Below are 144179 nucleotides of genomic sequence, written 5' to 3'. Positions count from 1 at the left end.
TTCCTCCTCTAAAACTTAGGTGTGTCTTATGGTCCAAAAAATGTGGTATATATTAATGTTATTGAGTTCTTGATTATTTCAAACTAATTCAGATGTAAAACACACAACATGCAAACTGACAACAACCGCAAGTGAGGAAACAATTGTGGTCCTGAGTTTGTAAATAAAAGAGATTGCAAATTCAAGAAACTCTTAGATTGTACAGAATGGTTCAATCTCCTGTAATATCATTAGTCAATGAAAATGTAAATAAGGTCAAAAGTCATTAAGTCAAAAAGTTTATACCTCCACATTCCTTACATACTCTGCCTGGACACTGATCTTGGAAGAAAGTTTCAAGTCTGGAGAAAAGTGAAGATCCTACTAGCTGAGTGCTTTTGTGAGCTAGTTTGAGTTACCTCTTGTGATAGCCCTGAATAAATATTAGACATGATAATATTATCATGTTTTTGTGGGGTCAATAAACTTTTCTGTGTAAAATTTTGCTCTAGATTTTTTTACACATAAACATATTCCCACAAATTACATATAAATTAAAAATAAATATTTGTGATATTATATTAGTATATCATAAACATTTCTAGTATTCTGGTAACATTCGCTTTAGTTCTAGGACCTAGGAGTTTGTATTTGTACTTTCTGAATATATAGTGGCTGTCAGGATCTGTCATCTGCAAAACAGAAAACTTTACCATATTTTAATTTCCCTTTTTCTGCACATTACTCATCATGAAATTAACATCTTTTATTCTCAAGAGCATATTAATCATTGGTTTCATAAATTATCTGTGTGTTCCACTAAATCTGTTTCTCTGGGTGTTACTATGATTGATGATGTATTTTAACTTATTCCTAACATGGTAATTTTGCTTTGTATTTGCCCCACTTTTTCATGATGAAATAATTATACTTTTTTCCAGACACTTTGTAAAAAGTATTTAGCTAACTAAAATCAATGCTTTTCCATGTATTAAAGTCTACTTTTATAACCTTTAGAATTAAAAAAATATTTGTTATATAGATTTTACATATTTTTCTTATATTTATTTGTTAAGTATTAATGTTCTTTGTTGCTATTGTTAATGGTCCTCTTATTTTCCTGGTTATTTTGTGTTTCTATGTATGTTATTTTTTAATAGATATATTAAAATATAACTTACATAATGTACAATTAACCCATTGCACAATTCAATGATTTCAGTATATTCATAGGCATGCAAAAACTACTCCAGTCAATTTTAGAACATTTTCATCATGTCAAGAAAAAACTTCATATCCCTTAACTATCACTTCCTAACCTCCAGACATCTCCACTGAGCCCTAATCCATTACTAATCTACTTTACTTTTCTATAGAATTTTTGATTCTACACTTTCAAATGAGTAGCATCATATAATATATGATCTTTTGTCTCTGTATTTTATCACTTAGCATAATCATTTTAAGATTCATTAATGTTATAAGATGTATCAATATTTCATTCCTTTTTACAACCACATAATATTCCATTTGTTCCATGAGGGATATTTAGATTGTTTCTACCTTTTTGCTACTATAAATTAAGCTACTATTTCCAGGTGAACATGCATTTTCAGTTCTCTTGGATATAATGTAGGAGTGAAATTCCTGTGTCATATGGTAACTTCATGTTTAATCATTAGAGAAACTGCCAGATTGTTTTACAAATTTAATGGGCCATTTTACATTCCCATCAGTATGTACAGGGGTGGGCAAAAGTAGGTTTACACTTGTTTCTATGGAAAATAATACATAATAAATAATACAAGAGTAAACTGCTTTGTGTTTTCACAACTGTTGACCTAATTTTTTAGATTACTTTATTGTTGTTCAATTACAGTTGTCTTCATCCCCCCCCCACCCCTTCCTACCCCAGCCAAAGCCACCTCCCTCCCATGCCTCCACCCTCTGCCTTGGTTTTGTCCATACGTCCTTTACAGTAGCTCCTGAAAACCCTTCCCCCAACTGTCCTTCCCCCCTCTCACTGGCTATTGTTAGATTGTTCTCAATTTCAATATCTCTGGTTATATTTTGTTTGCTTTTTTCTTTTGTTGACTATGTTCTAGTTAAAGGTGAGATCATGTTACAGGGTGCAGCCAAGAGGGGGGACCTCAAATGGGCATTTGAAATGGGGTCCAGAACTCAAGGTGTTCAGGAGATTTTAAGATGTCTTCACCCCTTCCCCCACAGGTGTGAGTTGGGGAAAGGGGCACACAGAACAAAAACATGCAGGGCTGTTTTGTACAGCAACAGCTTTCCAGCTAATCCATGGCATGGTCATTTAACATACCTATAGCCTTTGACTGGTTGCTTAGATATGCTAAATAGCTATGACCATGCTCTGGGCCAGGGGGATGGAAAGGGACCCCCACAAGATGTGACTGGGGGGCAGGTCCCCCAAGTTACAGTGCCTGCATGGGAGCTTGGAGAAGATTGGCTCCATGACATGGGGCCACATCTGCCCGGACCCACAATGGCAGCCAGAAAAGCTGGAAAGGACAGGAGATTAAGGGCAAGTGTGGCTGAGTGTGGAAGAAATTGGAAATGGGGCTTCAGAGGAAGATTGGCATGGGGATTTAAACCCAGACATGGCAGCCATTGGAGAGAGAACCACTTGGTCTTTAGCAGAGTGGGGACTTCCGAAGCCCTGCGAGAGAGAATCACCATGCGGCTTTAGCAGAGAACCTCCACTCAGCTTTGGCAGAGTGGCAACCCCCCTCCAGAACTGCATGGTTTTGGCTGAATGGGGACTCCCGTGGCCCTGAGAGAGAGGACCACATGGCTGGAGCAGAGATCCCGGCGATACAGCTGAGGGTGCTGATAACCGAGGGAAGTCTACCAGCCGAGATGGATTACTGAGAAGAACCGGGGGCTGCCTGAGCCACGGACTCCTATTTAATTTCCTGAGATACAGTACCCCAGACTGGGCAAAGGGGGAAGGAAGGACTGTATGTGTTTGTGAGTGTTTTAAAAGACTTTGGGATTTTGATGAAGACATTAGGTCACTACTTTAAGTCTATATAGCATTAAATAAACATTTCCTTTCCTTTTCATGAATCTCTGGCATTGAGAGACATCTTTCCTATAGGCAGCAGACATAACAGACCTGGGGTTTTCTTTTAGTATATTGCCCTTGCCCCTCCCACCCCCCCTCCCCCATTGTTCTGTAACAATCATATGGCATTTGTCCCTTACCACCTGGCTTATTTCATTTAGCATAATGCTATCCAGTTTCAACCATGCTGTCATCAAGTGTAGGAGCTCCTTTTTTCTCTCTGCTGCATATAATTTGATTGTGTAAATGTACCAAAGTTTTTTGATCCACTCATTTACTGATGGGAAGTTAGGTTCCTACCAGTACTTGGCTATTGTAAATTGTGCTGCTATGAACATTGGAGTGCATAGGTTCTTTTGGATTGATGTTTCAGGGTTCTTAGTGTATTGATGCGGACTCCACGGGTCCACGTTATTATGGATGAAATATGAGACAAATTCACACAGACTACTGAGTCCTGTAGAGGAAAAGGGTGACATGCCTTTTCTCTCCAGGGGAGCAAAAGCTTTGGCCCTTGCTCCAATAAGCTTTTATTGTCTTACTGGGCACATTACAAGAAGATCCTCACTAACTACACACAGGCTTGCTTTAAGTGGTTACCTTATACAGAAAACAAAGGAGAGGATGCTGGTAATCACATCACAGAAGGAGGATATTTGCAAATGAAAAGGCAAAAGTAGTTGGACAGTTACACTCATCCTTGGAAGGTTTAGTATGGTTTTTAGGAAGTTGCTTTGCATTAAATGTCTTCAATTCAGGGTGAGGGAGTTTTGGGAAAAAGCAAGACTCATAGTGGCCTAGGTACACTACAGCCCTGATTCCCCACTGGAAAACCTATCCGTGGGTGTGGGTCCTGTGCATCTACCAGTGGGAGCTGGGTCCACTCGACACAGAGCAGCCTCTCACAGTGTATAATCCCAGCAGTGGAATTGCTGGGTCAAAAAGCAGTTCCATTTTTAGTGTCCAGAGGAAATTCCATACTGTTTTCCATAGTGGCTACACCAGTCTGCATTCCCCCTAACAGTGCACTAGGGTTCCCTTTTCTTTGCATCCTCTCCAACACTGGTTTGTTGATTTGTTTATGATGGCCATTCTGACTGGTGTGAAGTGGTATTTCATTGTGGTTTTAATTTGCATCTCTCTGATGGCTAGTGATGCTGAGCATCTTTTCATATGTCTCTGGGCTCTCTGCATGTCCTTCTTAGTGAAGTGTCTGTTCAAGTCCCACTCTTGCATACAGGTTCTAATTTCTCCACATCAAAATTTGTTGATATCTGACTTTAATTCTAACCATCCTAGTGTATGTGAAGTTATATTTCATTGTGCTTTTAGTTTGCATTCCCTGAATATTAATGTTGCCAAGCACCTTTTCCTATGCCTATTTGTATATTTCCTTGCAAAAATTTTAAGATCTTTTGCCAATTTTTAATAGTTATTTTGTCTTTTTATTGTTGGGTTATGAGTCATTCATATATTGTAGAAGCAAGTTCCATATCAAATATGTAATTTGCAACTATCTTCTCCCATTTTGTCAGTTTTATTTTCAGCTTCTTGATGATGTTCTCTTTTTTCTAATTATTGTTCAGTACAGTGGTCTCTGTTTTCCTGCCACAACTTTCACCACCCCCACCCACTCCCACTCTCAATCCTACCCTCCTTTGGGCTTTGTTTATGAGTCCTTTATACATGTTCCTTGATTAGACCCTTTCCCTTCTTTTCCCCTTTATTCCCCTCCCCCTGCCCTTCTAGTTACTATCAGTTTGTTCTTTATTTCAATGTCACTGGTTATATTTTGCTTGTTTGTTTGTGTTGTTGATTATGTTCCACTTATAGGTGAGATCATATGGTATTCGTCTTTCATTGCCTGGCTTATTTCACTTAGCATAATGCTCTCCAGATCTATCCCTGCTATCACAAAGTGTGGGAGCCCCTTTTGTCTTTCTGCTGTGTAGTATTCCATTGTGTAAATGTAACACAGTTTTTGATCCACTCATTTACTGATGGACACCTAGGCTGCTTCCAGCACTTGGCTATTGTAAATTGTGCTGCTATGAACATAGGAGTGCATAGGTTCTTTTGGATTGGTGTTTTAGGGCTCTTAGGGTATAATCCTAGAAGTAGAATTGTAGGGCCAAAAGGCAGTTTCACCTTTAGTTTTCTGAGGGAATTCCATAGTGTTTTCCACAGTGGCTCTGTTATAGGGTGCAGCGAAGAGGGGGGACCCCAAATGGGCATTTGAAATGGGGTCCAGAACTTAAGGTGTCCAGGAGATTTTAAGATGTCTCCAACCCCCCACCCAGGGTGTGGGTAGAGGGAAGGGACAAATGGAGCAGGGCTATTGAGAGCTGTTTTGCATAGCAACAGCCTTGCAGCTACCCTCTGGCGTGGTCATTTAACATATCTATAGCCTTTGACTGGTCGCTTAGATATGTTAAATAGCTGTGGCCATGCCCTGAGCCAGGAGAATGGAAGTAACTTCCCCACCAAGACGTGACTAGGGGCAGATCCCCCAAGCTACAGCGCCTGCATGGGAGCTCGGAGAAGATTGGCTCCAGGACATGGGGCCACGCCTGCCCAGACTCATGATGGCAGCCCAGTAAACCTGGAAGGATACGAGTTCTGGCATGTGAAGCCGAGTGTGGGAGGAGTCGGAAATGAGGCTGCAGAGGAAGATTGGCCGCGGGGGGGAAAAAAAGCCAGACTTGGCGGCCATTAGGAGAGAGAACCATGCTGCCCTGAGAAGGAGAGCCATGTGCAGCCCTGAGAGGGAGAACCGTGCTGCTTTAGGAAGGAGAACCATGCGTCTTTAGCAGAGTGGAGACTCCGCATCCCAGAGAGGGGAGAGAACCATGCTGCTTTGAGAAGGAGAGCCATGCACAGCCCTGAGAAGGGAGAACCATGCTGCTTTAGGAGAGAGAACCACGCGGCCTTGACAGAGTGGAGACTCCCGCAGCCCTGAGAGGGAGAACCACGAATCCTGGACAGAGCGGGGACCCCCACAGCTTTAGAAGGGGGAACCACCACCTGGTTTTAGCAGAGATCCTGGCGACTCAGCAGAGGGTGCCGGGAACCTAGGGAGGTCTCCCAGTCGAGATGGAGGACTAACTAAGAACCAGAGGACTGACTGAGCCATGGACTTCTATTTCCTTTCCTGAGATACGGTACTCTGGACTGGGCAAAGGGGGAAGGAAGGAAAGACTGTGTGTTTGTGGGTGTTTTTAGGGACTTTAGGATTTTTGATGAAGACATTAGGTCACTACTTGAAGTCTGTATAGCATTAAATAAACATTTCCTTTCCTTTTCACGAATCTCTGGCATTGAGAGACGTCTTTCCTAGGGCGGCAGACATAATGGACCCGGGGCCTTCTTTCAATAATAGTATATGGTCCCAGGTCCCCCTTGTTTGTTCTGTAACAGCTCTAGCAGTCTACATTCCCACCAACAGTGCACTAGGATTCCCTTTTCCTCATATCCTCACTGGCACCTGTTGTTTGTTGATTTGTTTATGTTGCCTTTCTGAAAAGTAATAATTGGTACCTCATTGTAGTTTTAATTTTCATCCCTCTGATGGCTAGTGATAATGAGCATCCTTTCATATGTCTCTGGGCCCTCTGTATGTCCTCGTTGGGGAAGTGTCTGTTCAGGGCCTTGGCTCATTTTTGAAATTAGATTGTCTTTTTGGTGTTGAGTTATAAGGGTTCTTTGTATATTTTGGAGATTAAACCTTTTTCTGAGGTATGATTGGCAAATATATTTTCCCATGCAGTTGGTTCCCTTTTTATTTGGCTAAGGTTTTCTTTAGCCATATAGAAGTTTTTACTTTGTTAAGTCCCATTTGTTTATTCTCTCCTTTATGTCCCTTGCTCTAGAGGACATATCAGAGAAAATATTGCTGTATAGACTATGTGAAATTTTCCTGCCTATGTTCTCCTTTAGGACTTTTATGGTGTTGTGATTATATTTAAATCTATTATCCATCTAGAGTTTATTTTTGTATATGGTGGAAGTGGGTGGTCAAGTTTCTTTCTTTTCTTTTTTTTTTTTTTTTTTGCATGTAGCTCTCCAGATCTCCCAACACCATTTGAGGAAGAGGCTATTTTTACTCCTTTTTATGCTTCTGCCACCTTGTTGGATATTCTTAGGTACTTTATTTTTCTTGTTGCTGTAGCAAAAGGTAATTTTTCTTGATTTCTGTTTCTGATACTTTGTTGTTGGTGTACAGAAATGCCTTTAATTTCTGAATATTGACTTTGTATCTCTCTGCTTTGCCAAATTCACTTATTAGGTCAAGTAGTTTTTTTGGTGGAGTTTATAGGTTTTTTTTTTTGTCCAGTATCATGTTATCTGCAAACAATGACAGTTTTACTTCTTCCTTTCTATTGTGGATGCCTTTTATTCTTTTTCTTGTCTGATCATTGTGGCTGGGACTTCCAATAGTACATTGAATGGAAATGCTGAAAGGGGACACCATTGTCTTGTTGCTGATTTTAAGGGGAAAACTTTTAGTTTTTGCCTGTTGAGTATGATGTTGGCTGTAGGTTTCTCTTATATGGCCTTTATTATGTTGAGGTATGCTCTCTCTACTCTCACTTGCTGAGTGTTTTTATTATAAATGCATGCTGTACCATATCAAATGCTTTTTCTGCATCTTTTGGTATGATCATGTGATTTTTGTGTTTTTGTTTATGTGATATATGTTTTTTGCTTTGCGCTTACTGTACCATCCTTGCATTCTTGCTAAGAATCACACTTGATCAAAGTGTATGGTCTTTTAAATGTATTGCTGTATGCAGTTTGTCAATAATTTGTCGAGGATTTTAGCCTCTATGTTCATCACAGATGTAGGCTTGTTTTTTTCTTTCTTTTTTTGTGTCTTTATCTGGTTTTGAGACTGGGATGATGCTGCTCATGAAAAGAGTTTTGGAGTCATCCCTCTTCTTAGATTTTTTGGAATAGTCTGATTACGATAGGGATTAGCTCTTCCTTAAATGGTTTTATACAATTCTCCTGTGAAACCATCCAGTCCAGGGCTTTTGTGTGCCAGGAGTTTTTTTTTATTACTGCTTCAATTTCACCAGCTGTTATACTTCTGTCCAGGCTTTCCATTTTGTCTTGATTCAGTTTTGGGAAAGTTTATTTTTCTAGAAAGTTGTCCATTTCACCCATGTTTTCAAATTTCTTGGCTTATAGTTGTTTGTAGGAATATCTCACAATCCTTTGTATATCTGTGATAACAGTTGTAATTTCTCTTCTCTTTTTTCTGATTTTATTTATTTGGATCCTCTCTCCTTTTTCCTTGATGAGTCTGGATAAAGGCTTGTTGGTTTTCTTTATCTTCTCTAAGAACTAGCTCCTGAATTAATGATCCTTTGAACTGTTCTTTTAGTCTCTATTCTTAATTCTGCTCTGATCCTGATTATTTTCTTCCTTCTACCTACTTTGGGCTTTGTTTGAAGTTGTTCCTCCAGTTCTTATAGCTGTAGGTTTAGATAATTTATTTCAAATGTTTCTGTCTTTTTTGGTAGCCCTGTATTGCTATGAACTTCCTTCTCAGGACTGTCTTTGTCGTATCTCATAGATTTTGGACTATTGTATGTTCATTTCCATTTGTTTCCAGAAACTTTTGGTTTCTTCGTTGATCTCATTAACTCATCCCTTGTTTAATAGCATGCTATTCAGTCTACATAAATTTGAATGCTTTTGAGCTTTTCCTTGAGGTTGTTTTCTAATTTCAAGCCAATTTTATTGAATTTGTTGAGGCTTGTTTTTGTCCTATCATGTGATCTACTTTTCAAAATGTTCCATGTGCATTAGAAAAGAATGTGTATTTTGCTTCTTTGGGATGAAATGTTCCATATGTATCAGTTAAATCCATTTGATCTAGCCGATTATTCAGTTCCACAAAACCCTTGTTGATATTTTTGTTTGGAACACCTACCCTTTGCTGACAGTGGAGTGTTAAAATCTAAATACTATGTGTTGCTATCTATATCTTTCTTGAAGTCTTCCAAGATTTTCCTTATTTTTTTTTGGTGCTCCTATGTTAGGTACATATTTGTTTACAATGTTTATATCTTCATGATGGATCTTCCTCAGAGTATTATGAAGTGTCTTTCTATGTTTCTTTTTACAGCCTTTGTTTTGAAGTATACTATGTCAGATATAAGTATTGCTATCCTGGTTTTTTTATTCCTGTCCATTTGCTTGGAATATTTTTGTTCCAACACTTTGCTTTCACTTTCTGTAGGTCTTTTGTTCTAGGTGGGTCTCTTGAGGGCTGCTGTTGGGAACCGCCCTGACTGGTATCAGAAACTGAAACCCCCGCCTAGCTAAGGCTAAGGGAACGCCCTTGGAACCGTGAGCCGGCAAGGAGACAAAAGCTTATCTTCCTGGCAGGAATGCTGTTTCTGCAACTGAACCCCAAAAAGCTTGGTCGGTTAGCCAAAGACGGGTAAGATTCCCCACGGGGGGAACAACCCAAGCCAGGCACGATCACTTTGGGAGGCCCCCCAAAAGAAGGACTTGGGGGGCTGCAGCAAAAGGGGGTGATGGACCCTCACTCCTCGGCTTTGACAAAGTCTGAGTTCTCAACGTCCGGAAGAAAATCTCCTTATCTCTCGGTGGCCTTAGTTCCCGCGCTCCACCTAAGCCTGAAACAATGACGGGGAAGTACAGCTCGGTACTGGGAAGTGCGGATTTCCCGGGGTGATCAGGCCTAAGAAAGAACATGTAAATTACTGTGAAACCTTCTTTGTTTAAGAACGCTCTCAGTTGAATGAGGAGGGTCTTAGGAGGAAGCTAGTTTGTTCCTCAGCCTTACAGCTCTTTGACCCCCCAACTCAATAGACCGGCAGAGTTCTTTGTTTCCTATATTCCTTACTTCCCCTAATGAGTATTGTACGTTACCTGAGTTATTATGCAAAATGAGCCTAATAAAAGCAGGTATGGACGGTGGATCAGCGCGCTCCCCCACTAGGGGGGTGGCCATTCTGTCCCTACTTCCCCACAGAAACTGGTTTGTCTCTGTGCATGTGTGTTTTTTCTCGTGTATTGTCGAGCCATCCACAGTGTGCCGTGGTCACTGCTAGCCGGTGACCCACGCGCAACAGGCTGCCTATGAGTGGGTCATGTGTTCTTATCCATTCAGTTACCTGATGTCTTTTGATTGGAGCATTTAATCCATTTATATTTTAGGTTATTATTAATATGTAAATATTGATTTTTCTCTTTTTACCTGTGTTCCTCTCTCTCTTTTTCTTCATCTTCTTAAAGCAGTCCTTTTACCATATCTTTCAGTGCTGCTTTGTTGGAGGTGTATTCTTTTAGCCTACTTTCATCTGGGAAAGTTCTCATTTTCCTTTCCATTTTAAATGAGAACCTTGGTGGATAGAGTAGTCTTGGTTGCAGGCTTTCACTTTTCATTACTTGGAATATTTCTTGCCATTCCCTTCAGACTTGTACTGTTTCTGTTGAGAAGTCAGCTGCTAGTCTTATCAGAACCCCCCTGTATGTTACTTCCTGTTTCTCCCTTGCTACCTTCAGGATTTTCTCTTTCTCTTTGAATTTTGCTATTTTAATTATTATATGTCTTGAAGTGGGCTTCTTTGGGTTCCTCTTGATGGGGGTCCTCTGTGCTTCCTGGACTTGTGTGAATTTTCTCTCATCAAAATAGGGATCTTTCCTATCATTACATTTTCAAACAGATTTTCTATCTCTTGGTCCTCTTCTTCTCCTTTTGATTTCCCTATTATACAGATATTGTTACATTTCATGTTGTCCTACAGTTTCTTTCACCCCTCCTCATTCTTTTTTTGGGTCTTTTTTACTTTTCTTGCTCTTACTGGGAATTTTTTCTACCCTGTCTTTCAGCTCAATAATTTCAACCTCTGCTGCATCTAGCCTGCTTTTGATTTCTTCTATTGTGCTCTATGATTCAGAAATTGTATTTTTCATTTCCTTTGGCACTTGTTGATAGTTTCTATGTCCTTTTTATGTTGATGTAGTTCACAGTAAGTTCCATGTAGCTTCCTTGTAGTTTTTGGTAATTTTCACTGAGCTCATTGAGCTTCCTTGTAAGCAATATTTGAACTCAGTGTTTGATAGTTTACTTGCCTCTATTTCATTTAGCATTCCTTCTGAGAATTATTCCTTTCTATTTGATTGGGGATTATTTCTTTGTGTTCCCATTTTTTGGAGACTTTTCTTGTTTGCCTCTGCTTCTTAAATTGATCTGTTTAGACTCCTTGTCTTTGTGGTGTGAACTTCTATAGTAGGGGGCCTGTGTGATTCAGTGCTGCAGTCTCCTTGATCTCCTGAACTTGAAGCTCTTGGAAGTCCTTTATGCCATTTATTTTGGCTCTCTGGATGTAACTGGGTTTTGATTATTGTTGGGTTGTTCTTTGATGGGTCATTGTCTCTAGCTGGTTGACTGAAGGTCACCCCACCAACCACATGTTATATGTTTGTGCAGATGCTACAAGAAGAAAACCACACAGCTCAGGAAACAAATCCATGCATGCAAAGATAACTCCAACCCTCAATCCAACTGTCAACAGCAAATGAACCAGTATTAATAAGGGTATTAATTTTAAGACTATTATAATAAAGGAGCACAAATATGAGATGACCTAGTAAAAGAAAAATGATTTTGAGAGGGTACAGTACTAATAAGAGTAGGGAATTGGAGCTATGTGAAAAGAGGAAGTATACTTTAAATCATAAAAAAAAGGGAATGAAGAGGATGGAATGGAGTAAAAGAAGAAAAATGTGTAGTATTAGGTTTAAATGGAAAATAAAATAAAACAATAAAATAACATAAAATAAAATAAAATGTGAGAGAGAGAAAGAAAAAGGAACAAAAGTAAATAAATAATAAGAAAATAGGAAGCAAATTGGAGAGAAAGATCCACCACAGCATTATCAAGTTCAAATGAGCTATAATTAATATAGGTGAGATAGGAATAAGAGGGTAAAAAGAAAGAAAATTTTAAGAGGAGAGGGAAATGATTTTGAGATGATACAGGGAGAAGAAACACTAAGAGTGAGGAATAAAAACCAGGCTAAGACAGAAAAAAAATAAAATTTGAGACAAAAATATAGAGTAGGAAAATGAAACTGTAAAATTTGAGATTTGAAATATGGAATTAATGAACATCTAGAGATAAAATTGAAAAAAATACACCAAAAACTACCCTATGCACAACCAATGAGCAAAGGTTGCTAAGGTTGATAGAGCACATAGGTAGTTTAAGAATGGGAAAAAGAATGTGAGCTGACCATTGACAGGATAATTGATTTTCAGAGGCTTGTTGGAGGAGTAATAGTAAGAGTGGGGAATGCAAATAAACTATAGTAAGAGAGAAAACAAAATTTAAAGCAAAAATAATGAGAGGAAAGAAGAAGGTAAAATGGGGTAAGAGAAGGGAGGGGAAAATATGTGAATTGAAATAAAATATAGTATACAATTTAGTGACAATATACACAAACTTGAAGGATAAGAAATGACTGTTAAAAAGCTATGCAAGAAAGAAAATATCACAAGTCATGGAGAAGACTATGGTGGATTTTGTCTCAATAGCCTCTAGTATTTACCACTGTTTTTCTTTCTGGATCTGCCTCTGGTGATGTCAGATGATGATCTTGTCTAACCTTAGGCAGCCTGTTTGAGACTACCAGGGATCTACTGTCTGTGGCTGACTCCTTCAATAGTTAATCTTGTCACTTTGAACTCAGCAGTCAGGCTTAAGCACAATAGGGAAGGGCAGAATCCCTCCTGGGGTCAGGGCTATTTTTTCCTTTCAGGCTGCTGCTGCTCAGAGGGGAGTGGTCTGTCTGAGCAATATGGCTGCTGCAATATGGGGGATGACTCAGCACTGGGATCCCAGCAGCTACTCTCTCAGTTCTCTCCCCAAAGCGTCCATCCCTGGTCTTTCCTCAAGCTTCTTGAGTCTACTTTGCTCACCTCCCCGATTTTCTGGAGCCTAGGGTAAGTGACTGCAAATGAAAATTTATGCACTGGCCCTTTAAACCACTGTTTGCATCTCTAGTTCTAGATCTTTGACAAAGAGCAACCATGCCACTTTTCACAGCTGGATGTGTACTTTTCATGCTCTGGTGCTCTAGGCTGGGGATTCCAGTTTAGGTTTTAGACACCACACTTCTCAGGGGGATCCAACTGGTTGCTTAAATATCCCTCCGACACTTCAGCTTCCACCTGTGGGTGCTCAGCCAGCCCTCTCTTATTTCCGCTGTACTCCCTACCCCTCATTTTGTACTGAAGCTGATTCTTCTTTCTGTCCATGGTTATAACTCTTCTCTCTCACTATTGTTCAGTTGTTTGTTCTGGGTGATTTCTTCACAATTTAGCTGTAATTCCAGATTGGTCCTGTGAAAAGATTAGTGTAATTTATACTCACACTTTCACTATCTTGGATCTCCTATAAATATCCTTATTTAATCTGATTTCATCCTTTTTATCAAATACTACATAAATATCAATGGTTTGATATTAAGTATTCATTGTCATTATTCCATCTACCTTCTCCCAAATGTTTTCCTTGCTTGTTCCTTTATTTGTTTATATATATATTTGCCCAGAAGCTCTTTATGTCAGGAGAGCCTTCCCTGATCCAAGCCTCCTTCCTTCAATTTATATTCCATTCCAGATCTTTATTTTAGTTGAAAAAAATAATATTTATTTAAAGCTGACTTTATATTATATTATGTAATTATTTAGTGTCTGTCTCCTCTACTAAAAAAGGTAATTTTTCAAGTGCATGAACTTATCTGTGTTATCTATTGTGGTATCTCCTGGAAATAGAAGAGTGGCACATAATTGGCACTTAAAAAGTATTTATTAAATGAATGAATGAATGAATGCAGAATTTCTCCATATAATTGGTAAGATGGCTCCCTTCACATCTGTAGTAAAAAGATTCTTAATTAGCAACCATACTGTAAAAGTGATGTTCATTTCTTAACATCTTCAAGGCTCTAACTGGCTATTTTTGCATCAGGTATCAATTCCCTGAACTCATTACTTTGAGCTATGATTGACACATCCTGAAGTAGTTCCTCATATCCTGACCAAAAGGATTGAGTGGGTGATTGGAGAACCTTAACCTATAGGTATGTTATCACTTTCTACCCCATTAGTTACACATAAAAATTATGCTATCTTTACATATTTCTTCAGTGATTTCTATTTTCATACTTTATTGAGTAGATATTTATGTCAGAGATGTTTTGTCCCAAACTCAGTGAATATATACTCTTTTTATTTTCTCACTCTCAAGATCAAATCTGTCAGAATATTTTTCTCAGGTTTTAAGTTAAAGGGGAGTTTGCTGTAAATTCAATCAATCATTCAGTGATACAGTACCCTGGTATCTGAGCAGACTTAGCAGTCTGTATAGTTACTTAGACTCAACATAGTTACTTATTTTACTTAGAAATATAAGATTTCAATGTCTAATTTTATGTTTACTCTGGTTGCTCACCACCACTCCATATTAAGCCTACTTATATTATAGAAACTTTCTACAACCACCTGAATTTCTGTATGATAATCTTCTAATTAATCAACACTCATTAGCCTCTAAGAGAGCTGATTCTATATACGTAGCCTCCAACATATAGTAGCCTCCAAGAGCAGCTGATTCTATAATCAGTTAATACATGGAGAAAAAAAATTTCAATTTAAGTGAAATGTTCCACATCCATGGGACTTCATGTTTCTTCCAAGTGAGAAGCAGTCATAGCATAGTATTGAAGACATGGACCTGAGAGACATATTATCCAGGTTCATATTCCAGATTTATCATTTATTATATCAGTGATTATGGTCAAGTTACTTAACCTATCTTGAGTCTTAACTTTCTACTCTACAAAATGAAATTCTAAAATAATATTTACATTAGATGATGAACAAAATCAGTAAAGAACAACAATTTCTCTTTTTAATAGTAATTTTGAGAGCCTCTTTTCATATGAATGACTGGTCTTGGCTCATGCCTCACAATTTCCTAATCCTCTCAAATGAGCAACAGCCAGCCTCAGTAACCCCCAGCCACCTTACTCTTGCTAAGTGGTCCTAGGCCCAGCATTAGCAGCAGCCAGTCTAGATTCACAGCTTGGCTTCATCTGGGCATCTCCAAGCCCAGCACAAGTGGCAGCCATCTCAGATTGCTTAATAGCTCATGCAGGGTGGCCCCCAGGAAGAACGCAGGTGGGGGCTGACCTTGGCCTGCACCATCTGGGAAACCCCAGAGCCTGCATACCCAGTGGACAGCTACAGACCACATCAGAGCACCGCCACTTTGCCCCATACAGCTGATACTCCATGGAGGGTGGAGGTTGGTGGCAGGTAGTCACAGCCAGTCCTTGCAGCTGACTGGCCTGGGTAAATCCCTCAGAGCTCAAGGCACAACTACAAGAGCAGGATGTATTCAGCCCACACAATGGGTATAACTCAAGTACCCAACGAGGATGACAGAGAAGGCTGTGCCACAAGATGCTACAGGACACCTACTATATTAGGCCACACTGCCAAGACAAGGAGTTATAGCAGGTCTATCTGATACATAGAAACAAACACAAGGAGGATGCCAAAATGCAGAGGCAAGGAAACATGGCCCAATTAAAAGGACAGACCAAAACGGCAGAAAAAGAACTAAACAAAATGGAGATAATCTATTGGATGCAGAGTTCAAAACACTGGTTCTAAGGATGCTCAAGGAACTTTGTGAGGACCTTAACAGCATAAAAAAGATCCCATCAGAAATGAAGCATGCACTAATTGAAATAACAATTTACAGGGAAACAATTGTAGAGTGAGTAAAGCTGAGAATCATATCAATGACTTGGAATGCAAGGAAAAAAAACCCAAACAATCAGAACAACAAGAAGGAGAGAGAATCCAAACAAACCGAGGATAATGTAAGCAGCCTCTGAGACAATGTCAAATGATCCAACACTGTCATAGTAGGGGTACTAGAAGGAGAAGAGGAAGAGCAAGGCATTGGAAATTTGTTTAAAAAAATGAAAGAAAACTTCCCTGATATTTTAAAGGAAATAGGCATGCAAGTCCAGGAAGCACAGTCTCAAACAAGATGGATGTAAAGAGGCCTACTCCAAGACATATCATCATTAAAATGCCAAAGTTTAAACATAGAGAGAGAGTTTTAATAGCAGTAAAAGAAAAGCAGTTAATTACCTACAGGGGAGTTCTCATAAGAGTGTTAGCTGATTTCTCAAAATAAACTTTGCAGGATAGAAGGAATTGGCAAGAAATATTTAGTTTCATGTAAAGCTAGGACCTACAGCCAAAATTTCTTTACCTAGCATAGATATCATTTAGAATGGAAGGGCAGATAAAATGCTTCCTAGACAAGAAAGAAGTGAAGGAGTTTATTATCATCAAAACATTATATATAAAATGTTAAAGGGACTTATTTAAGAAAAAGATCAAAACTATGAACAATAAAATGGCAATAAATATGTATCTATCAACAATTGAATTTAAAAAAAAACAAACTAATAAAATAAGAAGAACAGAGACTCAGTCATGGATAGTAAGAGTGTTTTTATGGGTGCCAGATGGGATGGGTATGTGGGAGACTGGGTAAGGAGGTAAGGGAATTAAGAAGTGCAAATAGGTAGTTACAGAATAGCCATAGGGGTATAAAGTACAATATAGGAAATGGAGTAGCCAAAGAACTTACATGACCCAAGGACAATGAACAATGGTGTGGGGCTTGCCTGAGGGAGTGGGAGGTGCTGGGTGGAGGAGGGCAAAGGGGGAAATTGGAACAACTATAATAGCATAATTAATAAAATATAATTTAAAAACACATCCTTTGCCTTATATACCCTTCTAATATAATACACAGTAGTAGAATAGAGACAGATTAACTATCATAAATCTTCGATTCTGATGCAAGAAAAATAGGAAACAGATCAATATCAGTGATTGAATGCAGAATAGGAATGAGGAAAGATAAATTGATTTTTAGGCTTCTAATCTTTCTATCTTGTCTGTTACTCCTTTAAGATTCCAGATTCCAACTTCTGGGAAACTTGTTGTTGTTTGTTACCTTCCTCTGCCCCATCTAAATTACCATTTCTAAGTAGGCCTTCCTTTGATACTGCCAGTTATCCTTTTTTGGCTTTTATTCCTCATGCTCATCAGTCAGAAGCTTGTAAGACAAGGTTCTTGATTTCTTTAGCATTGTAAACACAATTCCCTCAAAAAGCTCTGTATTCTCACCTATCTACTTTCCACAAATTCCATGTACTATTAATCGTACCCACTACTATTTTCCAAGAAATAACCCTCAAATTTGCTTTATATCTCATATAAAATCATAATTGTCAAAAACTGTAAGTCACTCAAATGTTCTTCAATAGTTTAATGGCTAAAAAACTTTGCAGAGGCACAGAATAGAATACTGTTAAGCAATAAAAAAAGAAATATTGATATACTCAACACAGGTAAATTTTAAGTGCACTTTGTTAAGTAAAAGAAGCCAGTCTCAAAGATTATATAATGTCTGATTTCATTTGCATGATATTTTTGAATAATGCAGTGTTAAAAAACAGATCAGTGGTTGCCAGAGGTTAGAGGTTAGAAAAATTGTTACTTCATAGGATTTTCAAAGAGGGATATTTTGTGTGATGGAAAAATTTTTCATAATTGCAGTGGTAGTTACACAGATTCATAAATGCTCTAAGCCTCATAGAAGTGTAACTCTCCTCACCAAAAAAGAAAAAGAAATAAAGTGTCAATGTTCATGTATGTTATCTTAAAAGCAATTGGATTTTTTAAGTAATTTTCAATTGTCAACTCTGGTGCAGTATATTGAAGTCTATCTGGTGAACTAGAAATTTAAAAAAAAAGATTTTATTTACTTATTTTTTAGAGAGAGGGGAAGGGAAGGAGAAAGAGAGTGAGAGAAACATCAATGTGTGGTTGCCTCTCACACCTCCCCCACCAGGCGCCTGGCCCACAACCCAGGCATGTGCCCTGACTAGAAATCGAACCTTCAACCTTTTGGTTTGCAGGCCTGTGCTCAATCCACTGAACTACACCAGCCAGGGTGAAATAGAATTCTTGACAAAAGATCAGTAGTATATGTTACCCAGCTAGGAACCATTGCGAAATGCAAATATATGAATCACAACATCCTCAGGCATCACTAGAGACAGTTTAATAAAGAGAACCTCTTTGGGAGTCTTTAAAGGCTGAAAAAATATACATTCTCTGAACAGGCCTTAAATTTTTGTTAGATAATGATGAGTGTTATCTAGATAACATAATTTAAATCACATCATTGATTTATACTTTGCCAGAAGACATTTCATCTGGGGAAAAATATGCTTAAGTCTTCAGAGGGATTCTAATGTGGATTTAAGTCTTTGGGAAAAAGTATTGGTCAAGTTGGCCTTTGTCTTTCTCACACCACATTAATATATTGCTCTTACATAACAGATACTGACCTTTTTGACAGTGTACAATTGAGCTTATTTAGAAGCATCTTATTAAAAAGGATCAGAATTTAATACAGTAGGACTTTACTTCCAAGTTACATACTGCCTGATTGCTAATTAGTCCCAAATGTTAGTCAGATTTTTTTTAAATTTAAAAGTGTATGCTAGCTTAAAAATATAGTCAACATTTTTAAAGAACTTATTTTAGAATATATAATTTTAAATGTTTTGAATACTTATTACTCCAACATAATAAAAATTCCTATGACCCAAGGACATGAAGTAAGAGAGGGGAATGCTGGAGGGAGAGGGGTGCAGGTTGAAGAGGGGGATAAAGAGGAGAAAAAAATGGGACAACTGTAATAGCATAATCAATAAAATATACTTAAAAAGGGAGAAAAAGAACATTAACTTACTACTGTTGTAAAATTAACATGTTTATTATAAAACTATTCCAACACTATAGAAAAACTTTTTAAAGTTGGATCTTTTTTATTTTTATTTTTTCATTGTTGTTCCATTACACTTGCCCAATGGTTCCCATTGCTGTCCAATGCCCCACCCCCTTTCTGATCCCACAGTCAATCCCCACTCTGTTGTCCATGTCTATGGGTCATTTATACTTGTTCCTTAACTAGATCCTTCCCCTTCTTTCCTCCCTTATCACCCTCCCCCATCTCCTCCAGCCCCTATCAGTTCTTTGTTTCCATGCTTCTGATACTATTTAGCTCCTTTGTTTTGTTCATTAGGTTCCTGTTAGAGGTGAGATCATATGATATTTGACTTTGCCCACCTGGCTTATTTCATTTTGCAAAATATTCCCCAGTTCCATCCATGCTGCTGAAAAATGTAGGAGTTCCTCCTTTCTTTCTGTTGCACAGTATTACATTGTGTAAATGTACCGCAGTTTTCAAACACTATAGAAAAATTTAGAAATATTAATAACTTCATCCAAGCTAACAAAATACCAGACATCTATACCAGATTATCTATCATCTACCTATCTATCATCTATCTATCTGTATATCATCTATCTAATATTCATAAATTATATTAAAAGAATTACTCAGAATAGACTAATGGAGGACTAAAACTCACCTTAAACTAGGACTTGATTTGAGTGAGCTGACTATACACTAACTGTCTTAATACCAAATATAAAATGATAAAACTTCTAGGAAGATGACAGAACTCAGCAAATAATTTTTAGGCTTGACACTGAAAGGAAAATCATAAGGAAAATAACCTGATAAATTAGAACTCATCAACATTTTAAAATTTTCTCTGAGAAAGACCCCATCAAGATGAAAAGACAAGTTTCATACTGGAGGAAATATTTTCAAAACTCATATTGTACAAAGATGTATCTAGAATATATAAATAACTCTCAAATCTCAACAGTAAAACAAAACAGTGCAATTAGAAAATGGACAAGATATACACGGACACTTTTTTGAAAAGGATGTATAAAGCCCTGGCTGGCCTAGCTCAGTGGATTGAGCGCAGGCTGTGAACCAAAGTGTCGCAGGTTCGATTCCCAGCCAGGGTACATGCCTGGTTTGCAGGCCATAACCCCCAGCAACCATACATTGATGTCTCTCTCTCTCTCTCTCTCTCTCTCTATCTATCTCCCTCCCTTCCCTCTCTAAAAATAAATAAATATTTTTAAAAAAATTAAAAAAAGATGCATAAATGTAAACAATAAAAAAATTAACTTCCTCAGCAACAAATGAATTGCAATAAAAACCCCATGAGCTATTACTTTAAACCTATCAAAATGGTAAAAATAATAACTCCAAATGCTGATGAGGATTTGGAGACAATGAATCACTCACACATTGCTGCTGAGAATGTAAAATGGTATACCCACTTTAAAAACATCCTGGTACTTTCTTTTAAAACTAAAAATGAACTTAGGGTACAACTAGCATTTGTACTCCTATGCATTTGTTGCAGAGAAATGACTAAGTTTCACGCAGGGACTTGTACACAAATGTTCATTGCAGCTTTATTCACTACCCAAAAAGTCTTTGAGTAGTGAATGGTTAGACAAACTATGGTACATCCATACATATCATGTAATACAACTTGGTAATAAAATTAATTAGTCATTACACAGTAGGGAATGAACTACTCATATGCCAATGTGGAGAAATTCAAGGAAATTATGCCAAGATAAAAAAAAAAGAAGCTAAGCTGAAAATGACACAAAGTCCATGGCTTTATTTTTGTAACACTTGTGAAATAACATAATTATAGATAAGAAATTATCATGGTTGCCCAGTGTTAGGGATGGGGTGGGAGGGGATACATGTGGCCATGAACTGGTAATACAAGTGACACTGTGATGATGTATAGTTGGATATCTTGATTGTGGTGGTTGTACACATGTGATAACAATATACACATGAACACACAAGTACCAATAAACTGGTAAAATCTGAATCACCATGGTATATTACATTATTATAATTTTATCTGTTTTGATATTGTACAGGTATATATTACATCAAATATTAACATAGGGAAGCTGAGTGAAGGTTATGCATTATTTTCCTATATATATATCTTTGTGATGTTCCATGAATCTATAGTTATTTTAAAAATAATTAAAAGGAAAAAGAACAGATATTCCTATAGAAAGCTTCAGGCTTTAGAACCTTGGTTTTTACCTTACATGGTGTACCTAAACCTATCAAGGACTTCACAACTGTTTCAGTGCCAATGAGGATATATCTACAGCCCTGAACTAATAATAGACAAAAGGATATGGAATGCTCCTGACACTAACAATTCTCATTCAACTCTCATTTAACAGATATTGTGGAGACTAGCATGGCACTTCAGGTCTGTGAGTACTGGGCTTGCCTACTGGGAAAGCAGTAGCTAAGAACATGCTGCAGCATGAGTTCTTAAAGTCCCATTACCCAGGATCTATACTCCCTCCCTTCCAGTTACTTCTTCACTTGGCCCTTCAACACAAGGTACCGTTGCATCTCAAATATATAAAAGGGAGCATAGAGTTGAATTTATCAGTTGCTTTGAAGAAGACTGAGGGAATGCACAAAGGACTCCCCAGTACTTTTATGTGCAATTTCCTGTGGACTATAACTGCTTTTAAATAAATATCCAGAAAAACCCACATTAGCCAGTAGAAAGTATCTTAAATGTTAATGTTAAATTTTTTTATCAAACAGAATTGGATTTTAATCTAGGCAGGGCATGGGTGGGATGGGGTTGGGGCTACAACTCAGATCTCAATCAATTTATTTCTATGTATAAATCTTTCTAAAGCTCAGTTCCATAATTTCTAAATAAAAATTGTTATATCTACTTCAGAGTATTGATTTAAGGTTTAGTGAAGTTATACATGTAAAACATATACAACATCCCTATGATGTTGTGTTAAATTTAAGTTCCTATCAATTGTACTATGTATTTACTAGACTTTAAGGCCTCTTGCATAAGGCAGGAGTCATAATATCTTTTCACTGAAGACCATACAGTAAATACTTTAGGCTTTGTAGGCCATGAGGTCTCTGCAGCAGCTACCTGATTTGATTATTGTGAAGCAAAACAACTATAGACAAGATATAAGTGAGTTAGCATGACTGTTGTTTCAATAAACTTTATGTATGGGCATTTGTCTTTCTGGTCTTACAAAAAGATGTTAACCTAAAAATAAAAAGCCAAAATGAGAGTCAACAAGCACTTATTTGAGATTAAAAAGAATAGCTATAGTAGAAGCACTGATTCAGGTAGAAACCCAGATAGTGTTTTTATTAGGAGACAAAGGGAAGGGTTATGTATGATAAAGGGAAGGGGAACAATTACATCAATAGAAGGAAGACATTTCTATTGGTGCAGATAATCTAACAGTGCTGCTAACAGGATGGCAACTTGGACTCAATTTTAATGTAGCTTCATTTATATTATCCTTTATGAAAAGGTTGTGTGAATCAGAAAAGTTGGAGGGTATGAGGAAAGATTTTTAAAAATATTTTATTTATTTTTTTAGAGAGCAGGAAAGGGAGAGAGATAAAGAGAGAGAGAGAAACATCAATGTGTGGTTGCCCCTCACACGCCCCCTACTGGGGACCTGGCCTGCAACCCAGGCATGTGCCCTAACTGGGAATCGAACAGGCCACCCTTTGCTTTGCAGTCCAGTGCTCAATCCACTGAGCCACACCAGCAGGAGGTGTGATTTGAATATAAATAAAACCAAGAAACTTAAAACAATATATGAATCCAACCATTTTCCTCTCCCAGACTCTGAATATGTGTGATGACTGCTTTGTTCTATCCTCTGTATTTCCAGGACACCAGGAGAAAGTCCAGAAGCATCAGAGGTTGTAGGCTGGTGGAAAAGGCAGTGATATGCCCTGCATGGTCACATAAGAGGGGCCATGGGCCTTTATTTCCTTTGGAAGGAGTAAAGAGTCCTCAAAACTTATGCTAAGTCAGTTTAGCAAGAATCCCCACCACTGACATTTGATCACATTCTTCATACCCAACTCTTGGTATCAGAACTCCCTGGCCTACCTTCAGCAATACTCTTGTGAATTTGGTTTAGTCAGAATCTCCCCTGGTGTTTCCTTTTAATAATTTTCTATCTACTGATCCCCACCCTTCTCCTTAGTGTAAATCCCCTGTTCATACTCTATTTGGAGTTTAGTCCAGTTCTATACTGAAACCTATTACTTCCAATTGCAGTAGTTCCTGAATAAAATCTGTTTTTACCACTTTATCTACTGACTGGCTTTGGTTTTTCTTTGATAAACTCTTCTACTTTGAAGGAGTTCTTTAACTCTATTTCAGAAAACTTCTTTGAACATTGCAGTTCTGTTCGACAGAAAAGTGCATTTTTCCCATCCCCAACTTCAGGATTTTGAAAGAGTCCAAACTGAGTCACATTTAATTCATTTATTTATTTATTTTTCAATAATTATTTGTTCCAAATTTCCCATGTTTCAGACATGGTTATAGGAACTAAAGATACAGCAATAAAAAAATTCAGTAAAACATCTATCCTCATCCTTTAAGTATTCATTTACTAAAGTATAGAAATATAAACAGACATAATAGATTCTGTTAGTATTACAGGGTGCAGCCAAGAGGGAGGCCCCAAATATGGATTTGGAATGGGGTCCAGAACTCAAGGTGTCCAGGAAATATTAGGATGTCCTCACCCCTTCCCCCGCAGGTGTGAGTTGGGGGGAAAGGACACATGGAGCAGGGCCATTGAGAGCTGTTTTGTATAGCAACAGTTTTGCAGCTAACCTCTGGCATAGTCATTTAACCTATCTATAATCTTTAACTGGTTTCATAGATATGCTAAACAGCTGTGGCCATGTTTGAGCCAGGGAGAAAGGAGGGACTTCCACCCAAGATGTAAATGGGGGCAGATCCCCCCTGATCACAGCACCTGCCTGAAAGCTTGGAGATGATTGGCTCCATGCCATGGGACCACACCTGCCCAGACTCATGATGGCAGCCCAGTAAAGCTGAAAGGTTATGAGAGTGCTGGCAAGTGTAGCCGATTGTGGGAGGAGTCAGAAATGGGGCTGCAGAGGAAGATTGATGCAGGGATTTAAACGCAGACTTGGCAGCCACGTGAGGGAAGAGAACATACAGCTGTGGCAATAGAAAGGGGAGAGCCACATTGGCAGAGTGGGGACACCTGCAGCCATGTAGGATAGATCCACGTGGTTCATCAGACCCTCTGCAGACTCCTGCAGCTTGGGTGAAAAGGGAACCATGTGGCTTTGCCAGAGTGGGGAATCACCATGCGGCTTTAGCAAAGAACCACCACTCGGCTTTGCCAGAGTGGCAACGTCCCTGCTCCCCACAGCTTTGCCACGAAGAACCATGAGGTTTTGGGCAGAGTGGGGACCCCTGCAGCTTTGGTAGAAGAGGACCATGTGGCTTTGGGGTGCTGCCTTTGGCCATGTAGCCTGGGAAGCAGGAGAGACTTTGCCTGGAATAAGTGTGAAAGAACTCTTGCCAGTAGGCCATGAGAAGGTGCCACATGGCTTTGGATTAATAGGAGATCCTGCCTGAATGACAACACAGCTGACTATGCCCGCAGCCTGAATCATGGACGTCTCCTTCTTTTCCGGAGATACAGTACCCTGAATTAGAGCAGGGGGAGAAGGAAGCACTGTTCGTATCTGTGGGTATCCAAAAGGACTTTGATATCTTAATGAAGATATTAGGTCACTACTTTAAGTCTGTATATCTTTAAATAAACATTTCCTTTCCTTTTCACAAATCTCTGGCATTGAGAGACATCTTTCCTTAGGCGGCGGACAATCAAACCTAGTGGGGGTCCTTTTGGTAATAGTATATCAGTGTACCCTTCTTCATCCTCAGTTCCTGTTTTGTAACAGTTTATGGCGTCCCTGGGTGGGCACAATAATATCACCCCCACCATCTGTTTTGTAACATTAGGTCTTATAAATAAAAACTAAGGAATTATTTATTTATAAAGGATACAAAGTATTATATAAGTATTATAAAATCATCAGATTATATTGTCTGGGGAGGTATCATTTGAATAAAAAAAGGAGAGAGTCACTAGGTTATCTATAAAACAGTGATTGCCCAGACCTTGGGGCAAAATAATTCTTATCATGATTGAGAAAGAGCAAGTCTTGTCTGACTAGAAGGAATATGTCAAATAGTATTACAGTGTGGTAGGAAATATATTTATTTTGAGGACTGAATAAGTCATGGAAATATCCTTGGATTTTCTTTTTTCTATGTGTGGTAAAATACCCTTGGAAAGCATTGAGCATGGGAGTGATCTACTCTGATATATAGTTCTAACAGATCACGTTGGCTAATGTTTGGGAAAAATATGAAGAGAGACTAATTAGGTAGTTATTTCAGGAAACCGGGTGAGAGATAATGATCTCTTGGAAGTGTTAAGAAGTTACAAGAAAGTAAAGTGGTACTTTTTATGTGACTTTTAAAAATAATTTGTGATAGGTATTTGTTTCAGAGATAGTTTGAATTCTCATATATGAAATTGTTCAAACTTTAAGTGTTAGAATATTTTCCCTATTTGACAATTTTCTTGGAAATTTTCATAGAAAATATAATAATGTTATGTTAGCTCTTGATCTTCCCTTTACTACTGTATGAGATTTCCTCTCTCTCTCTGTATGTGTATATGTCACATTATATTTAATATTACATTATATTTCTGTGTGTCAAATAGCTGGAGTTACTACATCTCCACCAAATGCAGGCTCCCATTTGCAAATTACCTCGAGAAATTAGTCTTATTAAAATAATAATTACACCTGCATTTGGCTAATTTAAAATGTAATTGCCCAATTTCAGCCATAATTAGCCATTTGGTTCTATTTTTCAGGCACAATTTCATTGTCATGAGAAACAAACAAAAAAAACTATCATAGTTGCTCCTTTTACAATTTTCCTAGTAATGATCCTAAACATACTTTCTTCATTTGAGTACTTTGACAGAGTACTTTGTATATCCTAGGGAATTTCTTGAACTGGTACAGGGAAATAATTTCACTATGTGGGGAGAGTTTAAAATGTTTTCTAAATAGCTATAGTCCAATTAAGGACACGTCATTTAGGTTGTTACATTATGAGTACAAAAATTAATAAAACTTTCAATTCTGAAAATATCAGAATTATCTACAAAACTAGATAAAACTGTCCAGTAATATATTTCTTAAATTTTAAAAGCCTTAATTGATTAGTGATTAGAAACATGAATTCATAAATGGAAAGAAATATTTGGGTCACTTTAATGAGAGCTCCTCTGACACACTGAAAATTTAACTGTATAATATTAGATTTAAATAAATTATTATTTAGTTTAAATAATAATTAATTTTAACAAAGAAGTAAGGTGTTATAGAGTGAATCTTTATTTTTTCTATTAAAAATCAAACTAGTTGAGTCAGAATTTTTAGGTTAAATTACTAGATTCTGCCTTTTTTCAACTTTAATCCTAATCTCGTTTAATTGGTTTACCACTAATATCATTTTAATTTGTGAAATATTAAAGTAAACATAATATGTGGATTATGTTTCTTTGGTTTTGGTGGAAATGAAGAACTTGAGCTTGAAAAGGCCTGTGTAGGCTTTCTTCAAGCAATTATGCTTAAATGCAGCATAATAAACAAAAAAGGACATAATTATGCTTGTTAAATGCTATCCCCATTTAACTATCAAAGAAAGAGTAGAAAAAGAAAAAGAAGTATTGTCAGCCATGGAGATACTTTCAGACAATTACAATAATCTGCATTACAATCTCTCCTATGGAAAAGAGGACCATTGCTCACAGGCAACAGCAGTTAAATGAGAACCACTCACATTTGATGCCTTAAATGTGAACATCTGTTTCTATCATTAAAGCTCTCAGAGTTCTGTCAATTGGTTGTCTTCATCTATTTTCAGTCTGTAAATATATACTTAGGATCTAGAAAAGTAACTCCCATGATTTAAATAATTTAGGTGTCTAATGACACTGTCTGTATTATATTTGAATGTAAGTGGTCACTTCTTGCACACACACATGCACATAACTAATATACAAAATCTGTTACTCATGTAACATTCCCTCAATTCCCACATTCATTGTTATTTCACATATATACACACATATATATTATATGTACACATATACAACACATAAAAACCTTTACTGACATACATATGTATATATACATTTATATAGTAAAAGAAAAGTATGTATTTGAGTAACCATGGATTGAAAATTATTATAATTTAACTCATTAAAAATATATTAAATTCTAAAATAAATAGCCAAGGATCCTTGAATATATACCTTTTTTCTTTCTCTTAGTAGCTGATAGGTAGATGATAGATATTATATACATACATACATGTACATGGGGGAGAAGTCACAATTCTTTGTGTTTGAATTTTAAATACAAAAATAATGTAAACTCAGATGTTTTAAAGGTGTATAGACAATGTTCATAAGTTTCCCTTGTGTCATTATTATATATTTTACACTGTTGTTGGTATAGCATACTTTCCAAAGTAGCAGGACAATGCATAGGAGTGTTTATTGAGTTAGTCTAGGAATAAAAGAGGGAAAGAAGTATATTAGAAAGAGTGTTATAATACAAGAAAGGAGAAAAGAGGCTTAAAGTGATATTGGAATAAGGATTCCCAATATTTAGAATTTGAGAATTTTCCCTTTAGAGTTTTTACTAATTTAACTCAGCTTTCAAAAACTATAGTTGCTCAGTTTTTTCAGTATTCAAAGTTATTGGGATATGAAGGCTATAGTCTACCTGGAGGGTTATACAACAGTAATACGACTGAAATGAACCACCTACAAAGGAGTAACATGCCGTCTGTGAAAAATAACCCAAGAAGTTTTTACTATATTAATCACCTTTGTTTGACAGAACAAACACCTTCATTTCGTTATAAACAATGCCTGAATCTAACAAAATGCAACAATATGTAGAACTGATACCACCTTCAATGAAACTCAAGTACATGAGGAGCTGTTCCGCCTGAGGATTTGTTAAAGAGACACTGTTATCTAACTTCAAAATGGATATAACTTCAAAATCTTGAAGTTATATCCATTTTATTCTGTATTCTTTGCTATTCTGAGATCTGGACAAAATAGTTTATATAAGATCACAATAAGTGAAATTTTTTATTGTTTTTGCTACTACAGTTGCCCCAATTTTTCTCCCTTTGCCCCCCTCCCCCCACCCCATCCCATTTTCATAGTCAATCGCACACCATTGTTGTTAAGTACAATATTACCAAGGTGTCTGTCTTTCAGAATTCTTGTTACTAATCTTCTCAATCTGGATGACAAACAATTTGAGATCTAAAACAGAGGAATAAAGATTGAGGCAAAAATATGGCCTTTATTACTAATAAGACATAAACTGGCTGACAAGGTGACTCTTAAGTCTCCTTGTCAAAATCTTAACACAGGTCCTTGATATCACACTCCCAGGGATTTTATCAAAGATTGAGGCAGGTTTCCCCCATAGAAGAGACTTCTAGGTAAATATAACTCTGGATTAGGGGAAAAAGAGAACTTTTGGGTTTTGGGGGGAAGACCACATTTCTAGAAACAATGGCAGATGAGTCAAGCATGGCAAATTATTCCTCCACATACAAAAGTCAGTGACGGCAGAATGAACACATAGCAGTTTCTCATGGAAGAGTAAATATGCATTGAGAGAAAGGCCAGGAGAGTGCTTAAGATTCAGAGGATAAATGATGTCACCTTTGACATTCTACATAGTATAGTTAGAGGGGAAAAATAGATAAGATAAAAATGTATAACTCCTAATAAATTGAGTAGAGAGCACCATGCAATAAGAATTAGTAAATTAGGATCACTTCTCTGAAGCTGGGTGCAGACAGCGACTTGATGGTTGGGAGTATCATCATCCAAGTCAGAGGCTTTCTCCTACACCCCCCTCCTGCTTCATCTGGGCTCAAGGCATCCCCAGGGAAAGCTTCAGCCCCAAAGGTGGATCCAACAAAGTCCAGAAAGAGAGGAGAAGACAAATAAGTGGAAGATGTGAGACAATTGTTGTACCCACCTCTGCAAGGAGGGTATTAGAATAAAAGACAAAAGGCTGATCCTGCAACTCAGCTACTTGAGTCTATGATTAAACTCAATTGTTTCCTTCCCCCTTGACAATTTTTCCTCTTAAAGATCAAGGAATTTGTGAATAATTATGCAGAAAAAAGTTAACCAAGGAGCATTGCCACCTGAACTGGGACTGGGTCACCCTTGAAAAGGAATATTAACTGATCAACAGGGATGCCAAATTTCTAGATATCATTCTTCAATATAGAGGTTACTTGGGAGAGACTTCATTTATAAGTCACTAAAGCTGCAAGAACCCCAACTCTCCATAAAAGCACTGCATAGAAGATGTATGTTTTGACTTTTTGTCAGAAACAATAGTAGACATACAACACAATGTGGAGCCTGCTGGAGGGAAGAACCCACCCGCAAAGAAGCCACCACTAGGGAAAGCCCAAATATAGCAAGAGAGCACACACAAATGGAGGAAAGTACAACCCTAGAGCATTGAGACAAGGAGGGTCAAAGAAACAGCACCACTGGGTCCCAGAGAACTCCTACCACAGAAGTCTAACCTATGAAGACAGACAGGCAAAGCAGAGCACCCTGAGACACAGAAAGAAACAAAAAGAGTCACCTAAAATGGGGAGACAAAGAAAGAACCCCCAATCAAAAGGAATGGAAGAATCCCCAGCAAAAGAGCTAAATGAAATTGAGACAAGCAATCTATCAGACGTAGAATTCAAAAAAATGGTTATAAGGATGCTCAAGGAACTCAGTGACAAATACAAGGAAATGAGTGGGAACTACAGTAGCATGAAAAAGGAAAAGAAACTATAAACAAAACCAGGAAGAAATGAAGAATACAATATCTGAAATAAAGAATACACTAGAAGGAACTATGGTGGCTTGTAATGAAGTGGAGGGTTGCATCAGTGATCTGGAAGACAAGGTAGAAAGAAATACCCAGGTAGAGTAACAACATGAAAAAAGACTCAAAAAGTGTGAGGATAGCTTAAGGGAACTTCAGGACAACATGAAAGGTACAACATTTGAATCATAGGAGTACTAGAAAGAAGAGGAAAGGAGCAAGGGATAGAAAGCCTGTTTGAAAAAAATAATGACAGAAATCTTCCCTAACTTGAAGAGGAGAAAAGCCATGCAAGTTAAGGAAGCACAGAGGGTCCCAATCAAGATGAACCTAAGGAGGCCTACTCCAAGACACATCATAATTAAAATGATAAATTTTAAAGACAAAGAAAGATCATAAGAGAAGCAAGAGGGAAATATAATAACATACAAGGGAGCTCCAATAAAGCTAGCAGTTCATTTCTCAACAGAAACAGTACAAGCCAGAAGGGGATGGCAAGAAATATTACAAGTAATGTAAAGCAAAGGCCTATAACCAAAGCTACTCTACTCAACATGGCTGTAATTTGAAATGGAAGGTGAAATAAGTAGTTTCCCAGGCAATAGAAGGTTAAAAGAATTACACCATCACCAAACCAGCATTGCAAGATATGCTAAAGGGACTGCTTTAAGAAGATGAAAGTGTGGAGTGAGAAAGAGAGAAACACAGATACAAAAGAAATGATGGCAATGAATATGTACCTATCAATAATAACTTTAAATGCAAATGGATTAAATGCTCCAATAAAAAGACATAGAGTAGCTCAATGGATAAGAAAACATGACCTGCATATATGCTGTTTACAAGAGGACCACCACAGAACAAAAGGCCTACACAGACTGAAAATGAAGGGCTGAAAAAATATTCTGAGCAAATGGACAGGAAAAAAAAAAGCTGTGGTGGCAATAGTTATATTAGACAAAATAGATTTCAAAACAAAGGCCATAAAAAGACAAAGAAGGCCATTTCATAATTCTAAACGGAAGAATCTAACAGGAAGCTATAAACTTTGTAAACATATATGCACCAAACATAGGAGCACCCAAATATATAAGAAAAATCTTGGAGGATTTCAAGAAAGATAGAAACAGCAACACTTGCATAGTAGGGGATTTTAACTCCCCACTGTCAACAGTGGACAGATCTTCCAAACAAAGAATGAACCAGGACATTGGAGTACTGAGTGACACTCTAGGTCAAATGGGCTTAACTGATATATACGGAACCTTCCACACCAAAGAAGCAAAATATACATTATTTTCAAATGCACATGGAACATTTCAAAGATAGACTACATGATAGGTCACAAAATGAGCCTCAAAAAATTCAAGAAAATTGAAATTATATCAAGCACTTTCTCAGATCACAATGACATCAAACTAGAAACCAACCTCAAAGAAAAAACTCTAAAACATTAAAATACATGGAGACTGAATAACATGTTATTAAACAATGAATCGGTAAACAATGAGATCAAGGAAGAAATCAAAAAGTTTCTGGAAACAGCCTCGGCTGGCCTAGCTCAGTGGATTGAGCGCGGGCTGCGAACCAAAGTGTCACAGGTTCGATTCCCAGCCAGGGTACATGTCTGGGTTGCAGGCCATGACCCCCAGCAACTGCACATTGATGTTTCTCTCTCTCTCTCTCTTTCTCCCTCCCTTTCCTCTCTAAAAATAAATAAATAAAATATTTTTTAAAAAAGTTTCTGGAAACAAATGAAAATGAACACACAGCAACCCAAACCTAATGGAACACAATGAAAGCAGTCCTGAGATGGAAGTTCATACAATGCAATACTATCTAAAGAGATATAAACATTTCAAATAAATGACCTAACCCTATATCTACAAGAACTAGAGGAACAACACGCAAAGCCTAGAGAGAATAGAAGGAAGGAAATAATCCAGATCAGGGCAGAATTAAATGACATAGAGAATAAGATAACCATTAAAAGATCAATAAATTCAGGAGACGGTTCTTTGAAGAGATAAACGAAATTGACAAGTCTTTAAACAGACTCATCAAAAAAAAAAAAATAGAGAACCCAAATAATAAATTCAGAATGAAAAAGGAGAAATTACAACCAATACCACAGAAATACAAAGGATCATAAGAAAATACTATGAACAACTATATGCCAAGAAATTTAAAAACCCAGGAAAAATGGAAAAATTTCTAGAAACAAAATCCTCCAAAACAGAGTCAAGAAGAAGCAGGAAGTCTGAATAGACCAACATCATCTAGTGAAATTGACACAGTAATAAGAAAAATGCCAACACACAAAAGCCCAAGCCTGGATAGATTTGCAGGAGAACTTTATTAATCGCTTAGAGAAGAGCTAACCCTGATTTTTCTCAAACTATTCCAAAAAATTAAAGAAGAGGGAAAACCACCAAACTCTTTTTATGAGGCCAGTATTATCCTAATTCCAAAAGCACATAAAGAAACAACAAAGAAACTACAGGCCAATATTGCTGATGAACACAGATGCTAAAATCCTCTAAAAAATATTGGCAAATTGGGTCCATCAATACATTAAAATGATCATACACCACAAACAAGAGGGATTCATTCAAGGGATGCAAGGATGATATAATATATGCAAATCAATAAATATAATACACTTCATAATCAATACAAAATACAAAAATAACATGATCATATCAATAAGTGTTGAAAAACACTTGATAAATTACAGCACCCATTTAGAACAAAAACACTCAGCAAAGTGGGAATTGAAGGAATATACCTCAACATAATAAAAGCCACGTATGAGAAACCTACAGCCAACGTCATACTCAATGGGCAAAAACTAAAAGCTTTCCACTAAGATCAGGCACAAGACAAGGCTGTCTGCTTTCACCACTTCTATTGAACACAGCATTGGAAGTTCTAGCCACAGCAATCAGGCAAGAAAAGGAAATAAAAGGCATCTAAATTAGAGAAGAGGAAACAAAACTGTCATTGTTCACAGATGACGTGATAGTGTACATGGAAAATCCTATAGACTCAACCAAAACACTGCTTGACCTAATAAATGAATTTGGCAAAACAGCAGGATACACAGCCAATATTCATTCAGAAGTCAAAGGCATTTTTGCATATCAACAATGAAATATCAGAAACAGAAACCAGGAAAAAAATCTCACTTGAAATAGCAACAAGAAAAATAATGTACCTAGGAATAAACCTAACCAAGGATGTAAAAGACCAGTACTCAGAAAACTACACACCATTGAAGAAGAAATTAGGGAAGACACAAATAAATGGAAGCATATACAATGTTCATGGATTGGAAGAATTAACACCATCAAAATATTCATATTACCTAAAGCAATTTATAGATTGAACACAATTATTATTAAAATACCAAAGATATATTTCACAGGTATAGAACAAACATTTCAAAAATTTATATGGAATCATAAACTACCCCAAATAGCCTCAGCAATTTTGAGAAAGAAGAACAAAGTAGGAGAGATCACAATACCTGATATCAAACTATATTACAAGGCCACAGTAATCAGAACAGTCTGGTACTCACATAAGAACAGACACATAGATCTATGGAACAGAATAGAAAGCCCAGAAATATACCTAAGTCTATGATCAATTAATATTCAACAAAGGAGTCAAAAACATAAAATGGAGTGAAAATAGGCTCTTCAACAAATGGTGTTGGGAGATCTGGACAGCTGATGAAAAAAAATGAAACTTGACCACCAACTTACACTATATACAAAAATAAACTCAAGATGTTTAAAAGACTTAAATATAAGTCATGACACCATAAAATCCCTAGAGGAGAACATAGGCAGGAAAATCTCAGATATTCCATGCAGCAATATTTTCACCAATGTGTCCCCCACAGCAAGGGATGTAAAGAAAAGAATAAGCAAATGGGGCTTCATCAAAATAAAAAAAAAAGTTCTGCATGGCTAAAGAAAACATCAACAAAGTGAAAAGGGAACCAACTGTATGGGAAAATGTATTTGGGAATGATACATCAGACAAGGGTTTGATTTCCAAACCCTTGTGAGTTCTATATAAAGAACTCACACACACACATGGCTCCACTCCAGGAACACTAACAACCCAATTAAAAAAGGGGCAAAGGACATGAACAGACACTTCTCCAAGGAGGACATACAGAGGTTCTAGAGATATATGAAAGGATGCTCAGTATCACTAGCCATTAGTGACATGCAAAACTAAAACCACAATGAGATACCAATTCACAGCAGTCAGAATGGCTATCATAACCAAATCAATAAACAACAAGTGCTGGAGAAGTTGTGGAGAACAGAGAATCCTAGTACAGTGTTTGTGGGAAGGCAGACTGGTCCCATCACTGTGGAAAACAATATGGAATATCCTCAAAAACCTAAACATGGAACTGCCTTTTGACCCAGCAATCCTACCACTTATACTATACCCTAAGTATACTGTATCACTATTTCAAAAGAACCTATGTACCCCAATATTCATAATAGCATTACTTACAATAGCCAAGTGCTAGAAACAGTCTGAGTGCCCACCAGTAAATGATTGGATAACAGAACTGTGATACATTTATACAATGGAATACTACACAACAGAAAGAAAGAAGGAGCTCCTATCCTTCATGGCAGCATGGATGGACCTGGAGAGCATTATGCTAAGTGAAATAGCCAGGTGACAAAAGTCAAATGCCATAAGATCTCACTTATAAGTGAAATATAATCAAGAAAACAAACAAATGAGCAAAATAGTATCAGAAATTTGGAAATTTCAGTGGGAAATGGAAGGGGGGAATGGGGGGAAAGGTACAGGGAAGAAGAAACATAATTGGTAGGCATTAAATACATGGGGAGAGGTCAAAATTGTATAGGAAACAGAGAACTTAAAGAACTTATATGTACAACCCATGGACATGAACCAAGACAGGGGATGCTGGAATGTTTGAGGGTGCAGGGTGGAGGGAAAAATTGGGAAAACTGTAATAACATAATCAATAGAATATACTTTTAAAAATAAAAAAAGAGGCCCTGGCTGGTGTAGCTCATTAGATTGAGTGAGGGCCTTTGAACCAAAGGGTCACTGGTTCGATTCCCAGTCAGGGCACATACCTGGGTTATAGGCCAGGGCCCCAGTGAGGGGTGTGTGAGAGGGAACCACACATTGATGTTTCTCTCCATCTCTTTCTCTCTCCCTTCCCTTCTCTCTAAAAGTAAACAAAATCCCTTAAAAAAAAAAAAAGAACAAACTGAGAGTGACTGGGCTGGGGGGAGGGGATAATAGGGAAAAGGAGTGGAGAGGACAGCAAAGGAATAGGAATAGAGGACTCGTGCATGGACAATGGGGGATTGACTGTTTGAATGGGGGCACAGGCTAAGGGAGAACAATGGGGGAAAAAGGAGCGACAACTATTACTAAACAACAATAAATTAATGAATTAATTTAAAAAAATTGGTCCAAAGCCCTGGCTGGCATAGCTCAGTGGATTGAGCGCGGGCTGGGAACCAAAGTGTCCCAGGTTCGATTCCCAGCCAGAGTACATGCCTGGGTTGCAGGCTATAACCTCCAGTAACCGCACATTGAAGTTTCTCTGTCTCTCTCTCTCTCTATCTCCCTCCCTTCCCTCTCTAAAAATAAATATAAATAAAATCTTTAAAAAAAAAAAAGAAAAAAAATTGGTCCATTATACTGTGACTATTTATCCTTAACTGCCATAAAATTTGATGCAGAATAGAATGTAAAAAAAAAATTAGTAAATTAGCGAGCCAATAGAGGTGATAAATGGAAGTAATTATACCTACTTGATCAATAAAAGTCAAGAGAAGACAAAAATAAACATAAAACATGTAAGGGAAATATGGAACAAATTATAACAGATTTTAAACCAAACATACTTTGAAAACATTGAATATAGGTAGATATACCCTCCAGCAATCATCACAAATATAATAACAATGATATATCCATATATAGACTAAATATTCTGGTTAAGAAATTGTCAACTTAAAATATTATAACACATTATATATTATTTTTATATAATTATATATATTTTTTGTGATGTGGCAAATAAGTTATTATAGAACAAAAACTGTCAGAATGCTTATAATATGCATACATGTATATACTTAAGAGATATAAAGTAGAATAATGAAAAACATTTTTCATAAAAATAGCGACTGGCATATAATGCAAAAAATAATTAGAGATAAATAGGGAGGTAAAAAGAGATATTTCATAATAAAAATCAATACACATTAAAATTATAAAATTCTGAATTTGTACCTAATAAAATAATTTCTAAATGTATAAATAATGAATTAATGAATTAAATTGTTAAAGAATTAGCTTATTAGAAATAAGCACTATTTATGGTGAAGTCTTCCTTAAATGGACTTCTTAAAACAAACAAAGTTATTTTATTCCTGAAAGGATAGGTTAATATCTTTGCTGATGTAATGTTTTTTGTTAGGACTGCCGCTGCGGTCAGAGGTGCTGTCTCACTAGTTCTCATTTCTTTATTTTACAGACAGTTTTTTGAGCAGCTTCAGCATGAGATAGATGGTTCTGATAATGGAGTGAAAGAACAAGTGACAAACCAGAAGAGGCCCTGTCTTCCTTTGGCGACAACAAACAATACACAAGTAAACAACTGAATATAGTTCACATGCAGGACTGTCCAATTCTTGGTGTCTCTGGGCCACACTGGAAGAAGAAGAGCTCTCTTGGGCCACACATTAAATATACTGTGACACATAATCAGAAAAAAATCTCATAATGTTTTCATTCAATTTACGATTTTGTGTTGGACCACATTCATAGCCATTCTGAGATGCATGTGGCTTACATGCTGCAGGTTGGACATACCTGCAAGTAGTAAGAACAAAACACAGAACAGTGTACGATTGGTCTCCAGGTGTATGAAAGAAAGTTCAAGAAGGTTACACAGGTGAAGTGATCTTGGAGCTGACACCTGAAGGAAGAGAGGACATGAGAAAATGAGATATAAACTGCTCTATGCTTTTAGTTTCTCTCTGTTTATAATTTTAAAGTTTAAAATTTTAATCACATTTTCATCAGCAAAGACTTTTCTTTGCTGATTTTGTCATTTTTACCTTAAAAATGCAAAGTATTCTTCAATCTTAATAAAAATACAAAGCAGATTTTTTCTTGTCTTATTGTTTCTTAGACTAAAACAATTTTATAGAAGGGTATTTCCTCTGAATTCCGATAAGATTCTTCCTTTTACTCCTGAACTGCATCATATGTTTGGTGCTTTTAAATGGAAAATGGAAAATATGCTATTTACTGTAGTTTTAATTGACTAGTCTGTAGTTAATATATATGGCTATGAAGGACACAGAGGGAGGTACATAACAACTTGGGAGGTTCACTGCTTTGCTAATCACACCTGAGTTAGCTGGGGAAATGCTCCTCTTTCTTTCAGCCTTTAGGAGTTAGTTGTAGCAATTTTCAAGGTTTACTTAGCTTTATATTTGTGCTAAAAGAATAATTATTGTGTATGCCAGGGCAAATTGGCTTTTTGTTGAGGTGGTACTGTTCAAGTTATTCATGTTACCCTCAGTTCAACACCCCAGAGTTTCCCATGATTATCAGCCCCTGCTGCTTCCAATTTGTCTGTGTTTGTTTCTATAAATCCAAATCCACAGGGAACTCTATCAATTTGCTTTCCACATGGTCTTGTAGGTCTTGTACTGCATTATGTAAGGTAATGGGTTACCACTTACACTCAATTCCTGAATTTAGAATCTATTTTTTGATGTCTGAAACCCTTCATTAACAGTAGTACATATGTCTCCCCATTTATTGCATATTTTTTTTTACTAATTTCTTGAGAACCTTGGGGAAAAAAACAGAGTAAAATAAATGAGTTCCAATTCTCTTAATGAAAGTAAGTGAATGCCCTATTTATACCCAAACTTTATGTCATTGGCTGTTAGAAAAGCAAAGAGATCCTCCACCAATGTCTCCAAGTTAATTGTTCTGTAGAAATGATCCTATAGTGAGCATCTTACTCATGAAAATGTCTTGAGATTTATAAGGAGAGATACTGTACACCCAATAGTTATCATATATTTCTTGTAATATAATAATATATCAAAAATTCTGGCATCCTTTATCCATATTGCCTGTAATATGACTGTTAACAGAGTAAGCAAAATAATGAAAATAAACAATTCATTATTGGACAATTACTGCTTTTGAAATGTTCTTACTCCTTTCCCATAACTCTTGCATTCTCACAGCTCACATGTAAAATATATAGGCAAGAAAGAAATTACTTTTTGAGTTAGAATCATGGTTAACTTTTGCCATGTACTTTAAGCACCTTTCAGAAATTATGCAAAATGAGTATCAATTATCTTGTGAATTTGAAATTTAGCAAATCAATTTCTTATACATCAGAAGAAAGCAAATGTATAGCACTTCATCATTGCCAGTGAAATATTTAATATTTTCATTTACATACCATTTATTGTGAGTGTGAACTCTTTTTTATTTAATTTACCCTACTATATATTTGTGCAACAAATTTCTACTCTCCATAGAGAATTTTAATGTCTGCAGCAGGATACACATGAGTAAACATGGATTTTTTCAAGTTGAGATATTAATAGTTTAGTTATCTTTCTGATTCAGCATCCAACACAAGAATATGACCCTCAAAATACTGCTCTGGAATTAATTACATCTGTAAGCCAAATCCAAGTGCTAATATGTGGTTGAAAATATTATAGTTAGTGTATGATCTCTCAGCCTCTTTTACATTTGGTTTTGAATGATGCTTTCCCTTGAACCAGAAACTTAGTGAGTCAGAAAATTACAGCATTACAAAGAAAATAAATGAAAGAACTTTAAGGTTACTAGTCACTTCCCATTGTTTTCTGAATAAACTCTCCTCTCCATAACTGGGGCCCATACTACCTATACAGGCTCATCCTGAATCTGTCCCAGAAGAACACCTGATTCCTCCCAGCTTCTAAGTAATACTGTTCTTTTCCTTAATTTTATCCTCCAAATATATCATTTATACCTTCTAGATGCTTTTTCCTAATTGTCCAATTGTTGAACTCCTGTTTTCCTTTAAAGATCTAGCTTAAATATTATCTTCCCTGTGGTTTTCCCTTGCCTTCTTCAATTTCATTGCAAATGTTCTTCACTATCTATGGTCTTGCTCCACTTTCTGCATACCTGAATACTCAATTCATGTACATGTCACAGCAGATGGATTGTGAACTCCTTAAGAACAGAATGTATACACACACACACACACACACACACATATTATCCTTACTTGAGCACATACTTATTGATTTTAGAGAGAGAGAAGGGGAGAGGGGGAAGGAGAGAGAGAGAGAAAAAAAGAGACATGGATATGAGAGAGAAACAGCGATCATTTGCCTCACACATGTCCCAGCTAGGGACCGAACCCACAACCCAGACATGTATCTTGACCCAGAACTGAACCTGCAACCTTATGATTTATGGAACACTCCAACCAACTGAGCCACACCAGCCAGGGCAAGAATGGAATGTATCATTAACCCATCTCTTGATCCTCAGTAACTAATTCCATACCTGATTCCAAGACTTTCAAAGAAAATAACATACATTATGGAATAGTATCATGTCCTGCTATGGTGATTTGGTAATAATGAATAACAGCATTAACACACTCAAGTGATAAAAAAAAATTACTTGTAATTTCATAGCCATTATTAGTTCACTGAAAATTGGGTAACTCATAATTTTTCCATCTCATCAACAATGGCTCTTCTGTTCAAATTCATGAAAATGAAAATAAATTCTAAAGAAGCAGGATTATAGTTCTGAAATTTTAACCAGGACACATTTGTGCACTTGCTAATTTTATAAATATTTATGGAGCACTGACTATACCCTACATTTTGTGTAAGACACTCATGATACTAGAACAAGCAAATAGACCAAGTGTTTATCCTCAAGCAATAAAAAAGAAGGGGGGCATCCAACAAAAATTGCAATTAAGTATTATGCCTATGAAAATACAGAGTGTATATAATGAAATAATGTGTAGTCTGGAAACAGAATACAGTACATTTGTATATCTCCTTGCTTTGATTTCTTGGAGAGTGTCTCACTGTATTGTAAAGGTTAGTGCACATGTCAGTGTATACAAAGAACCCAGGGTCATCAAGAGCTGAAATGAGCTATCTAATTTATCTTCATTGAGTGGTGAAATGTCTGGCCATATAGGTACTCTAAATTTGTTAGATAATAAACTGACTTTTTTCACATACATAGTCATGCTTTAGATTTTATTAAAATGACATTTTAGCCTAAAAACAATAAAGACAGGAATGTCCACACTCCCCTTTTTAACCATAAAACCAAGAGTGTTAATTACATTTCTGAGTTCATCTGATTATCATTGGTTTACCGATAGCTACTCTTGGTTCATTTATAATCTCTTTTATATCCATTTCCACATGATTTGTCACAGACTCCTAAACATAGGGAGTGCTATGTGTTTAGCATATATTCTTTCATTTTAAGCTATTTTTTGTCAAATATCAAGTGCTATTATTGTGGCCAGTGTCTTTTTAAAATATACAATTACTGTAGATATTGTTTTGCTTCTTTTTTTGTTCATGCTGCCCTATGTTTTAAATATAAATTTGTGTTGCTTAGTATGCATCTAAGTCATTACCACAACTGCTGCATGCACATTATCTATTACTTCACATGGACTCAAAGGTTGTCTCCAAATCCAGTCACCTGAAATAACACTATTGGGAAACACTTAACACATATTGCCTTGTAAAGCCATCTGAGAATTTCCATGGAATATATATCCAAGAGTAACATTTGAAAATAATTTTTTGCCTATATCCAGTTAGCTTAAGTACTTTAGATTTGCCTCTCAAATAGGGTCTCAGTCTGCATTCCTATCATCGGTTCACAAGATTTCCTGTTTGCCCATGTCCCTGACAAGATATTTGTATAATAAAAAATTTGTCTGGCCTTTGTTCTGCACTCCTGGGAGCAAACATCTAAATTCTTTGATTTTCTCTGGTGATAACACTGTTATTCATAGGGAGCCTCAGAGATCACACTTGACTGATGCCAACAAGATGACTGAGTGTGAGGACTGGCCATGCCAGAAAGACCATACACTTGATTAGAAGGTTCAGATTTTTAGCTGTGTGATATCAGCCCAAACTCCAAAAGAGAAAGGGGGACTGGAGATTACATTCAGACACATAGCCAATGATTCAATCACATATGTCTTTGTAATGAAACCTCAATAAAAACTGTGGACTCTAGAGTTTGGGTGAGCTTCACTGGTTGGCAGTAATCTGCATATTGGCACATAGCAATGTGCTAAAAAACAATATGTCTTTGAAGACAATGGAAGCTTCATGTTTGGAAAACTCCCAGGCCTAATGCTGCTCCTCTCTCCCTTTGGCTAGTTCTAATTTATATATTTTTTCCATAATAAAACTGTATTTGTAAGTATAGAAGTTTTCCAGATTCTGTAACCTGTTCTAATAAACTACTGAATCTGAAGGAGTCTGTGAGACTTTGGGATTTGTAGCCAGTTGTTCAGAAGTGAGGATGGACCTAGGGACTCCTGAGCTTGTGGATAATGTCCAAACTGAGGACACTCCTGTAAGGATTGTTCTTCATTAAACTGTAGAGTTTTGCCTAATATGAGTAAAATAGCATTATTAGATCTTTACAATTTTGCTGGTTAAGTTGGTTTAAAGTGATATTCCTTTATTATTTTAACTTGCATTTTTTTGCTGTAAGTGTATATATTTCTTCAAATGCTTAGAAACAAAAGAGTTTTCTCCTTTTTGGGCTGTTTCCAACTTTTAACCATTTTTGTTGGGTTTTCCTGTTTTGTTTGTTTGAATTTTTTTAGTGTTTTGTTATTATTTTATATTCTAAATGTTTTTCTTCTATTCCTAATTAACTGTGTCAACATTGCCCTTGTTTGAACAGCAATAGTTAATTTTGATGCAATAAAAATATTTAAAGGAGATTTTCTTTAAACAGATTTTTCCCCTATTATCCCATCTCTCTGGTCACTGTCAGTTTGTTCTTTATTTCAATGTCTCTGATTGTATTTTGCTTGCTTGTTTGTCTTGTTGATTAGGTTCCACTTATAGGTGAGATCATATGGTATTTATTTTTTACTGCCTGGTTTATTTCACTTAGCATAATGCTTTCTAGTTCGTCAAGGAACATGTATAAAGGACACATGAACCAAGCAAAAGGGGGTAGATTTGAGGGTGGGAGGTGGGGATGGGTGGGGTGGGGGTCTGGTGGGGTGAAAATGGAGACAACTATGTTTGAACAACAATAAAAAAAGAAAATGAGAAACAATAAAAAGATTTTTCCCACCACAAAGTAATAAAAACATTATATTACAAGTGTATTCAATTTATATATATAGATTTTATATTTTGATTTTTAATTCATCTTTGTATCTGGTATAGTTAGAATTCAGTTTATATTTACATGAGTTAATTTACTGAAAACTGCCTTTTAAGTAGTACTTCATCACTTAAATTTGTGATATTACATACTTCTATATCATTTTCCAACATATATTAAACTTTTTCTGAGATTTCCTCCTTTTCCTTGGGTGTAGGTATCTATTATTGCATTAATTATCTGGGGTTTAACTACTATGGCTTTGTAATATGTTTTAATATATCCTAAACTTATCCCACATCTCTTTCTTTCTTTTTTCCAAAATTTATTTACTCACGGGCCTCTAATCCTCCACATGAATGTGTATCTATACACATACATACAAGGGGGGACCCCCCAAAAACTGGAATTTACTTATTAAAAATGTGTATGTGTTGATGCATTTTTAAAGTTTAGTCACCTTCGAAGTTCTCTCCAACTGATGCAAAAAACCTATTGAGACATTTTTTTCCACTGCTCAGTTTTTAAACTCATTGATTTTAATGACTTCAGTGCTTCTGTCATTTTTTGTTTTACCTTTTCCACATCATCAAAACATTCCCCTTTGAGACTTTTATTATCCCGGGAAATAAAATCACTCTCTCAGGACAAGATCTGGTGAATAGGGAAGATGGAGAATGGAGCTCTTGCCATTTTTTGGTCAAAAACTGCTGAACACAGTACAGTGTGGGCAGGTGTGCCCATAAATCACCCCCCAAGAAAGGTGCAAATGTGTTGAATTTTCAAAAAAAAAATCACTGAAGCTAAATGCAGCTTCTCACAACAATGCCAGCTGGTACACTGACACAGATGGGTTCCTAGGACACTCAGCTAATGGGGGTACTACAGGTGGCCACCATCCAGAAGATAATTCCAATTTTGGAGGTGTCCTCCTCATATAATGAGTGACAAAAAAGCTAATTGTAATTCTAAAAAAATGAATAAACTGTTTAGAGTAAAATCAGCATTTTATAGTATTATACCACATTATATAGGATAATATACTCTTATACTATTAAGTGATGCCATATATAGTGTTGATATACAATTATCTTAGCATATGTTTAGATTCTTTAACTCTTTTAAACAGTTTCAGGTTTGTTTACATGTACTGTACCTTGTACATTCCTTAAGTTAATTCCAAGATAGTTTACATTTTTAGTTATCACATATGGAATCACATATCTACATAATCTTCTGGTTAATCACATGTTATTTAAAATGTACTACTGATTTTAAGAAATGAATACTACATCTGCAAATGTATAGAATTCTCTTTTTTAAGTTTATTGTTCATAATAGTTGATATACAATATTATATTAGTTTCAGGTATACAACAAAGTGATTAGACATTTATAAACCTCGCAAAGTGATCACTACAATAATTTGTGCCATTACCCATCTGGTACTCTCTTACTAGTCACTAATTTTACCAATATATTCTACTGCTTTTATTCTAGTTGGGTAAAAATAAATGTTTATTTCTTGCCTCTTATCTTTATATATTTATGTTCATTTTCTTACTGCTTTATCTGAGACCTCTAGTAAAATGTTAAGGGCAATAGCACCTTCATTTCTGTTGTAAAAAAACCTATGTTTATAGTTTCATCATTCCCAGGAGAAATTTAACAAATGCTCATCAATTTATTCCTATTTCCTAGGCATGCATGAAGATTATAGATTATATTTTCCAACCTACACTACTGTTGTGGCCAAAATAAAATTATTACAAGCTGTATTTGTTATTTCCTGAACTAACTATAAAATGTTTCCTTGAATCTTTCACTGTTTCTTTCTCAGTAAATGTCTATATATAGAGAATCTGGAAGAAAACCTCCGAGAAATCCCTTGGGATCCTGGAGTCAAAAAGTGGAAGGAAACAGTGTCTCTGGTAGGACCTCAGCACGTAGGGTAATAGCTAAGGAAACTGATTTAACTCACAGTAGTATGTGATGTGAACGAGAAACACAGTTTTGTTATGCTAAACCCCTGAGATTTGGGAGTACTTGATTACCAAATAGACTAAAATATCCTGATTTATAACCCTTTATATTTATGTTACATATCTTGAAGATTTAATGCAAATGAAATTTGATAAATCATCTTGTAATCTTCATTAGCTAAAATTATTATCACAAATAGTATATGAAATTTGCCATGTTTTTTGGATCTAATGAGATAGGCATAATATTGGTTCTTCTTAGATTTATTTAAATTGTGAATTGGATTTATAGGTTTTCTGATGGTGACCAACCATTTTCACATTCAGGGGATAGTTCTATCAATAATGAATTTACATACACACAGACAGGGGTATTTTACCCTTGCCCTTCTATAGTTTAGCTGTGCAGACGCAATCAGGATAACTCTTTAAAAATGTGAAACATACCAGCAAACTCCATACCTACAGTTCTTTCAATGTTTTGCCATTATTGTTTAGCTAAGTCTTTCCAAAGTCCTGCAAGGGCACTTGTACTCTTTTATTTCCGACCTCACAGACTCTTGCTCTAGTCACACTGTCCATCTAGTTTCTTTTTTTTCAACACAAGTTCTTTCACCTGGTTTATATGTCATTCTGTGCATCTCTGGATTGCTTTTGTTTGTTTAGGACATGAATCAGATATCATCTCTTTTATGTCAGTTTCCTAGAATTACAGCCCGAGACAGGCTTGTCTGAGTTACTTACTGAGGATTGCTTTCAGAGGGGAGTGAAGGAAACCATAATGCATGGGAAATGCTAAACAAAGATATGGAAAAAGCTTAATAACAGTCAACTTCAGTTTGGTTCCAGAGTATTTTGGTTTCCTGGAAACAGACTTTGAGATGGAAGGTTGCAGAACTTTTATTGCTTATACTTGAACACACTTCTAAAAAAGTGAAAGATTCAGATTTGGGCAAAGAGGGAAAAGGAGATCCACACTGTGATTATAACTAACCCCTCAGCCAGTCCTAAGAGGAGCTCTGAAGCTAGGCTGGTACTTGTCCCAAATTGAGACAGAACACTCTAGTACCTCGTTCAAACTAGGAAGTCCTGTACCACAAATTATTTCACAGATTAATCCCATCTTGGGAGGAGGGGATCTGATTTTTCAAACCCATCTTAGTTATTCATTTATCTAAGCAAAATCTTTCCCTGAGAAAGTGTTGCCTTAGACTAGTCAGTTCACATTTTTCCGGGAGAAATTTCCTGGAAAAGAAGAAAGCTGTGAGCTGTTATTAGACAACACTGACAGCTGCTGGGGAATGTGTGCCTCAGTTAATGAAAGGAATATTGTGAACTGATCTGGATGGTCACATCTTCTGGAAAAACACACAAGACCAGGGGATAAATTAAAGGGTTAAATCACACTAATTTCCTAAAGCTACAACTGACACTATCATTTACTTTCACCCCTGCCTATTCACTAAAGTGAGGATTAATGTGTGACACTAATAAACAGCATCAACTTCATCATCTAATTAATTCATAATTAAATGGAAAAATTAGTTACCTTGATATGTTTTCTGTGATATATTTTTCTCTATCAAATTTTAATTCCAACAAATACTTATTTTATGATGGTTTATTATCTGTTTCCTTTTATTAGATTTTAAGTTTCATGTTGACCAGAATTTGACCAATTTTTATGCAGTGCTTTATATCAGAGCCTAGAATATTTCTCCACACATAAGAAATAAATGTTGTATAAATTAAGATATTTACACTTTGGTAATAAATGAAATGTAACTTTTATTTTCTTTTTAAGATAAATTTTGTTTTATAACAGTTTTAGGTTCACAGCAAACCTGAGAGGAAGGTACAGAGATTCCTCATGTAACCCTACACACACACATGCACAGCTTCTCCAGCTATCAGTATTCCCCCAGGCTGGTTCATTTGTAATAACTGATGATCCTGCATTAATACATTGTTATTATTCAGTCTATACTTTACATTATGGTTTACCCTTGGTGTTATCGTACCTTCTGTGGGTTAGGACAAATATGTAACGACATGTACCTACCATTATAGTATTATACAGAGCAGTTTAACTATCCTAAAAATCCTGTGTGCTTCACCTATTCATTCTCATCTCTTACTCTAACCTCTGGCAACCACTGATCTTTTCAATGTCTCCGTAATTTTGTCTTTTCCAGAATGTAATGCAGTTGGGACCACATAGAATGTAACCTTTTTAGACTGGCTTCTTCAACTTGGTAATGTGCATGCATTTAAGTTTCCTCGTGTCTTTCTTTCTTTTCATGGCTTTATAGAACTTTTTAGCACTGAGTAGCATTCCATTGTCTAGATATACCAGTTAATTTATTAATTTACCTAAAGAATATTCTTGGTATTTCTAAGTTTTGGTTATTTAGAATAAAGCTGCTGTAAACAGCTGTGTGCAGACATAAGTTTTCAACTCATTTGGGTATATCCCAAGGAGTGCAATGGTTGGATGATATGGTAATAGTATGTTTACTTTTGTAAGACATTGCCAAACTATCTTTCAAAGTGTCTACAGCATGTTTTTGTTCTACCAGCAATGTGAATGTACAGGGCTATACCTTTTCAGAACAAGTTAAAAGTACCTCACTTGCAGAATCATCAAGGTCTGAAACTTTAGAGGGATATTTTTATTACTAAAATATTTTTAGAATTTAAAATCCAATATAATTTTTCAATTTAAATTTTAAAAATATTTGTAAATTTATATAGTTGTATAGAAATACAATAATTATATTCAAATTTTAAAATTTGTATTATGTATCCTACTCATTATAACATTCCTCTATCAGTAGTATGCTTTTTAATAGTGTAATCTTTCTTATTCTTTTTTCTTTTTTTGTTTTGAAATATTAGTAACTCTTCTGCAAGAGTTACTAATATTTCTAAAAAATATCTCTTGGTTGAAATTTTCTCTTTTGCTTTTTTCTTACATCATTACTTTTTATTTTTTCTTTTCATTTCTTTTAATCTGCTTAAATTTACTTTCCTGTTATAGATGTAAATCTTCATCTTTGCAATTAATCCTTCACATTTCTTTTTTTTATTGTTGTTCAAGTCTAGTTGTCTCTATTTTCACTCCACCATGCCCACCTGTCCCACCACATTTCTTAATGAGTGTATGTCATTTTCTCACTAAATATTGTTAGTAGCTTAATTTTTATATTCCAAATATATCAAAATAAAGAATATGAAAAATTATTAAATAAATGTAAGGTATTTCATTATAAACTTAGAACATAGTATTATGATATTAATTCTTTTGAATTTATTCAGGCATCTTTTGTTGGCTAGAATGTCACAGAATTCTGCAATTATTGCATATTTGCTTCTAAAGGATATGTTTTATTTCTCTGCTTAGATAAATTATTTTGAGAGTGTGGTGGGTACTTCTTGTCTTATAGATACAGTTATATTCAGGAGAAAATTTACCAAGTTTTGGACCCTACTTTTTGCCGTAATAACAGAGAAATTTATCATTTATAAGCAGAGATAATAATAATCAGTATGGGGAGTAAATTAGTCCATGGTAAACATCTGCAGATATTATTAGTTCTTATTATGAAATATATTACTATGATCCAATGTAAACCAGTTCTTAGAACATTCAAAAGTATTCAAATCATCTACTTTCTTGATAACACAAGCTGAAAAAAGTGAATTTATTATTTTTTGTTCACAGAACTAGATAATTGAACTATTCACAATCTTTGGGTCTTTACTGTTGATGCATGTATTGTATCCTTTTGTTTTCTTGTATTTATGTATGTTTTTATAAATATTTTGTTTTTGATATACTCACGTATCATTTAATCTTTCTCTTCTTGGTAGGTATTTAGGATTTTCATTCTAATTTTTAAAAACCTTATATATCACTTGTCATTATACCAAATTTTTGCACATATTTATGATTAGTACCTCAGGGTATATTTCCTTGAGTAGAATTGCAAAGTAAAATTACATGAACATTTTCAGAGCTTCTGATAAATATTTCTAAGTTGAAGTAAAGTAAGTTTTAGCAATTAATATGCCTCTCTGCAGTGATTGAAAGTGTTCATTTCTCCTCACCTTCCACCTGGTGAATTAGAGTTTTAATTTTTTTTTCAAAATCAGTGAATAAATCAACTGGTTTTCATTCTTGCTAAAGATCTATTTTTGATTGCTAGTGAATTTCAATATTTATGCCAGTGCCCATTTCCCATTTGCATGTATTTTACTAAATTACTTATTATAGGCTTTGTTAATAATTCCATTTGTGATTGGTCATTTTAAGAGTGCTTTATGAAATCTCCATCATCTGTCAGAAATGCTTCATTTATTTACATGCTGTTTCTTTTTCATTTTAAAATTTATCTATGATAATTTTGATTACATATTTTAAAAAATGAATGTAGTGAGATTTATCAATATCATCTTAATATTATCTGTTTTTTATCTAATGTGTATTTAGAAATGTTTGTTGTGATGTGATTTAAGTATATGCCACTCCATTTTTGAAAGACTTAAAAAATGTCTTTAAATTGTCTTATAATTTCCATACATTTCTTATTATATTTCTACTTACTTTATATTTTTGTTTTAATAAAGTAATCTTGCTTTAATGGAAAACATCTTCCAGAATATTAAGTGATTTTACTAGATTATATAAAAATTGACACAAAAATTACTAGATTATATAAAAATTGACTTTCTTAAAAGAATACTTCTTTAAAATACATACATTTAAAATTACCCACCCTGTCTGGTATGGCTCATTGGGTTGAGTGCCGGCCTGTGAACCAAAGGGTTGCCAGTCTGATTCCCAGACTGGGTACATCTCTGGGTTGCCGGCCAGGTCCCGTGTATGGGGTGTGTGGATAGAGAACTTATTTGAAGAAATATTGACTGAAAGCTTCCCTAAACTGGTGAAGGAAAAAGTCACACAAATTCAGGAAGCACAGAGAGTCTCAATCAAGATGAACCAAAAGAGAATCACAGCAAGAAACAACTTAATTAAAATGGCAAAGTTTATCCCTGGTTGGTATAGCTCAGGGGATTGAGTGCAGGCCTTAGAACCAAAAGGTCACTGGTTTAATTCCCAGTGAGAGCACATGTCTGGGTTGCAGGCCAGGTCCCAGTGAGGGGCACATGAGAGGCAACCACACATTAATGTTTCTCTCTCTCTTTTTCTCCCTCCATTCCCCTCTCTCTAAAAATAAATGGGTAAGACCTTAAAAATAAATAAATAAAATTGCCTAACAATTTTTAAAAAGGGTCTCAATTTATTTTATTGGATGTTCTAGAAAAACAATCTCATATATATGATATATAATATGATATATATTACATTTCTTATGTAATTAATATTAATTTTAATTAATATTGAGTTACTATATTTAAATTTTATCTTTATGTAGAATACGAGTTTTAAAACCTGTGAATACATTAAAATTCCTCTTGGATGTTTAAAAATGATGGAAATATATAGACCTTAACCTTAGGGATTCTCATCCATTAGTTCTATCTGATATGACACCCAAGATGCTCCACTAGCAAAGCCAATAGGTTAGACCTTCTAGAACACTATTATACAATAGAGCTTTCCTTGACCCTAAATTAAGATTGATTTTATTTTACCATTAAAATGATACTATGGAATGCTTTATTTAGTGTTTGATTATTTAAATGATATTGATAACTTTTGAAAATTAAGTCTCAACAAAATGCAAATATTCTGGTTAAATATTTGATTTGCAGTAGTTTATGTAAACTCTTTCTTATTTCAATGAAAATGTTTATTAATAAAAAAGAAGACATAAATACAAAAAAACTTAAATAATTATAAGAATCTAGATGAAATCATTAATTTCTATAAAAATGTAACAAAAGAGATAATTTTTTTTCTGATGAGCTTTCAATGATTTAATAGAAACTACTCAAAATACAGAAGGTAGAAGATAAATAAATCAGTGGTTAATTGATACCTAGTTTCTTTCATATCACACATCCCTAAATAAATAGATGAAAATACAAAAATGGTATACCCCTAAAATATTAAAAATTATGTTTTTTAACCTCACTGAACCTGGACAGAACTAACTGATTTTTATACCTTTTAATGTAATCCATCTGACACAACTAATTTCCTTTGATTTCAGTAACAAATAAATGTAACAGGCATTTCTTTCAACTAATATTTATTCTTAACATTTCATTTATGATATTATTTCATTCTATCAATAAAGAGAATAAAGAGGCTTTAGCACAGACATTTTCCCCAGAAATGAAGGGGTTTAATTATTTTCATTAAAATTCCATCACTAGACCACTCTTCAGTTTCTTATACATTTACACATTAAAGCATTTTAAACACTTAAAATTACATTTCTATTATATTTAAATGTAATGATGTTTCAAACAATGACTACTAAATATTCTAACTGACTTGACAGATTTGAAATGTTGCTGAAACCCCCTCACAACAGAGAGATCATAAGAGCAAAGATAATGTTTTTTGCTGTTCCCATTTTGTTTCTATGAGCTTGTTTTCTGTGTTTCTGCTCTGTGCCACTATTATTTTGGAGAGCATGGCCTCTGCCTTCCAAATTTCAGGAAGGGAGCTTGTATTCCATTGTGCTTATGATAATATATTATTTTCCCATATTTTTATAGGTTTTTTCTCCTTTGGTTATCAAAGCAATCTGTTAACTGGTATATTATGAGTCAATGACAAAAAATAAAAATACAGAGAGATTTGATATTATCAGGTCAAATAAAATGGTGAATTTAAAGGGGTATTAAAAGTCATTTTGGTCAACTCCCTAAATTAACAATTGAAGATCTAATGGTTCAAAATGCAGAAATGATGTGTTCAGATTAACCCAATCAAATGTGGGAGGTAGAGACCAGCACTCAGGTCTTCTAACATTCAAACAATTGCTCTTTCCTCTTTAAACTCTGCCTCTAGAGTGTGTGTGTGTGTGTGTGAGAGAGAGAGAGAGAGAGAGAGGAAAGAAAGAGAGGAAGGAAGGAAGGAAGGAAGGAAGGAAGGAAGGAAGGAAGGAAGGAAGGGAGGGAGGGAGGGAGGGAGGGAGGGAGGGAGGGAGGGAGGGAGGGGGGGAAAAATCAGAAACCACACATTTTTCTGAAAAATCAGAAAATGGTTTGGGAACCATTACCTGAGACAGAATACATAATGTAATGTATACCATTCAGACAAAACAATCTACTCCTTCATGCTCATTTAAATATATTCCTGTTACTGAACTCCTCTAGACTCAGCCTGCATTGGCTCTTGACTTGACTTTTCATTGAGAAAAAAAAAAAGATATTCACCTTTTATGCAATATAGTTTTAGTATATTATTCTTATTGATCACTTACCATCAATTGTCTAGTCTTTTAAATCAAGTACAATATTTGGATGATGTAGAGATGTGGAAATTGCATACAGGGAGTAGAAAGAATAATGGACTTATAAACCAACAGATGTGGGTTCCCACAGGGACTGAACAGTTACTAGTAATGTGATTTCAAAGAATTCTCCACTTCTCAAAAGTAGATATTTTTCAAGAATCTTAAAATAATGAAATGGGATAGTTTGTAAAAGTGATTGACATAAAATATGCAGTCAATGACTGTTAATATTCTTTGTTTTCAGTACATTTGTCTTCAATGTAATATTGTTACCTTGCTCAGTGATAAATGAAATCCCATGTAGTTTTGTTTAATAAGAGGGTTAAAAAGTCTATCATTTTCATTATTCTATTGATAGGATTAGGAGCCGATATTTTTTGAATCTTTACTATATATGAACTAAATTAATAATCATCTTTAAAAAATCTATGATGTAGAGCCCTGGCTGGCGTAGCTCAGTGGATTGAGCGCAGGCTGGGAACCAAAGTGTCCCAGATTCAGTTCCCAGCCAGGGTACATTCCTGGGTTGCAGGCCAGAACCCCCAGCAACCGCACATTGATGTTTCTCTCTCTCTCTCTCTCTCTCTCTCTCTCTCTCTCTCTCTCCCCCCACCCCTCCCTCCCTCCCTTCCCTCTCTAAAAATAAATAAATAAAATCTTTAAAAAAATGTTCCCTTAAAAAAATTTATGATGTAAATACTTTACGACTCACAGATTGGGGGATGGCAATTCCAGTCTTAAATTTATATGGATTAAACTGAAGAAATATCTAGAAACATATAGCTTACTTAAGCTAAATCAGGAATAGTTCACTGTGCATTAAAAAGTTTTCATTAGGATTTCAAGCACAATGCCCACATATAAAAACACCCTCTAAAATACAAATATAGGGCCTTGCAGCTTAATCAGAGATTCTTATCAAATATTTAATAAAACAAAACAAACTTCTGCTTTACACAGTTTATTCCAGGAAAAATAAAAGATGAGATAATGCTTAATTAACAAAACAAACACAGCAAAATGTATTCATTCATATCTTAGGAATTCTGTATATTAACATAATAATTAAAATACATTCTTACTGTGAAAAGCTATGAAAGTGGATGAAATAAAATATGAGATTATAATTTTCATTATATCATATGTTTATTTTACATCTTGTTTCCCTTTTCTTTAAGTGGTTGTAGCTGTACAATGACCAGGATAAAGATAAAGACAGTAATGCTTATCGAGTGCTTTTGTGACTCAAATACAGGATTGGGTTATTTTATTCTATATTTTATTTAACATAATATCCTAGTGTGAGTTTTATCCTTTTACATTATCATTTTATCCTTTACATTACCAGACTTCTAAACGTGTGAATTATCATCAATATGGTCAAACATTAATAAAATCTATACAAATTTGATGCACATCATAATTTTAATTATGTGGTAAAATGATCTCAAAGACATATAAAAGGGGTGTCATGCACTGGTGAATTATTTAGAAAAAGAGTGATTACCTACCAGATAGCAGCAAATTTCTATACACGTAAACCCACAGGCTAAATAAAACAACAAAAATCAAGCACTTAATGCATCCATATCAATTTTCTACCCTGTTTATTTAACAATCATTGTGATTTTCTAATAAGCTCCACTGATATCATGAAAGCAGAGCTAAATTTTTGTTCACAAAAGTGAATCACTCTTTTTAATCTGACGAAGTTTGATATACTTAAGTAATGTAAAGATTTTACAAAGGTAAATTTGTTTCATATCTACTACCTCAAATATCAGTCATTTGGTACACAAAAGCTGATTGTCAAACATTGCTGTAAGCACCAGAACTATTATTTTCAAATCCCATTAAAAACATAATTGTTTCAATTTTGCTAAATTGCTGCAAATACTATAGAGACTTTAAACTGCATTTTATGTAGAGGTTTTGTTGAAGCAGCTTATTAGCACAGAGTAAAATCAGCTCTCTTTGTGTGTAATCTTTAGAGGAAAAATCACAAAGCATAAAATGCAAAAGGAATCGATGTTCATCCCATTATACACCATCTATTCTCAGATTCAACCAATGTCCTGAGTTTTTAGAATGAATTTTGCTTCTGAATGAGTAAATAAAATTGAATTTTATTATTTTCTTTTTTCTGTATGTTAGACATCATAATAAGTAAACATACTGATTAAAATGTAACTTCAAAATATCCTTTGGTTCAGAGTTCACACTGCTGGGGCTTTGCAATATGAAACCATTTAATACTTACCCTGCTAATTCTTCTAAATACTGTATTCAATTAAAATCTCTACTCACTATAATCTGTAAAGAGAATATTTTCATTGCATCTTTCATAGGATGAAACTCAGATGTAAATGGGAATGGGAAATGCTGAAGTTTACAACTGAGAGAAGTTATAGATAATCATTTAATTTGAGTGTCTATGATTACAGATGAACAGAGTATGCTTAAAGTTTTGACCTTTGCAGAAAAGATTAGTAATACAATTTAAGAAAGGAAGTCTAAAAATAATTTTACCATTTTGCTATATTGAAAAATAATCTATAACATTACCAAATTATGTTTTATCAGTGACAAATATACAACAAACATTTTTATTCACAAACATCATTCTTTTCTTTTAAATTATTCTGTTATATATTTAAAGGAATAATATTATTAAGTAAAAACTTTAAAATTATTAAAATGTATTGTGAATAGTTTGCCAAGTAGATTACACTATAAATATACACAAAAATATATAAAATTACAACAGGATCCCTAAGTCCCTATATTTTTATATTAAGTTTTTATAATAGATTAACATCTTTAATATTTTATGTTGCATGTTTTGAGAAGTTCAAGATTTTCCCAGTTGTTTGATTTTACATTTATTTTTTATACACTGGTAATGCATTTATTATTACCAAATTAGAACCTGTGATCCATTTCTTTCACACTTTTTTATCAAGAATATATATACTGAATTTATATGTCTGTCTACACCTATAGATGCATATCATCAAGAACAACAACATTTGCATAACTTCCAGGGTTCTATATAGTCCAAATCCTTTGTTCATACATTCTAAGATGGCTAAAAAAATGATATATTTATCACTGTGTCTAAAGCACCTGAATGAAATTAGATACATAAGTGGTGCTCAATAAAACAAAGACTACTTTAACTCATATATCTGAAACCTTTCTTTATTCTAATAGAACTTAAGTAAAAATAGTTTGAAAGTTATTTGAAGGCTGTCAGATTTACCTGACTTGAGTCATGAGTATGGGATATGAAGGGATTTGAATTTCTTGTACCGTTACACATAAACAACCCAAGCAAAATTAGTCTATGCAGGAAGAGGCACAAATAAGAATTAAGAGGGAGATGGATGCTAAGAAAGAGTGAAAAATATATGCAAAAGATAAAAGACAGGTGTTTTGGAGGGCTTTCTAATAAAGGCTCAAAAAAAAGAGTTTCATTTTTTATTGAGTCATCTGACCTGTTGCAAACTGTTGTGATACCTAATACATTTATCCCTCTATTTCACATAAAAGAATCTATGTGAAAGAGCACATTCTTAAATATAAAGTTATATCCAAGATAATAGACTGAAAAACAATGAGCTAGGGATTCCAAGATGTCTTCAAATTAGGTGAAAGCTATGCTCACTTGCTCCCAGTGCCAAATTGTATTTACAGCTAAATTATAAAACAATCAACCTGAATAACCAACTAAAAGCTAGCTGAACTGAAATTTTGTCACCAAAGATTCACAGAAGCAGCCACATTGGAACTGGTAAGAAGTACAGAGATGCAGCAAGTTCTGGTTACCATACCCACGTGTGGTAGCTGAGAAGACAGAGGGATATCTTGGTTGCAAAACTCCCCACCCCAAGAAGTATCTCAACCCCATTCAGGAATCCCTAATACAGAGCAACAGAGATGGGAGTAGGAGCCCACATAATATCTGGCAGTGAGAATCAGTAGGGATTCAGTCCATCAGGGAGAAATGGGAATTTGTTAGAGACCTAGATACCATCTTGCCAGAGTTGAGAACTGCTATTTATAAAGTATCAGCCTGGGCCCCTGGCCAGTATGGCTCAGCTGGTTTGAGCATCATCTTGCAACCCAAGGATTGCTAGTTCAACTCCTGGTCAGGGTACTTACCTGGGTGGCAGGTGCGATACCCAGTCTGTGCATGTATAGGAGGCAAACTCTTGATATTTCTCACATCAGTGTCTCTTTCTCTTTCTCTCTCTCTCAACAATGAAAAAAAAATCCTCAAATGAGGATAAAAAATAATAAAGTAATAAAATAAAGCATCAGCCTAGGGATATACTGCTCCCCAGTCCTCCACCTTCTGGTGACATTACTCTGCTGTGCTCAGGCCTTGCATCCAGCAGGACTTTTTGTGGTCTCTTTTTCTAAATAAGTTCTTGGCAGAGACAGAGATTTAACTATAACTTAAAAGTTACTATTCTTTCCCATCTTGAATGCACAGCCAGCACCCCCTACCTATTGAATCAGGCCTGTCCTGCCACTTTGTGGTCCCGCTCTGCTGAGTTCAATTATGCAGAGAAATCACAGTGCTGCACAGAGCTGAGACTTTCAAAGTGTCTCCCATGGAGGCTTTTGCCCAGGAGTGAGACAGGCAGGTGTTGGGTTTTGTGGCTACATCACAGGGTAGCCAGGCCCATCTCCCTTGTGAGCTTAGCCCATGCTATCCCAGGAAGGAGAAGAAGTATCCAATCCCCTCCTACAAGCTTGCCAGCAATATCCACAATGGAAAACTGTTTGAATCAGCTCTCCCAAGTCCTGGTGACCCATTCCCACTGAGCTCAGTTCTGGGGGACAAAGGGTGTGTTGCTCAGAGCTGGGGAATTTAGAGTGTGTCTTCCTTGAAGGCTATTGTCTGAGACGAGAACAAAGTGCTTGGCCTCCAATGTGAAACTCTTTGATCTGTCCTCCTGAACTCTGGAGGTGCTGGCTTACGTCCTGAGCTTGCTATGACAGAGATGACCATTGACTTTATCTAACCTGAATTTGCAGCATGCTCCTTCTGAAGGAGATAGACTTGGAGAGTCTGGTAGAGACAGAGTGGTTTGGCTCTGGACTAGGGGCTACTTTACCTTCATTGAGTACCTGATTGAGCAGCCCCCAAGTAGGAAACTGACTAGCCCCATCCTCCTGACCCCAGTCACCCTACCATACTAGACTTGTGACTTGTGGAAGGGTCTGTGCATTTTGGCTCGCCTGGATCCACTCTATGGTCTTTCTTCAGAAGGCTCTGGGGGAAGACCAGGCAATCTATGGGGGAGGTGGAGTAGCTCTCAGGTAGAAGCAGACCTCGGGGAGCTTCAAACACTTATGGACATGCCCCCATCTCTAAGCTGGACAAAGCCAACCCTTGTATACAGATTGGCCCCTCCCGTGCACTTCCAGGCCCAGTAGACACAGCCACAAAGAGTGAATAATGTGGTATCTCCAAACAGATAGCTCAGGCCAGTTATACACATTGGCTTGTACCTGAACCCCACCCAAATGGAATCAGACCCAGCACAACTTGTGGTGGACTTCAGGGAACACCAGATTTTGACTCAACTAGCAACAAAAGTGGCACATCCAAAGAAGGATTCCAAAAGGCACCAGAACCTGCTGGGAACAGCTCTACCTCAGGGGAAAGCCCCTAAAAAGTCATTTATACAGGGCAATCAAAGTTTACATGTACAGTCAGCCAGCCTAAAATGTTAACTCAACCCATGAAAGGGCCAACAGTGTTCAAGACACAACTTCAACAGGAGGGTGCACCTAACACATAAGAAACATTGTGTAGCACTGAACTGAGATGATCTGGAAGATTGTGCCACTGAGCTCCACAAGACACCTACACAGCAGATCTACCTAATACACAGAGAAAAAATGGGGAAACAAAAAAGTCCCAAATGAAATAATAAGAGAAATCACCAGAAAAAGAATGAAATGAAATAGAAGCAACAAAGATACAAATGCAGAGTTTAAAATGATGGTTATAAAGATGTTCAAGGACCTTAGGAGAGAAAAATGAATGGTCTCAGTAAGAATTTAAACAAAGAGATAGTAAGTATTAAAAAAACATAGAAACCATACATAAGAACCAGTCAGAAATGAAAATACAACATCTAAATGAAGAATATACTAGAAGCAATCAGCAGCAGGTTAGATGAAGCAGAGACTCAAACAGCAAATTAAAGGCCAAGATAACACAAACACCCAAACAGAGCATCAGAAAAAGAGGGGATTTTTAAAAATTGGGAAAGTCTAAGGGACCTCTGGAACAACATTAATCATAACAACATCTGCATCATATGGGAATACCAAAAAGAGAAGCGAGTGAGCAAGGGATAGAGAACTTGTTTGAAGAAATATTGACCGAAAGCTTCCCTAAAGTGGTGAAGGAAAAAATCATACAAATTCAGGAAGCACAGAGAGTCTCAATTAAGATGAGTCAAAAAAGAACCACTCCAAGAAACATCATAATTAAAATGACAAAGGTTAGCCCTGCCTGGTGTAGCTCAGTGGACTGAGTGTAGACCTTAGAACCAAAGGGTTACTGGTTTGATTCCCAGTGAGGGTACATGCCTGGGTTGTGGGCCAGGTCCCAGTATGTGGTACATGATAGGCAATCACACATTGATGTTTCTTTCTCTCTCTTTCTCCCACCTTTCCCCTCTCTCTAAAAATAAATAAATAAAATCTTTTAAAAAATGACAAAGATTAAAAACAGTGAGAGAATCTGAAAAGCAGCAGGAGAAAAGCAATTAGTTACCTACAAAGGAGATCCCATGAGGCTGTCAGCTGATTTCTCAACAGAAACATTTTAGACCAGAAGAGATTGGCATGAAATATTCAAAGTGATGAAAAGCAAGGACTTACAATGAAACCTACTCTATCTAGTAAGATTAGCATTCAAAATTGAAGGCAAAATAGATTCCCAGATTTAAAAAAAAATAAAGAAGTTCATTACCACTAATTCGATATTGCAAGAAAAGGGGCAGGGGGGCATGGTGGAGGAAAGTGGGGACAACTGTAGTTGAACAACAATAATAAAAAAAAGTCCTGCTTTAAGAAGGAGACAGAAAAAAGGATACTGAGAGAGAAAGGAGCATAGGTATAAAAAATAAAATGGCAATTAATAAGTACCTATTAATAATAACCATAAGTGTAAATAGATTAAATTATCCAAGCAAAAGACATAGGGTAGCTGAATTGACCTGCACATATCCTGCCTACAATAGACCCATCTCCGAACAAAAGACCTACATAGACTGAAAGTGAAAAAAAAAAACAGGGAAAAATATTTCATACAAATGGAAACAACAACAATAAAAAGCTGTGGTAGCAATACTTATATTAGACAAAATAGATTTCAAAACAAAGCCATAACAAGAGACGAGGAAAATCACTACATAATACTAAAGGATGGATCCAGCAAGAGGATATATGCTTGAAAATATATATGACCCAACATAAGAACAACTAAATATATAAAGAAAATCTTGACAGACATTAGTGGAAAGATCAATAGTAATAAAGTCATAGTAGGGGATTTTAACACCCCATTGACATCAATGAATAGATTTTTCCAGGTAAAAAATCAACAAGGCAACAGTGACTTTAAACAACACACTGGATAGGATGGTTTTATTGATAATTGCAGACATTTCACTCCAAAGCAGCAAAATATACATTCTTCTCAAGTGCACATGGAATATTCTCAAAGATTGACCACATATTAGGACACAAAATAAGTTTTAATAAATTCAAGAAGATTAAAGTCGCCCTGGCTGGCATAGCTCAGTGGATTGAGCGCGGGCTGGGAACCAAAGTGTCACAGGTTCGATTCCCAGCCAGGTTACATGCCTGGGTTGCAGGCCATAACCCCCAGCAACCGCACATTGATGTCTCTCTCTCTCTCTCTCTCTCTCTCTCTCTCTCTCTCTCTCTCTCCCTCCCTTCCCTCTCTAAAAATAAATAAATAAAACCTTTAAATAAAAAAAGTAAAAGAATGTTTCTTTTAAAAAAAAGATTAAAATCATATCAATCATCTTCTCTGACCACAATGATATGAAATTAGAAATCAACTACATTTTAAAAATCTTTAAAAATTCAGACACATGGAGGCTAAATAATAAATTAAAAAAATAAATGGGTTAATAATGAGATCCAGGAAGAAATCATAAGCTACTTGGAAAAAAATGAAAATAAACACACAACAACCCAAAGTCTATGGGACACTGTGCAAGTGGTTCCAATAGGTAAGTTCAAAGCATTAGAGGCCTACCTCAAGCAGGGAGAAAATCTCAAAAGAAAATCTAACCCTACTCCTAAAAGAACTAGGGAAAGAAAAACAAACAATCAAACTTACTCTTTAGATCAAAGTACAAGGAGGAAATAATAAATATTAGAGCATAAATTAATAGCACAGGGTCTAAAAAAATACAAAAGATTTATGAAAATAAGAACTGATTTTTTGAAAAGATAAACAAAATTGACAAGGCTTTAACCAGATTCATCAAGAAAAAAAAAGAGAGAGGACCCAAATAAATTAAATCAGAAAGAAGAGAACTAACTGACACACCAGAAATACAAAGGGTTGTAAGAAAACACCACGAAAACTATATGCCAACAAATTGGACAACCTGGGAGAAATGAACAAGTTCTTACAATCTTCCAGAAAGAATCAGAAAACCTGAATGATAAATCACAGCAAATTAAATCAAAGCAGTAATCAAAAAACTCCCAGAAAACAAAAGTTGTGAACCAAATGGTTTCACAGGCAAATTTTATCAAACATTCAAGGAACAACATTATCCCTTTTAAACTATTCCAAAAAATTCAAGAGAAGACTTCTAAGCTTACATGAAGCCAGCATTATCCTAATTCAAAAATCAGATAAAGACAATACAATGAAAAAAAATTATAGATTAACCAATATACCCAATGAAGTCAGATGCTAAAATTCCCCAAAAATATTAGCAAACTGGACCCAGCAGTACATTAAAAAGATCAGACACCATGATCAAATGGGATTTATTCCAGGAATGAAAAATTCACAAATTAATACATGTGATAGTTCACATAAATAAAATGAAGGAAAAAATTATGTGATTATATCAATAGATGTAGAAAAACATATAAAATAAAGCACTCTTTTATGATAAAACCTCAGCAAAGTTGGAATAATGGGGTTATACCTCAAAATAATAAAGATCATCTATGGCAAACTCACAGCCAACATCATACTCAAAGGGGAGAAACCAAAAGCATGACTCTTAAAATCAGGGACAAGACAGGGCTATCTGCTCTCACCACTCATTCAACACAATACAGGAAGTTCTAGCCACAGTAATCAGACAGGAAGAAGAAATAAAAAGCATTCAACTTGGTAAAAAGAAAATAAAACTATCATTTCCACAGCTGACATGATATTGCATATAGAAAACCCTAAAGGCTCCACCAAAAATCTACTAGATCTAACAAATAAATTTAGCAGATATAAAATTAATATTTAGAAATTGGTGGAATTTCATACACCAATAATAAATTCTCAGAAATAGATATTAAGTTAACAGTCTAATTTACTATAGCAATAAGAAAAATAAAGTACCCAGGAATAAATTTAACCAAGGAGGTAAAAGACCTGTAGTTGAAAAATAGTAGGATACTGAAGAAAGTAACTGAGTAATATACAAATAAGTGGAATTATATACCATATCCTTGAACAAAAAAAATTAACATTTTCATAACATCAATACTGTATTAAGCAATCTTCTGATGTAATTCAATTCCTGTCAAAATACCAGCAACATCTCACAGATATAGAAAAAATCTTTCAAAAACATATATGAACCCCCAACTAGCCTGAGTAATATTAAGAAAGAGAAAGGTTGGAGGAATTATACTACCTGATATTAAACTATACTACAAAGCAAAAGTAGTCAAAACAGCATGGCATTAGCCAGAGAAAAGGCAGATCGATGGAACAGAATAGAGAGCCTAGAAATAAATGTATGTCTTTATGGTAAATTGATATTTGGCAAAAGAGGCAAGAACATGTAATGGGGTTAAGACAGTTTCTTCAGTAAATGGTGTTGAGAAAAGTGGACAGATACATGCAAGAAATAAAGTAAGACCACCAGCATACAAACACACAAGAGTAAACTGTAAATGGTTTAAACACTTAAATGTAAGTCATACAATCATAAAAATCCTAGAAGAAAACAGGCCCTAAAATTTTAGACATATTTCATAGCAACATTTTGCCAATGTATCTATCTCCTCAGGCAAGGGAAACAAAGTTAAAAATAAACATATCAGACTACATCAAACAGAAAAGCTTTTACATGGCAAAAGAAACCATCAATAAAATGAACAGGAAATCCACTCAATGGGAGAACATATTTGCTAATGATACATCTGATAAATGGTTAATTTCCAAAATATATAAAGAACTTACACAACTCAACACCAAGAAAACAAACAACCCAATTAAATGATGGGCAAAGAACCTGAATAAACACTTCTCCAACAAGTACATACAGATGGCCAATAGACATATAGATGGCTCAATGTCACTTATCATCAGAGAGATGCAAATTAAAACCTCAATGGGATATCACGTCATACCAGTCAGGATGACATTTATTAACAAATCAATAATCAAGTGCTGGTGAGGATGTGGAGAAAGGGAATGCTATTTCACTGTTGGTGGTAATGCAGATTGGTGCAGCCACTGCGAAAAACAGTATAGAGTTTCCTCAAAAATTAAAAATGGAAATGCCTTTTGACCCAGGAATCCAACTTCTGGGGATATATTCTAAGAATCTTGAAATAACAATTCAAAATAATATGTACACTCCTATGTTCATAGCAGCATTACTTCCAATAGCCAAGATATGAAAACTGCCCAAGTGTCCATCAGTAAATAAGCGGATAAAAAAGCTTGGTACATTTACACAATGGAATATTAGTTGGCCATAAATAGAAGGAAATCTTACCTTTTACAACAGTAAGAATGGACCTGGAGATTATAATGCTAAGTGAAATAAGTCAGCCAGATAAAAACAAATGCCATGTGATCTCAGTTACATGTGCAATCTAATGAACAAAATAAACCAATGAACAAAATAGAACCAAACACATGGACACATGGAGCAGACTTACAGCTGTCAGAGAAGAGGGAGCATGGGAGTTGTATGGCCGGAAGTAAGGAGGTAAAGGGGTTTTATATATATACATACATACATACATATAGACACACACACATGTATACATATATATATATACTTATATAAAATCACATAAACAAAAACAAGAGTGTGTTGATAAGCCAGAGGGAAAAGGGGTGGGGGTTGATGACGGTGGACAAAAGGGGGTAAAATGGGAATGGAAAGAAACTTTGGGGCAATGGGTGCACAATGCAGTGTGCAGATTATGTTTTGTTAAGTTGTACACTTGAAACCTATAAGGTTTTCTGACCAATATTACAATAATAAATTCCATATAATAATAATAAACATAAGAAAATTTTAAAAATTAATGAGCTAAAGTCTCATTTCAAAAAGTTAGATAATAAATTTTTGCTTCCACTTAGAACTCAGGAAATGATAAAAAAAAAAGTCATTCCCAGCCTAACTACAAAATCAACTGTATATTCATTCTCCAGTTACTTTGAGCTCATCAGAGAGCTATGATCACAGAGTAACTTCTAAGGATAAGACCTGTGTCAGAGAGACAGGTAAGAAAAATAACCATTTCTGTCTTTGGCAGAGAAGCAGAAAGAGGAGACATATTCCAGAGACATGGTGCCCAGGCTATTCAGGCTGCTAGAACTAGATACCATTGACTGGGTAACTTGTAAACAACATACATTTATTTCTCATGGCTCTGGAGGCTGGAAGTTTGAGATCAGGGAACAAGTGTTGTTGAGGGAGGATCCTCTTCCTGCTTCATATCTGGCCCCCTCTTATTGTGTCCTCATGTGGTATAAGGGCTAGGGAGCTCTCTGGAACCTCTTTTACAAGGCTATAATCCTGTTCATGAGGTCTCTACCCTCATTGCTTAAGTACTTCCTGAAGCCTCACCTACCAATACCATCATCTTTGGTTAGGATTTCAACATATGAATTTTAAGGTGACACAAACATTAGACCCTTGAACATGAGCAGAAAGAAAACTGCTGAAATTATAACAAATTAAAGGGAACAACAGTATATTATATATTACATATAATAATACATATATAATTTAAATATATTTATTTTATATATAAATTGCTAAACACCATTTTAGGATACCTATATCTATTTAACCATGTACCCACTCATATCCATTTAAGTTTCACAAAACATTTGGCAAGTGAGGCAAGTGCAATGCCAATGAAATATTTTGAGCAGACAATTTACATGATCTTATTTAAGACTGAACATCATGTAGTCTAATGTGTTGATGATATAATCTATGGACTGGGTGGGAGCTGGTTAGGGTGGAATCAAAGTGATGAGTTGAAAAGTCAGTACAATAATACAGTAGACAAATGATGGTCTTTAAACCAATGTGGTAGAATAGGAAATAATACATACTCATATTGTTCAAGGGCTAGAGTTTTGATGTTTTGAAAACAGCATTAAGAAGTTTAGCTGATAGATTAGCAGCATCACTTTTTAGGCTGTATCTCCTTTCTGGCCTCCTGGTAGCAGTTGTAGAGAGTGAAGTGTACAGGATTAGAATTAAATGGCCCTGCATCATATCCAGGTTTCTCCATTCATCTGTGGAAACTTAAATTTTTTAATATCCCTGGTGTTCAGTTATTTCATATGGAAAACTTGAAACATCATTCTTCTATCACAGGGTTGTTTGTGAATCAACAAGACCATGTACAAACAACTGCTTTAAGTCCCTTTTCATAAATAACAAATGTGAACAGATTGCTGAGGCAGAGTTGTTTTTTATTGAGGGAAGTAAAATGGATCTGAGAGGCCATAAAGAAGTTTGTCTTATACACATTCTACCTGTTTCTCCATGAGCTTTTAAACTTTTCAAGTGTGTCTGAGCTTTAATCTACTCCTCGTCATGACAACCAGACCAGGTGAGTTTCTTACTTTGAAAGGACCAAATACATTTTGTCAGTCAACATCCTTTGTTTGCATACTGGGCTTAACCAATGTTTATTAACTCAGTCAGAATCCTTCATTTACATAAAGATTGCCAATTCAGGACAGTACTTGCAGCCTGAGCGTTTATAAAAATTGATCTTTGTTTCTCCTAAAATCATACTGTATGTTGTTCCTTGAAATTATGCCCTAAAACACAAATCCTCATTTGTCAAATACACCCTTTATATTCTTTATTACAGCCTAAATATTTTTTGTTAACACAAACAATAGATAATATTTTTATTATATGGTTAGCTCACCGGGCAGGGTGAGGCAGTGCATGGGAATTTTACATACACAGGCAGTATATCGGTACTTTACATACAATTAAATCCTCAAATTTTAAGGAAATCTCAGTAATTATTCCTTATTTTATTTACAGAAAAGCCAAGGTTTTGTGAGTTTAATTAACTTGTCTGAGACCCTATAAATTATATATGATGTACCTAAATATGTAAAACTCTGCACATAGTAAAATTCAATATTCTATTCTATTTTATTTAAAGTACTAGGCAAAATCACAGTAATATCAGTATAGAACAGCAAGATATATGTTCCTACAAAACAAATAGATAATACCAAGTGTTTCAGAACTAGTCATAGGCTTCAGAAGCCACTTCATTTCTCAAACCTATGGCCAGTGGCCAGTTATTTATGAAGATGCAGCTATAAGGGGAATTCTGTTGATCCCAAAGTGCATTTTCTGACCACATTTAATGTATCCACATGGAATGCAGACACCTTTCAAGCACACAAGTAGAGAGGAACAAGGTTATTGCCAAAATCTTAGAAAGTTAAAGAGAATTTTATAGAGCTGGGACTTCTGACAGAGATTAGTCCCAGTGACATTTTGGGATGTCATGGACAATGTCCATTCTAGGAGAAGATATTTGAATTCACTCAGAGATGACGAAGTTCATAGCATTCATTATCTTTATTCAGAATTTTTTAAAAATAATAGTGAAGAGTAAAACCTGATAAAGATGGTAATTAAAAGATGAAGATGTGAAATCCAGTTATGAGATTAAGAAACATGGGTTTTCAATGTTAAAACATAGGCATGGAGTTTTGGTACATGAGATAAGAAACCAGCACCTTAAATGTCTTATAGATATTTTTCCTCTAAGTGAGTATTTCTTTAAAATGTCATATGGAAGAAGCAATATTCTGAATTAAATTTAAGCTGTTGTCAACAAAAGAGGAATACTCCAAACTGAAGGCTTCAGATCTTGAGTAAACAAACCACTCAATAATTTTTTGTTTGTTTGTTTGTTCTTTCTCTATCAGCATGTAAAATGGAAAGCTTGACCAGAACATTAAAGCATTGATAATAATAAATTTAGAAATAAGTATACATAATTGTATATGTAAATACCTGCATATATATGAACATGTAGATATATATGTAATTATTTGTAAGCCATGAGTAATCAAAATATGCTTTTATGTCATTTGTGGAATTCAAAATTTATAACATATTTTATATGCAAATATATGGTGATTCACTGAACAACTGTACTCATTTAAAAAAAAGAAATATTTTATTCTAAGGAAAATCATATCTTTCTTATGACAAAATAATGTTTTGCTTGAGACAAACCATATTGGTGAATATTATTTTAAACTATGTAGGTTTTCTGATAAGGAAAAAAAAATGGGAAAACATTGATAAAGGATAGAAAAACTAAATATTTATAAATTCCACAGAAATACTCAAAATAATAATAAAATCTTTAAACCTCCAAAAATCCTAGTGGAAATTAAATGAAGAAGTAAATTGAACAGACATTATGATTTCATTATCTGGAATTGAAAATGTAATTAGTCTTCCATGAGTTCTATACCTTTTATTTGTAAACAAGGTAAAATTGGAAATTCAGACCACTTTGTGGACATGGTATGACATGGACAATTTTAACAAGTATACAAAAATAGAAATACAAACTTATTTGTCTTTATATCTTATCTTACATTATGCAAGTAGATGCTATTACAAAGTCATTTGTATATTTATCTAACACCTAACTAGCAAATTTTGTGACAAAATGCACTGTTGGAAGATCCCACATTGTATGATGACAACCTCCCACACTTCTGTCTGCTGGGAGTCAAGTGTAGTCCTGGGCAGGTGTTGGGTTTAGAGGCTCTCCCTAGTCCCTGTCAATGGGGCTTACTGAGGAAAAACAGAGGTGCCTTCTTTCTGTCAACAGGCGCTCTGGGCAGGCAAAAGCCTCAAGGCTAGCCATAAGGAACAATAAGAAAGCCTGGAAGAAATGCTGCAAATCACATTATATAATTTATATATATATATATATATATATATATATAAATTATATTTATATATATATAAATTTTGGATATGTCTTTAATATAAGTATCATACCATTACTAGTGGTTGGAGATTATGAGTCAGATGTTATCCCTACTCAACATATTTTAAGCTGTTTGATGCAGATATTCTTGTTGACATGTGATATTTGTTACAGAATTGTTCTCTACTCCTTAAACAAAACAAATATTTCTATAAATTCTGGAAGATATTATAATCTGTATATATTACCTTTCTTTCCAGATTTCTGGTGCAATAAGCAAAAGTATCTGTAAAATATACAATTTTATTAGCAACAATCTGGACACCACACACATGTTGGACATTTTAAGGCATTTTTACATGAAGAATAAATAAGAAATGAATAAAGGGAACACTAAGCTCTTTGATGCAAGTGAAAAGTAATTTCCCTGAGAAGTAAAAAGAGACTTCTTACAGCAAATAAATTAGAAACTATAATAGAAATGAAGGTGGGCACTGGAGATAATGAAAAATTCCTCTCTGGAGAGGCCACATTGCTGTAAGCAACAGGACATGGGATACCATCAAAGACTTTTCTTGTCTGATTCTTGATGAATATGCTTATGGTGCCCCCATCATACTCACCTCCTGGTATTCACACTCTGTATGTTCTTCTTCTCTTAAATGTGGGTGGAACCTGTTACTTGCAAAGATGGCAAGATACATGTAATTATGTGGACCTAATTACATGACTACATTGCATAAGATGACAGTATATGTCTGGTTAGACTCTTTCTTTCTCTCCCTTGCAGATACTAAAAAGGCAAGCACCACTTAGGAAATTATACATGGCAAGGAACTGTAGATGGCCTCTAGGAGCTCAGCGGAAAATCCATCTGATAGCCAGCAAAAAACTGAAGCTCTCCATAACACCATCATTAGGAACCAGATGCTGCCATTACTCACACAAAAAAGGAAGCAGTCCCTTCCCCAATCAAGTCTCCAGATGAGAACACTGCCTTGACCAACAACTTGATTACAGTCTTATGTGATACTAAGCATAGGAACCAACTAAACTGTAAGATAAAAAATGTATGTTTTTAAAACTGCCAACTTAGTTGTAGTAGGTAGTATTGGTACACAGCAGTAGATAACTAGGCACAGAAAAAAAGCAAATGACTTTAGATAATTGCTAATTTATAATCTCAGCAATTAATAGGACACAACATTAGTGACAACAGTTTAGACAGTATAACAAATAAGCAATTTGAGGACTTGACAGACTTTATAGAAAAGAAGGATATAATTAAAACATTGGAAATAACAAATGAATGTAAAATGTATATGAATAGAAAGACTCCAGGAAAATATACACTAAGAGTTGACAATGGTTCTCTCTGAGGTAAGAGTGTAAGTGATTTTTCCACTAACTTTTATATTTTTCTCAAATTCAAGATACATATTGCTATTTCTCTCTGCAGAATCCCTAACTTCCTGATTGATTTTATTTTTAATTTTCACACAGTTAAAATTCCCTCTCTGCGGTATTCAATTCCATGGCCTTTGACAAATGCATATAGTCATGTATTATACAGAATAGTTCTACCTCCCTCAGAATATACTTGTGTTGCCCTTTTGTGGTCAGCTCATTCCTATAACTTCAAAACCTGGTAACTATTTATCTGTTTCCATCCTCTTTATTTTCATTTTATATGAATACCATTAAATACCATTGGACCCTGATGAGGTGTCTCAGTTGACTGGAGTGTCATCTCTTACACCAAAAGTCTGTGGGTTCAACTCCTGATCAGGACACATCTAGGTCGCAGGTTCGATCTTCCTCTGGGGCATATACAGGAGGCAACTAATCAATGTTTCTCTCACATTGATGGTTCTGTCTTCCTTCCTCTTTCTCTAAAATCAATAAACATATCCTTGAATGAGGATATGTACATATACATATATATGCATGTATGTGTGCATGCCATTGGGATTTGGGCTTTGGCTATTTTAAATTAGTAAAATGCTTTTTCGGTGGCGGAAGATGGCGGCTTTACTCTAGGCAGCGTTTTTCTCGGCTTCTGTGAAGAGGGGGGAAACTCGCGGATCAGTGGAGAGGCAGAGCAAGTGGGCTGGGTTGCCGAATCACTTTTGAAAGCAGGACATCAGAAATTATTGCACTCACTGGAAAACCAGATGGTAAGGAGTCTGATACAGGACAAAAGGGGCCCAGGGATCAGCGCGGGGTCTGGGCGTGCGCAGACCCCAGGCCAGCCCCGTGCTCCGGGCTCTGCCCCAGGGCTTCCGGGAGAGGGAAGCCTCTGCCCCCTCCCTCCCCCGAATACGGGGGTGAGCAACTCCAGGGGAGAACGGGTTGCTAGAAGGAACAGATTGGCCAGTTGGACTGAGAAAAAATCGCCCAGGGAATATGAACAGCTGCTCAGAGACCGAGGAGAAGAGCCTCTAGCCGACAGGACCAGGGGCATTTCTAGCCCGGTGGAAGTGCAGATTGGTGGAGAGCACCAAACGGCCGCACTCGGCTTGCGCCCCATAGGGAGGCCGGAATCCCGTGCTGTGATCCCGGAATCTCGCGCTGCAATCCTGGGAGGGACGTGGTGCTGGGTGCGTTCCTGCAGTGGTGGCTCAGAGATTTCCAGCCAGCCCGACTGGGGGAGCAGGGGAAAGGCGCCAACACCCGGTCAGTCGGAGTGTGGTACGGCGGGGAACAGGGAGCTGGAAACGTCTGGGCTCGCGCACTGTCTTCGGGAAGACTGACTCTCACGCGCCAGTGTGTTCGGAGCACCCAGGGTACCTGACAGACTTGCTGAGATCTGGCTGGGAGAGAGAGAAGCATTTCAAAGGCCCCTCAGCCGGCTGAAGCCAGCAAGATCAGAAAAACTGGTCTGGCCAGTTAGAAACCAACAAGAGGTTTTTGTTTGTTTGTTTGTTTGGGGGGTTTTTTTGTTCTGTTTGTTTGGTTTTGTTTGGTTTCTCTGGCTGTTGTTGGATGATTGATTTTATCTTGTGTTTTACATGACTTTTTTTTTCAATTCTAATTATTTTTATCTCACAATCCCTTATGTTTCTCTTCCATTCAACCTAATATTATTCTTTCCACTCCAAATTCATTTCTCTGGCACTACATCTTCTGCTTTTCTCTCCTTTTTTTTTCAATCTTGCAAGTTACTGTAAATTTGTATTATCTTTTTCTCACTTTTCTGACATTTTTTATTTTAATAATATTTGGGTATTCTTTTCCTTTTTGTATAATCTTTGCTTGGCTGGTTATACTGTCATTTGATAGGTTCCCCCTGGTATCTCAGTCACAAGGTGTTGATAAGTTATTATCCTTCATCTGTGTTCCACTAATACCTCTCTCAAGGTTCTATACTCTTTATTCTTGTTATCTAGACCTCATCGATTCTGCCACAAGACTGTCACTTTACTATTACTGCTAGTAAGACCTAGTCTATACAATTGTAAATACTTCTCAATACCCCTACCTGACCTCAGCCCACTTTGCAATTTTCTGAACTATACTATTGTGGGGGTTGTCTCTATTCTTTTACTCACTACTCCTATATACTCATCTTTAGTCCAACCCTACCTTAGAAGCTGACCTCCCACAGCCTCACAGCTTTCTAGATCCAACTGACAATCCTCTCGTCCCCAATAAGAGTCTTACCTTCTTTCCATCCTTTCTAAAACATGGACAGTGGGGTGGAGGATCACGGTTAACACTATAAGGAGCCAAAGGATAACCCATCTCTTCTCTACTGGCTGCTAAAGTAAATATCATAGTATACTGTCTTGCTGTTTTAAACCATTTTGCCTTACTCCTCCAACTGATCCCAAAAAAGAGTAGGGGGAAGCTGTGAACACCAGGATACACGAAGGAGATTGCACCACTGAAACACACAAATATTCTACCACAGAAGTTCACACCATAATTACAGGGAATCAGAACAGTTCAAATTAACAAACAAGAAGAAAAAAGAAGAAACCGATGAACAATGAGAAAACAAAGAAACAACCCCCAACTGAAGGGAAATGGGGAAGCCTCAGGAAAAATGCTAAATGAAATAGAGGCAACTCAACTATCAGATAGTGAGTTCAAAACAATGATTACCAGGAAGTTCAATGAACTCACAATGAGCTTTCAGAAATTAGAGGGAAACTACATCAATCTCACTGCAAACTATATAAACATGAAAAAGGAAATAGAAACTCTCAACGAAGGTCAAGAGGAAATGAAGAATACAATTTCTGAACTGAAGAACAGAGTAGAAGGAATGAAAAGCAGGATTGATGAAGCAGAAGATCGGATTAGCGAGCTGAAGGACAAAGTAGAAAACAGCATCCAGAAAGAGCAAGAAAAGGCTCAGAAAGAATGAAGAGGGATAAAGAGAAATGCAAGACAATATGAAATGTAATAATATCCGTATAATAGGGATACCAGAAGGAGAAGAAGAAGAGCAAGGGATCGCAAACCTAGTTGAACAAGTAATGAAGGAGAACTTCCCTAATTTGATGAGAGAAAAAGTCACACAAATCCAGGAAACACAGAGAGTCCCAATCAAGAGGAACCCAAACAGACCTACCCCAAGGAACATCATAATTAAAATGACAAAATTTCAAGACAAAGAGAGAATCTTAAAGGCAGCAAGGGAGAAAAAGGAAGTGACATACAAGGGAGCCCCAATAAGGCTAACAGCTGACTTCTCAGTGGAAACACTTCAAGCCAGAAGAGAATGGCAAGAAATACTCCAGGTAATGAGAACCAGAGGGCTGCAACCAAGGCTACTATATCCAGCAAGGCTCTCGATCAAGATTGAAGGCCAAATAAGAAGCTTCCCAGACAAAAGAAGTCTAAAAGAATATGCCTCAACCAAACCAGCTCTGCAAGAGATTCTAAAAGGACTGCTTTAAGGAGGAGAGAAGAAAGAGAGAGAGAGAGAGAGAGAGAGGAACACACATACATAAAAGACAATGAATAAGTACCTATCAATAATAACCTTAAACATAAATGGATTAAATGCTCCAATCAAAAGACATAAAATAGCTGATTGGATAAGAAAAAATGACCCACATATCTGCTGTCTACAAGAGACCCACCTCAGGATAAAAGACCTACACAGGCTGAAAGTGAAGGGCTGGAAGCAAATCTTCCAAGCAAATCGACAGGAAAAAAAAGCCAGGGTAGCAATACTCATATCAGACAAAATAGACTTCCAAAAAAGGTCCATAAAGAGAGACCCAGAAGGTCACTTCATAATACTCAAGGGAAGAATCCATCAAGAAGACACAAATATTATAAATATATATGCACCCAACATAGGAGCACCCAAATACATAAAGAAAATCTTAGAGGACTTCAAGAAAGATATGGACAGCAACACAATTATAGTGGGAGATTTTAACACCCGACTATCAAAAATGGACAGATCTTCTAAACAAAATATCAACAAAGATATTGTGGCATTGAACAATACCCTTAATGAAATGGACTTTACTGATATATACAAAACCCTCCATCCAAAAGAAGCTAAATATACATTATTTTCAAATGTACACGGAACATTCTCAAAGATAGACCACATAATAGGACACAAAACAAGCCTCAAGAATTTCAAGAAAATTGAAATCATACCAAGCATTTTGTCAGACCACAAGGAACTGAAGCTAGAAACCAACCTGAAAGAAAAAAAACCAAAAACACTCAAAATCATGGAGATTTAAAGCATGCTATTAAACAATGAATGGGTCAAGAATGATATTAGGGAAGAAATCAAAAGGTTTCTGGAAACAAATGAAAATGAACTCACAACAGCCCAAAACTTACGGGACACAGCCAAGGCAGTCCTGAGAGGGAAGTTCATAGCGATACAGGCCCACCTAAAAAGGTTAGAAACATTCCAAACAAACAACCTAACCTTATGTCTACAAGAACTCGAGGAACATCATCAAAGACAGCCCAGAGCAAGCAGAAGGAAGGAAATAACCAAGATCAGAGCAGAATTAAATGACATAGACACTAAAAGCACAATTCTAAGGATCAATGAATCCAAGAGCTGGTTCTTTGAAAAGATAAACAAAATCGACAAGCCTTTAAGCAGACTCATCAAGAAAAACAGTGAGAAGACCCAAATAAACACAGTCAGAAATGAAAGAGGAGAGATTACAACAGATACCACAGAAATACAAAGGATTGTAAGAAATTACTACAAAGAACTGTATGCCAAGAAATTTGAAAACCTAGATGAAATGGATAACTTTCTAGAAAAATATAATCTTCCAAAACTCAATGATAAAGAAGCAGAAAGTCTGAACAGACCAATAACAACAAAAGAAATTGAAGCAGTAATCAAAAAACTCCCAACACAAAAAAGCCCTGGACCAGATGGTTTCACAGGAGAATTCTACAAAACATTTAAGGAAGAGCTAACCCCTATCCTTCACAGACTATTCCAAAAAATCCAAAAGGATGGGAGTCTCCCAAACTCTTTTTATGAGGCCAACATCATCCTAATTCCAAAACCAAATAAAGACACAACAAAGAAAGAAAACTTCAGGCCAATATGACTGATGAACATTGACGCTAAAATCCTCAACAAAATACTGGCAAACCGCATCCAACAATACATTAAAAAGATTATAGACCATGACCAAGTGGGATTCATTCCAGGGATGCAAGGATGGTTCAATATTCGCAAGTCAGTAAATGTAATACATCACATAAACAAAAGCAAAGACAAAAAACCACATGATCATATCAATTGATGCAGAAAAAGCATTTGATAAGGTACAGCACCCATTCATGATAAAAAACACTCGGCAAAGTGGGAATAAAGGGATCATTCCTCAACATAATAAAGGCCATATATGAGAGACCTTCAGCCAACATCATTCTCAATGGGCAAAAATTAAAACCTTTTCCATTAAGATCAGGAACAAGACAAGGCTGTCCGCTTTCACCACTTCTATTCAATATAGTACTGGAAGTTTTAGCCACAGCAATCAGACAAGAAAAAAGAAATAAAAGGCATTCAAATCGGAAAGGAGGAAACAAAACTGTCACTGTTTGCAGATGACATGATAGTATACATAGAAAATCCTATAGACTCTACCAAAAACCTGCTTGACCTAATAAATGAATCTGGCAAAACAGCGGGATACAAAGTCAATATCCAGAAATCAAAGGCATTTCTGTACACCAACAATGAAACAGCAGAATCAGAGATCAAGGAAAAAAATCCTATTTGAAATAGCAAAAAGAAAAATAAAATATCTAGGAATAAACCTAACCAAAGAGGTAAAAGACTGGTATTCAGAAAAGTACAAAACACTGAAGAAAGAAATCAAGGAAGACACAGACAAATGGAAACATATACCGTGTTCATGGATTGGAAGAATTAATATCATCAAAATGTCCATACTACCCAAAGCAATTTAAACATTCAATGCAATTCCTATTAAAGTACCAATGGCATATTTCACAGACATAGAACAAACACTTCAAAAATTTATGTGGAATTATAAATGACCCTGAATAGCTGCTGCAATTTTGAGAAAGAAGAGTAAAGTAGGAGGGATCACAATACCTGGCAATAAACTATACTACAAGGCTACTCTCATCAAAACAGCCTGGTACTGGCATAAAAACAGGCACATAGACCAATGGAACAGAACAGAGAGCCCAGAAATAAGCCCAAGTCTCTATGGTCAATTAATATTTGACAAAGGAGGCAGCAACATAAAATGGAATAAAAATAGCCTCTTCAACAAATCGTGTTGGGAGAACTGCACAGCTACGTGCAAAAAAATGAAACTTGAGCACCAACTTACACCATATACAAAAATAAATTCAAGGTGGACAAAAGACTTAAATATAAAACATGACACCATTAAAGTCCTAGAGGAGAACGTAGGTAGGAAAATCTCAGATATTTCACAAAGAAACTTTTTTACTGACGTGTCCCCTAGAGCAAGGAACATAAAGGAAAGAATAAACAAATGGGACCTTATCAAAATGAAAAGTTTCTGCACAGCTTAAGAAAACAGTATCAAAATTAAAAGAGAACCAACTGTATCAGAAAACATATTTGCCAATGACACCTCAGACAAGGGTTTAATCTCCAAAATATATAGAGAACTCACAGGATTGCACTCTAAGAAGACAAGCAATCCAATTAAAAAGTGGGCAAAGGACTTGAACAGACACTTCTCCAAGGAGGACATACAGAAAATCCAAAGACACATGAAACGATGTTCAATATCGCTAGCTATCAGAGAGATGTAAATTAAAACCACAATGAGATACCACTTCACACCAGATAGAATGGCCATCATAAACAAAGCAACAAACAACAAGTGTTGGAGAGGTTGTGGAGAAAAGGGGACCCTAGCGCACTGCTGGTGGGAGTGCAGACTGGTACAACCACTATGGAAAGCAGTATGGAACTTCCTCAGAAAACTAAAAATGGATCTGCCTTTTGAGCCTGCAATTCCACTGCTGGGACTCTATCCTAAGAATACTAAAACACCAATTCAAAAGAACATATGCATCCCAATGTTCATAGTAGCACAATTTACAATAGCTAGATGCTGGAAGCAACCAAGGTGCCCATCAGTAAATGAATGGATCAAAAAACTATGGTACATTTACACAATGGAATTCTATGCAGCAGAAAGAAAGAAGGAGCTCCTACCCTTTGCAACAGCATGGATGGTGCTGGAAAACATTGTGCTAAGCGAAACAAGCCAGGCAGTGAAAGACAAATACCATATGATCTCACCTTTAACAGGAACCTAAATAAGAAAACAAAGAAACAAGCAAAATATAACCAAAGACACTGAAATAGAGGACAGGCTGATTGTGACCGGAGGGGAGAGAAGAGGGAATTTAAGGGGACAGTGGGAAGGGTTCACAGGAACAAACTTAAAGGACACATGCTCATAGACTAAGGGGAGGGTGGTAATGGGAGGGAAGTGGGGAGGGTGGGAGGGGGGACTTGATTGGGAGTAAAAAGGAGAAAACTGCATTTGAACAATATTTAAAAAAATAATAATAAAAAATTAGTAAAATGCCTTTATTGTTCATTTATGTCCTTTCATGGGTAGACTGTTTTGTTTTCATTGTTGAGAAGTATTCTATTACACAGATGTGCCATTGTTTTTCTTGAACTGTAAGACATATTAATATATACTAATTTTCTATTGCCTCAGAAATAAATTATCACTAATTTAATGGCTTGTAATAAAACAAAATTATTAACTTAATTAGGTCTCAGGTCCAAAATGGGACTCACTGGGCTAAACTGAATGTGTCAGCAGTATTGCATCCTTCTCTGGAGCCTTTCCTTGTCCCTTTGAGCTTCTACAAGTCTCCTGTATTCTTTAGTTCCTGGCCCTCTTCTTCCACTTGCAGTCAGCGATGTCAGACTGAGTCCTTCTCAATGACCATCCCTCTGGTTTTGACTTCTAAATGCTCTTCCACTTTGAAAGGCCTTTGTGATTATCTTTAGCCCACCTAGGTAAAATTTCTCTATTTTAAATTCAGCAAATTAGTAACTGATTCCATTTGAACCTTAGCATGCCTTTGCCTTGTAACTAGCATATTTATAGGTTCCAGAGATTAGGATGTAGATATCTTTGGGGATCATTCTGCTCACTATAGGGGTGTTTCCAGTTTATGCTGATCATAAAAAATCATGTGAACGTAAATTTCAGAATTCAATTGGGTAAATACCTATGTGTGTGATTGATGGATCATATAATTACTGTGTCGTTTTAAAGGAAAATACGACATTTCTTATAATACTAACTTTAAAAGAAACTACCAAATTTTCTCCCAAAATGGTTGTTTCATTTCAAATTCTCATCAGCAATGCATGAGAGGTGTTCTACATCCTCATAAGTATTTGGTATTTCCAGTTTTTTAAAAAATTTTTAAACATTCTAATAAGTGTTTAGTGGATCTCACTGTAGTTTTTGTTTACATTTCCTAGTCACTAATGACATTGACCAACTTTCTATGTGTTTATTTGACATACATATAACTTACATATATATGTACAGATCTTCAAATATTGTGAATATTTTTATTGTGCTGTTGTTTTTCAAATGACTGAGTTTGGGTTTTTAAAAATATATTTTAATTCCAAGTAACACATAACATAAATGGTTTACAGACATTTTCCTCATTCTATAGGTTGTCTTTTAACTTGTATAATAGTGTCTTCCACAAAGCAAATATTTTAAAATTTTGATAGAGTCCAATTAATATTTTCTTTTATGGATTATGCTTTGATTTCTAAAACTATTTAATGAACCTATTGTAACAAATTTCTCCTATATTTTCTTCAAGAATATTAAGTTTCACATGTTATATTTAGATCTATAATCCATCCTGAGGGTGTTGCATATGGTATAAGGGATGAAACAAATTTATTTTTTGAAAAATCTATCCTTTACTGAATTACTTTTATACATTTATCAAAACCAGATAGATATATGTTTATAGAGGTCTATTTATAATCTCTTCATTCTGTTTGATTGATCTATATGTCTATCCTTTTGACAATTCTATACTCTCTTGTGTGAGATGACAGCTGAATAAAATTGAATATTTCAGTTTATGAACTTAGGTATTCTCTTAATTAATTTAGACCTTTTTAAATTTTTTTAAACTTAGTGTTTTGTGATTTTTTGAATCCATATTGCACTGATAATATCCAAATATTTTATTTGGGATGTTATTTTAAAAGATATTTTCAAATTTTAATTTCAAATTAGCTATCATTATTATATAAGATTATGGTTGTAACATACATATGTATTCTACAATCTTGCTAAATTCATTTATTAGTTGTGGAATTCCTTTTATAGATTACGCAGCATTTTCTACTTAGATGATCAAACTTATTTTTTGGAAGGTGATTTTTTGAATTGATATTATTTGCTCCTTAATTATATTTTACCATTAATACTATCTGGGCCCACAGGACTTTATGTTCTTGATGTTATTGTTGTCATCATTTAAAGAAAGAATTTAGCTATAAATGTAAATTCTATAATTGATTTAGGACTGTTCAGATTTCCATAATATCTTTAATGAGATTTTAAAGAATATTCCCAGATGCAATTTATTGATTCTATTAGCAAATATGTATTATATTCTATTCTGTTGTTAACTTATATCCTATGAGACCAGGACAAAGGGAGTGTCCTTTTCCTCCAAATTTTCTCAAATATTTTAAGAAGAAAGATCTCTTGAAAATGAAATACTTAGATTTTAATAAAATCTTATCAAAATGAGTAATCTATTTGCCAATATCAATGGTTGAATGTTTTATTGGACAGCACATATGTTAGAATTAAAATTGAACTTAGTATCATTTGAGTAAGGATCATAGATTAGATTGGAATTAATAAAGATCTTGGAAAAAAATTATCTTAATGGAAAGAGAATAAAGAAAAAGTGTCTAAAATGATACAGCATAGATATGGGATTTTTGAATCAGAGGAAAAGAATTGAGCACAAACTCTTTCCAAGGTAGTGTGATTAAATTGGCAGTTAATTCCTCAAACAAATATAAATGCTTACTCAAAACACTGAGGTAATCAATATTACCTCCGTTTCACATGAAAGGCAACTTCCTGAGGTACTGAGTAACTTGCCCTGTCATCAAAAGACAAAACAACAAAGAAATTGGAGTTTTAGCTTATTTCAGTAATTTTAAACTCATGCTCTTTAACTGTTATATTAACAAACTGTTTTTAAATGGATAAAAATAATTTATTTCTTTTTTTAAAGATTTTTGTTTATGCGCTTTTAGAGAGAGGGGAAGGGAGGGAGAAAGAGAGGGAGAGAGACATCAGTGTGTGAGGGATACATCGTATGCCCCTAACTGGGAACATGGCCTATAACCCAGGCATGTGCCCTGACTAGGAATTGAACCAGGTTTGCAAGTTGGCACTTAATCCACTAAGCCACACAAGCCAGGGAAAAATAATTTACTTCTTAATCTTATTTTCTCATTACTAAAAGAGGAAGCATATTCACCCAATGCTACTTTATAGAAACTGAGACCAAAGCATACCTCAAGGTTGTGTGCACATGGGCTCAAGTTAGCACTGTAGCTTTGATGCAATGGAACCTTCCTACTACACGTTTGCATTCATCTTTATTTGTCTCATGACTGTGCTTTGATGCCAAAGTCATTTTAGTTCCTTCATGTCAACTAAAGAACCAAAAGATTTCAAATTGACCAAATTTTATTTCTACTATATTTCAATATTCTAAGCCAAAGTAAGAAGATATTTTGAAAATATTTTAACAGATTTTCCATGTTGTGAAGCTTTGTTTCACAATCTCCACCTTGATTGCCCAGATGGCAAACCTTATAAAGAATATTCAGCAATTGAGCATGGAAACTGAGAATAGCATACTGACAAACAATAGCAAAAAATTATAAAAATTGAAAAATTACTTTTCTGACTCAATCTGAATCTTTTCTGAGATGGTCCATGGAAATCACTCAGTACCTTGATCTCTGGTGTGTAGGAATGGCTAAGAAAGTAAGTAAATTCTTCAGGGGATAAGTTTCACAAAGAAGTGGAAACTGGTTCAGACACCCACATATACGCATTCCAGTTACACCAAGCACCTTAATAGCATTTTTGTAATGTTCTCTCACTTCTCATTTCCCATACCAAAAACAAACTTTCATTTCAATTTTTTTAAGTTTGAGGTACATGTCTGTGACTTGGATAAATGGCTGCAGAATCCTGAAATGGAGGTGTGCAGATCGTAATTGTATGATTTTTGACTTGTTTTTTTTACGTGACCTTATTAACTGTGTTTCTAGAGTGGTAAGAAATATAGTGGTACAATGAAAAGATTAAGGACTTAGTTTCTAATTACAACTTTTATTAGCTTTATTACTATTTGTGTTACACAACTTTTTGGAATGTGTTTTCTCACAACCAATTCTTGCATCATTTATTTATTGTCACAGTAATACCAGGTTAAAGAAATCACAAATTCTCAGTTTCATACCTTAATAAACAATTACTTTTGCTCATAACCTGTGGATTGTGTTGGCAGTCCTGCAATTTGATCTGACACAGCTTATCCAGTACCTGTGGTCAACTATGTGTCAGTCACTGGTGGACTTTAATATTGTTGGCTGGGTCCTATCAGAAGTTCAGGGCCTAGCCAGGACCACTGAGCTTACTTACTTGTCTCTGCTCTACAGTATCTTGTCTTTTAGAAGTCTAAACCAGGCAGGTTTTCAGAAGGATTTGAGCATAGTAGAGTGTACAAGAACACTTCAGTCCTAGGCTCAGAACAAACACAATTGCACTTCTACTTCATTCTACTATCCAAACTAAGTTACAAATTTAGCACAAGTTCAAGGCATGGAGAAATAGATTATACATTTCTTGAGGTGGATCAACAAAGTCACATTACCAAGCTCATGAAAACAGAGATAGACTGAAATCTGGGATGGTTTTTATAATTAAGCTCCGATCCCAAGAATGATTACAGGAACAATAATGAAGATATACTACATGTTAAATATGTAAGTGGGAATTACAGAAAGACTGTTTTAAACTGCCACAAGTAAAATAGTTTTGAGGGAGAATAAAAAAATATTATGGCTGGGGCATGAAAACTTAAGAAAAACTTATTTCACCTCTAGACCCTTTCACAGTCTAGTTGCTGAAAATAAAAATAAGAAAAAAAAACAGAAGAAAACAACCAACATTTGGGAGATCTACCTCTCTATTAATGTCCATAAGGGATTGCCAGAATTCAATTACAACAAAGATGAAGGAAATATTATGAGAAGAGAGATACACAAACATCTTCAACAAGTAAAGAAATAAATCCCACTCAATATAAAAGGAAAAAATATTAATCTAAAAAGAGAATGCAATTCTAAATCCAAACCCAGTGATTCTTTTGAAATCTGATAAATATGTTATAATATGTGTAGAGACAAACACACAAGAAGTGATAAAATCTCCTGGAAAAAAGGTATAATTAACCATCTGAATTATATTATTTTTATGTTATAGATATGGAAAGTTTGGTTTAGAGATGTTAAACTGCCCATTTTTTATACTTTGGAAATGTAATTATGAAAGTTTCCTTTCTTGAATGCTTAAGTTAAATAGTATGGGTAAACACTAGCATTAAATTAAGGATTCTCCTCCTGGAACATAAAATGTATGTTACTTATTTGTTTTCAAGTATACAAAGCATAAGGAACAAACTACGTACAGCTTCATTACTTATGTGACAACTCTTGTCTCTTTAGCCAGTGATCTAGAGGGGCTAGTAGCTAACTCATTGCAGGATATATCCATAATTGTTTTCTCTGCATCTAAAGGAGATAAATGATGATTTTAGGACTGACTCTTAGTCACATTATAAAGTGATCACCAAGAGTCAGAATAACAAGGTCTCCAAATATAAAGGTTTTAGACATTAAGGAATACTTACAAGTGAGAAATTGAACTGTGTGTGGTTAAAATATTTTGCTAGAGAACTCAATCCATTGTCACATGAACTGAAGAAAAATAGCAAGTTAAGTTTGTAGAGCAAACTTTAATTATTTGCTTTAAAGGGGAAAAGCTTAGACAAAGAGAAAATACTGGAGCAGGCAATATAAGTGAGTCAAATGGCAGCTTTCTTTATAATAAACTAATAGTTCAGATAGCCTGTAACCTAGACTCATCTGTGAGATTAAAAATATTGGACAATGAATAAAGATGAGGACACTTAATTCCTGAAGATTAAAGTGTGTTCACTTATAATGGATGCAATGGAGACTGGAGGGAGACAACTTATCCTGTCATATAATTATGGGATTTTGTAAGTTATAATAAAGGTCTGGATATGTACTATAACCAGAGATAATGTTTATGATCATTATGTTTATTGATGACACACATGATACAAAAAGGTGTACAGACTAAGAACAAACACCACTGCGGACAGATCAACATATGAGCAAGAAAGTGATCAGCAGAAATTAAAATGAAAAATAATAGCAATATAATTAGATGTTTCATAATAAAAATTTTACTGTTTCCCAGCCTTATTTCTGTTGTATGATCAGTTCTAAGAAAAAATTGCCTCGAGATGGGTACAAAAATATTCACGTTTGTGTAATGTGTATAGATAAACAGAGGTGTTTAACAAGTTTTTCTGACTCTAGTCTTACTCCTTCCAATTCATTTTTTTATAAATTGGCCACTCTCCAACATGTGAGATGATCTTTCCATGCATAACATTAACCTTGTTACACCCTTGCTTAAAATCATCATTTTCTCCCCTACTGTCCTCAGAGTAATATCCAAACTATATAGCTTGTCAGAGAAATAATTTTGTTTTTGCCTCTGCTTGCATTTCTTGACTTAATTATTATTATAACCTTACAGGATAGAGCAAATAGAGTTACTTGCACTACATCATTTTCTTAGCCTCCATGAACACTGCTTTTTTTGTGCTCATGTTTTCAATCTCCTCTGACTTCCTATTTCAATCTTTACCTTTGAGACTTTGGTCACCCCTTATAAGCCTTTTAAAACCCCACTAAACTAAGCTTAGTTTAGTGAGCCACATCTGTCCTCCCAAAGAACCTTATGTTTACCTTTACTATCACTGTAGCCCCAGTAGATCCTAGATCCTCAGGTAGCTCAGTCCTAGTTCAAAATCTCATTCATGGAAACAAACTCCAGAAACTTCATTAAAATCCCTGCTTAAAAATTACCTAATCACAGAGGCTTTACTTAGCTAGCTTATATAAAATAGCACCCCTTCCCTTCATCACTATCTCCTTACTTTGCTGTATGTCAACCTTAACATTTATATCAATCAAAAATAATAGTTATTGCCCTGGCTGGCATAGCTCAGTGGATTGAATGTGGGCTGCGAACCAAAGCATCACAGGTTCCATTCCTGGTCAGGGCACATGCCTGGGTTGCAGGCCACGGCCCCCAGCAGCCGCATATTGATGTTTCTCTTTCTCCCTCCCTTCCCTCTCTAAAAACAAATAAATAAAAAATCTTTAAAAAAATAAAAAAATAATAGTTATTTATTCATTTTTAAAATTACTTTTTTACACTGTGTAGACTGCTGTATCCTTGAAGTGGAAAGTGACTACCATAAAGTATGTACTAAATCAATAGTTGGTGAAAAGTAAATAAAAATGTAATTTGAATCCTTAATTGTCTCTAAAAAAGCAGAAATATTCTTTGCAACCTTGTTCCTCTAGACCACATCTAACATAGGGCAGATGCTCTCTGCCTCTCATTCTTGTCATTTCTTATGTATGAACTTTTACTACTCAGCAGACATGGCCTTAGCCTTTGTACTCTCTCATTTCTTTCTTTAAACAAGATTATTTCTATCTATTCACCTTTATCGTATAACTTACATCTAGAGAAGGGACAGAAAAAGAAAAACCCTGAAAATTGATCAACAATAAAAAAATAAGTAAAAGACAAGGATTAAAAAAAAAAAGTAAAACCATGCAGGTAGCACTGTGGTTAAAAGGGGTGAAGAACAAACTCCAGAAAGCAGGGAGTGGGTAGAGAGAAACAGTGGAGATAGCAGTGTCTGTGAATATGACTGTAATATAGCTTGATGCAACTGTTCTTTTACCAATAAAGGAAATAATAAATATAACATCAGTAACTTTAAAACAGAAAACAAATATTCAAAAGCATCAATAAAACTATTATAACAGTTTATTATTATTAACTGTTATTTCTCATTTTATTTTTTATTATTATTAACTATTATTTTTCATTTTAATTTCTTTATTATTATTAACTGTTATTTTCCATTTTAATTTCTGCTGATGAGATTTGTTTCTTTTATTACAATATTCACTGCTCTACCAAATAGTTTTGTTGATGCTTTTGAATATTTATTTTCTGTCTTAAAATGACTGATGTTGCATCTATTATTTCCTGAAACACCAATTCAAAAGAACCTATACACTTCAATGTGTGGGGGCTCCACCAGCAGGGCCCCCCCGGGCCACCACAGATGACAATTAGTCTACCAAGGCATGATCTGCTTGGGGAGGAAAGGTGGCCAATCTCTCAAAGGAGAAGGGCCAAGAGCTTTTTCCTCAATGGGCTTTTATTGGGTTCATTTGCACAAGAATACAGGTAAAGCTCATTCATCATTGTCAGGCAGTAAGGATTAAACAATAGATAATAAAGAACTCTGAGGGCCTATTTTGTGTTAGGGTCAGGTAGCTAAAGAACTGTAGAACTTTGAGGAACAAACTCACTTCTTGCTTGGACCCTTATTTAACTGAGAGCATTCTGAACAAAGCAGGTTTCACAGGATTTTACATATTCTTTCTTAGGCCTGATTGCCTGGAGAACCCACCCTTTCCAGCCCAGGGCTGCACCACCCTCTGTCATTGTTTCAGGCTTAAGTCAGGTAGGGAAAGTAAGGCAGGCGAAAGATTAGGAGACTTCTTTCAGACAGAATGAGGACTCAGGCTTTGTCAAAGCTGAGTGGTGAGGGTCCATCACTCCCTTTTGCTGTAGCCCCCCAAGTCCTTCCTTGAGGGCCTCCCACATGATTGTGCCTATCTTAGATCATTCCCTCCTTGGGGAATCTTACCCGTCATTGGCCAACCGACCCAAGCATTGGGGGCCAGTTATGGATGAAGTAAAAGGAGCAGAAGCAGTGTTCCTTCCAGGGAGATAAGCTTTGTCTCCTTAGTGCCTTTTGGTCTGAAGGTCACCCACTCAGCCTTAGCTTTGGTTGGGGTTACAGCTTCTGAAACCAGGCAGGGCAGTTCCCAACACCAATGGTCATAGCAGCACAATTCATAATAGCCAAATATTGGAAGCAACCTAAGTGCCCATCAGTAAATTAATGTATCAAAAAATTATGCTCCATTTACATGATGGAATACCCCACAGCAGAAAGAAAGGAGTTTCTACCCTTTGTGACAACATGAATGGATCTGGAGAGCATTATGCTAAGTGAGATAAGCCAGGCAGTGAGGGACAAATACCATATGATCTCACTTATAAGTGGAACCTAATCAATAAAACAAATAAGCAAGCAAAATACAACCAGAGACATTGACATTAAAAACAAACTGACAATAACCAGAGGGAGGTGGGAGAGGGTAATAGGGGGGAGAATGGGGAGGGTTTTCAGGAACATCTACAAAAGGAAACATGAAGAAAACCAAAGGGGGATAAGATTGAGGGTGTGAGGTAGAGATGGCTGGGGTCGGGGGAGTGGTGGGGAGAAAATGGAGACAACTGTACTGGAACCACAATTACAAAAAAAAGAAAAATAACAGTTTAACAAGTATTTGTATGATGCTAAAATAAGTTCAATATCAAAATTACATTGTTATTTTTTGCCTGTAAGTTCTCTTTTGAGAGATCATCTGACAGTCTTATGGTCACTCCTTTGTAAAGTAACTTTCTCCTTTTCTCTTCCTGCTTTTAAGATTCTCTCCTTATCTTTAATCTTGGGTAATGTAATTATCATGTGCCTTGGTGTGTTCCTCCTTGGGTCCAACTTCTTTGGGACTCTCTGAGCTTCCTGGACATCCTGGAAGTCTATTTCCTTTGCCAGATTGGGGAAGTTCTTTATTATTTGTTTGCTATGAAAGGCAAGGACCTACATCCAAGATCTCTCTATCCAGCAAAGCTTTCATTTAGAATGGAAGGGCAGATAAAGTGTTTCTCAAATAAAGTCAAGTTAAAGGAGTTCATAATCACCAAGCCCATATTATATGAAATGTTAAAGAGACTTATCTAAGAAAAAGAAGATAAAAAACATGTACAGTAAAATGACAGCAAACACAATTATTAACAACCACACCTAAAACAAAAACAAAAACAAATTAAGCAAACAACTAGAACAGGAACAGAAACACAAAAATGGAGATCACATGGAGGGTTATCAACAGGGGAGTGGGAGGGGGATAGAGGGGGAAAAGATACAGAGAATAAGTAGCATAGATGGTAGGTAGAAAATAGACAGGGGAGGGTAAGAATAGTATGGGAAGTGTAGAAGCCAAAGACCTTATATATATATGACACATGGGCATGAACTAAAAGGGGGGAATGTGGGTGGGAGAGGGTGTGCAGGGTGGAGGGGAGTGAAAGGGGGAAAATGGGACAACAGTAATAGCATAATCAATAAAATATGTTTTTTAAAAATTACATTGTTATTTTTTAATGCTATCAAATTTAACTTCCTGGAGTAACACAAACTAGCCATAATGTATTATCATTTTTTATACATCTCATGTTCCATTGTTAATAATTGGTTTGGTATTTTCACCTATTTTCACGAATGAGACTGACTTACAATTTTGTTTCCTAGTTTTTCCTGTAAATGAAGTACATATTCATGTCACAGGAGAACTACGACTTTCGATAAAAAAATAATAAATAAATAGAAATTAATCATACACCATATAGAAAATTCAATTTCAGGTAGGTAAATACTTCATGCTAATAGGCATAATTAAACTACTTTCAGGCTGCACAATGTGCAGCAATATTTTTACAATCTTGGAGGAGGGAAGAACTTCTTAAACAAGACAAAAAACAACCCATAAAAACTGATAAATGCTACCAAATTAAAAATAAGAATTTCTGTTCCTTAAAAATAATAATAGAGAATGGAAAGTGAAGACACAAACTTGAAAAAAAAGTTTGCAAAATATTTAACATATTATTAACCTGAATATACTAAGAAGTCTTCCAAATCAATATGGAAAAGTAACCAACTTATTACAAAAATGCACAAAAGAAATAAATGAAAATTTCAAATATGAACCACAAATGTGTACACAGAGAGAGACACAAAATGATATGCAATCTCATGATAATTAGGGAAATTCAATTTAAATCCAGAGTGAGATTTTATTTCTGCCAATCACCCTGTTAAAATTTTTTAAATCACTATAAAGTGTTGATTAGGACATAGAACAGAAAGAATTTCCATTTCCTGCCAGTCTACAAAAGAGTTTGAAAAGACTTTGGTATATTATTACCCAGCAATTTTATTATTACATATGAATATTAAACAAATTGTTACATATGGAACAGATGTGATAGAATATTTATATAGTCATTGTTTGTGGTAGCAAAAAACAAAACAAAGCAAAAATGAAAGACATCCTCATATCCATTAACAATAAAATGAATTGTCCAACAGAAATTCAATGGGAATAAATGTACTAGAGTTATACAAATACATTAATATCTGGAAAAGTTAACATCAAGGAAGAGTAAATTACAGAAGAATATATATTATAGTAATTTCATATGTGTATTCATAAAAAGTCTCTAAGGAAAATCAGGGCACTAATTAACTTAAAATCAGAATAATGGTATTTGTAGCAGAGATAAAAGAGGATATATAACTGCAGAAGGTGACATTGGGTCTTCTTATGTTGTAAGATTTCACTTATAGATGTAGAATAATACATATTGCCATCAAAAATACACATACAATTGTGTGTTATTCATTGTCTTACTATGTACAATGAAATATATTGCTTAAAAAAAACTTGTGGTCTGAAACCATTATGAGAAATTAGCTCCATATAGAAAGATATTTTTTAATCTCTTTTCTTCATTACTGTATCCCAAGCACCTAAATAGTTCTTAGCATAACATTTTTGGTTGATTACATGAATAAATAAATGACAGGTAAGCAGAGTGAATGGAAAGTATCTATGTTAGTTAAGATCCTCCACTTTTTTCATATAATTCAATCACATGTGAATTAAGCAATTCTTAGTATTTAATTGAAATTTAAAAGGTAAGTGGAAAGTTAAAAGTTACTTCTTTAAAAAGGCATTGATAACAGGCCAGTCAATTTGTCCCAGAATACACCCCAAAAGACTGAGAAGCTTGAGCCATAATAAGACAACTTGGGAAAGACATGGGGTAGGAAAAATGGACTGTGTAAAACTATCATGAACTGTGGTGATTAGACTTCTAGATCCTCTCCCTCAATATATACTCAATCATGTGCACACCCACTCTCCAACCTCTGCAAGAAATAAATGTTTGGGGCTATTTTCCTACAGAGAAAAGAAATCAGTGAAGTTTTATAATTAGGGGCACCAGTCACAGCAGAAACTAGAACTGGGTATTCTATTTAAAACAAACAAATCAAATGTATATCTGCATATTCAAATGTGGAACACTGAGTATCTTTCTGCCTTCTGCCTCAGAAAAGCAAGGAGCTAGGTTTTCAATATCCAAATTGGGGTTCTACAGTTATCCTAGGAGAAAACTAAGGAGCTCAGAAATAATAACTTCCTGGCAACAAGCCATACACATGAACAAAAATTTCTAGTCAGCTTTCTAAGCAGCAGTTCACCAAAGATATAGAGGTAAACTCAATGGAGTTTGGAGGGAAGGCAAACTTTATTTTTTTTTAATTTCAACTTTGTGAGCTTTATTTTTTTATTTTATTTTAATCGTTGTTGCAGTACAATTTCCTATCTTTTACTCCCATTTCAGCCCACCCACCTTGCCTTCCCTTCCTCCCTCCCATTTCTACCCACCCCTAGTTTTTTATCCATGTGTCCTTCATACTTGTTCATGTAAACCCTTCCCCCTTTCCCCTGAAATTCCCCCGAAATTCCCTCCCCTCCCCCTTCTGAATACTGTCAGCCTGTTCTCTATTTCAGTGTCTTTGGTTATATTTTGCTTGTTTCTTTACTTTGTTGTTTAGGTTCCCATTAAAGGGGAGATCATATGGTATTTGTCTTTCACTGTCTGGCTTATTTCACTTAGCATAATGCTTTGCAGTTCCATCCATGCTGCTGCAAAGGGTAGGAGCTCCTTCTTTTTTTCTGCTGCATAGAATTCCATTGTGTAAATGGAGCATAATTTTTTGATCCATTCATTTACTGATGGGCATCTAGGTTGCTTCCAACACTTGACTATTATAAATTGTGCTGCTATGAACATTGGGGTGCATAGGTTCTTTTGGATTGGTGTTTCAGGGTTCTTAGGATATAAGCCTAGCAGTGGAATTGCTGGGTCAAAAGAAAGATCCATTTTTAGTTTTCTGAGAAAATTCCATACTGTTTTCCATAGTGGCTATACCAGTGTGCAATCCCACCAACAGTGCACTAGGGTCCCCTTTTCTCCACAAGCTCTCCAACACTTGTTGTTGCTTTGTTTATGATGGCCATTCTGACTGGTGTGAAATGGTATCTCATTGTGGTTGTAATTTGCCTCTCTCTAATAGCTAGTGATATTGAGCATCTTTTCATGTTTCTCTCGATCCTCTGTATGTCCTCCTTGGAGAAGTGTCTGTTCAAGCCCTTTGCCCATGTTTTAATTGGGTTGCTTGTCTTCTTAGAGTAGAGTCATGTAAGTTCTTTATATATTTTGGAGATTAAACCCTTGTCTGAGGTATCATTGGCAAATATGTTTTCCCATACAGTTAGTTCTCTTTTTATTTTAATACTGTTTTCTTTAGCTGTGCAGAAGCTTTTTATTTTGATGAGATCCTATTTGGTTATTCTTTCCTTTATGTCCCTTGCTCTGGGGTATGTATCAGTAAAAATGTTTCTGCATGAAATATCTGAGATTTTCCTGCCTATGTTCTAATGACTTTAAAGCAAATAAATAATCATATGAGCCAGAGAGAGAGAAGGGATTCAGGAAAACAGAGACAGAGAGAGATAATAGCAATTTCAAAAGAATTTATACTAGTGGGGCAGACCTACAATAGGAGGATTTTGAAAGAGAAAATCCCAGGAAGGTGTGTATCCATATTTGACATAATAGGAAGTCAGTGCATTATATCTAACATTAATTACTTGAGAAATGTTAGTATGAGCACAATATATATGTGTGCAAGAAAATGACACATAAATATAGCTAAAATTGTTTGAAGTGTTTGTTTCAAGGCCATTGGATTGTGACATTGATAAGAGCACACTCTGGCCATCATTCTGAGTCTTTTAATATGATACAGTATTTTTGAACATGTGTGTGTATTATTCCAAAAATATATGTACCTAAAGGTCTGTATAAATATTAAGCTCTGGATAGAAATGTGAGTTAAATTTTTTGAGTAGTTGGGGACAACAAGATATCTTCTGTTATTGCCATTGTTTTTGTGTGTTCATATTATGTAGATACAATAAAATAGACATGATATGATAGTCCCTGCTATAAAAGGTTTGCAGTCTTTTATGTGTGCACAGGTTTAGGAGTCAGGTTGGGAAGTAGAAAAGCAGACAAAATCTTAGCATATGTAAATAAATGTTATAATAGATATATTTATATTTATAGCAATAACTGCATATATAAATGTTACAGGACATCTAGATTTCTAACTTGGACAACTAGGGGGATTACACTGATACTCACTGGGACGAGAAACACGGACTGAGAAATATAAAAAGGATCAAGAGACATATGATGGTATGTGTAGGACATAGGCACATTACCAGACTGAATGAATCAAATCTAGTATTTGTTTTCTTTTCACATTTTTATTGTTGTTTAAGTACAATTGTCTCCAGTTTCTTCCCACCACTCCCCACCAGCCACCCCCATTTCCGATCCTTGATCCTACCCCCTTTGGTTTTGTCCTTGTGTCCTTTATACATGCTCCTCAAAACCCTTCCCCCTTGACTGCCATTATCCCCTCCCATCTCCCCTCTGTCAAATCTAATATTTGAATTTTGAGTGAAATTATAAAAGAAGAATATTATAAATAAAACAGAATGCATACATGTATTCCAATGATGAATTCTCTTTGAGACTATTAATTAATTATTTTTTATTGGTTCCCTGGAGATTTCCTAGGACCTCCCCATACCTAATCCTGTTTCTCAAGCCTCCCATTTGATTGTGTATGTCAACTAATGATTTCACAGTAAATTATCATTTTTTCCTAACTTAGCTAGCATTGATTCTTATTATTTTAAACAAAAGGCCTATAATAATAATATTAATAATAAAATAACAATGCTATATATTAGCTCAAGAATGCAAATGACATTCTTTTATTTAACAACACAAAAAGGGCATTTTCAAAAGCATTTTTAATTTCTGAAATTCATTCATTTCCAGATTAGTAGAACAGCAAATAAAGCAGAAGTAGGACCCTCACATTTCAGGGAGGAAATTTTGTATGATTCATTAAGTTCAATAAATACCTATTGAGTGTCTGTTGTGTTATTTGACCCTAGACTGAGTGAACCCCATATACTCTTATATTAAGGGAGTAGAAGGTCTGAATTTGAAACACTATACTTTTGACAAATTCAAACAGAAGTCAATAAAATTTTGCATAAAATCTTATTTTAAGGAGGAAAATTGTTCAACATGTGACAATATGTAGCATGTAAATGATGAACAACAGAATGAATAATGATCTCAAAGAAGAGGAATTACAGTACCTGAACAGAGACACAATACCAGACTAACACATTTTAGTGAAATTAAAGAACATTGAAGTAAAGGGCTTATTTAACATCTGCTGTCACCTATGAATCCCAGCCATATTCTTTTTGGGGCTTTTTTTTTTATTAATGCTTTAGTGAAAATATATTATTAGCTGACTCTAGAGATTTAAAAAAATCACTTCTAGTAGTGGCAAGGAGAAGAGCTTGAAACTAGTGGAAGAAACTGTCATCTGGGGGTCATCAGGAGGTGCTTAGAATGGCTGATAGAGTGTACCCTGTAATGATTCATCCATTCCTTCTTCAGAGTTTCTTAGTTTTATTTCTTATTTCCAAGAATTTGGGAAGGTTGTCACCTAACTTTCTTTGGGAATTGTCTATGACTAATGAAGTCTTCCATGTCATTGCCATTTCTGGAACAGCCTCCATACAATGACTGGTCCACATGGAAGAAGATCCAGCCCACTCTCCACAATGCAGATAAAATATAAAGGCATCCTGGCTTTGAAAGATCAGAGTTTAACTTCTTCTTCTATCCAGTCCTTCTTTCTTTCCTTTCTTTACACAGAAGTTTATCTCAGGAGCACTCCTTAATAAACACCCTGCATACCATCTCAATCTGCTTCTGAGAGAACCCAACCTGACATAGGTGGGATGCTTCTCCAAATTGAAGCAATTTTCCAAGGTGGTCATAAATGATGATCAGTACAACACATTTCAGAGATACTCTTACCCACTTATCATCTTTGTTACCGTCAGAATACAACTACCTAGCTTAAGTGTTAACTAAGCTGATATTCATATCCATGTCATTTTAACCACTGCCTCTCTGAGCAAACTGGCCAAAGGACAGCAAGAACTACTTATGTTCAGTTTATGATGCATTAGAAGTGATTCAATTCTGAACTTCTGGTAAAATCATAAGCCCTCCAAATGAACTGGATACAGTAAGGCTTATAATTTTGGAAAGCTTTTTCTCCCAAACTGATCTTCTCAGCTGTTTTTTCAACAAGTTTATCAAAGGAATTAAACTGCTTGAATGTTTTAAATCTTCTAGCAGGTACTGACAGATACTGGTGAGTTAGAGAAACCATTCTCAGGGTAACACCATCTACTGCCACTTTCCTCATTGCTAATACATAGAAAGACCAAGAAATCTGACTTATGAGACAGGATCTTGACGGTTTACAGTACACATTGCACGTAATTACAGAATGCCAACAGAGTAACAAATATCTGTGTTTCTCAGCTAATACTACTTCAAGAAGGCTGAGAAAAAATCTGTTATTTTTTTTTATTATTGTTCAAATATAGTTGTCTCCATTTCCCCCCACAAATCCTCCCCACCCCAGTTATCCCCACCACCCATCCTTGATACTACCTCCCTTTGGCTTTGTCCATATGTCTTTTATACATATTCCTTGACAACCCTTCCCTATTTTCCCCCATTATCCTCTCCCACCTCCCCTCTGACACTGTCACTTTGTTCTTAATTTCAATGTCTATGGGTACATTTTGCTTGCTTGTTTGGTTTGTTGATTAGATTCCACTTATAGGTGAGATCATATGGTATTTGTCCTTTACCACCTGGTTTGTTTCACTTAACATAATGCTCTCCAGTTCCATCCATACTGTTGCAAAAGGTAGGCGCTCCTTCTTTCTTTTTGCTGTGTAGTATTCTATTGTGTAAATATATCACAGATTTTGATCTACTCAATTACTGATGGGCACTTAGGTTGCTTCCACCACTTGGCTATTGTAAATTATATTGCTATGAACATTGGGGTACATAGGTTCTTTTGAATTAGTGTTTCAGGATCCTTAGGGTAGACTCCAGCAAAACACTGCTTGACCTAATAAGTGAATTTGGCAAACAGCAGGATACCAAGTCAGTATTCAGAAATCAAAGGTATTTTGGTATACCAACAATGAAATATCAAGAACAGAAATCAGGAAAAAAATCCCATTTGATATAGCAACAACAAAAATAAAGTAACTAGGAGTAAACCTAACCAAGGAGATAAAAGACCTGTACTCAGAATACTACATAATACTGAAGAAATAAATTAGGGAAGACACAAACAATTGGAAGCATGTATCATGTTCATGGGTTGGAAGAATTAACATCATCAAAATGTCCATACCACCCAAAGCAATTTATAGAATCAACACGATCCCTATTTAAATACCAATGTATTTTATATTAAAAAAATTTCCAAGTCCTTTTTAATCTTGGTTGAAAGGATATGAGTCAATGAGGTCATAGAAAACAAGAATTTACCCATTATTCTCATAAATATTTTGATAACTTAAAAAGAAGGCATAATATTTTTAGGACCACAGCATGGAAAATATGCCTGATAAATTGGGCTCACATAGAATGATCATAGCATCATTTGCAATAATTATTGTAAAATATCTACCTAAGTAGAACAGATAAGTTGTGAACAATTCTTACAATTAAATTCTATACATAAATGGTAGTAAATAAACTGCCGCTATACAAAATGATGTTTTTTTCTTTAATGATTAACCCTTAATCAGGTATTCAAGATTTACATAACTTTTATTGTCCTTTTGCTACTATTTCTTGGATCTAGCTCAGTACTCTATATTTTGCTAAAAAAATTGCACAATGGTCTCAGTATTAACATACTCCCATTTTAAAATAATATTCTAAGTTTTTTAAACTGTTCAATAATTATGGTTAAAATGATCATTTCTAATATTTTATGTGGGTTCACTAAAAATTATTACTTAGGCTTCCTTTACCTTTATTTCCTGACTCATTTTTTTCAAAATCAGCTATTGATTTTATTTATTTTTGAAACTACCTTGCTCTTTTATTCTTATAGTTTTCAACTTTAATCTTTATAATTTGTTTTTCTTAATTTATATATTTACCCATTTTTTCCAATTCCTTAAATTGACTTTCTAGTTCATGTTTTCATTTTTCTTTTCTAATACTTAAAGAATTCAAGTGTATAATGTTATAAATATTGAATATAGCTTTAACTGTGTCCCATCAATATTCTTATGAAATGTTTTTCTTTTTATTGTATTATATACATTTTGTTCTTTCCATTTTGTGTTTTTTTCTTTGATCAACTAAGAAATCATTTAATTTCCATGTTAGTTTTTGTAACCTTTCTATCATTTACTTTATTTTTATTCAACAAATCAGAGACTATGGCTAATAAAAGAAATATAACTTAAAGCTTATTAAGATTCCTTTCTAGACAAATATAGGGCTCAAAATAAAAACATTTGCATGAGTAAGAAAAAAGTGTGAATTTCCCTTTGTAGGAATTAAATGGTCCCTTATAGCTATGTAATTTTATGTAAATCTTAGTTGATTGTTTTACTCAGATTACCTGAACATTTTTGTTTACTTGATCTGACAAATTTAAATGCAAGTAAGAATCTTGTGTATTCTCACAAAAAGATAATAAGAGATAATTTTAAATTTTGGTTATAAGATTTTGGTTATAAATCATTACTAAAATTTTCTTTGCAATCTACTCTACTATGGAAAAATGCTTACCAAACACAAAGTCCCAACCACATTACCATGAGATCAGATAAATGAGTGGTCTTCTCTGAAACTTTATATTTCAAAAATGTCCTAAGTGATATTTTGGCTGATCAAATATTTTGAATCTGCTCACTATGATCTTGTAGTTCTTTTTTCCAGATGAGATGTTTAATGTTATTCTGTTTTATTTCTGGAAACCGGTTTGTAAACTTTTGAGAAATCTAACTCTGATATTTCAAAGCATATAGTTCTTTATTAATCTTGAATTTCTCAGTAAAGCCCAGTACACAGGCTTTCTTATTTTTTTAATAAAGTATAAGATTTAATGGTAACAGTTCAAGCAAGCAAACAAAACAGATAATTATATATAATGATCATCTTTATATCACAACACATCCTTCTTTATATTCCATATGTGGGTTGTTTTATGTATGATTCTCATTAATTGTAGAGAGATCATCAGATACAATTGAGGCCTCTATTTCTCCAGCTGTGGGAATTCCAGAGATCCAAATCAATATAAGAATATCTGAGTTTATGTTCTTGCTTTGTCATCCTTCTATTGGCTATCGACATTCTTGTTAGTTATCCCATCTGAACTTTTGTTTCCTAATTTTAAAATGAACATAATGATTCCCCATTGGGTTGTTGTGAAAAGAAATAGCTTAAACAAAGCCTGTAGCACAAAGATACATGTGTCAATAAATGTTATTTCTATTCACCCTTAGATAAGCATTTTTACTAATTATTTAAACCTATCTACCTCAAATGTTAACTTCTTTATGAAACTATTCATCTTACTGAATATTTTCAGTACAGTTTTGATTTCCCATAGCAATTGGCACACAAGTTTTACTAAAGGCTGTTGCATTTAGGTTGTGTTAGACTATGGTCTCCCAGAAGGCTGAGTGGATATGTATGGAGTCTGACTATCCAAGAGAAATTTATAATGTGAATATAGTTAATGTGTAAATATATCAAATAAGAGAGTTAGAAATTATTGAATCAGGATCCCCTCTATTATTTGAGAAATGTCCCAAAACCCAAAACTCGTGATTATATGCAAAATAAAGCATTAATTGTTTTTATTTGGCAAATTGATTGTAGCCACTTGTGACTCACATGGCTATAAGGAAAAATAAAAGTATGAATGGGTGTTACCAAGGTTTACAAGGGTTTACAACATTTGGTTGTTGGGGATGCACAAATAGCAAAATATTTGCTTTTGACATCATGTAGCAAGAAAAGATTTGTTTAATCGCAATGTTTATTCCTTTGAGTATGGATGAATCACACCAGAAAGCAACCTGTACATTTACAGATTTGCTCTCTGTTGCCTCATATGTTCTGCCATTTCTGTTTGAGTGCTAAATGGGGCAGGAGGTTTTACAAACCAAATGTGCCATTTTTTCTTTCTGATTGCATACTTATCACAGCATCTTCAAGAATTACATTTGGTGAAACACATATTTTAAAGATTTTGGATTATTTTCATGATTTTGGATTATTTTCCTGTCTCTTTGGCTAAATTTCTATTATCTACCAGATCAGCAAGTAAGTTTCCCTGGTCTATAATTGAAGTTGGTCTGTAAATGGTCAGGCTATTGGAGCCCTGACAAGTGCAAAAATTTCCCTATGCTTATTCTTAAGAAATTTCCACTTAATAGCAATAACTTGCTAAAATCATTTGTTAGAATGGCATTACAACTTTTCTCAAACAGTACCTTTGTTCTTACAAAGCCAAATGTTTGACTATTTTAAACAAAAACAAGAAAATATGTTACATATTAGCATGACTTATTGTCCCGGTATTGTTCATATGGATCATTTGCTATGTGAAGAATAAGGAATTTTCTTGGATGTCTTCCTTCCAAAATATTTCATACTGTGCAAATAACCAAAAGCTTCTAAAGTGAGCTCTCCAGGAATAATCACAATTGGCACTACTGCTCTTCCTTTCAGTTACAAATATTTCTAATTTTAAAAAAGATTTAATGTTTTTTAATTAGTTTTAGGAACACAAAAATTATTTAAGTAGAGTTCTTTCTGTTACATAATAAGTTATATTATTTTTTCAGTAATATTGCTTAATGTCCCAAGATGTTTTGGCACCTTCTAATACAGTGTGGGAAATAAACTCTCCTTTGGTCTTAAAGGAAATGAAATAAATAATCTTTTGACAATTTTAAATCTTATTTTCAAAAATCAAATAAAAATTGAGAGTATCACTTATCTGGCTTCAGAAAAAAAACAAAGTATTATCCTGTGGAACACATCATTCTTTATCAATGTTACAATCACACAGATAATCCATGGATATCTAGTATTCAGACAGAAAAAATAGACATTAATTTGAAACCCTTATTAATGGAGCATATTTGGTAATAAACATTTATAAGATCAATAAATAAATGAGAAAAATAGACATTTATTGGCCACACTCAAGGCAGCCAGAAAGAATAGTAAAGTGGTTAAGACCAAGCTTTAGAGTTAAGAAAAATAGACTCCACTCTTAGTAATGTTACCAGCCATTTGATGGATGTATTTTCCTCATCTGAAAATTAGGACTAGTGACAACCATCTTAGGGAGCTTGGAAGACAATAGGGCACATAGAATAGAGAAATTGTTTGCCCTCTTCACATGAAATCAGGGAAACTCACTTTTTTGGCACATGACTGTGTTCACCAACCAGCAATCTTCAAAGGAGTTTTGATGTCTAGAGTTTTTTGTTGGAATTTCATAGCTTAGGCATTATTGTTTAAATCACTGGCCACATGATTGAACTCATTCTCTTGCTCCTACCCCTGGAGGCTGGCTAGCTCAAAATTTCAACCCTATAATCATGTGGTTGGTTTTTCTGGTGACCATCCTCTATCCTGAAGCTATTTCAGGGACCATCAGGAGTCATCTCATAAGCATAAAGTCAGTCATTATCCCAGGGGCTCATAAATAACAAAGACAGTTGTTGTTGTTTTTTTCACTTGGGAAATTCTAAGAAGTTTTAGAATTTTTCTCCCAGGAAACAAGGACAAATGCCAACTAAATTCTGTATTATACAACAGGTACCAATTGTCCATATGCTTCCTAACTTCCAAAATTTTGTTATGATCTCTCTTTTTCTTTATCCTTGTGAATATATGTCTTTAAAAAATTTTACTATATTGTCAGGTGGTTTCTGAGGGGAAGTAAAAGTAGATGCATGTGTTTGCTTTACAATATTAAATATTCTTTAAGACATTTGTTGTTTCAAGAATTCTGATAAATTTTGAACAAAAGAGAAAGATGAACAACAGAGAAAGTAGAGGCTGGTCCTGCTTTCAAAAATATGAAAACAGAAAGGACTCTTTCTACTCTTAATTGCAATATAAATGTTCATATAGATCTTGAATCCAAAGAAAAAGGAAAGACAAAATTTGAGATGAAGACCTACTGAAATACATGTAGCTCTTCACTAATTCCCAGTGATACCAAACCTCGAAGTCTGAGAAGCTCCAGTTTGCTTTAGGGAGACTCACTTAATGAAATAAAGATATGAGATAGGACATCCTGGGGAGGAGGATTCAGTGTAGCAGTAACCCCATGCTTGGAAGCAGTTTTAGCAGATACTAAGAAAAATTGAAAGTACAAATGTAAGAAAGTTAGTTTAGATTTTGCAAGGGATGATCAGTCTGTGGAGAAATACATAGTCAAGAAATTTACTTGTGCCTTGCCTGATGTGGCTTTCTTGGTTGGAGCATCAGCCTATAGACTAAAATGTTGCAGGTTTGATGCCTGGTCAGGGGACATACCCAGGTTGTGAGTCCAGTTCCTGGTAGGAGCACATATGAGAAAGGAACCAGTTGCTCTTTCTTTCTCACATATCTCTCTCTCTCTTTCTCTCTCCCCCCTCCCTCTCCCCCCTCCTTCCTTCCATCCTCTCTTTCTGAAAGCAATGTGAAATGTCTTGGGGTGAAGATAAAAAGAGAAATTTATTTGAGTTATTCAATGAAAATGTAAAGTGCCTATTTACCAAGGCAGTGAGCGGATAGACTCATAATGAAGCATCATGAAAAACTCTATGAGAGAATAGGCATGAAAATTGAGAAGTTTTAAATATTTGGAATGAAAAACCAAAAAAGAAAATTTGTTTCATAAAATATTTCAGAATTGAATTTTACCAAAGTAATTTTAAGAATTTATCTCAATGAAAGTGGGCAATAGAGGCTATTCTCCAATGGAAGAAGGTAACTGCTGAAGGATATCAAGAGATAGGATTAGTTCTATTTATTTGTAAATGTTACTAATTCAAGTTGGCTTGTTGATGAAAACTTTCACCCAGTGAACTTTTTGAGCGTTTTGAAATAACTTTTAGTATATGGTTTTATTTTAATTACCTAAGCAACACAAGATCACATTAAATAAATTTTTTCCAAGTGAAAAAAAATAGCACTATTAACCTACAGATAATCCCTATTACTGTGTTGTTGCAGATACACATACACAAACACATGCACATTGCACATAGCCATACCCATGTGTACATGTACATACCCATATATAACACACAGTAATGTATACATAAATGATCACATGCCCCTACATTTACATGTTAACATATATATATATCTGCATATGTATACATACACTGTATGAGAACATCACTACATGACTAGTAGGTCAAAAGATTGAAGGCCAATAATAGAAGAAGTAGCAATTTAAAAATTTCTACCAATATCTGTCTTCCATATTAACAATGAATTTTACCTTTCTATCAGAAAGTCCCTTTGTTCTGAAAGATGCATTTCAGTGAGTTCTTTTATTATGCAAATGTAAGGCAAGGGCTTTTTGTTCCTGGTGAAGACCAAGGGCAATCAAGCAACCAGTCTGTATTCTTCAAAATTAAACACTCTTCTGTTTATTAATTTAAATTAAGTATATCTTTCAGCAGACTTGTATTTTGGAAGATATGTTTTCATTAGATACTTTTATTTCATAAACTTTCATTTAGATAGTGCCTTGTCTATTAATAAGTGAATAAGTTATTAATATTACTATTTTTGGTTTTAGGAATTGCATTCTTTATTCTTTGAGTAGCTAGTTGTAGAACATGAAGGTCTTAAAAGAATGAATAAGAGATTATCAATATGTAGAATTGACCTATTGTTTCATGTATTTATTAAACAAATCACTTTGAAGATCCATCATACCATCAAATCACTTTGAAGATCCATTGTGTTAAACACAATGAGGTGGGTATACATAGTCTCTTCTCTCAAAGAGCTTATTTTAGAGTGGGGAATATTAAATAGCCAATTATATTCAATTATCTAAATAGAATTTCAATAAATTATATTAAACTATAGCTTATCCCTGGCAGTGTAGTTCAGTGGATTGAGCATGTGCTGCAAAACAAAGGGTTGCCAGTTTGATTCCCAGTCAGGGTACTTGCCTGGGTTGCAGCCTGGGTTCCTGGTGGGGACCACGTGAAAGGCAATCACACATTGTTGTTTCTCTCCCTCTCTTTCTCCCTCTCTCCCCCTCTCTTTAAAAATAAATACATAAACCTTTAAAAAATAAAGCATAATAAGAAGGATTATAAGAGAAGAAAAATGATTCAACTGGAAATTTAAAGAAGTCTGAAAATTTACTGGTTATGATATGATTTAAGGATCATCCTGATGATAGAAACATCAATTGCATTTTCAGCTGAAGAGAATAGCACATGAAATACTTACTGTGTGCAGTAGAACAGATAATTTAAGATGTTGAAGACTACTTTATTTTGGCTAAATCAGAGAGTAAGATGTTGAGTGTTTTAAATTAAAGCTAGTGATGTGACTAGAGTCTAGGTCAGGGATTTGTGTGTAACCAGTGTTAATTTTCTTCAGATTTGTTTTCCTAAAAGCAGTGGGAATCCAGTGAGGATTTCAAGATGAAAAGGACATGAGGAATTTTGGGTTGTTTTTCAGAACTTTTTGGCTTCAAGGAAGAGAATGGATTTGGAAGAAAATGAAGACCTGGAGTCAATGGTGACTTTAACATTTTAATACTATAGAGACTTAAAAGAAGCAATTTAATCAGATGGCAGTTTGGGAGGAAGGGATTTAACCTGAAGCTAAATGTGTAATATCAGGTACCCTTTTATTCGGCAATATGTTTATTAAGTCAGGATAGAGTCATTTTGGAGGTTGTTTCCTTTCGGTGCTATTTCTACTCTGATAGGACTTGATCACAGAAAATGGGGAAGAAGGAAGATCAAGTATAAATCCTAAGAGCCTGGTTTATACACTGTTACTTTACTGACGCAAGAAAACCTGAATGAGGGTGGATGTTGAGAGAAAGATATTTTAGACATGTTGATTTTGATATGCCTTAAGACACCGAAGCAAAGAAGTTTGATTAAGGTTAATATATTGGTCTACAGTTCAGAGTAAAGAACTGGCTGAAAATATACATTTGAAAGTTTCAGCAAAATGGTGGTAACTACAGCCATGAAAGTAGATGAACTTGCCAGCAATAAAGAATGTAGGGTGTAAAAGTGTTCATACCTAAGTACTGAGGAATATGGACATCTAGACTTCAGATAAAGAAGAATGAACTGGACTGAAAAGGTATGGAGAGGGAGGTTGGAGAACCCCAGGAAAATGTGAAGTCATATAATAAATAAGAGGAAAACATTTAATGGAGGGATCAGTAAAAATGCAAATGCCAGATAAAATAACGCAAGTAAAGTGTCTGTTAGCTCAATTGACATGGTCATTGGCAACTTAATAAAAGGGAACTTGAGAAATTGATGTATGTAGAGTAGTAAATAGCCTATTAAAAGATGGAGAGAGCCAACATAGACATCTCTCCTGAGAAGATTTATACAAGGGCCAATAGTGCTTTTTATTTGGTATAATTTTTTGTTTCTTTTCCTGTCTTCTAAAACATCTGTAATTCTCTTTCTTGGGCTATTTTTTCTGTGCTTTTTACTTTTAATTACAATTTTTAACTATTCTATCTTGTGTAATTAATAATGTCTATTCAATATGTGTAGTTTCTTAGAAAAACTGAAAAGGACTTGACAGCTTTAAAGCTAATTACTCACTACCAATTCATGTAATTATTGCCTGGAAGTTTTTGTTGGTAATATCATTGGGCATCTGGAAAAGGGAACTAATTTAGTTTCTTCTCACAAATTAAATGCATTATATTTTTGCTTTAGACTTATCTACATCAACCTTTACTTAATATTCTTTATTATATCTCACACTTCTTATTCTAGATCTTTTGTTCATGTCTACTCTTTAGAGGACAGTTTCTTGATCTCAACACTACTGACATTTGGGACGATGATTCTTTCCTTTGGAGGGTTGTCCTATACATTATAGGATGTTTAGAATCATCCCTGACTTCTGTTCACTAGATATTCACAGTACTTTTCCCTCAGTTATGACAACCAAAAATGTTTTTAGATATTACCAAAAGTTCTTTGTGGGGCAAAACTGCCACTGCTTGAGAACTGTTGCCGTTAAGTAAACCCTTTGGAATTTTATTTTGTTTATCTGAAGGAGGAGTGTGATAAATTATTTTAGATTGTGCATGTTTGAAAATATATTTATTTCCTTCCTCATTTACAAAAGATTATTTTCTGGAGATAAGGTGGTAGTCATTTCATTCTTAACACATTAATGATATTATTCTATTATCTCAGGCTTCTGTGCTTGCTGTTGTGAAGTCAGCTTTCTGTCTCATTGCTGTTTCATCTGGTGGTTAGCCTCATCTCTCTGACTGCATTTAAGATTTTCTGTTTTCCTGTGGTGTTCTTCTCCCCGACTATGCTACATGGCTGGATTTCTTTTTATTTATCTTGTTTGGGCTTTGTTGGATTTTAGGGATCTCAGGATCTATATCTTTCAAATTTTCTTGAAAATCTTTAGTCATTAACTATTCAAAAATGTTTTCATCTCTATTCTTTTCATTATTTATTATTTAAGACAACAATGAATTTTATGCTAAATCTCCTGCAGGGGCCTACATGAATCTAAATCTCTCTTGAATATTCTGAAAGTCTTCATCATTTTAGCTTTCAAATTAGGATCAAATTCTAGTTCACCGATTTTTTAAAATTTTGTCAAATGTTTTATTTATGAAATGTTTATTTTTATTTGCTAGATCTGTTCATATTATTAAATATTTTTCATCTTTGAAACACATTACTATGTGTTTTAAAAAATAAAACAGAGTTATATTATGTTCTGTGTCATACAACACTAATACTTGAAAATTTTGTTGGTTTGTTTTATCTTTTGGTTGTTACACTGTTTCTATCTCCATTTAGTAAATTTTCCTGCTTTTGTCTTTTCCCCAGTGTATCTTATTTCCTATTCACACTTACGGTTTTGGTTTTTCTATTTACATTATTGGTTTAGCTCTTTAGGGTCTCAACATAATTTTGAGAATCTTCTATTAGATTTACCTACTTGTGGAAGAGCTTTTTCACTTATCATCTGAACTCCATGCAGTTACTGAGAAAGAAATTCAAACTACCCAGGAATCAAAAGAATCACTTAAGAAGTGGTCTTTATCATTAAAATGTCCTTACTTTTGTGTTATGTCTATTAAAGTTGAAAGGCATTTTTTCAAATTACTTCTATATTGTGTTAATATTTTGGGGGAAAAAAGCCAATTATTGTACCAAATCATCCATGCCCTAAAACATAGAATCAACTCCAAAGTTATGAAGAATAAAGAGAGATAACTATGTACAAGTAAATCATAGTGATAAGGAGAAGACAATTGATTAAATATAATGACATAAACAATTAAAAAGTAAAGTTTTTGCTTCTGCTCAAGATGACTGCATAGGTAAATGTGGTACTCGCATCCTCCCACAGTCACATCAAAATTACAGCCAAACTATAGAACAACCACCATTGAGAATTGTCTAAAATATGGCTGAACAAAGTCCTATAACTAAGGATATAAAGAAGCCACAAGACTGGAGGGACAGAGACACAGAGCAGCTGGTCACACACCCACATGCGGTGGATGAAAATTAGGAGGGGTATCTTAGCTAAAGAGATCCTCCATGAGGAGAGAAGGGTCCCAACCCCACAATAGGACCCCCAGCCCAGGATTCTAGTGCCAGAGAGCAAAGTCCCCATTAATTCTTGCTGTGAAAATCAGCAGAGATTGTGATTAAGATGGAGGTCTGCTGGAGTCCCAAGAGTTTTTCCTAAAGGGCCCATGCACAAACTTACTTGGATTCATTTGCTCTGGGCTCCAGCCCTGAGGCAGCAACTCAACAGGCAACACAGAGATATGGGAAGGATCTAAATTATTTGTCATCAGGACAAGAGTTAGAGGGGCAGCCTCATGTCCCTCACAGGGCCAACGGGTAGGTGCCATATCTGAATCTCTATCACCATGGCTAAAACTGTTCACCCTGTCCTGGGAATTCCCTGAGCCCCCACCCCTACCCAAATTCTGGGCACACCCAAGCCATCTCCAGCAGCTCTATACAAATGGCTTGTTTTACATGCTTCAGACTTTCCTAAAATGTCTCGAGAAGTATCTGGCCTTGGTGTGCCCCATGTCTCTTGCTGAAAGGTCTCAGGCTCATCACTATCAACAGCCAGCCTTAGTTCACAGCTTGGCCTCTCCTAGGTACCTTGAATCCTAGAAAAAGTAGCAGTATCTGAAGATCATTCCATAACTTATGCTGGGAGGACCAGAGATGGACACAGGTGGTAGCTAAATTTAGTCTGTTTCTCCAGCAAGACCCCAGAACCAGACACCTTGTGGACAGCTTCAAACCACAGTGAAGCACTTCCATGAGCAAAATACTTGGGGGGAAGACTAATCAGGCACCAAATCCCTGCCCAGTAAAATGAGTTCTATTCCTTGGGGTCAGCCCTGTACAGCAGATCCTCCAAGGTGATAATGGCCAGTCTTTACTGCCTATTGGCCTGGGGATAAATCTCTTCCATTGATGTGGCAAAAGTAATCAAGGCTCAACTACAACAGGAGGATGCACACAGCCCACATGAGATAGGGCAGACCAGTAGTGTGATGTAGACTCCAACCAGCAGTGTCCACACTATTGTGGATGCAACAAACAAATTCACATGGACTGCAGAAGTCCTCTGGAGGGCTTGGACAGCATGGCTGCTCTGTGAGTGAAAGAGCACCCTGACCCTTGCTGGGCAGGCTTTTATTGCTTTTCTTAGGGTATTACGTGAAGGAAGGTCTTCATTCATTATGCACAGGTTTGCTTACCTTTTACAGATAACAAAGAAAAGGATGTTGCAAATGCAAAGGAAAAAGTGGCTGAACTGGTTACAATCCATCTTTGGGAGGTTTAGCACAGACTTTAGGAAGTTACGTTAAAGGTATGCATTAAACATTTGCTGCCTTACATCAGGGTGAGGGAGTTTAAGTAAAAGCAAGCTTCAAAGAAGCCTAGATGTGATGCAGGCCTGGCCCTCCATGGGGAAGCCAATCTGGGGGCCTGGCTCCTCTGTACCACCTGCTGGTTTTCTGAACCAGGGCTAAGTTACATTCACTATTGCCATGTAGACTGGTTCCCTATAGTAGTGCCTTGCTGAGGTGAATAGGGAGGCTGTAGTACCGGGCCCTAGAACATGGACTAAATAATGTCACTCTACCAATACCAGGAGAGGTAACAGCTCTACATAATACATGGAAAAAAAAAGAGAGACAGTCAAAGTGATGAGAAAAAAGGAACATATCCCAAAAGAAAGTACAGAACAAAACTCCAGAAAGAGAACTAAACAAAATGGAAACAAGCAATCTACCAGATGTAGAGTTCAAAACAATGGTTATAAGGATGCTCAGTGAATTAGGGAAAGAGTTGATGAACTTAGTCATAACTTCAGCAAAGAGAAAGGAAACATAAAAATAGAGATAGAAAATATGAAAAAATAAAAAAACTAAAACTATGCTAATTAAAATGAAGAATTCATTACAGGAAATTAACAGTAGAGAAGCAGAGGATAAAATCAGCTTTCTGCTTTCTTATTTTGGAAAATAAAAAAGCAGAAAAACACAATAAGAACATCAAAAAGAAAAAGTAATCCAAAAACTTAGGATAGTTTAAGAAGCATCTGGGACAACTTCAAGCATACCAACATTCCCATCAGGGGCTTGCCAGAAGGAGAAGTGCGAAAGCAGGAAATTGAAAGTCTATTTGAAAAAATCATGACAAAACTTTCATAACCAGGTAAAGGAAACAAACATGCAAGTCCAGGAAGTGCATGAGACTCTCTAGTCCCAAACAAGATGAACCCAATGAGGCCCACACCAAAACACATAATAATTAAAATGCCAAATGTTAAATACAAAGAATCTTAAAAGCAGCAAGAGAAAAGCAGTTGGTTACCTACAAGGAAGCACCTGTAAGTCTGTCAACTGATTTCTCAACAGAAACTTTGTAGGCCAGAAGGGATTCACACAAAATATTCAAAGTGATGAAAAGCAAGGACCTACAACCAATATTACTGTCCCCAACAAAGCTATCATTTAGAATCAAAGGGCATGTGTAGAGCTTTTGAGACAACAAAAACCTGAAAAAGTTTATCACCACCAAACTAGTATTAAAATAAATGTTACAGGGTCTTCTTTAATAAGAAGAAAAAACATAGAAAATATGAAAATTAATGCCCTGGCTGGTATAGCTCAGTGGATTGAGCCTGAGCTGTGAACCAAAGGGTTGCTAGTCCAATTCTCAGTCAGGGCACATTCCTGGGTTGCAGGCCAGGTCCTCAGTGGGGGCCATGTGAGAGGCAAGCACACATTGATGTTTCTCTTCCTTTCTGTCTCTCTCCCTTCCCCTTCCTCTAAAAATGAATAAATAAAATGTTAAAAAAAGAAAATATGAAAACTAAAATGGCAATAAATACATATCTATCAATAATTTCTTTAAATACAAATGGATTAAATGCTCCAATTAAAATACATCTGGTGGCTGAATAGGTAACAAAACAAGACCCTTACATACACATTCTATAAGAGACTCACTTCATGTTGAAAGATACACACAAAGTATAGGGATAGAAAAGAAACTTCAAAAAACAAAAGTTAAAAAAAATCTGTGTAGCAGCATTATATCAGACAGGAGAGACTTTAAAACAAAGGCTGTAAAAAGAGACTCAAAAGGACCCAGCAATTCCACCTCTGGATATTTATCCAAAAAAACCCAAAACACTAAATCAAAAAGGTATATGAATTTATATGTTCATTGCAGTATTTGTAACAGCCAAAATATGGAAAAACCTTAGTGTCTATCACTGGAAGAACTGATAACCTCAATATAATAAAGGCCATGTATATGAAAAACCCACAGCCAAAATATACTCAATCGGAAAATATTAAAATTGTTTTCCTTAAGAACAAGAACAAGATAGGGACATCTGCTTTCACCATTCTTATTCAACTGGAAGTTCTAGCCACAGTAATCACACCAGAAGAAGAGATAAAAGGCATCCAAATTGGAAAGGAAGAAGTGAGCTCTGATTATTTGTAGATGACATGATACTGTATATAGAAAACCCTACAGACTCCACCAAGAAACTACTAGAACTGATAAATGAATTTGGTAAAGTAACAGCATGCAAAATTAGCATTCATAAATCAGTAGCATATTTATATACCAATAATGACCTACCAGAAAAAGAAATTAAGACAACAATCCCATTACTATTGCAACAAAAAATAAGGTACCTAGGAATAAATTTAACCAAGGAAGTAAAATACATATACTCAGAGAATTATAGGATACTGAAGAAAGAAATTTAGGAAAATACAAGTAAGTGGGAGCATATACTACACACCCTACCCAGAGTAATACAAGTGTTTGTATAGATTCAATGTAATTCCCATTAAAACACCAATGGTATATTTCACAAATTTAAAACAAATATTCCATAAATTTATATGTAACTACAAAAGACCCCAAATAAACTCAACAATCTTGAGGAAGAACAAAGTTGGAAAGATCACAATACCTGATATCAAGCAATACTATAAGATCATAGTAATCAAAACAGCATGGTACTTGCATAAAAACAAGCAAGCAGATCGATGAGATAGAATAGAAAACCCAGAAATAAGCCCACATCTTTATGGTCAATTAATATTTGACAAAGAAGGCAAGCACATACAATGGGGTAAAGAAAGTCTCTTCAATACATGTATTGAAAAAAATGGACAGATATATGCAATACAATGAAACTACGCCACCATCATAAACCATACACAAGGATAAACTCAAAATGGATAAAATACTTAAATGTAAGACTTGAAACCATAAAAATCCTAGAAGAAAACATAAACAGTAAAATATCAGAAATTTCTTGTAGCAGTATTTTTGACAATATATTTCCTCAGGCAAGGGAAACAAAGGAAAAAATAAACAAATGAGATTACATCAAACTAAAAAGGTTTTCCATAGCAAAGGAAACCACAAACAAGATGAAAAGGAAATCCACTGGAAGGGAGAACATATTCTCCAAAGATCCATCTGATAAGCATTTAATATCCAAAATACATAAAAAACTTACTCAACTCATCACCAAGAAAACAAACAATCCAATTAGAAAATGGGCAAAGGACCTGGATAGACACTACTCCAAAAAATACATACAGATGGCCAATAAATATGAAAAGATGCTCAATGCCATAATCATCAGAGAAATGTAAATTAAATCCACAATGAGATATGATCTTATGCCTGTCAGGATGGCTATCATCAATAAATCAACAAGAAAATAATGTTGTTGAGGATGTGGAGAACAAGGAACCCTCATGTAGTTTTCTACACTGGTGCAGCCATTGTAGAAAACAGTAAGGAGTTTCCTCAAAAATTTAAAATGGTACTACCTTACAACCCAGCATTTCTCCTTCTGAGAGTATATCCAAAAAAATGCAAAACACTAATTTGAAATAATATATGCACCCCTATGTTCATTGCAGCATTATTTACAATAGCCAAGATCTGCAAACAACCCAAGTACCCATCAGCAGATGAGTAGATAAAAAAAAGCTGTGGAACATTTATAGAATAGAATACTACTCAGCCATAAAAATAAAAGAATAAAATCTTACTTTTTGAAACAACATGGATGGACTTGGAGAATATTATGCTAAGAGAAAATAAGCAAATCAGAGAAAGACAAATACCATATGATGTTACTTACATGTGGAATCTAATGGACAAAATAGAAACAGAATTATAGATATATAGAACAGACTGACAGCTATAAGATTGAAAGGGACATTGAGGTTGGGTGTAAAAAACGATGAGTATTAAGCAAAATATATGTATATATACGTACTTATCTCTATACCTATATATATTTATATATCTATATTTATGTAAATAGATATAAAACACATAGACATAAAAACACAGTATGATGATAGGCAGAGACAAAATAATGTGAGAGGAGGTGGATGAGGGCCACAAGTGGGTAAATGGGGATGGAAAGAGACTTTACTTTGGGACATGGGCACATGATGCAGCGTGCAGTTTTGTTGAGTTGTACACTTGAAACCTGTATGGTTTTGTTACCCAATGTCACCCCAATAAAATAAATAAATAATAAAAAGAACATGATACTCAAAAATAGGTGAATGGATGAAGTGGTGCATTAATGCAATGGAAAATGACTGAGCCATAAAAGAGAATCAAATCTTGCCATCTGCAACATGAATGAACCTACAGGGTATTGTGTTGAATGAAGTATGTCAGACAGAAAAATAAGTGCCATGTGATTCTACTTATATGTGGAATGTAAAGAACAAAGTAAACAAACAAGCAGAACAGAGACAGACTCATAGATACAGAGAAAAATCTGATGGTTGCCAGATGGCAGGAGAGTTTGAGGACAGGTGAATAAGGTAAAGGGATTAAAAAGTACAAATTGATAATTATAGAATAGTCATAAAAATGTAGAGTATAGTGTAGAGAATGTAATACACTTCTGTGTAGAGTGCACAACCATGTTTTTTACCCAAACATTCAGGAAAAACATCTTTCATTCATATTTTAATTCAATTTTCATAATATTTTAAAAATCTTTCATTTATATTTTAATTCAATTTTTATTTATTTATATTTAGAAACTGTTTATCATGTTCCAGGGTATTATTTTGCATACGGATACCATTATTGCTTTATAGAGTTACATTTTTAACACATAAGCATAAATAAAAGAATTTAAAACATTTACATAGATATGGAATTAGTACTACCCATGTATAATGTGCATCCTTATTTTTTCCTCAAAAATTTGGGCAAAAAAGTGTATATTATACATGGCAAAATACAGTAGTTGATAATGTTATAATAACTATGTGTGGTGCAGATGGGTACTGGATTTACTGAAGAGATGCCTTTTTAAGTTATATAAATACTAACCACTGGGTTGTATTCCTGAGACTAATATACGTATTGTACATAAACTGTACTTAAAAATAAACAGTATTTTTATAAAAGTAAAGTCTTTTAAAAATAAGTCGAGAATATAATGACTAAAGTGACAGTGAGTTGAAAATATAGCAATAATTAGACCTCTTTATCCTACATTATGAAGGTTAACAATATTAAAAGAGAAAGTATGTACTCACACACAGAGAATTGACATATATTGGAGAGGATGTCAGATGTCTTAGGGAAGTTCATGTTTGATACAGCAAGAAAAGGCACAATTAGTAGAATGAATATTTTAAGAGAAAAGGAGAGTATAAAAATATTTGTTAAAGTCCAAAATGGCAGTGTGGAAGAGTTTGTGAGAATGACAAAAATGCATTTTTTTTTCAATTTCTTCATGTTTAAAGGAGAAATTGCATCTTTACACCATACTTATGACTTTTTGTTCCTTTTATGGAGAAGTAATGCCTTCAGTCATATTGAAAAATCATGAGGCTTAGTTATTCAGACTTCCTTTTACAGATACTTGTGCTCTTTGTGGTTGTGTGCATGTTTGTGTGTGTGTGTGTGAGAGAGAGAGAGACAGACAGACAAACAGAACCAACACTTGGCATTTGTTTGCACTTGACAATTTTGCAGCTCAGAGTTTTGTGCTATGGCATTATAATAGAATTTGGTCACACAATTTGACCAATTAGGAATAGGAAATCTTTGATTTTCATTAAAACAGCTTTTCAGAGCTTGATGCCTAACCTGAGAAAAACAATATCCAAGTTTGAGTAGCACTCTGGAAGTTTAAGAGGTAATCAAGATTTTTCTCCCCCTCCTTTCTAACCACCAAAGTAAATTCTTATATGCATTCACTAAAACTATTGGGTTGTATCTCTAAACTGATGCTTTCATCTGCTGAATTAACACATTAATCAAATATCTTCTTTCCAAATAGCTTAGGCTTGTGACATTTCAGCTTCCTTTAAGGTCCTTTCACTCTGTGAATAAGTTTTCCTCTTAGATTAGGTTTCTATGTTGGAATTTATTTATCATGTAGCTAGTGTAGAAGGAGAAAAGTAGACTCATCTACTTTGATGAAGATACCTATAGTATCTTGGAAACCAAGTCATTGGAAAACCAAGTCCTAGCCAAAAGGAAAGAAGCTTGTCTAGATTACTGGGGGGTTTTTGTATGTTTGTTTTTTGTTTTTGTTTTTAGGCTAAGGCTTCTCCTAGCTTACATGTCACCCATTCCAATTAATCTATATGACAATCTACAAAGAAGGCAGGAAGGAATGTAGTGGTAATAATGTTCAGCAGCTTGATGTCCCTAATACACATTTCATTTTTTTCAATTGCAGTTTACGTTCAAAATTATTTTGCATTACTTTTAGGTGTACAGTATAGTGGTTAAATAATCATGTATTTTACAAAGTGTCCCCCCCGATATTTCCAGTACCCATTTGAAACCACACATAGTTATTATAACATTACTGACTATATGCCTTAAATTATACTTTACATCCCCGTGACTATTTTGTGACTACCAATTTCAATTTCTTAGTCCCTTCATTTTTCAACCAGCCCCCTATCTCCCTCCCCCTTTGGCAACCATCAGTCTATTCTCTATATTTATGTGTCTCTTTCAATTTTGTTTGTTTTCTTATTTATTTTGTTCTTTGGATTCCATGTATAAATGATATCATATGGTATTTATCATTCACTGACTAACATATTTCACTTAGCATAATGACCTGTAGGTGCATTCATGCTATCACAAATGGTAAGATTTCATTCTTTTCTGTGACTAATATTCAATTGTATACATGTACCATAGTTTTTTTTAAATCTACTCAGCTACTAATGAGCACTTGGGTTCCTTCCATATCTTGGCAATTGTAAATAATCCTGCAGTGAACATAGGGGTGCATATATTCTTTTGAATTAGTGTTTTTGTTTTATTTGGATATATTACCAAAAGTGGAATCATTGGGTCATAAGGCAGTTTCATTTTTAGCTTTTTAAGGGGCCTTCACACTGTTTTCCATAGTGGTTGCACCAATCTATATTCCCATCAAGAGTGTACCAGGGTTCCCTTTTCTCTCCAAAACACATTTTTTTATACATCATCTGACCAATTCTGCCTTCCATAAGCAAGATAAGTTACCTTTCTGGATAAAAGTTTTTCAATTGTAAAGTGAAGATAAATGAAGACGACAGCATCATAATGAGTTGTGGTTAGGTTAGAACTGTGGAAACACTAAACATGGTGCCTGGCACATGGTGAGTGCTCAACAAATGCTGATTGCTTATATATCAGAATTATCTGCTATTATGGTAAAGAATATAAATGAACAAAAAAGAATACAGAGTCTAAAATATAAAAGTTGGAAAAAAGAAGTTCATTGGGGTGTATTGAATAGAAATCTTAGTATCTAATTATGATTAATGATTGTTGTGCAAACTTGAGAAATTTAACCAGATTTGAAATAAGACTACCAACACCTTAGTAATGTTCATGTCTGTTGGGGAGAGAAAAAGAACAATTTGGAAAATGTAGCTACTTAAAATTTGAATATATAAAAAATGAGGACTTATCCATCAACAAAAGGAAAATGTAGTAGCGATAATAGTACATATTTGGTACTTCTCGAATGTTTATGTTAAAATATAAAATATCAATTTAAATCTTATATATACCTTAACAAATTTTCAAACACTCATTTTTATACATATATTAATTCTATCAATCTATGTTGATCAAAAAAAGGAAGTAGAAATTTGTGAAAGATGAATAACTATTTATAAATCATTAAAGGGTAAAAACATGAAAAAAGATACAAATTAGATAAAATGAATAGACCAAATCAACTGTGGAAAAATAAAAGTTGCATTTTATTTGCCTGTATGAATATGATTTATAAATTTAGAATCTTAGATGGATGTCATAAAATGAGTACAATATGTTTTGTGTTTTTTTTAGAGCCTTATGAAGTTGCATCTTTTTAAAAAAATTTATTTGTTTATTTTTAGAGAGGGAAGGGAGGAAGAAAGAGAGAGACAGCGAGACATCAATATGCAGCTGGGGGCCATGGCCTGCAACCCAGGCATGTGCCCTGACTGGGAATCGAACCTGGGACGCTTTGGTTCACTTTGGTTCACAGCCCATGCTCAATCCACTGAGCTACACCAGCCAGGGCTAAAAGTTGCATCTTTTCTATTAACAGGCAACATTAGAGGATAGGAAAACTATTTCTTTTTTTGTTTTTTTTGCTGGCTGTTGCCATTTTTTTTTTAATTGTTAAAATGGAGAAAAATGTTTTGTATTCTTGATATAACCAAACCCATAACCAACATTAGATTACAAAAAACTAACATGGAATAAACAGTAAGTAATGCATACCTGCATTACATTTTCAGAACTCCCAAATGGTCAACTATTTCCACAAAGAACATGCTTGGCTGTTCCACATCTATCAGACTAATATAGACTGGTCTGATGTCTCATTACTTCTATGACTTTCTCAATTCCATCTCGACTTATAGATTCAACAACAACAAAAATATTGTAAGTATTTTTGCCTATTATAGTTTATTCACAAAAATAATTAAAATGTTCCTCTACTTCTGTCTGCTTGCTTTGATTGTCCTCTACTACATTGACTCTGACATGTAATGGGTTCGGCCATCTGGATATTAACAAACATGACACAAGCAATAGTTTAAAAGAGTTTACACATTTAGGATTTAAAAGAATAAGGCTATCATGTGAATGAACTTAAGTTAGCCTGATGGAAAGGCCATGCAGTAGAGAGATAAGTGCCCTGTTGACAAGCTGTCCTACACCAGACATGTACTCAAGGCTATCCTAAATCACCAAGCTTCCTGGGGACCCACTACTTGATCCTATATATCTCATAGATTAGTCAAGACAACCTAGAAAGAAAAATCACTCAGCTGACCTGTAGAACTCTGAACTAAATAAAGCAACTTGTGTTTATATTTTGGTATGTGTTGTTATACAGTGAATGCTGGCAGATATTATCTGACATTCTGGATTTTATTTGTTTGCTTTTATCTGATAATCTATTTTTCCAGGGTAGTATAAGTACTGAGTGCTGTAAATATATGGAATAATTAGCATATAGGTTGATGCATAGTAGGGTTTTTAATAACTGATACTTATTATCATTGTTATTATATTGTTGCTAAAAGAAAAGGTTAATATTATATTTGTGTCTGTTTCTCTATTTTCAGAGACATTTGAGGATTTTATTCCTGTTGAAACCTACATACAACAGTAACTCAAATAATGTATAAAACTATACCAGAGCTGAGGAAAGTGAGACTTAAGCTAAGGATATTGTATGGAACCAAGAAGTTATACCCCAACAAACGAAAGTTTACTGATTAACTTATAATTTAGATATGCAGATACATCAGAAAATAGAAGCAAGTTATGTACTGTTAAATACTGTTATGTGATTGACATGGCAAAATACCTGAAAGGACCCAAGAACATATGACTCTACTGAGCTGAGTAAGATAGCTCATGACTCTCAACCTCATCTCTTAGGCCATATAATCCAAGTGTGAAATGATTTAAAGACATTTGAAATATTTATTTGGAAGTAACAAAATCTTTGCTGCTGATATTTATGTTATACTGTCTGTTCCAGTTACTATTTTTCACAATAAATTAACTTAAAAAAAGCTCAAACTTAAATGTTTAATATAGAATGCTTGATTTTTCCCTACCTAAAAATAGATCTTTTCCTTCTTCCTCCATTTTGGTTAAAATATTTTATATATATATTTTTCTGCACCTGGGAATGCCTAAAATATTGAATTAAGACAAGCAAAAAGAACTGGAAATATTTCCACAGAAGAATTAACTCCAAGAGAAGATTATTGAGATTTATAACTTTTGCATAAAAGAAATTCTCAAGAATTAAAGGAGAGTGGTGATTCTCAATACAGCCTGGTGTCTCTAACTGAGCTTGGCTTCAGGAATTCATGCCTGATTTCAGGGATTGGAGCATGCTGCAATAAAACAACTGGAGAAAAATCAAAACGGCTGTTTATCATTCAACTCTATGGGACATCAAAGTCTTGTGTCATTCTCAGGGTTAAACTCATCTGCTTTATATGTATCAAGAGGTCTGGCTTACAACAGAAACCATGAGATAGTCAGAAGCAAAATTGGATTGCCTTGGAGCAAACTTCATGGGAAATAAACAGCATGGGTGCCTCTTGTGGGCATTAGTGTTGTAACATTTCATGGGTACTAATGACATAACTGCAGCATTATGCATTGGTGAAAATAGAACTGGAAATAAGAAAAATGGCAAATATCACATATATGGCAACTCCATGAGGCATAACTTCTAAATTTCCAACACTATATCAGAAGAATCTAAAGAGAGGTAGGCTGGGAGAGAGTGGAAATTATATTAGTTTTCCACAGTCAAAATTACTCTGCTTTTACTGTCATGTTTGTGTAACATAGCACATTAACTACAAATGCCAACTATTCAAAGTTCCAAATGGTTTCCCTAATAATATTTCCTCCATTTTTCAGTCATGTTGTCTTAATTAACAAAGATCAAGTTGATCAAATGGCTACAAGGGATTACATTTATATATGTCATCTCCCCTAGGAAGCTGGTTAAGTTTTGATGTATCATATAAAAATACTTGGTACTGAAAACAATATGCACATCTGGCTGTGTTATTACTCTATATAAATCAAAGTGAATTTAGAGTACTGATAAAAGTTTTGATAATCTCCTGTCTATATCATAATGTGAGACTCACTTGGAGCCATTCATTCTAATTGCCTGATATGTGGATTAAAATAGAAGTGACTGTTTCTACACATTTAATTAAAATTTTCTATCTTTAAGAAAAAGTATAGTGTTTCTATGTCTTTATATTTATGCTTCTTTGAAATTGAGTCAAAATTTCTCCAATACCCATTCACCCATAATTAAGTTATAAGCATGAAGCTACTGGAAGAAAAAATAATACAACCTGAAGAGAGTATGGGACCTGAAATTTATACTCCAAAGTCTAAATATACTGGAAAGAGAAGAAAAATTAGATTTCTTACATATTCTACTAAATGATGTTGTGAAGATGTGGAGTGATAGGGAATAGAGGACTGTAGTGAAATATGCATTTTTCTCACATACAAACTGAAATTTTAGAATGTATATGTGCATCATATAAATTGATAAGAGAGGTAAGCACAGAAGAGACTACTAATTGACTTCTTGTTGAAATGTTTTTATTTCTATATCTACTTGGAACTGAGCTTCTTCAGAATAAACTTGATGAAAGAGAGGGTTTGGTCAAGAATGAATCCAAGATAACCTAACCAATCTTTAGTGCCAACTGAAAAAGAAAAGACCAAAAGTTAACACTATTTTCTTGAGATAATTAAATGAATATAAGTAAGTTGAGAACAATTTAACTTATTAGGATAAGGTGATAATTCATGAGACACTGTGGGGTGGATAATTTAAAACCATTCTCGGGCCCTGGCTAGTGTGGCTCAGTGGACTGAGTGCCAGCTGCAAGCCAAAGGGTTGCTGGTTCAATTCTCAATTAGGACACATGCCTGGTTTGCAGGCTAGGTTTTCCAATTGGGGACATGTGAGAGGTAACCACACATTGATGTTTCACTCTTTCTATTCCTCTCTCTCTAATAATAAATAAATGAAATCTTTCTATTTTTGGTAGAAAACATGGAATGATACTGTTAGGAAAATCCAAGGTAAGAACAAATTAGCCAGCTAATACCATCTAGTATTGAGTAAAGTATAGATCATGAACTATATCAATTACAGAGTTAAGTAAAAGGTGCTACAAGACTAACTACATATTGTGAAGAAAGAATATGTTGCAAACAAAAGAACAAGATAAACTCCAGAAAAAGACTTTCATGAAATGTAGATAAGTGACTTACTTGATAAAAATTTCAAAATAATAGTCATAAAGATGTTCACCCAGAACAGGTAAACAATGGATGAATAAAATGAGTATTTCAACAAATAGATGGAAAATATAAGAAAGTAATATAAATAATAGAGTTGATTAATACAATAACTAAATTGAAAATTCAATAGAGGGATTCAATAGCAGAAAATATTACTGATGGAAAAAAAATCAGTGAAGGAGACATAACACTGAAAGTTATCCAGTTAGAGGAGAAAATAGAAGAAGGAGGAGGGTGGAAGGTGGAAGAGGAGGAGGAGAAGAAGGAAAAAGAAAGATAATAAGAATGTCTGGGACACCATCACATTACAGAAACCTCAGAAGAAGAAGAAAGAAAGAGGCAAAAAGTTTATTTAAAGAAATAATTGCTGAAAACTTTACAAGGTTAAAGAAAGAAACAGATATCCAAATTCAGGAAGCCCAGAAAGTCCCAAATAAGATGAATTCAAAGAGACCCACACAAAGGTACATTATAATTAAATTGACGAAATTAAAAAATAAGAGAATCATAAAAGCAGTGAGAAAAAGAAACTCCTTTTTAAAAAAGATTTTATTTATTTTTAGAGAGGGGGAAGGGAGAGAGAAAGAGATGGAGAGAAACATCAATGTATGATTTCCTCTTATGATTTCCCCCCAGCTGGGGACCAGGCCTGCAATCCAGACATGCTCTGGTTGGGAATCAAATCTGCAACTCTTTGGTTAAGCAGGCCAGCACTCAGCTCACTGAGTCACACCAACCAGGGGAAAAAATAATTTTTTACTACAATGATACCCTCATAAGACTATCAGCAGATTTTTCAGCAGAAACTTTGCAGGCAAGATGAAAATAGCACAATATATTTAAAATGCTAAAAGAAAAACTGCCCACCTCGAATATTCTGACCAGCAAGGATGTTCCTCAGAATTGAAGGAGAGATAAAGAGTGCCTCAGAGAGCCAAAAGCTAACCAAGTTCATCACCATGAGACCACCTTATAAGAAGTATTTTAGGTGTTTGTCCAAGATGAAACAAACAAACAAAAAATACTGATTAGTAACAGGAAAACATAGAAAGTTATAATTTTCACTGGTAAATGTAAATATATAGTTACATTCAGAATATCTCAACATTCTAATGATGGTGAGTAAATTAGTTATAAGTCTAGTATGAAGGTTAAAAGATAAAAATATTAAAAATATAATTTTAACTACAATAATTTGTGAATGGATAAACAAAGTAAAATATGTAAATTATGACACTGAAAACAAAATGTTAGGGAAGGAATAAAAATTTAGAGTTTTATTATGCATTTAAAGTTAAGGTTTTAACATCATCAAATAGACTCTTTTTTATAACACATAGATGTTTTGTGTAAGTTTCATTATAATCACAAAGCCAAAATCTATAGTAGATACACTAAAATACAAGAATCAAAGCACACCACAACAGAAAATTATTGTATCACCAAAGGAGCAAGAGAAGAGAACAAAGGAATTAAAAAGACAAATTATTAACAGAATAACAAGGAAATGTCCATACCTATTAATAGATATTGTAAAAGTAAATGGATTATTCTCTTCAAACAAAAGACATAGAGTGACTAAATAGATGAATATATAAAAACCAACTCTATGTTGCCTATGTAGACTCATTTCAGCCTATGTAGACCATGTATATGTTTAAAAACATATACAGACTGAAAGTAAAAGGTTGGAAAAAGATTCTACACAAATATAAAACAAAAGAAAGCAGGGGTAGACATAATTATATTACACAAAGGAGCTTTAAAATAAGGCAGCAGTAAGAGAAAAATATTATAATTTAATAATAAAAGGTCAATTCAACAAAAGGATATAATATTTATAAATATTAATGCACATAACATAGGAGAACATAAATATATAAATGAAATAGTAACAAAGCTAAAGGGAGGACTAACGAGTAATATAATAATTATAGAGGATTTCAATATCCCACTTTTATCAGTAGCTAGAATATCGAAACACAAAATCAATACAAAAATTAGACTTAAAGTATATATTACATTGGTTGGATAACATAAATTTATACAGCATCCCATCCAACAGCAGGAGAAGGAATATTCTTCTCATGAGCATATGAGACACTTTCCAAAATTGATGTCTTATGTCACAAAATGATTCTCAAATTTTAAAATATTGAATTAGGAGAAAGCAAAATTTCTGAAACAGTGATATAAAACTACAAATCAATTATAAGAAAAAAACTAAAATGTTTACAAAAATATGGAAAATAAACAACATGCTCCTTAACAACTAAAAAAAAGGAGAGAATATTTTTAAGTAATTTTACAAGGACAGAATTACCCTGATCCTAAAACCAGGCAAGAACACTATAAAAAATAAAATTATAGTCCATTATTTCTGAAGAATTTACATATAAAAATCCCCAATAAAATATTAACAAACCAAATTAAACAATACATTAAGAATATCATTTACTGATGATGGGCACTTAGGCTGTTTCCAGCACTTGGCTACTGTAAATTGTGCTTCTATGAACATTGGGGTGCATAGGTTCTTTTCAACTGGTGTTTCAGGATTTTTAAAGTGTAATCATAGAAGTGGAATTGCTGAGTTAAAAGGCAGTTCCATTTTTGTTTTTCTGAGGAAATTACATACTGTTTTCCATAGTGGCTTCACCAGTCTGCATTTCCACCAACAGTGTACCAGGGTTCCCTTACCCCACAACCTCACTAGTACTTGTTTATTGATTTGTTTATGATGGCCATTGTGACCATTCTGACCTATGTGAAGTGGTATCTCATTGTGGTTTTAATTTGCATCTCTCTGATGCCTAGTGTTGTTGAGTATCCTTTCATATACTTCTAGGTCCTCTGTATGTTCTCCTTGGAGAAGTATCTGTTCAGGTCCTTTGGCCATTTTCAAATTGGATTGATTGTCTTCCTGGAGTGGAGTTGTGTGAGTTTTTTATATATTTTGGAGATCAATTCATAGTCTGAGGTATCATTGACAAATATGATTTCCCATATGGTTGGTTTTCTTTTTCATTTTGCTGATGCTTTCTTTAGCCTTGCAGAAGCTTTTTATTTGATGAAATCCCATCTGTTTATTTTTTTCCTTTATGTCCCTTGCTCTAGGGGACATATCAGTGAAAATATTGCTGCATTTACAATAGCCAAGTGCTGGAAGCAACCTAAGTTCCCATCAGTAAATGAGTGAATAAAAAAAAAAAACTATGGTACATTTTCACAATGGAATACTACACAGCAGAAAGAAAGAAAGAGATCCTACCATTCATGATAGCATGGATGGAACTGGAGAGCATTATGCTAAGTGAAATAAGCCAAGTGGTGAAAGACACATACTACATGATTTCACCTTTATGTGGAACCTAATCAGCAAAACAAACAAGCAAGCAAAATATAACCAGAGACATTGAAATAAAGAACAAACTGACAGTAACCAGAAGAAAAGGAAGAAGGAGTTAATGGGGGAGCTCAGGGGAAGGATTGTCAAGGAGCAAGTATAAAGGACCCATGGACAAAGCCAAAGGTGGGTAGAATTGAGGGTGGAATGTACGGGTGGGTGGGGTGCGGAAAGGTGGTGGGGAGAAAGTGGAGAAAACTGTCCTTGAGCAACAATTAAAACAAGGAAAAAATCATATGTTATGATCAGTAGGATTTAGTCCCAGAATACAAGAATGTTTTAAGACCAGGATGCAAACACTCACTGCTTTTATTCAACATGATACTGGAAGTTCTAGGTAAAGCAATTGGGCAGTAAAAAATAATAAAAGGCATCCAAAAAGGAAAAGAAGTAACTTTGTATTTGCAGATGACATCATATTATAAATAGAAAACTCTAAAGACTCCATCCAAAAAATGTGAGAGCTAATAAATGAATTTGGTAAAATTATGAGATACAAAATCAACATACAAAAATAGTTACATTTCTATACACTAATTACAAACTATGAGAAATAAGAATTAGAAAAACAATTCTATTTACAATTTCAAACAGTTCTATTTACAGTTGCATCGGAAAAGAAAAAATACTTAGAGATAAATTTAACCAAGGTGATGAAATATCTGTACTATAGAAAACTATAAAATATTGTACAGATAAACACAGATAAAACACAGATAAATAGAAAGATATTCTATGCTCATGGATTGGAAGAATTAATATTGTTAAAATGTCCATATTACCTAAAGCAGATACAATGCAATTCCTATCAAAATTTCAATGATATTTTTCACAAAAATAAACTATCTCAAATTTTTACAGAGCATTAATAATTAAAGGCTTTGGCCCTGGCTGGTGTGGCTCAGTGGATTGAGCACTGGCCTGTGAAGAGAAGGGTTACTGGTTTACTTCCCAATACCTTGGAAGTGAAAGGCACATACCTGGGTTGTGGGCCAGGTCCCCAGTAGGGGACACACTAAAGGCAACCACACATTGATGTTTTTCTCCCTCTCTCTCTCCCTCTCTCTGGAAATGAATAAATAAAATCTTTTAAAAAAATAATTAAAGATTGTGAATAAACAAAGCAATCTTGAGAAAGAAGAACAAAACTTCCCTGGCTGGTGTGGCACAGTAGATTGAGTGCTTCCCTGAGAAACAAAGTGTCATTGGTTTGATTCCCAGTCAGAGCATATGCCTGGGTTGCAGGATACATCCCCAGTAGGAGGCATGCAAGAGGCAACCATACATTGATGTTTCTCTCCCTCCCTTTCCCTCTCTCTAAAAAAATAAATGAATACAATCTTAAAACAAAGAACAAAACTGGATGAACTGCACTTTCTTGTTTCAAATTATATTTCAAAGCTATAATAATCAAAACAGTATGATATTAGCATACAGACAGATCAAAGGAATATAATAGATAGTCCAGAAATAAACTCATGCATATATGATCAATTAATTTATAACAAAAAAGCCAAGAATATACAATAGAGATAGGATAGTCTCTTCAAAATATGGTATTGGAAAAACTGGATAGCAGCTCCCAAAGAATGAAACCCTTATCTTAAACTATACACAGGAATCAACTCAAAATGGATTAAAGCCTTGAGCATTAAGCCTAAGACCATCAACCTTCTTTGAACAAAGAGAAAACCTACTTGATATTGGCCCTGACAATATTTTTTTTAAGATATGACACCAAAATCTAAGACACTAAAAGAAAAAAATAAACAAGTGGGACTGTATTAAATTAAAAACCTTCTGCACAACAAAGAAAACAATTAACAAGATGAAAATCTAACATATAGAATGAGAGAAAATATATCCAAGTCATATACTTGATAAGATGTTAATATCCAAAATATGTAACAAATGCATACAACTCAATAACAAAAAAAAATCAATTACAATATACACAGAGGAAATGAGTAGGCTTTTTGTCCAAAGACAACATTCAAATGGTCATTGGGTGCTTACCATCATTAGTCATCAGAGAAATACAAATCAAAACCACAATGAGATATCACTCCACACCTGTTAGAATGGCTATCATCAAAATGAGAAGAATTAATAAGAATATGGTAGAAAGGACATCTTTGTGCACTGTTGGTGGGAATGTAATTCAATGCAGCCACTTCAGAAGATATTGTATTGATGTTCCTTAACAAAAATTAAAAAATATAACTACCATATAATCTAGCAATTTCAATTTGGGTATATATCCAAAGGAAATAAAAACAGGATCTCAAAGAAATATCTGCACCCCATGTTTGTTGCAGCACTATTGACTACAGTCAAGACATAGAAATAGTATAGGATACCCTGTACTATTGTACCATGTGGCATGTATAGTGAAATAGTATTGTACCCTGTACTATGATGTGGCATGTATAATAAAATGTATGTATAACTGTACATACATTTATACATACATTTATAAAATTTATACATACATTTCAAATTCTTTGAAAATTATATTTTGTTAATGTATATTCTCAATAATGGGAGTCCTCAGACCTTAAAAACCAAATCGTGACCTATAATCTTTATCTATATTAAAGTTATAAGTATACTATCTCATCTTAAGCAAAATATGAAGAAGCCTAAACAAAAATATAAACAAAAGTACATGAATATTTGCTTATTATATTTTATTATAAACAACAAGCAACTTGAGAAAACAAAAATAAACTTTGCATGACTATTATTTTGCTTTCTTATTTCTAGGCAAAAAGGCAAATTGAAAACAGATGGGGATAACTCCCATTCCAATTTTCGAGCTAAATGATACATTAAAAAAAAACTTATTCTTGAAAATTATTGTAGGGTAAAATAAAAAACATTCTAAACATTTTTTTCTAAATATGAAACTTTTAGTGATAAAAAAGAGTAATTTAACCTGTGAAAAAGACATATGCTGAAAGGTTGAGGGCAAACACAAAGAAAATGCAACAACAACCATATATGACGTGAAAACATTGGAAACAATAGACTTTAGAATTTGGGGGATGATATTTGGTATCTTTCCCCTATCCATGGAAAAGCATCTCATTATATGAATGCACCATGAAAACAATCTCTTACAATGGAGGCTACAAGTAGAAGGAAAGCTCAGGTTGCACTTGATTCCAGCATATACACTGTGAAAATGGATGTAAAAACCACATACAGAAGGTGAAACAATGAGTATTGCAATTATCTCCATAAACTGTTCGACTGTGGGGAAGAAGAAAACAATTGAGTAAAATGTAATTATGCTCTACATAAGCTTCAAGAGAACATGAAACTCTGACTTTAGGAAAAGATGGGGGCATAAAATAAGGTGCCTCAGTCCTCCACATTGAGTCTTAATGAAATTACTAAGTTGAAAAAAATAACAGGGTGAAAAACATATTATAACTGAAACTAGAAAATTATGACACCCACAGGATTTGTGCAGTTGTTTGGATGAAATTGTTGCGGAAAGTAACTCAACACACGGGAGAGATTGCGGAGCCCGATCCTTTATTACGTGCGCAGGCTCAGAGGGGAATCCCAAATTCTGAGCAATGAGCTCAAGCTGGAGTTTTCTTTATATGCTTGTTACACAGGCAGAAGGAGGAGGAGAAAGGAGTGTAGCTGCTAACACGGGGGTGATAACTGCTTATCTGGGAACGGCTCAGCTCCTACCTAAGGATAGCTACTGCTCAGCTATGTCCTGTCACAAAATAAGGCAAGTCTTGAAGATGCAGATAAGCCCTAAGAGGAATGAAGTTCCTTTCACTTGGATCCACGAGACATGCTGCAAGTTTTCAACAGAGGGTAGTGGACTACGCAAACTGTAAGAGGAACAGAGTGACTATGGTGGCAATGATGATGATGACAATTATGATAATTTAGAAAACAGAAAAAAAAAGAGAAATAAACTGCTTCCCACTCTTGAGTATTGAATTTAAAATAAAGTTAAAAATATTATAAGACAGGAAAAAGAATATGAAATGACCAAAGGAAAGAAGAATGATTTTGCAAGGGTAGAGGGAGTAGAAATAACAAAAGTAAGGAATAGAAACAAGGGGAAAAAAGGAAAAATAAAATTTAAACTGAAAGTAAGAATGGGAAGGAAGAAGGCAAAATAAAATAAGACAAGGCAGGAGTAAAATGTGATATTTAATATAAAAATAAATTGGATAAATAACAAAATTGAAGAACAATTAACTATAACAGCAATATTAATGATAAATGAGCAAAGGTTAATAAAGGTGGAAAGAAAACACAATTATGAAAAGCAGAAAAAGAATATGAGAAGACAAAAAGAAAGAAAAATGATTTTGAGAGGAAAGAGGTAGGAGAAACAGTAAGAGTAAGGAACGTGAATGAGGCAAATGGGAAAAATAAATTTTAAAACAAAAAAAAAACATAAGAAAGGGAGGAAGAAGGCTACAAGCAATCCACAGTCTAATACAAGGAGGATGAATATCATGTTATTAAATAATGAATGGGTTAATAATGGTGTCAAGGAAGAAATCAAAAGGATTTTGGAAACAAGTGAAAATGAACACACAACAGCCCAAAACCTATGTGACACAATGAAAGCTGTTCTGAGAGGGAAGTTCATAGCAATACAGGCCTGCCTAAAAAAGAAACATTTCAAATAAACAACATAGCCCTACATCTACAAGAAATGGAGGAAAAATAACAAACAAAACCCAGAGCAAGTAGAAGGAAGGAAATAATCAAGATTGGGGCAGAATTAAATGACACAGAGATAAAAAATAATAATTCAATGAACAAAGGAGCTGGTTCTTTAAAAAGATAAACAAAATTGAAAAACCTTTAACCAGACTTGTCAGGAAAAAAAGAGAGAAGATCAAAATAAAATCAGAAATGAAAGTGGAGAAACAATAACTGATCTGCAAAAATGCAAAGGATTGTAAGAAATTACTGTAAACAACTACGTGCCAAGAAATTGGACAACCTGGGTGAAATGGATAAATTTCTAGAAACATACAATCTCCCAAAACTGAATCAAGAAAAACTGAAGCAGAAAATCTGAATCAACTGATAATAACCAGCAAAACTGAAGCAGTAGTCACAAAGTTCTTGATATACAAAAGCCTTGGACCAGATGACTTCACAGGTAAATTTTCCTAAACATTGAAAGAACTATCACCTATAGTTCTCCAACTATTCCAAAAAAATCAAGGAGAGGAAAGGCTCCCAAATTCTTTTTATGAGGCCAGTATTATCCTAATTTCAAAACCAGGTAAAGACACACCAAAAAAAGAAAATTATAGGCCAATATCTCTGATGAACATAGGTGCTAAAATCCTCAACAAAATATTGGAAAACCAGATCCGGCAATACATCAAAAAGATCATACACCATGACCAAGTGGGACTGATCCCAGGGATGCAAGGATGGTTCAACATTCACAAATCAGTAAATGTAATGCATCACATAAACAATATGAAGTACAAAAAACACATCATCCTATCAATAGATGCTGAAAAAGCCTGTGATAAAATCAGGCACCCATTCATAGTAAACACACTCAGCAAAGTGGGAGTAGAGGGAGCATACCTCAATGTAATAGAGGCCGTGTACAAAAACCTACTGCCGACATTATCGTCAATGGGCAAAAACAAAAAGGGTTTCCCTTAAGATCAAGAACAAGACAAGGGTGTCTGCTTTCACCACTCTTACTCAACATAGTACTGGATATTGTAGCCAAAATGATCATATAAGAAGAAATATAAGACAATGAATTTGGAAAGGAGGTAGTAAAACTGTCATTATTTGCAGAAGACATAATAGTGTATATAGAAAAATTGTTAGACTCCACCAAAAAACTACTCTACATAATAAATGAATTTAGCAAAATAGCAAGATACAAAGTCAATATTCAGAAATCAATAGCATTTTTTTATGCTAACAATGAACTTATTAGAAAGAGGAAGTAAAAAAAATCCCATTTATTGGATTGAGTGCGGACTGTGAACCAAAGTGTCCCAGGTTTGATTCCCAGTCAGGCTACATGCCTGTGTTGCAGGCCACGGCCCCCAGCAACCGCACATTGATGTTTCTCTCTCTCTATCTCCCTTCCTTCCCTCTTTAAAAATAAATAAATAAAATCTTTTAAAAAATCCCATTTACCATAACAACAAATTAAATAAAATACCTAGGAACAAATTTAACCAAGTTAGTGAAAGGCTTGTACTTGGAAAACTATAGAACACTGAAGAATTGAGGGATATATTTCATGCACATGAAAGAGAACAAGCACTTTGGATCAGAGCACTAGAAGATCTAAGCTCAAATTTAGTTCCATTTTAACCATGCTTATCACACACAGGGTAGCAATACCGAGCAATAAATACATTTATCCTTTCCACACCCCAGTGTCACCATTGTAGAAATACATATAATAGTAATATCTTTCTCATAGAATTCTTGTGGATATTAAATTTAATACATACTAAAGTGATTAAAAAATCTTGGCTGTAAATTTATGCTTAATTAATAATTAATATATCATTATATAATACATATTATATTATAAATGTAATATTTGAAATGCAAATATTTCATCAGATAATTCATTACTAAGGTTATCAATTTAAAGAGTAAATGAGTTGTAAATGGAAACAGTTAATGAATTCAGACCAATAACTGGATTAACTTAGTTTAATTTTTTAAACATGAAACAGTGAATTTGAATTATGTGACACTAAATAATGTCACAATAAAACCTGCCATCCCTTTAAAGAACATCATTTTTCTTCTTGACCATATCACAGAAAGTAAATAGGGTAATATCCCACCTCCAGGGCCCTCTATACACTTACACATATTTCGGTTGTTGATACTGTTACCAAATGTTAGCAAAATGAGAAATGACAGAAGATATGGAACAAATAGAAAAGAATTATATCTGGTGACATACATATACACACATAGTGCAGGTAATACACAAATGTCCATTTTTCATGTTGGAACAATTTCTGGGCTCTTAAAACTGCAAAGATTAAAGAGGGATTGAGCTTCTCCTATAAGACTGTTCACCTGGAAAATGTGTCTGCAAAACATTGTGTACTATACATTACATAAGATTTTAGTTTAATATTTTTACAAACTCTTGCAAAATGTGTTCTTAACTGTATGTGTCAAGTATTTCCCTTTTATAGGTCATCCTGGGAGTTTAAGGTGAAATTTAAAAAGAATGGCTTATGCAGTATAACTCAATGTTAGTTTTATTCATTCTTAATTTGTTTAATATTAATATTTTAGTAATTTTTAAAATAAAAATTTCAAAGAAAAATGCCTAGTTAAATTTAGAAGTAATGATTTTGATTTATTATTTAGTATATAAAAAATAATACTCTGCCTGGCTGGCGTAGCTCAGTGTATTGAGCACGGGCTGTGAACCAAAGTGTCGCAGGCTCAATTCCCAGTCAGGGTACATGCCTGGGTTGCAGGCCATGACCCCCAGCAACCGCACATTGATATTTCTCTCTCTTTCTCTTTCTCCCTTCCTTCCCTCTCTAAAAAATAAATAAATAAATAAATAAATAAAATCTTTAAAAAAATAATATTCTGTATAGGCCTATAAATGAAGGGTTAATGTAGGGGATAGAAAAGATTAAACTAAAGAATGATTCAGAAAGACATTCATTCTTCATTAGGAATGAATTAATTTCTTGAGAAATGAATGATTTTCTTCAACTGTTAAATGTATAAATTTCATTTCAAACATACATACCCCATTGATCCATTTATTTATCTATTTTTTATTATTGTTCAATTACAGTTGTTTTGATCCCCACCCAATGGCTCTCCCAAGTCTCACCCACACACCCGCACCCCCTACCTGCTCCCTCAGTCAGTCCCCACCCTGCTGTCCATTACTGTGGGTCCTTTATATATGTTCCTTAATTAGATCCTTCCCCTTCATTCCCTCATTATCCCTCTGCCCCCACCCCTCTGGTCACTGTCCGTCTGTTCCTTATTTCCATGTCTCTGCTTCTATTTTGCTCATTTATTTTGTTCATTAGGCTCCACTTATAGGTGAGATCATATGGTACTTCTCTTTTACCTCCTGGCTTATTTCATTTAGCATAATACTCTCCAGTTCTATACATGCTGTCATGAAGGGTAGGAGTTCCTTTCTTCTTTCTGCTGCTTTGTATTCCATTGCGTAAATGTACCATAGTTTTTTGACCCACTCATTTACTGATGGGCACTTAGGCTGCTTCCAGCACTTAGCTATTGTAAATTGTGCTTCTATGAACATTGGGGTGCATAGGTTCTTTTAATTGGTGTTTCAGGATCCTTAGGGTATATATAATCCCAGAACTGGGGTCAGTGGATCAACAGGCAGTTCCATCTTTAATTTTTTGAGGGAATTCCATACTGTTTTCCACAGTGGCTGTACCAGTCTGCATCCCTACCAACAGTGTACCAGGATCCCTTTTCCCCACATCCTCATCAGTACTTGTTGTTTGTTGATTTGTTTATGATGGCCATTCTGAACACTGACTAGTGTGAAAGTGTATCTCATTGTGGTTTTAATTTGCATCTCTCTGATGCCTAGTGATGTTGAGCATCCTTTCATATATTTCTGGGCCCTTTGTATGTCCTCTTTGGAGAAGTATCTGTTCAGGTCCTTTGTCCATTTTTTAATTGGATTGTTTGTTTTCCTGATGTTGAGTTGTATGAATTCTTTATATATTGTGGAGATCAAACCCTTATCTGAGGTATCATTAGCAAACATATTTTCCCATATGGTTGGTTCCCTTTTCATATTGCTGATGTTTCCTTTAGCCTTACAGAAGCTTTATATTTTGATGTAGTCCCATTTGTTTATTCTTTCCCTTATATCCCTTGCCCTAGGAGGTATATTGGTGAAGATATTGCTGTGGGAATATCTTTACATTTTACTGCCTATGTTCTCTTCTAGGACTTTTATGGTGTCCTGAGATATATTTAAGGTTTTTATCCATCTTGAGTTTATTTTGGTGTGTTGTGAAGACTGATATGTCAATGTTGAAATATAAATTGCAGAAACTAATCAAGTTTAGACATTCTGAGCTGTTGGCTCTGGTTACTGCTGTGATGATTTTGCAGGAACACATCTCAGTCTGATTATGAGAGATCAGAAAGAAGAGGGGTCATTTGGAGCAACCAATTCCTACATAAATAGATGTGATTTTGTTATGAATTATGCAAAACAAGGTGATAATTTTGAAAGGATAATTCTTTACAGACTATTCACTATCTTAAATAGAATGTCACATTCTCTGTATTTGAAAAGACTGATTATAGAATTGTAAATTAGGTAGGTTTTAACATAGTATCTTTATCTTTTTGCAGACGTTGTAGGTTGCACAATACAGCATGCATTCTTAAATTACATGTTTATTTCCGAGAAAGGCAAGTACCTTTCTCACTCTTGCTTTTATATTTTCCACTGGATTGTTTCTTTGATTTTGTCTACTTGAGTGTCTAAAAACAGTAAACATGTTAATGTTTAGTAATTATTTGTTCAGTATCTTTTCATAGGTCTTCTAATTCAAAAAAGATGGAGACAGTAATAATAATAAAATTAACAAAAATAGCATGTGTATTTATACTGCACTATATTATTGGAAACATATATTTAAAGCTGTTCTAACATTTAGCCATAGTTTATTTTTAGGATAATACTAGAGAGAAGTTATTTTCCCTTTCATGATTGAGGAAATTATGACTCGGCTGTTTAATGGGCGTTGGACAGGATCACAGTAAGGATAAGGACCTCAAGCTTTCTGATACTTGGTTAATAAAAATCTATAATAGTTGTACAGCTAGCTTAAGCAACAAAACAATTTGGTGGAAATAGACAAAATGATTCTTCATTGTCTTTCAATAATATTTAGTTTCAAGTTCTAGAGAAGGAAATAAGCATTTGTAAGCCACTTATCTGTCAAATGCTGGAATTTATCCTTTATAAGAAACATTTTAAGAATATTACCATTCTAAAATCTGTAGAATCAACAAAGTTACTTAATTTACCCAAATACACACAGCAATCAATGGTAAAGCAAACACTACACTTTCATCTATCTGATTAACTAAACCCTTTTCATTATGTCATAGATTGTAATATCCCTTGTTCCAAGTAGCATGTAGTTTTCTGGTATCTACTGCATGCCAGGAATAATTGCTATCTAGAAATGCTGGTCTGACTTCTCTCTCCTTATCCCATCAGGCAACATCTTTTGAAAATAAGTAACATAGAAAATAGATTAAACCTAAGGAATATTTCTCTGGAATTTAGGAATTTAGATGGAGAATGGCCTAGAAGGCCTGACCCTTTTATCTTCTTTAGGTCCACTTATTTAATAATAAATATCTTGGTTAGTTTTGAACAAATGTTAAGTAAAATATTGAACATGGTTGAAAATTTCTCTGGTCTTCATACAAATCAAACATAATCACCATATATATATATATATAAAATAAATGAACAATTAGTCATAACCTTGGAACTATTTTAGGTTTTTTACTTTTTTCCCTTTATTTAATTTTATTTTATTTTTAATTGTTCTTCAATTATAGTTGTTACCATTTTTCCATTATTATTTTCACCTGTCCTACCCACCACTCACTTCCTACATTGAATCCCCCCCCCATTATCTTTGTCCATGGGTCCTTTATACATGTTCCTTTACTTGACACTTCCCCTTCTTTCCCCTTTTATCCCCCTGCCGCAGCCCCTCTGGTCACTATCAGTTTGTTCTTCATTTCCATGTCTCTAGTTCTATTTTATTCATTTGTTTGTTTTGTTCATTAGGCTCCACTTAAGGTGAGATCACATGGCACTTGTCTTTTACCTCCTGGCTTCACTTAGCATAATACTCTCCAGTTCTATACATGCTGTCATGAAGGGTAGGAGTTCCTTCCTTCTTTCTGCTGCCTTGTATTCCATTGTGTAAATGTACCATAGTTTTTTGATCCACTTATTTACTGATGGGCACTTAGACTGTTTCCAGCACTTGGCTATTGTAAATTGTGCCACAATGAACATTGGGTTGCATACATTCTTTTGAACTGGTGTTTCAGGATTTTTAGGATATAATCCCAGCTGTGGAATTTGCCAGGACAAAAGACAATTCCATTTTTAGTTTTTTTGAGGAAATTCCATACTGTTTTCCACAGTGGCTACATCAGTCTGCATTCACACCAACATGTGCTAGGGTTCCCTTTTCTCCACAACCTCACCAGCACTTCTTGTTTGTTGACTTGTTTATGATGGCCATTCTGCCCTATGTGAAGTGGTATCTCATTGTGATTTCAATTTGAATCTCTCTGATCCCTAGTGATGTTGAACATCTTTTCATATGTCTCTGTGCCCTCTGTATGTCCTCCTTGGAGAAATGTCTGTTGATGTCCTTTGCCCATTTTTTAATTGGATTGTTTGTCTTCCTGGTGTAGGGTCATGTGAATTCTTCATATATCCTGGAGATCAAACCCTTGTCTGATGTATCAATGGCAAATATATTTTCTTATATGGTCAGTTCCCTTTTTATATTGCTGATGTTTTCTTTAGCTGTGCAGAAGCTTTTTATTTTGATGTAGTCACATTTGTTTATTCTTTCCTTTATACCTGTTGCTCTGGGGAAAATATTGGTGAAAGTACTGCTGCTTGGAATATCTGAATTTTCCTGCATATCTTCTCCTCTAGGATTTTTATGGTGTCACAACTTATGTTTAAGTCTTTTATCCATCTTGAGTTTACTTTTGTGCATGGTGTAAGTTGGTGTTTGAGCTTCATTTTTTTCCATATAGTTGTCCATGTGTTCCAATACCATTTGTTGAAGAGGCTATTTCTACTCTATTTTATGCTCCTGCCCCCTTTGTCAAATATTAATTGACCAGAGGGACACAGGTTTATTTCTGAGCTCTCTACTCTGTTCCACTGATCTGTGTTTCTGTTCTTATGCCACTACCAGACTGATTACAATGTCCTTGTAGTATGGCTTGATATTAGGTAGTGTGATCCTTCCTACTTTGTTTTCCTTTCTCAAGATCAGTGAGGTTATTCAGGGTCATTTTTGGTTCCATATAATATTTGGAATATTTGCTCTAAATCTGTGAAATATGTCATTGGTATGTTAATAGGGATTGCATTGAATCTATAAATTGCTTTGGGTAATATGGATATTTTAATGATATTGATTCTTTTAGTACAAGAACATGTTATATGCTTCCATTTGTTTGTATCTTCCTTAATTTCATCAGTGTTCTATAGTTTTCTGAATATAAGTTTTGCCTCCTTGGTTAGGTTTATTCCTAGGTACTTTATTTTTCTTATTGCTCTAGTAAATGGGATTTTTTCCTAGTTTCTGTTTCTGATATTTCATTGTTGCTATAGAAAAATACCTTCAATTTCTGAATACTGACTTTGTTTCCTGCTATTTTGCCAAATTCACTTATTAGATCAAGTAGTTTTTTGGTGGATCGTATAGAGTTTTCTATATACTCTATCATATCACCTCCAATAATGACATATTTACTTCCTCCTTTTCACCTTGGGTGGCTTTTATTTTATTTTTTTTCTGATGTCTTGACTAGAACCTCCAATGCTATGTTCAGTTAAAGTGGTAAAAACAGACATTATCTTGTTCCTGATCTTAGGGAGAAAGTTTTAGTTTTTGCCTGTTAAGTATGATGTTGGCTGTAGGTCTTGCATATATGGTGTTTATTATGTTTAGGTATGTTCCCTCTATTCCCACTTTCATGAAAATTTTATCATAAACGAGTGTGATACTTTAACAAATGCTTTTTTAGCATTTATTGGTATGATCATATGATTTTTGTTTTTCATTTTGGTTATGTGTTTTATTACATTTATTGATTTCCAAATATTATACTATCCTTGTATCCCTTGTATGAATCCCACTCGCTAATGGTGTTTGATCTTTTTAAGGTTTTTCTGGATCAACTTTGCCAAAATTTTGTTGAGTCTTTTAGTGCCTATGATCATCAGTGATATTGACCTGTAATTTTATTTTGTTTGTTTGTAGTGTCTCTACCTGATTTTGGAATTTGGATAATACTGGCCTCATAAAAAGAGTTTGGCAGTATTCCCTCCTCTTGGATTTTTTGGAATAGTTTGAGAAAGTTGGGGGTAGCTCTTCCCTAAATGTTTGGTAAAATTCTCCTGTGAAGCCATTCGTTACAGGGCTTTTGTGCGCTGTTTTTCTGATTACTGCTTCGATTTCACTAATTGTCATTGGTCTATTCAAGTTTTATGCTTCTCCTTGGTTCAGGTTTAAAAGATGATATGTTTCTAGAAATTTGTTCATTTCACCCAGGTTTTCAAATTTCCTGGCATACAGTTGTTCATAGTAATTTTTTATATTCCTTTGTATTTCTGTGTTATCAGTTGTAATTTCTCCTCTTTTGATCCTGATTTTATTTATTTGGGTTGTCTCCTTTTTCCCCCCCCCCCATTCATGGGTCTGATTAAAGGCTTATTGATTTTGTTTATCTTTTCAAAGTACTAGCTCCTGGATTTCTTGATCCTATAAATTGTTCTTTTACTGTCTATGTCATTTAATTCTGCCCTGATCTTGATTATTTACTTTCTTTTACTGCCCTGGGCTTTGTTTGTTTTGGTTCCTCTAGTTCTTGTAGATGTAAAGTTAGGTTGTTTATTAGAAATTGTTTTATCTTTTTTTAGGTAGTGTTGCATTTCTATGACCTTCCCTTTCAGGGCTGCTTTTGCTGTGTCCCATAGGTTTTGGACTGTTGTACATTGATTTTCATTTTTTTTCAGAAACTTTTTAAATTTCTTCTTTGATCTCATTGTTTACTCAGTCATTGTTTAATAACATGCTTAAATCTCCATGAATTTTAATGTTTTTGAGTTTTTTCCTTAAGGTTGGTTCTAGCTTGAAGCCATTGTGATCCATTGTGATGCTTGATATGATTTCAAATTTCCTGAATTTTTTGAAGTTTCTTTTGTGACCTACAATGTGGTCTATCTTTGAAAATGTTTCATGTGCATTGAAAAGAATGTATATTTTGCTTCTCTGGGGTAATAGGATCTGTATATATCAATTAACTTGATTTTTTCTGGAGTGTTGTTCAATGCCACAATGTGCTTGTTGATTCTTTACTTGGAAGATCTACCCATTGTTGACAACAGAGTGTTAAAATCCCCTAGTATAAGTGTGTTGCTGTCCCTATCTTTCTTAATGTCCTCCAAGATTTTCCTTATATATCTTGGTGCTCCTATGTTGGGAGCATATATGATTTCAAGGTTATATCTTCTTGATGGATTGTTCCCTTATGCATTATAAAGTGTCCTCCTTTGTCTCTTTTTATGGACTTTGTTTTGAAATCTATTTTGTCTGATATAAGCATTGCTACCCAGGCTTTTTTTCCTGTCCATTTGATTAATTTTTTCTACCCCTTCCCTTTCAGTCTGTGTAGACTTTTTTTTTCTGAGGTGGGTTTCTTGTAGACAGCATATGTGTGGGTCATGTTTTCTTATTCATTCAGCTACCTTATGTTTTTTAATTAGAGCACTTAATCCATTTACATTTAAGGTTATTATTGATAGGTAGTTATTCATTGTAACTTTTTTCCTTTGTTCTTATGTTCCCCCTCTCTCTTTTTGTTCATCTTCTTAAAGCAGTCCCTTTAGCATCTCTTGCAATGTAGGTTAGGTAGAGATGTTTTCTTTTAGCATATATATATATATATATATATATATATATATATAGTCTTGGAAGCTTTTTATTTTGCCTTCCATTTTAAATGAGAATATTGCTGAGTCAGGTAGTCTTGGTCGCAGGCCTTTGCTTTTCATTACTTGGTATATTTATTGCTATACCATTCTGGCTTGTAGTGTTTCTGCTCATTAACCAACTGATAACCTCATAGAGGCTCTCTTATATGTCACTAGCTCTTTCTCCCTTGATGCCTTTAATATTCTTTAACATTTGTCACTTTTATGAAGTTTCTTGGAGTAGGCCTCTTTGAATTCATCTCAATTGGGACCCTCTGTGCTTCCTGGACTTGTGTGATGTTTTGTCATCAAGTTAAGGAAGTTTACTCTCATTACTTATTCAAACAGGTTTTCTGTGCCTTTCTCCTCTTCTCCCTCTGATATTCCTATGATATGGGTATCATTATGTTTAATGGTGTCCTGAAGCTCCCTTAAACCCTCTTCATTCTTTTTTTACTCTTTTTTCATTTTGTTGCTCTTTCTGGGAATTTTTTCCTACCTTGTTATCCAGCTCACTGATTCAATCCTTTGCCTCATTTAGCCTACTTTTAATTCCTTCTACTGTTTTCTGCAATTCAGAAATTGTATTCTTAAATTCCTCATGGTTCTTATTGATAGTTTTTATGTCCTTTTTCATATTGATGTAATTTTCAATAAGTTCCTTATAGCTTCCCTGTGTTCTTTGTAGTTCTCATTGAGTTCATTGAGCTTCCTTATAACTATTATTTTGAACTCAATATCTGGTAGTTTACTTGCCTCTATTTTGTTTAGCACTCTTTCTGGGGATTCCTTCTCTCTTTTTGACTGAGAGTTGTGTCTTTGTCTCTCATTTTAGGGGAGACTCTTCTTGTTCGTTTCTACTTCTTAGATTGATCTGCTTTCATTCTCTGTTTTCATGGCACAAACTTCTATGGTAGGAGACCTATGGGACTCAGCAGTGCAGTCTCCTTAATCTCTCAAACTTGATGCTCTTTGGGTGCCCTTTATGACATTTATGCTGTCTCTCTGTTTGTAATTGGGATTTGATTGTTGTTGGGTTGTTTTTTGATGAGTCCTTCCTCTGGCTGGCTGACTGAGAGTCACTCTTACTCTGCCCACCACATGTTGTATGCTGTTGGTGCAGGTGCTGCCAGAACACTGTTTTGTTTTGTTTTTTTCTTTCTGGATCTGCCTCTGTTGATGTCTGGTGGTGTCCTGTCTGGACTTACCCAGCCTGTTTGAGATTACTAGGGATCCACTCTCTGTGGTTGAATCCTTTTATTGTTGTTCTAGTCACTCTTTAATCAGCAATCCAGCTTTAGCACCACAGAGAGGATCAAAGTAATTTCTCTGGGAAGAGCTATTGCTTGCCCTCAGGTTAATGCCACTCAGAGGGAAGTATTCTGTCTGAGCAACATAGCTCCTATAATATTGGGGGTGACTCAGCTTCAGGATCCTGGTGCCTGTTCTCTCAGTTCTCTTCCCAAAGCCACAGGCCCCAGCATCTCCTCAAGTGTCTTTCATCTTCTCCATCCTTCCTTTTCTGGAGCCCAGGGTGAGTGGCTGCACATGAAAATTTATGAGTCAGTCCTGTAAAAGGCTCTCTGCATTTCCAGCTGTCTGTTCCTAGCAGAGAGAAACCCTGCCACTTTTAGCAGGTGGGTGTTATCTGGGTACTTTTTGAGCTCTGGTGCTCTAGGCTAGGGAGCCCAGCTTGGGGTTTATACTACACACTCTCAGGAGGATCCCTGGCCACTGAAATATTCCTTCAGTACTTTTGCTGCCACCCATGAGAGCCCAGCCAGCTTTCTTGGGTCTCCTCCATACTCCATACCAGTCATTTTGTAGTGAAACTATTTCTTCTGTCTGTCTGTGGTTATAAGACTTCTCTCCCACTATTGCTCAGTTGTTTATTCTGGATGACTCCTCCACAATTTAATTACATATCCAGATTGGTTCTGGCAGGAGGTTAGTGTAGCTTCCACTCATTTCTCTACAATCTTGGATCTCTATTCCCTCTTCAATATTTAGTACATGTGAAATGAAGGACTGGATAAATTTCAAGTTACTTTCAAAATATTATAATCTTCTGCACAAAGATTCTAATTTGCCACTTATCAACTTATCTAAACTCCTTAGATGTTTATACATTCACATCCTATACAAATAGTATTAGTTTTCTTCATGTTATGTAAATTAAATAGTCAAATGTATTTAGAATTACTGTAAAATAACTTACAAGATTTTTGTGATCAGCTTTTGTAAAGATATTTGTTAAATGATGAATGCAATTAATCATTAAATTAGTATTTGATCTGATTAATCATCCTACAGATAGACATAGTCAATATGTAAAAGAAAAAGTAAATCAATACAACTATCTTTTTATCAGAATAAGCCATCATGATTACTTTATTTTTCTAATTAGTTCAACATTTCAAAAAAATAGAACAATCTTCCCCCTTGCTTTTCCAGAAAATTAGACTTATTATTTTATTATTATCACCATTAATGAATGTCAAAATTCTGTTTAGCACATAATAGTGTATATATAAATTCTCTACTAAAATTCACAATTGTAGGGTAGAATCTTTTAACAGAGCTACATTTGGAAAGATGGACCATACTTTGATAAAGTAAATAAAGCACAGAAAATATGAGCATTCTCACCTTTTTTCCCCAGAGAAAAAGAAGCACCCTTAATTTAGCTCTAAAAAATGGGAATCCCCAAGTGCATTAGCAGTGAATACATGAAAACTAGAAATCTCCCTTTATTTAATAGAAATACTATAACATTTAGCAGCTAGAGTAGGCTCTAGAATATAGTCTTTTTAGAGTGGTATAGTACCATATGTATATATTTTTAAATCACCAGTTCCTAAGCCCAGCCTTCAGCATTGGGAAGTAATGAGAAATGAATTTTTATTTATTCATTTAGATTTCTTATTAGGTACAGAGTTAAGTGATAATAATTAATAATGAATTAATGAATGTCTAGCCTGCCTGCATTGGCCATTTTCTAGTTTCAAATGCTCGATATGTCTCTATTAAGGTACTGTATATAGAAATCAGTTTAGGGTCTCCTTATATCAATGTTGTGGGATTCCAGCTCCAAACTGCACCAGTTAGACACCTTCAAAGATTCACAACTGACTTTCCACTCTTCCAATTTTCTGCAAAGGAAAGGATGAAGGGCCTTTTAACTATTTAGAAGCTCCATTGGTTAATAGTGTCCTGGGTCTTCTTGTTCTATTCAGATACTCACCAAGAGGTGAACAAAAATAGGTTGAATATGAACCCAATACATCAGTTTGATTGCCTCACTCTAGACATTAGCTATATATATATATATATATATAAGGATGTTAATGGTTTCACTTTCTAATATGAAACTACTTTTAATTTGCTAGTCTGCTTTTCTGAAACCACCAAATACTGTCTCATGACACTAAAGCTGAGTGTCATAATTATTTTTTAATGCTAAATAGCCATAGCTCTCACCAAATTAGCTTTCAAACATACTTTAGAAAGCAGTCATTTAATTCTATAACAGATATCAGTTCAGTTATTGAATGTAAGATCAAAATAACATGCTTAACTTTAAATAAGTGATTTGTTTTTTTTTTTCTCACACATCAGCCCAAGCCTAAAAAGTATTTTGGGGTGATATTGTACACCAGGCTCATTCTGCTTTTTTACTCTATTCTCCTTACAAGTGGATTCCATCTCATGAGCTAAAACAGTTGCTTCAATTCCTGTCATCATAAATACTTTCAAACAGATAAGAGAGATAAAAGAAAATGGAATTCATACCTAGTTTCTCTAAAGGGTCAGCTCAGAAATGTTACTCATTAGATATACTCACAGCATCCTATTGGTTGAAGCATAGCTGTATAGCCACAAAAAAAATCAAGGAAAAAAAAGGAAATGAATTCTCCAGTTGAGTGGCCATGTTTTATTGGACTTTTTATTACAAAGAAATTTGGAAGATGAAAAGTGAGTGCTAGTCATTTTCTGTCATAATCCTTTTTACCTACACCAGAACAGAAAAAAAAAATGGGCAACTAGGATTCCTGAATTTTTTAATATTATGGATCAATAATACCAAATATCATCTCCACTCTCTCTTCTATTTGGGTTGAAAATACTAGTAGGTGTAACAAAACTATTAAGTTACATGAGTATCTAGAGATAATAAAAGCAACTCCAGATCTTTAGATTTCTAATAACAATCATTTCTTACTCTTTACACCTGTCCTTGCTGTGACTTCCTGACTGAATACAATCTGCACAAAAGAATCTGCTACAGGATTATAGTTAATTAATACATGGGCTTTATAAGACTCACAGCAGGCCATACTCCATCTAAATACACTCTTTGTAGCTCTAAATGGCCAGTTTCACTTCTTGGAGATGTCAATGGTCTCAAGGTGAAATTGGTTTTATACTCCTCTCAGTACCTCTATTACTCTGCTCAATCAAAAATTGATGCTAAAATTATAATCCAGTATAGCTGCCAAACACTTCCAGCCCAAGTATGCAGTTTAGTACCCATAACCATGTGAAGTAATTATCAGTTCATTCATGAATAAATGCATACTACACAAGCCACAAACTCCTTACGTTTATCACCAAAAAATGTAATAGTTTAGTAATTTATGACTAGGACATCTGGTTTCTCTGTCAAAGATGCTCGTAGTAATGGACACTATAGAATTCCTGTCCTTGTAATGTCTCTGATAAAACACAGCTCCCAGGCCTTCTCAGATTTCATGTCAGCAGCTTCTCATAGGTTTTTCCTATCAGCCCCTATACAGGGTAAGAGGCAAATGGTCCTTGCCCTATTTCAGTATTCATGGTACTTTTGGATATTTGTTTGTTGACATATTGTCCTGGTGTTATTTTGATACTTATAAGTCAGAGCAATGAAAAATTTAGAGATGCAAGCATAATTTTTACCAAAATGCTCATAAATGCTTATTTAGCCTTAAATACATATTTAATCTACTATTACACTCACAAGGAATATGAGTGAGAGAGGGAAGAAAATCAAGAATAATCTGCTGTCATACTCTGCTGAATATTTATGTACCACTTCAGAAAGCTGTGGGGAAAGTGACACTTGTTTGTGGCTATATCTGTCTACCTCTTTTATTTGATTTTTTAAAAGATTTTATTTATTTATTTTAGAGAGGGGAAGGGAGGGAGAAAGAGAGGAAGAGAAACATCAATGTGTGGTTGCCTCTTACACGCTGCCTATGAGGGACGTGACCTGGAACCCAGGCATGTGTCCTAGACTGGGAATTGAATCAGTGACACTTTGATTTGCAGGCTGGCACTCAATCCACTGAGCCACACCAGCTAGTGCTACTTACCTCTTTTAGATAATCTACCACCTTAAGAATTCTCTTCTCATTCATTTTCAAAACCCACCATAAATAATTTTATGTAAAGCACCAAGTTTTCTTTTGCAGCCAAAGCTGCAGAAAAGCTCTTACCTCAATGTGAGTGTCAAAATAAAAGACATGCTTTGAAATGGATGTACTATCCAGCTTGAATAAAAATACTAAACCCCAAGTGACTAAGTTCAGAGTATTAGATTCTACTGAAAATTAGCTTCTACTATATCTTCTTTCTTTTTCTCCAACTCATGGGATTCAGAATAAGCTGAATATTGTCAGAAAACATGAGTTAGCTTTGACAATGTCCTAGATGGCCAGTCATGGAATATGGTTAAGAGTACCCAATGAGCAGAGAGTGTAAAAGTGGCTTCTTCCTTGGAATAGCAACTAAGATTCACAAACTTCTGTACAACCATCCATGTGCCAAGAAGTTACAGGAGTTCCAGATACAGGTGCTGTCTATAGCAATTTTTTCTAATGATATCCATATCTTAATTTTTTGCTATTTCAACATACATATTCTTCTAATATTCTAGTCTTCCAATACCTTGAAATGACCTCTTCAAACAATCTAATCTTTCATCCTCTCACAGATGCTCATTCTCTTTGTAATCACCAAAACCAGAATCAGTTACCTCCAATGCTGGAAATCACACATATGCCCATCCTAACTGTCTCCCTCCCTCTGTCTTTGTCCCTACACATCCCAAGGTCTAGTCTCAAAAGTGCAGCAAAATATATTTTTAAACTGTAGGTCATATGATTTCACTCTTCCATTTAAAATTCTCAATGACTACTCATTTCACTTAGAATAAAAGTAAAATGTCCCACAAAGCCCTCCAGGAAATGATTCTGTATTGCCTCTTTGTCACGTTCCTTTGCAGTGATTCTGTTAGAATTACCCTCACCTCCTTTTGTTTCTTAAATATTTCAGGTATGCTTTCACCTGGGGACATTCCACTGGCTATCCCTTAAAATTGAATAACTCTGCACCTTCACCTCCTTCAAATGTTTGCCAAAATCCCATTGTTTCAAGTAGGTCTACCCTGACTGCCCTATAGAAGTCACTTAGTCCTTCCAATACATATACATCTTACTTTGTCCTACTTTCCTTTAACATACAATTTCACATTCTGCCAACAGTATGACCTTCACACAAATGACATTTACCAAATGTACATGTATATTATTAAGCTTTTATATTTTTTGCCTCTCCCATTAGAATATAAGTTCTACAAAACCAAGAATAATTTTCTGTTTTATGTATTGATTTCCTCTAAACAACTTGAAAAAAAAATGCCTAGTACATATTAAGTGCTCAACAAATATTTTATAAATGTGTGGTGAACTGAAAGAAGAAAATATCTTAGTTATAGCAAATAGTTTCCTATTTAATTTTTCTTTCCTTCTCTTGGACACTAGGGATAATTGAAGGCAAAGTTATCTCAATGTTTTCCTAGCTAACTTAATCAGGACACTTTCTATAGAAAAGTGGCAAAATTACAACTCAAATAAACTTAAGTTAAAAAAATATATTGGCTTCAGTTAAGTTGGAATCTCCTGGAGGATGTGTAGGAAGTGGTTTTAAACACAGAACAATCCAGGTTTCAAATAAAGTTTCTAAGTTTCTCTCTTTCTCTCAATAATGTGTATCTATTTCTTTCTGACCTGATTCTTTCCTAAGACATATGGGCTCCCTCCATGTGGTCAGGGAAGTTGGTTCTGGCAGCCTCACATTCACATCCTGCCAGTTTTATATTCTTAAAGCCGAAATAGTCATTCTCACTAGCACTTTCAGAAGCATCTTGTGAAGGGCCCTGCTTCCCAGATGAGAATCATTACTTACCTTTGTGTTAAGCTGTCAGAGGTCAGGATAGTACTTGTAGCTTTACCATGACAATGGAGTAGTGAGGTGGTTCCTCCAAGGAACAGATGATAAATAAACAATTTATTGCATCACATTCCCTTTCTTTTTCTCCTTATTCTGTCATCTGAGATGATTCAGAACCCAATTCTTACCTAATGTACAAATTAGTCAAGAAGACATGTGTAGGAGAGAAGATAAAACAGGAGGATTCTGGAGATTGACCAATGTTGTCCAGAGATTTCAGGCTGACTAAATCTTATTCCATTATAACATAATAAATATTTTAAAAGAAGAAGGGTTAGTTTTATATTAATTAATAAATACAATACTTTAAAGCACTTGAAGTTTTCCCATTTATACTTTAATTTCAACCAGCTACTCATCATGTTCTTATATATCTGTCAAATCATTCATCTCTCTGACTTTCACATAAGAAAAAGTGGTCCATGTCTACCACATACAGTGGCAAGGCACTATGCAAGCAATGGAAATGCAAAGATTAATAAAATGTGTTTGATTCAAATGAAAATAAGTACTTAATTACATTTGCAAAATTCCACTTATGTAATCAGGATGTTAAATCCATGATGAAGGTAGATAGGCTTTGAATTTAGAAATTTCACTTATACCTCTTAAAAGTTATCATAAGTAACATTTTTTTTATAGAAAGCTAAGTCTGTATAAGGTACTCTGTTAACTACTTTTATAAACTATTTCATGTAATCCTCAAAAATTTATGTAGAAGGTATTATTATTACCTCCATGTTATAGATGAAAACTGACAGAACACAGGAAACTGAGATATAGGTCTTACAGTTAGGAAGAGTTAGAATTAGGACTCATATCCAGCAGTCTGATTTCAGAGATAAAATTTTTCAACACTCTGCCCTAAATTATAGCAAAATATTCTAATAACATTTAGTGCAAGCTAACCCATTAC

Source organism: Phyllostomus hastatus, unplaced genomic scaffold (genome assembly GCF_019186645.2).
Source record: "Phyllostomus hastatus isolate PE091 unplaced genomic scaffold, TTU_PhHast_1.1 phas_contig_38, whole genome shotgun sequence".
NCBI classification, from domain to species: domain Eukaryota; kingdom Metazoa; phylum Chordata; class Mammalia; order Chiroptera; family Phyllostomidae; genus Phyllostomus; species Phyllostomus hastatus.
This window is presented reverse-complemented; position numbering follows the sequence as displayed.